At 39.1% G+C, this 144,179-nt stretch overlaps 1 protein-coding gene across 1 annotated transcript; it reads left to right on the top strand.

Moving 5' to 3' along the window:
• The first annotated feature begins 11,664 nt into the window (after window positions 1–11,664).
• Window positions 11,665–88,989, top strand: GMPS (guanine monophosphate synthase). The gene is made up of 16 exons (XM_081235027.1): window positions 11,665–12,016; window positions 25,472–25,653; window positions 29,571–29,685; window positions 36,073–36,170; window positions 38,844–38,947; window positions 49,996–50,189; window positions 50,591–50,756; window positions 72,556–72,707; window positions 73,803–73,976; window positions 75,403–75,508; window positions 76,877–76,992; window positions 80,072–80,197; window positions 83,372–83,487; window positions 86,569–86,699; window positions 87,609–87,781; window positions 88,834–88,989. Exons 1-16 carry the CDS (start codon window positions 11,990–11,992, stop codon window positions 88,933–88,935), a joined length of 2,082 nt encoding a protein of 693 aa, XP_081091153.1. The 5' UTR covers window positions 11,665–11,989; the 3' UTR covers window positions 88,936–88,989.
• The last annotated feature ends 55,190 nt before the right edge of the window (window positions 88,990–144,179 follow it).

Raw genomic sequence — 144,179 nt, forward strand, 5'->3', positions numbered from 1 at the left:
TTACAACTTTCCCTTTTCTGTTTTGCTTTATGTTATTATAAACTTCCAAACTAGGTCTGTCCAAAACAAATTGGAATTGTATAGTTAAACTTTGTGCATTTTGCCAGGGGTTAGGGAGAGGGAGGAATGAATAAGAGGAGCACAGATAATGTTTGGCAAAGTGAAAATACTCTGTATGACACCGTAGTGATAGTTATATGTCATTATGTATTTGTCCAAACCCACAGAATGTATGACACCAATGTAAACTATGAACTTTGGGTAATAATGATGTGTCAGTGTAAGTTCATCACCTATCACAAATGTACCACTCTGTGATGTTGATGATGGGGGAGGCTGTGCATGTGTGGGGACAAGGCATATGGGAAATCGCTGTACGTTCTGCTCAATTTTGCTGAGATAGAATAAGCCTATTTTTTAAAAACCTGTGCATTTCAAAATAATGTAAATTTATCTCATTAGAAAAATGACTGTAAAAAACTATTTGCATGAGGGTTGGAAGTGATGAAGGTTTGATGAATTAAGAATGGCAGATTATTAATAACTTGACGTTTGGTGATATTGGAGTTCATTATACCATTCTGTTTATTTCATACATGTTCAAAATTCTGTGTAATGAAAAGTAAGAAGAAAAACAAAACAAACAAAAAAACAGTTGGTTAACAGCCTTAGTAGTTCTGCTATTTGGTCTGTTTCAGAAAACAAAAACAAAAGCAGAGAGAGAGAATTTAACTGGAAGGATATTGATGGCTTCCCAGAATCAGTGGAAGCCTGGGAGACCTAGCTTAGCAAAAACACAGAAACCAATGCAGCTTAAGGCTTGACAGCAGGAGTTATAGCTATGGATTTATAGGAAAATTTTGAAAAAAACTGCTCCAGGCCTGTGATCTCTGAGCTTCCAGCATTTCCTGGGCTCTATTACAAAAATTAATACCACCATCTAGTGGCCTCTTCCTAAAGCTGTGTGTAGTTGCAGATTTCTTGACTGCTTTTCCGGTTCACTATCATTCATATGCTAGTGGACTGGAATCTTCTATATATTCCTCAGAATTTTTTAATTGCTTTTTTCTTGGGGGGGTAAGGGGGATCAGGTTTACTGAGGTATAATTTATGTACAGTAAAACTTTAGTGTACAGTTCTATGAGTTTGGACAAATATAAACCATTTTCACAAATAGTTGTGTAACCACCACCACAGTCAAGATATGGAATAGTTTCATCACTCCAAAAAATTCTCCTGTGCTCATTTGAAGCCAGCTTCTCCACCCAGCCCACAGCCTCTGGAAACCCCTGATACATTTTATCTCCCTATAGTTTTGTCTTTTCCAAAATGTCAAATAAATGGAATCGTACAATATGTAGCCTTTGAGTCTGGCTTCCTTCAGTCCACATAATGCATCGGGATTCATCCATGTTGCTGCCTGTATTGATAGTTCCTCCCTGAGTACTCCCCTACGCCCCATTTTTTTGGCTGAGTAGCCTTTCATTGTATGGATGTACCAACGTGTGTTTATCCATTCACCAGTTCAAGAACATTTGGACTATTTTCAGTTTTTGGAGATTATGAATAAAGTCACTATAAACACTGGCATATAGGTTTTTGTGTAAATAAAAGTTTCATTTCTCTTGGGCACTTACTTAGGATAGGATTGCTGAGTTGTATGGTATGTGTATATTTAACTTTATAAGAAACTGCCAAAGTATTTTCTAAAGTAGTTGTGCCATTTTGCACTCCTGCCAGAAACATTTTTCTCTGCTTATGACCTTCTACCTGTTTTTCCAATATTGCCACATTTTACTTAAAATTTTTTTCTTCTCTCATTTTATGGAATTTCAGAAAGCTGGGAAAATGATGCCAAAATATTTAAAATAGCATATCATGTTTATTAACTATTTGTACTGCCTAATTTGTGAATTTTGTCTCTACCTTTCTCAATTGGGGTCTTGGTAATTTTTGTTTTTATTTATTATAATGTGCTACATATACTTTAGAGATTAACATACCTGTTCTTCTACTGTTAAAGTTTCCCTATCTCTTGTCATGTTCCAATGTACATTGTTTTAAAAATGAGGACAGAGTATATAATGCTTACTACATCATTGGGTACCCACAATGTGCTAGGCAGTGGAATATATTCTGAAAATAACATTTTGTACAGTGTTTTATCATTTACAGAGTGCTTTCATATATATTATCTAATGCTATATAAGAAAATTAAAAGAGAAGAAACACAATTGAAACAGGAGGGAAGGGGGCAGGGTACAACATTTAAAAGAATGACATAACCATTGAGGATACAACATAAATTGATTAGAACCAACTAGGTCCAAGATGGTAGAAGATTCGCCTTACAGTGGACATTGAGCCTCATTATATGCTCATTGTAATTCATTAGCATATGCTAAATGACACACCCACCAGCGCCATGACAGTTCTGAGGCTGACCATAAAAGGCTAAAAAGCAGGCGGTGGCCCAAATCCGGGAAACCCCTGCCCCTACTCCAAAATAGTTGTAATAATCCTGCCACTCATTAGCCTATGAAATTACCCAGCCCATAAAAACTAACCACCCCATATTTCGGGGCCTCTCGCCTTCTGAGGTGGCCCACACTCTGTCTCTGGAGTGTTTTACTTCCAGGGCTGCTCTTGCCTTTTGAGATGAGAGCATTCTGTCTATGGAATGTGTATCTCTCTAAATAAATCCCTTCTTACTCATTACTTTGTCTCTCGCCGAATTCCTTCTGTGCTGAGACATAAAGAACCTGAGCTTCATAAGTCCTGAGAGACCAAGTGTGCGATCTCAATTAAAAGACAGTGGGTTCAAGTCCCAATCTGGGTTTTGGCTGGGTTCAAGTCCCGTTTGAGTTGTACGATTTCACAATCACCCACAACCAAACATTCTTTTCATGTATATATTGTGGACAATTAAAGGGCACAGAGAAATGTCAAAATGAACAATAGAAGGACAGTCAAAAGATGTGTTGGGGCTTCCCTGGTGGCGCAGTGGTTGAGAGTCCGCCTGCCGATGCAGGAGACACGGGTTCATGCCCCGGTCTGGGAAGATCCCACATGCCGCGGAGCGGCTGGGCCCGTGAGCCATGGCCGCTGAGCCTGCGTGTCCGGAGCCTGTGCTCCGCAATGGGTGAGGCCACAACAGTGAGAGGCCCACATACCGCAAAAAAAAAAAAAAAAAAAAAAGATGTGTTGAATTGGCTAAGGAATGAAGAAAGTTGGAGAATGAGGTAACAAATGTGTGAGTGGGAGGCTGGCAAGTGGAGAAAGAAAGGCCATTCAAAGAGTTTTGGGTAAACATTCCCTTGGGTATCTTTACAATATACTTTCACATTCTTTTTAATTTTATTTATTTATTTATTTATTTTTGGCTGTGTTGGGTCTTAATTTCTGTGCGAGGGCTTTCTCTAGTTGCGGCAAGCGGGGGCCACTCTTCATCATGGTGCGCGGGCCTCTCACTATTTCGGCCTCTCTTGTTGCAGAGCACAGGCTCCAGACGCGCAGGCTCAGTAGTTGTGGCTCATGGGCCTAGTTGCTCTGTGGCATGTGGGGTCTTCCTAGACCAGGGCTCGAACCCGTGTCTCTTGTATTGGCAGGCAGATTCTCAACCACTGCGCCACCAGGGAAGCCCTACTTTCACATTTTTAGATAGTCTTTTGAAATGCTGCTTACCTATCTTTTCCAATAAGTTGTTCCCAGAGAAGGAATTTTACTTTGGGCAACTAACACCGCCACTAGGGAAAGAAATCTTAGGTAAAATGGGAGTAGGTTTGAAAAGGCAGACTTTGTGAAGTTTCTCCTTTCAGGAAAAGCATCTACTCTTGTAACAGTCCCTAAGTAAATTTGGGCCACGCCGCTTTTTTTTAGCCTCAGATTTGTGGTTTCTTGGTTGAATTGAGGCTCTGAATGTAGAGCTTATTACCAGAAAGATGCAGAAGTTTAAAGGCATCAAGCTATTGGTTACAAATTGAGCTCAAAATATATGCGAAACTGAGTCCCCTTAAAACTGAGCTCCCCTGCCAAATATATGATTAACCTCTCTACCCAAAACTTGATTCCCTTTCTTGTCCCACTCCTGTCCCCCTAAGGATTGAGAAGTACCAAAGAAAAGGGGGGATTGAAACTGAGCAGGACCGTGCAGAGCCCTCACAAGTACGAAGGCCCCTCCTGTCCCCAGTTCTTTTTTGTTGAAAAAAAGAAAAAGGCTTTGGCCTCCTAGGCCTTCCCTGAGTTCCAAAGAGCAGACTCAAGCAATTAATTAAGGAAGTGAAAGAAACAAAGGAAAAGCAGTTAAGAAACAATAGTTTAGTGATAAAACAGAGTCCCAGTTCCTTCTCAAGGGCTATACATAACAATCTGACACATATTTTGAGTTGTTCTGCAGGAACTAAGCCCACCACCCAGGCGAAGGATGGTGGTTACCTTCTGAGCACAAGCACTGGGCCCCAGACTGGTTGGAACCAGAAGGTTGGTGACTGAGATTCCTGAAACACCACCCTGTTACTTCACCACCAACCAATCATAGGAAAGGCAGGTACCCTGCAGTCCTCATCCCAAATGTTGCCTTTAATAACCCTTCCCTGAAAGCCATAGGGAAGTTCAGGGTTTCTGAGCATGAGTTGCCTGTTTTCCTCACATGGCACCTGCAATAAACACTGTACTTTTCTTCACCACAACCTGGTGTCAGTAAATTGCCCTTACTGTGTGGCAGGTGAGTGGACCCAAGTTCAGTTCAGTAACATATGTACTTGTATAAGTATTATGATTCCTATTGCCAGAATACTATATTCATGGACATTATGTAAAAAGTGATTTTGACATATGAAAACAGCTTAAAGTCCTAAATTTAAAAATTCCATGTAGGGACTTCCCTGGTTGTCTAGTGGGTAGGACTCTGTGCTCCCAATGCAGGGGGTCCAGATTCAATCCCTGGTCAGGGAACTAGATCCCACATGCATGCCACAACTAAAAGTCCTCATGCCACAACTAAGGAGTCTGCACGCCGCAACTAAGGAGTCTGCATGCTGCAACAAAGATCCCGCGTGCTGCAACTAAGACCCAGCACAGCCAAAATAAATAAATACTTTTTAAAAAAATACCATGTAAAGTGTTATCATTACTTATACAAGAACAGAAAGCATACTACATTTCAAAACCTGAAGAGCTTCATTTTCTTCACCCTCACTGTGAGCTATTTTATGAGTTACCATGTTTCATTCTTATATTTTCAGTTTTTAATATATGAACATGCCAATAGCAGCATTATTCACAATAGCCAAGATGTGGAAGCAACCCAAATGCCCATAGACAGTTAAATGGATAAACATATGTATATATATTTCATATAAAATAGAATTTTATTCAGTCTTAAAAAGGAAGGAAGTCCTTTCACATGCTACAACCTGGTTGAAACTTGAGGACATTATGCTAAGTGAAATAAACCAGTCACAAAAAGACAAATACTGTATGATTTGAGGTATTTAAAGTAGTCACATTCATAGAAACAGAAAATGGAATGGTGGTTATCAGAGGCTGAGAGGAGGAGGAAATGGGATGTGTTTTTTGCAGAATGAAAAAGTTACGGAGGTTTGTTGCACAACAGTGTTAATATACTTAGCATTATTGAACTGTACATTTACAAATGGTTAAGATGGTAAATTTTATGTTGTGTATTTTTTTACCACAATTAAATATATAAACACCCAGTGAATTTGTGCCATGAATTTTGTTAAGGATAACCAATTCAAAAAAATTCATCAAAATCATGGCACTGCAAACATGAAAGAAACAGTGGTTAACAGGGCCATTACTCTGCTTTAAAATGTGCCCAGTAATACATGTGGCTTTAAAGATTGTTTGGCAATGTATATTTTGAATATTTAATAAACAATAAAAGGCTAGAGCCAGTTGGCCTGGTTTGAATCTCAGTCTTGTGGTTTACTGTCTATATAACCTTAAGTTAGTCTCTCTCTCTGTCTTCTCAATCATAAAAGGGCAATGAGAAGATAATGTACCCATCTCATAGGACTGTTATGAGGATTAAATGAGTTGACATATATAAGGAATTTAGAATAGGGCCTTGGCATATAAAGTGCTATGTAAGATTTACTACTACTACTACTACTACTACTACTACTGCTACTGTTAAGGGTTTTCTTCATCACCAGTTTTAGAAATTTGTCAAAGGCAAGACACCAAAAATTGCATTCCTCCCTTTCCTAGAGATGATGAAGGGACAGGATTTGGCTGAATCAGTTCTCACCAGGAGGATGTCAGTTTGCCTCTAAGAGAAGGTGACCAAAATTTGAGAGAACAGTTGAGACAGAGGGCATAGCAGAGGTAATCAATAAAAATATAATTTGATAATAACATTCAATGATCTGCTTTAATAAAATGTGACATTCAAAAATATTGTATCATATATGGGTGGTTATTTCATTACACAATCATCTGTTGCTTTATGAAAGGATTAATCGTAAGATTTTTAAACAACAAGCTTTTATGGTGTGTCTTATTATTTTTATTTATTATTTCAAACTTATAGCAAAGTTGCAATAAAGAGCTCCCATAAACCCCTCTCTTAGAGCATTCAAGGTTTGCCAACTGACCCAATAGTACCCTTTATAGCAAAAGTTTCAATCTAGGTGCATGTATTTCTCTCAGCTTCAATCTAAAACAGTTCCAAATACTGACCTTCATTTTTTTAAGATTACTGTAGCTGATTGTATTTTCCAAGCATTGCACCACATTTGCAGTTCCACATGCTCTTCCAGAACCCTCTCCTTGAATCTGGACAGGGCTTGTGACTTATTCCATGAATAGAATGCAGAGAAGTAAATGGTGACTTCAAGGCTAGGTAGAAAAGGCCAGACAGCTTCTACCTGGTTCTCACTAGTTCTTTCTCTGTCTTGCTCTTGTGTGTGTGTCTCTCTCACACACTCACACTCCCTGGGAGTCCTGAGCTGACCCATAGGAAATCCAGTTACTGTGAAGCTGTGGTAATGGAGAGACCACATAGAGACAGAGATGCCAGATGGGCTGCAGCTGTTCCAGCTCTCAGTTGTTTGAGTCTCCCTGTTTAGGTGTTAAGAGATGTGAGTGGGAAAGCCTTCACGTGATTCTAGCTCCAAGCCTTTGAGCCACTCTAGCTGAGGTCTAGTGGAGCTGTGCTCGGCACTGTATTAGCTGACACATTAGGGCAAAGAAGAGCTGCTCCTGCTGAACCTGTCCAAATTGTAGTAAAATGAATAATGTTGTTTTAAACCACTAGATTCAAGGGTGTTTGTTGCAAAGCAAGAGATAACTGGAAAAATTACAAACCTGTTATTTTTTTAAACGTGCCTCCATTTGGGTTTGCTTGATGTTTACTCACCCTTAGGATATACATTTTAGGCAAGCACTACTGAAGTAATACTATGGTTGCCTCATTACATTCATCAGGTGACACACGTTAATGATTTTTTCCTAACTTCGACCACTTGAGTAACGAGGTATCCTCAAGTTTTTCCACTGTAAAGTTACTATTTTCCTTGTATAATTATTATTTTGTTGGGAGATACTTTAAGACAATGTAAATAAAACCTGTTCTTGATCCTACTTTCATCCACGAATTTTACCATCCATTGATGTTTCTTGTCTGAATTTATTATTTGTGTGATGGTTGCCAAATGATGACTTTCCTTTTTTTAAAATTAATTTTTATTTTATATTGGGGTATAGTTGATTTACAATGTTGTGTTAGTTTCAGGTGTACAGCAAAGTGATTCAGTTGGACATATACATATATCCATTCTTAGATTCTTTTCCCATATGGGTTATTACAGAACGTTGAGTAGAGTTACCTGTGCTATAGTAGGTCCTTGTTGATTATCTATTTTACATAGTGTGTACAAATGATGATTTTCTAACTCAATTATTCCTTTGAACTTTATTAGTTGACTATTATATGGAACGGTTTTCTCTCCATTTAATCATTTATTTATATCATCAGAGACTGATGGATTCCTAATTTAATCAGAGCGTACAATCTGTTTAGCATCGCTATTTTGATATATTGTTCCAGATTTGGCCAGTAAAATCTTTTCAAAGTGACTCTGTGTCCCTCTGAAATGTGCCCATCACTCTCTGAGCACTTCCTAACTTCCTGGCACAAAAAGATGTTCCTGGTCACCTTGTCTCTGCCTCAGTCCTGAGATCAGCCATTTCTCCAAGAAGTCCTAGTTGTTCTTGTTGGAGACTGGTATTTAAAAACCAGTATCTGGGTGCTAGGTTTGCTTGTTGCTACTGGATGTTACTGTTTCCAGGGCTTTTCTGTGGACAGAGACAAGTGAACAGGTAACACTGTAGAGGGTAGTGAGTAATGATGAAGGAGAAAGGATTATGGGGGCACAAAAGAGGAAGAGACATCTAACCCAAGACTTCGGGGTTGTGCGGAGGGGAACAGAAATATTCTAGATAAAAGACATTTCTGTGCAAAAGGCCCAAGTCAAGAGAGATCATGTCATATTTAAGGAATGAAAGAAGTTTAATATGGCTAGAGAGTAGAGTGAGGAGGGCAGTGGTAATAGCAGGCTACAAGGTAAAGGGGCTGATCAAATTTCCAAGTACCAAGTAAGCAATGTTACAAGTTTTGGAGTTTATCCTGAGAGCAATGGGGGCCCATTAAGAAGATTCTGGGCAAAGGATGTATGATCAAATTTAGAACAGTTGTCTTCAAGTTTTTTTTTTTTCCTAACTCACATACCATCCTAAAATGATTTTGAAAAACTATGTACTTCCTTCCACATTTTAAGTTGACCTCTAATATTCTTTGTAATTTTAAAAGTTAATTTTTTTGTTAATGGAAGATTTAAAATATTAAACATTTGAAAGATGAAATAAGATGACCATGGATTATACATGAAATAAATACTTTATGATATGATACTCATCAAATCTGAAAAGTCACGTAAATTTTCTCTGTGGATTTTCTGAAATGTTTCTTTTAATATTTATTGGTCCCAGAAACCACACAATTACATTTATAAGAATCAGTATCACTATTCTATGTTGCCTAAGTTGTTCTGAATTCAGGGCAATCTTCACCCTTAACCTTAATAATCATATAAAAATATGATAGAACAGGTAACAGAAGGAAGACCTTACAGGTTTAAGATGCCTCAACTAATCATTAAAACACTTCCACTTCTGCCAGAATGGAGTAACGAACTGGATGCACCCTCCTGGAAACAAAAATAACAGAAAACTCGGACAAAATATATGCAACAATGGTTGCAAGATACTGGCTATCAAGCAACAAAGGACAAATCCCTGAGAGACAGGAAGCAAAAAAGATGAGCCCTTCAATTGCCTCAGCTTACTGCCTTGATAATCTCCAGATTAAAGAAATAAACTTAACCATATCAATAATCACATTAAATGTAAATAGTAAAAACACTCCAATTAAAGCAAGATGTAATTATGTGCTGTCTACAAGAAACACTTTAAACATAAAGACACAAACAGGATAAAGGGTTGCAAAAGATATATCACGCCAAGAACCAGTCAGGAAAGCAGGCATGCTATTTTGGACACAGTAGATGTAAGAGTGAAGAATATTACTGGGGATCTAAAAAATATCATTTCATAACTATAAAGGGATCAATAATGATTCTAAACATTTATGATCCTAAAAACAGAGCTTCAAAATACACAAAGCAAAAACTGATAGAACTATAAGGAGAAACTGATAAAATCACAATTACCGTTGGAAATTTTAGTGCCCCTCTTTCAATAATTGATATATAAAATGAACAGGAAATTAACAAGAATAGTCTTGAACAACGTTTTGTTTCAGACTTGAGTTTGGGACCCACTATGACATTTAACATCTAACTGAGGATGTATACAGTGATAGGGACCTGGAGCTCAGAAGAGAGAGCTGTCATACAGCCTATTAAGGTGTTTTTAAGCAAGTCTATATTTTTAAATAAGTGCCCCAGGGAAACACAGGTGAAGAATAAGATGAGAAGAGGGCTAGGAATGGAAATACTGAAGAAAACCAATACTTAAGTTTCCTCCTACAGGAAAGATATACAAAGAGGGACAAGAAAAGATGATGGAGAACAATCATGGAGGTAAAAAGACACCTCTATGGTGCCCTGTAAGGACATACAGTTTCAAGGAGGAAGGGGTGAATAGAGTCAAAAGCTTCAGAAGACTTAAGCTATAAGGATTCTGGTACATGCTGACATTCTTAGCCATAAACACAAGTGACCACTAGAATATATTTAAATTAGACATTATCTAATACAGATGGGGTTTAGCCAATCCTTAATGCCGGCACATCACATTCCATTCCATTCCAGGTGGATGTTAATGCAATTCTCCTATTGGTTACCACACTGTTCTCTGGATTGTTCACTCAGACCTATCAAGAGAACACAGTCTCCATGGCTTTAGAAAGTTCAAGTATCCATTTTTCACCTCGAAAAAAGGTAAGTAAAATACTTTCCTTGAGTGTGAGGTCCAGGAGGGCTTTGGGCCTTTTGATCCTGTAAATGTTTTACTAACAAACTGTCTATCCCTTCCCAGGTCAGGTACCCCTTACCTCCTATATAGAGAGGCAAAAGCACATAATCTCACTGGGCCTCAAATTTCTTATTAGTAAAAGTGGATAAGAACATCAATCTTACTGCACTACTTCCACGGGATTATTTAGAATAAAATGAGTTTTTGGAAGTCAGGGCAGTCTCACTCTAGCTCCTTAATACCTGGACTAGAGTTTGACACACAGCATGAGCTCAGCAAATATTGGCCGTATTATAATATTAACTGAGTATCTGTTAAAAGGCTTTGTAAACGGAAAGCCGCCCCAAGTGTTATTATTTATTCCCCAACCCTGGTTTAGACCCACAGGTGACCAAATTCAAGGTATTGTAATACTTGCATTGACGGGTATCAGTGAGTAGCTGGAGAGACTACAGTTCCTCCCTTTCCCACAAACAATCCAAATAAAAATATTGCTGCGCAAACAGAGCTCTACTCCGCCGGTCCAGTTTCCCACCAGGTTGCTGCTCCCAAACCCCTTCCTTTTGGAAATTCTGCACCCGCTGTAGAACTTTTGAGGGACCTAAGTGATCAAATGTCACTTTTAAGTCCACGTTGAAGTCACCACGAAACTCTTCAAAGCAGCCTTGGCCTCCCCCATGACCCGCAACCTGGGATGAGGCCGCACCACCGGGTAAGCGTTCCCCAGCGACCCAGCTCTCCGGAGGCCTCCTCTTCAGTGCCACCAGCCTCTCTCGCATCGAAGGCTGCGGGCCAGCGGGCCAACAGTAAGCGCACGGCGGCTTGGGTTTTTCTCCAAGGCCGGCTTTAGCGGCAGGGGTGGGGCAGGGCGCCACCGGCCTTCCTCTCAGCGCCTGCTGCCGGGAACGGGGACGGGACCGGGGCAGCTAAGCTGGGCGCCGCGGGCTCCTCCTTCACAGGGCGGGCCAGACAGGGGCGGGGGCGCGGCCGGACGCCGCAGGCCCCTCCTCTTGTGGGTGGGCAGGCCTGAGACTTGCAGGTTTCTTCTCCCGGGGGCGGGCCTCGGCGGCCCGGACGGACCTGGAGGCGGGGCCAGACGCCGAAGTCCCCTCCTCCAGAGGTGGGCTTATTGGGCTGCAGCAGCAGTGGCGGCGGCGGCGGCAGCTGCGGGTGTCCGCTGCTCGGCAGCCTAGCCACAAGGGCTCTGGCTCCTCCCAGTGGCCGGCCAGTGCGGAAGCAGGAGGCGGGGGCAGCGTGCGCGCTGCTGGTCTGCTCTCCCGCGGCGCTGGGGCCCGCGCTCCGCGGCTGCTGCTCCACTCGGCGCTTCGCAGGCGGCCAGCTCCTCTCCGCGCCTCCCGCCGGCTCCTCGACCAGGCCTCCTCCTCAGCCCCGGCCCGTGGCGTCGACCCCACCGGCCCTCTCCCGCCCCGTCTCATCTCTGGCCGCCGCCGCCGCCGCCCCAGACCCGATGGCTCTGTGCAACGGAGACTCCAAGGTCAGTCTCTGGCGTGGGGGTCCCTGCCTCACCGCTTCCGGACGGAGGCAAGGCTCCGGGGCCGGGGAGCCACCGCGCGGCGCCCTTCCCCGCCTCCTCCCCCCAGCCCGCCAGCGGAGCCCTGCGGCCCTGGCAGCGGCGCGTCGGAGAGCCTCCAGTCGGGGCCTGTGGCATGTTTTCTCCTCGGGAGCGGCAGGTGCTTTGTTGATTTTTGTCTGCGTGTCGGGGTTCCTGCGCCCGCTGAGCTCCTGGCGTCGGGGAGGGCGTCAGCTTCCCGTGGTCGCACCGCTGGCCCCAGCCTCCCCCGCGTCGCTGTGGGGCTCAGAGCCCGCGGAGCGCGGTCGGAGGGTGGGGGTAGGGAGGCGAGCGGGCGTGTGTGTGTGTCTGTGAGTGTCTGTCTGTCTGTGAGGGGGGCTTCCTCAGCCCTCACCCAGCCCCTTCGGGAGTCGGGCAGCCTTTTGTGGAGCTCCCGGGGTCCGCCGAAGGCAGAGCGGGGTCGGGGCCTCGCGTGCGGCGTTGGAGCTGGGCGGGCCTCCAGTCTTCCCGCCACCCCGTTTCCCGCCTGCCCTCGGTGGGGCTCGCCGGGTTCCCCCATTGGGGTCCGCGGCGGCGAGGCCGGCCCTGGATGAGGCCGCGTGACCGCGCGCCCTACCCCCCCAAGCCCCCGTCAGCGCCCTCCCGGGGTCGGGGCCGGTGGCCGGAGGGTCGCTCACTCCGTTCCCCTCCCCCCATCCTTCTCCGAGGGAAGGAGCGTGTGTCCAGCCCCGCCCCCATCCCGCTCACTCCTTGTTTTCAAGTTGGTTTGAGACGGGACCCGCTCCCGCCCTTGCGAGCCCCTTCCGGGACGCAGGCCGCCGCCACCGCGCCCGGGAACCGGGGGGTCGCGAGTCCCGGGTGCGGGAGAAGTTAACTCAATGTGCCGAGTGGAGGGAGTAGTTTGGGCCGCCCCTGCGTTTCTCGCCACCTCCGACGCACTTCTTCAGACCTTCTTTCGTCTCGCTTCTGAATCGAGCACCTTCGCTTTCACTTCTGTGTTAAAATTTTCGTTGGCCTGGAGTTCTCTCAGACCCGCACAATCAGTGTTGTCAGCGGGAACCCGCGCGATTTTGAATTGCGATTTAAGCGAAATTTACCTCCCACACGCTGTTTAGGGCCTGGCTAAAAGAACTTACTTCATTACGTTTCATTCAGGATGTGTGGAACTTTAAACATCAGGTGGGAATTGGTGTTCTAAGTCAGGTAGAATTGTCTTTTCGGCAGTATTCTCTTATAAACGTGGTGCCTAGTCACATCTTAGTGGGTCCTCTCCATGAATAATTGCTTACTCTCTAGCAAACATTCTAAGAAATATTTGTTGAACAAATTAGTAAAGATTAAGGTAGCTGATAAACTCCTTTAAACCCAGGAAAACTAATGCTCAGACTAGTTGGAGCTCTTTCTCAGGATCATAAAGGTGAATGAAGACACGCTAACCTTTAGTTTTTGGCCTCAGAAGCTTATGTAAACCTCAACATACAGCTCTTTCCTGTACACTAGTTAACTTATAAAGCATTTTTCTTCTCTCTTTAATTTTGAGCCGTAAAATCATTGAAAAGATTCATCTTTGTGCTGGTAAAGGAAATGACTGTTATTAGAAGGATTCAAACCTAATTTACAGGCTTTGAAAAATATGTGCTGATTTGAAAACAGTATTTACACAAAATTGAGTGACAGCAGGAAGTTAAGAGATTCAGTTTCCAAGTTACCTGACTCCGGTGTACAGAGCATACAGTATTTTTGCTAGCTGGTATGTTTTTTTTGTTGTTGTTCAACTTGAATTTTAAAGAAAATCTTATCAGTTTGATATATCTGAGACCCAGGTGAATTGCTGGTTACCTTATTTTTATTTCAAGGTTCTTTATGTTTTGTAGCATAAACAAGCATGTGTCTTTTTCTTTCTTTCTTTCTTTCTTTTTTTTTTTTTTTTGGCTGTGCTGCTTGGCTGCTTGTGGGATCTTACTTCCCAGACTAAGGATCCAACCTGGGCCCAGGCAGTGAAAGGCCGGGTCCTAACCACCGGACTGCCAGGGAATTCCCATTGTTGTTTTTTTTACTTTACTAACAATTAGATGTAAAACAAATTGAAAGCATTTTCAAGAGGAGCAACCCAGGAAAATAACATTTCATCACATCTATGATTATTTCATGTACTCCTAAGAAGGGGAAAAAAAAACCCTATAAGTAAGCCATGATATGTAAAAACTTTCTATTGATATGATCAATGATACATCATTGATCATAAAAAACATTTAAAGTAAAGAGATGTTTAAATATGGGGGGTTTTGCAGAGTAAAGTAAGTGAAATATGATATTCTGAGAGGTCCACCCAGAAATCTAAGTAGGCATCTATTTTCCATAGCTTACCACCGAAACCACCTTTCCCTCTGGTGTGAAATACAGGTACTGGACCCAAGCTTACGTTGTACATCTATTGTGCCTCTGACAGTTGTGTGTAAATCTTAGTTGATAAATTAAAGTGGGGAAAGAGCTCATTTTGATTCCTGTTCTGGTACATCTCAGTATTTTTCAGGGTTTTTGAAAAAGACATTTCTGCATGATAGAAATTAGGGAGAGGGCTTCCCTGGTGGCGCAGTGGTTGAGAGTCCGCCTGCCGATGCAGGGGACACTGGTTCGTGCCCCGGTCTGGGAAGATCCCACATGCCGCGGAGCGGCTCGGCCCGTGAGCCATGGCTGCTGAGCCTGCGCGTCCGGAGCCTGTGCTTCGCAACGGGAGAGGCCACAACAATGAGAGGCCCACATACCGCAAAAAAAAAAAAAAAAAAGAAATTAGGGAGAGACCTACCTAAATTCTGTAAAAGGATTTGGGCTGTTTTCATTAGTTTTACCCACACAGTATCATTTAGAGCTGGAAAGGACCTTTATGAGTTCTAGCTTCCTAAGCTGAAAAAACATACCTGGTTTTTCTTTTTCTTCAGGGCTACTTTGGTTAAACATCCAAGGCAGAGATTATTCTTTTCCTTAAACAGCTGATATAATGTTATTTAGTTAAGATCTTATCTCATATAAACAAGAGCATAAGCAGTCAGCTTTTCTTTAAAAAGTTTTTACAACTATTCAGTGTTTTATATGAATATAGGTATGTAGCAAACATCAGACATAGTAACTTTTATCAGTTTTATTAAGGCAAGATTATAAGAGTAATGTTCTTTGGACTACTTGTCAAGTTTCCCACTTTTGGTCCCATCTAAGCCTTAGACTTTTTTTTTTTTTTTTTAAACATCTTTATTGGAGTATAATTGCTTTACGGTGGTGTATTAGTTTCTGCTTTATAACAAAGTGAATCAGCTATACATATACATATATCCCCATATCTCCTCCCTCTTGTGTCTCCCTCCCACCCTCCCTATCCCATCCCTCTAGGTGGTCACAAAGCACCTAGCTGATCTTCCTGTGCTATGCGGCTGCTTCCCACTAGCTATCTATTTTAAATTTGATAGTGTATATATGTCTATACCACTCTCTCACTTTGTCCCAGCTTACCCTTCCCCTGCCCTGTGTCCTCAAGTCCATTCTCTACATCTGCATCTTTATTCCTGTCCTGCCCCTAGGTTCTTCAGAACCTTTTTTTTTTTAGACGCCATATATATGTGTTAGCATACGGTGTTTATTTTTCTCTTTCTGACTTACTTCACTCTGTATGACAGTCTCTAGGTCCATCCACCTCACTACAAATAACTCAGTTTTGTTTCTTTTTATGGCTGAGTAATATTCCATTGTACATATGTGCCACATCTTCTTTATCCATTCATCTGTTGATGGACACTTAGGTTGCCTCCATGTCCTGGCAATTGTAAATAGAGCTGCAATGAACATTGTGGTACATGACTCTTTTTGAATTATGGTTTTCTGAGGGTATATGCCCAGTAGTGGGATTGCTGGGTCATATGGTAGTTCTATTTTTTAGTTTTTTAAGGAACCTCCATACTGTTCTCCATAGTGGCTGTATCAATTTACATTCCCACCAACAGGGCAAGAGGGTTCCCTTTTCTCCACACCCTCTCCAGCATCTGTTGTTTCTAGATTTTTTGATGATGGCCATTCTGACTGGTGTGAGATGATATCTCATTGTAGTTTTGATTTTCATTTCTCTAATGATTAATGATGTTGAGCATTCTTTCATGTGTTTGTTGGCAATCTGTATATCTTCTTTGGAGAAACGTCTATTTAGGTCTTCTGCCCATTTTTGGATTGGGTTGTTTGTTTTTTTGTTATTGAGCTGCTTGTATATTTTGGAGATTAATCCTTCGTCAGTTGCTTCATTTGCAAATATTTTCTCCCATTCTGAGGGTTGTCTTTTCGTATTGTTTATGGTTTCTTTTGCTGTGCTAAAGCTTTTAAGTTACATTAGGTCCCATTTGTTTATTTTTGTTTTTATTTCCATTACTCTATGAGGTGGATCAAAAAAGATCTTGCTGTGATTTACGTCAAAGAGTGTTCTTTCTATGTTTTTCTCTAAGAGTTTTATAGTGTCCAGTCTTACATTTAGGTCTCTAATCCATTTTGACTTTATTTTTGTGTACAGTGTTAGGGAGTGTTCTCACTTCGTTCTTTTACATGTAGCTGTCCTGTTTTCCCAGCACCATTTATTGAAGGGACTGTCTTTTCTACACTGTATATCCTTGCCTCCTTTGTCATAGATTAGTTGACCATAGGTGTGTGGGTTTACCTCTGGGCTTTGTATCTTGTTGCATTGATCTATGTTTCCGTTTTTGTGCCAGTACCATATTGTGTTGATTACTGTAGCTTTGTAGTATAGTCTGAAGTCAGGGAGTCTGATTCCTCCAGCTCTGTTTTTTTCCCTCAAGACTGCTTTGGCTATTCGGGGTCTTTTATGTCTCCATACAAATTTTAAGATTTTTTTGTTCTGGTTCTGTAAAAAATGCCATTGGTAATTTGATAAGGATTGCATTCAATCTGTAGATTGCTTTGGGTAGTATAGTCATTTTCACAATATTGATTCTTCCAATCCAAGAACATGGTATATCTCTCCATCTGTTAATATCATCTTTAATTTCTTTCATCAGTGTCTTATAGTTTTCTGCATACAGGTCTTTTGTCTCGCTAGGTAGGTTTATTCCTAGGTATTTTATTCTTTTTGTTGCAGTGGTAAATTGGGAGTGTTTCCTTCATTTCTCTTTCAGATTTTTCATCTTTAATGTATAGGCATGCAAGAGATTTCTGTGCATTAGTTTTGTATCCTGCAACTTTACCAAATTCATTGATTAGCTCTAGTCATTTTCTGGTGGCATCTTTAGGATTCTCTATGTATAGTATCTAGTCATCTGCAAACAGTGACAGTTTTACTTCTTCTTTTCCAATTTGTATTCCTTTTATTTCTTTTTCTTCTCTGATTGCCGTGGCTAGGACTTGCAAAACTATGTTGAATAATAGCGGTGAGAGTGGACATCCTTGTCTTGTTCCTGATCTTAGAGGAAATGCTTTCAGTTTTTCACCAGTGAGAATGATGTTTGCTGTGGGTTTGTCATATATGGCCTTTATTATGTTGACGTAGGTTCCCTCTATGCCCACTTTCTGGATAGTTTTTATCATAAATGGGTGTTGAATTCTGTCAGAAACTTTTTCTGCATCTATTGAGATGATCATGTGGTTTTTCTTCTTCAATTTGTTAATATGGTGTATCACATTGATTGATTTGCATATATTGAAGAATCCCTGCATCCCTGGGATAAATCCTAGTTGATCATGGTATGATCCTTTTAATGTGTTGTTGGATTCTTTCTGCTAGTATTTTGTTGAGGATTTTTGCGTGTTTATTCATCAGTGATATTTGTCTGTAATTTTCTTTTTTTGTAGTATCTTTGTCTCATTTTGGTATCAGGGTGATGGTGGTCTCATAGAATAAGTTTGGGAGTGTTCCTTCCTCCACAGTTTTTTGGAAGAGTTTGAAGAGGATGGGTGTTAGCTCTTCTCTAAATGTTTGATAGAATTCACCTGTGAAGCCATCTGGTCCTGGACTTTTGTTTGTTGGAAGATTTTTAATCACAGTTTCAATTTCATTACTTGTGATTGGTCTGTTCATATTTTCTATTTCTTCCTGGTTCAGTCTTGGAAGGTTATACTTTTCTAAGAATTTGTCCATTTCTTCCAGGTTGTCCATTTTATTGGCATAGAGTTGTTTGTAGTAGTCTCTTAGGATGCTTTGTATTTCTGCGGTGGCTGTTGTAACTTATTTTTCATTTCTAATTTTATTGATTTGAGTCCTCTCCCTCTTTTTCTTGATGAGTCTGGCTAATGGTTTATCAATTTTGTTTAACTTCTCAAAGAACCAGGTTTTAGTTTTATTGATCTTTGCTATTGTTTTCTTTGTTTTTATTTCATTTATTTCTCCCCTGAGCTTTATGATTTCTTTCCTTCTGCTAACTTTGGGTTTTGTTTGTTCTTCTTTCTCTAGTTCCTTTAGGTGTAAGGTTAGATTGTTTATTTGAGATTTTTCTTGTTTCTTGAGGTAGGCTTGTATAGCTATAAACTTCCCTCTTAGAACTGCTTTTTCTGTATCCCATGGGTTTTGGATTGTCATGTTTTCATTGTCATTTGTCTCTAGGTATTTTTTGATTTTCTCTTTAATTTCTTCAATGATCTCTTGGTTATTTAGTAACGTAGTGTTTAGCCTCCATGTGTTTGTGTTATTTATGTTTTTTCCCCTGTAATTCATTTCTAATCTCATAGTGTTGTGGTTAGAAAAGATTCTGGATATGATTTCAGTTTTATTAAATTTACTGAGGCTTGATTTGTGACCAAAGCTGTGATCTATCCTGGAGAATGTTCCGTGCGCACTTGAGAAGAAAATGTAATCTGCTGTTTTTGGATGGAATGTCTTATAAATATCAATTAAATCTATCTGGTTTAGTGTGTCATTTAAAGCTTATGTTTCCTTATTAGTTTTCTGTTTGGATGATCTGTCCATTGGTGTAGGTGAGGTGTTAAAGTCCCCCACTATTATTGTGTTACTGTTGATTTCCTCTTTTACAGCTGTTAGTAGTTGCCTTATGTATTGTGCTCCTATGTTAGGTGCATACATATTTATACTGTTATACCTTCTTGGATTGATCCCTTGATCATTATGTAGTGTCCTTCCTTGTTTCTTGTAACATTCTTTATTTTAAAGTCTATTTTATCTGATATGAGTGTTGCTACTCCAGCTTTCTTTTGATTTCCATTTGCATGGAATATCTCTTTCCATCCCCTCACTTTCAGTCTGTATGTGTCCCTAGATCTGAAGAGGGTCTCTTGTAGACAGCATATATATGGGTCTTGTTTTTGTATCCATTCAGCAAGCCTGTGTCTTTTGGTTGGAGCATTTAATCCATTCACGTTTAAGGTCATTATTGATACATATGTTCCTATGACCATTTTCTTAATTGTTTTGTGTTTGTTTTTGTAGGTCCTTTTTTTCTTTTGTGTTTCCCACTTAGAGAAGTTCCTTTAGCATTTGTTGTAGAGCTGGTTTGGTGGTGCTGAATTCTCTTAGCTTTTGCTTGTCTGTAAAGCTTTTGATTTCTCCATCAAATCTGAATGAAATCCTTGCTGGGTAGAGTAATCTTGGTTCTAGTTTCCTCCCTTTCATCACTTTAAGTATATCATGCCACTCCCTTCTGGCTTGTAGAGTTTCTGCTGAGAAATCAGCTGTTAACATTATGTGAGTTCCCTTGTATGTTATTTTTCGTTTTTCCCTTGCTGCTTTCAATAATTTTCCTTTGTCTTTAATTTTGCCAATTTGACTACTATGTGTCTCGGCATGTTTCTCCTTGGGTTTATCCTGCCTGGGACTTGCTGTGCTTCCTTGACTTGTGTGGCTATTTCCTTTCCTATGTTAGGGGAGTTTTTGACTACAATCTCTTCAGATGTTTTCACGGGTCCTTTCTCTCTCCCTTCTCCTTCTGGGGCCCCTATTATGCGAACGTTGTTGCAGTTAATGTCCCAGAGGTCTCTTAGGCTGTCTTCATTTCTTTTCATACTTTTTTCTTTATTCTGTTCCGCAGCAGTAAATTCCACCATTCTGTCTTCCGGGTTATCTGTTCTTCTGCCTCAGTTATTCTGCTATTGATTCCTTTTAGTGTAGTTTTCATTTCAGTTATTGTATTGTTCATCTCTGTTTGTTTGTTCTTTAATTCTTCTAGGTCTTTGTTAAACATTTCTTGCATCCTCTCGATCTTTGCCTCCATTCATTTTCCAAGGTTCTGGATCATCTTCACTATCATTATTCTGAATTCCTTTTCTGGAAGGTTGCCTATCTCCACTTCATTTAGTTGTTTTTCTGGGGGTTTATTTTGTTCCTTCACCTGGTATGTAGTCCTCTGCCTTTTCATCTTGTCTATTTTTCTATGAATGTGGTTTTCCTTCCACAGGCTGCAGGATTGTTGTTTTTCTTGCTTCTGCTGTCTGCCCTCTGGTGGATGAGGCTATCTAAGAGGCTTGTGCAGGTTTCCTGATGGGAGGGACTGGTGGTGGGTAGAGCTGACTGTTGCTCTGGTGGGCAGAGCTCAGTAAAACTATAATCCGTTTGACTGCTGATGGGTAGGGCTGGGTTCTCTCCCTGTTGGTTGTTTGGCCTGAGGCAACCCAACCCTGGAGCCTACCTGGGCTCTTTGGTGGGGCTAGTGGCAGCCTCTGGGAGGGCTCATGCCAAGGAGTACTTTCCAGAACTTCTGCTGCCAGTGTCCTTATCCCTATGGTGAGCCACAGCCACCACCACCCCCCCCCCCCGCCTCTGCAGGAGACCGTCCAACACTAGCAGGTAGGTCTGGTTCAGTCTCCTATGGGGTCACTGCTCCTTCCCCTGGGTCCCGATGCCCACACTACTTTGTGTGTGCCCTCCAGGAGTGGAGTCTCTGTTTGCCCCAGTCCTGTCGAAATCCTGTAATCAAATCCCACTAGCCTTCAAAGTCTGATTCTCTAGGAATTCCTTCTCCCGTTGCTGGACCACCAGGTTGGGAAGACTGACATGGGGCTCAGAACCTTCACTCCAGTGGGTGGAGTTCTGTGGTATAAGTGTTCTCCAGTCCGTGAGTCACCCACCCAGCAGTTATAGGATTTGATTTTGCTGTGATTGTGCCCCTCCTACCATCTCATTGTGGCTTCTCCTTTGTCTTTGGATGTGGGGTATCTTTTTTGGTGAGTTCCAGTGTCTTCCTGTCAATGATTGTCCAGTAGCCTGTTGTGATTCTGGTGTTCTCACAAGAGGGAGTGAGAGCATGTCATTCTACTCCACCATCTTGGTTCAGGCTTATACTATTAATTTTGATTCTCATCCCAGCAGTTGCTCCTTATGGTGAGCCCTGACCCAGAAGGGAGTCCTGGCCTGTCAGTTTCAAAGGTTCAGGGGAATTAAACCCATTCCACCCTTTAGGCTTTCCTTAGGTTCTCTTGCTGCCTCTGCTCTATTGGAGTGGCCACACCTCCTCCCAATGCAGCTGCTGTTCTTAAATTGGCCCCTGTGCCTTTTAGCTACTACCTGTTGGCCATTGTGGAATTCTCTGGTTTTCTTTAATGATTCCTGGTTGCTTCCCACACAGATGCTGTAACACCAGGGATTGTGGCTCTGTTAGTTCATTCCCACCAGCTTGTATTTTGGGGTTCTTGGAGGAGTAACTTGTCATTTAGTTATGTATGTCTTGGGTTCTGGTTTTGATATCCGGTGGTCAGTGATATGAGGAGATTCAGGAGGATCCAAAATGATGCCATTTCCATATTTATAGTATCTGCAAGATTCTTTTGCCTTATTCTTAAATAGGGTGCTGAATATGGTTTAGTTTTTACTTAACATTCTTGCTATCATAAAAGATATGAACATTACTTACTTTACTTACTTCAGGTCACCTGAGAGGGTTAACCTTCGTGTTTAGTTTTAAATCAATTTTATAAATAGGTAAAATAGGTTTTTCTGTGTTGTGATGTTAAATTTCATTTGTCTCGACTATTGATGTGACTCATGAGCTATTTTTCTCTTTAGGGTGTTCTTTCTAATCCCTTGAAGGTTTGGAAGCCTAATGATCAAACTTTACAACTCTGTGTGAAGTAAGAGTAAGTAGATTCAAAGTTTTCAGGGAAAGGAACTTTTGCTTTTATTACTGGTGACGTTTTTGCTTTTCCCTGAGTTGTTGAAGCTTTTTGCTGGATAGGCAAGTTGATAGCTGAGGTAGAAAGAAGTGAGGCAAGGATTCATTGTTTCCTCAGTGATCTCTGATGTCATTTGATTGAACAGTTTTAAAACGTGCTAAGAAAACTATAAAATTTTCTTTTAAAACTAATTTATTTAAGAAAAGAATGGTTGATTTAAAGAAATAGACAGTCCTCACTGTATGATAGTAAAATGATGGTAAAAATGGACTTGCAAGCTGAAACCATGCAAAGCAATCATATAATCAATGGGAAAATTATGATGGTTTTGTGACGTTTTAAAAATTTTTGTTGAAATATTCTTATTGTTAATTATAAAGAATAGGGTAGTAGTGAAACTACTATTTAGTATAACTTAAAACTTTAGAAACATTGAGAATTGTGCTTTATTTCTTTTCTTTAATTTTTTAATTTTTATTTATTTATTTTTTTTGTGGTACGCGGGCCTCTCATTGTTGTAGCCTCTGCCATTGCGGAGCACAGGCTCCGGACGCGGAGGCTCAGCGGCCATGGCTCACGGGCCTAGCTGCTCCGCGGCATGTGGGATCTTCCCGGACCGGGGCACAAACCCGTGTCCCCTGCATCGGCAGGCGGACTCTCAACCACTGCGCCACCAGGGAAGCCCTATTTCTTTTTAAACTACTCTTGATAAGATTTTTACACCATGCTTCCCTTCACATCTTTTCTATGCTTTGATGGCTTTCAACATTTTATCCTTTGCACTTTGAATGTCATGAAATATCTCCTAGAGTTTCTTTAATTTGAAGTATTTTCTCAGAGTGACTTCCTCTGGGACCTTGTTATCCGTTTTATCACAACCACTCATTGATGTTGATAAGTTGCCTTCCCTAAGTTCCTCTGACTGCACATCTAGAGGGGCTTATACTGCAGCAGTGTCAACCTTGCCACAGCCAGCTATTTCCTCTATAATTGCATTTACATTGGATTCGAAATTCACTTCCAGCATATCACTTTTAATTTCTTTGCTGCACTTTCATCTTTGTTGATTATCCATATGTGTAAAATGGCATGTGGATTTATCACTGGGCAACAAGAAGGCAGCACAATTGCACTCTCCGCTGTTTGTTGTGCAGTGACTAATCACCAGTAGACTTTGAGAGAAGGGACATGATTGGCTACTGATCATGATCGTATTATTTATGTGATGATTTGTGAACTGAGGAGCAACGTTTGTACTCTATGTAATTATTATATGTTAATGTATGTTAACTGAAATTGGAGCCATGATATTGGGGACTGTTTGTAGTTAACTAAACCCTGGTATAAAGCATGGCATGAAATTCTTGTGTATCAGAATCATGCAAAGTGAGAACTCTGCCTGTAATATGAGAAAACAGGTTGTACTTGGATTTGGTGAAAATTGTGAAGGTGATAATGGACCTAAATCTGAGACATTTACACAATAACATAGTGGTCTTTAAAAAGTACTTTATTCTTTACAAAAAATAAATTTAAAAAATTTTAGATAAATTCCTTAAAGGGGAATGTGTGTGTATATACGTATACTAAGACTAAGGGTAAAGGTCTGAAAGGAGAAAGTTTCAGCATTTCTTGCATTAATATATTCTATAAACTTCTGTTTTCTGTGATCTGATTTTTCTACATTGCTTGATATTCTTATGATTAAAACCTTCATTTTGTGATCTGAAGAATTCTTTCTGGCCTATGGTTGGGTTCCTCTCACAAATCTTCCTCTGTAGATGCCTGTAATTGTTGCTTTTTCATTACTGCAGTGAAGAAGTGTTAGTGGTGTTATGAAGTCTGCATTTGTTTTTATTTACTTTTAAAAAAAAATATGTATTTATTTATTTATTTATTTATTTGGCTACGCCGGGTTTTAGTTGTGGCACGTGGGATTTTTGTTGTGGTGTGAGGAATCTTTAGTTGCAGCACGTGGGATCTTTTGGTTGCGGCGCGCAGGCTCTTAGTTGTGGCAGGGCGGTATCTAGTTCCCTGACCAGTGATGGAACCTGGGCCCCCTGCATTGGGAGCGTGGAGTCTTAACCTCTGGACCACCAGGGAAGTCACAGTCTGCATGTATTTATTCACTTAAATGGAGAGGGAAGAGGGATGAAAGTGTTACACAGATGCCTAAGGGGCTGGTTTAAGGTTTTTTTTAGTGTGCAGATTTTACAACTGGAGAGGGAAAAACTACAAAAATATGCTTATTGTAAATATTTGAACATACTGAAGAGCATAAAGAAAAATTTTAAGTCACCTACTATAATTCCATTAGTACTCAGATACTGCCTCTGTTAATATTTTGGTGTATATCTGTCTATACATTCTTTTTCATACATGTACATACACTTGCACTTTTACACAAAATGTTTTAAAATGGGATCATATTGTATATGCTTCCTCCAAGTGGATTTACAGGGTACATACACATTTTAAAGCTTTTTCTTATGTAAAATATACAAAAACAGAATAGAGACTAAAGTGAACACAATATATGTATCACCCAACTTCAGTGGTTTCAGTGGTTGACCTATAGTCAATCTTGTTTCATCCATACCCACCTACCCTTGCATTATTTTGAAGCCAGTTCCAGGTAAATATTTTAGCATACTGTAGATAAATATTTCAGCACATATGGTTAAAATTTTATGTTTTGCCAAATTGCTCTCCAGAAAAGTGTTTTCAATGTAGACTTGTCAGAGATAAGATTAAAAAACATTTAAAAACTTAGTGTTATGGGTCAGATGCATATATATTTTTTCCTCAGGTAATACAAAAAATCCTAATAAAGTGAATTTGCGTATGCTTATATACTCTGGGAGGAAACTTTCAGTTCCTCATCAGTATGTCCCTCATAGGAATGCTGTGACAATTAGATTGGGTGATCATATAATTTATTGCCCAAACTGGGATGCTTCTGAGATTTGAAGGAGGCACTATTAATAATAATGCCAGTATAACAGGCATGGCATAAACCAGTACTTTATTTTGGCACAGCTGGACTGTATGCTTACCCTAGTATTGGATAATGTGCATAAGATGCATTAAACATAAAGTGACTATATCATGTAGTCAGTAGATGGTAACTTATATTTATGCCTGTGTATGGATATGTATAAAAATCTTTTCTTAAAGAAGTGTTTGAACTGGCAACTCAAAATCCTAAGTTAACAGTTTCTGTGTGTTTTTGGAGCTGACAGTGACCACAGTTTTTAAAAGTAGCTCTAATTTTCATAATTTTCATAATTAAGAAGACATTTGTGTTAATATTTGCAGCTGGAGAATGCCGGAGGAGACCTTAAGGATGGCCACCACCACTATGAAGGAGCTGTTGTCATTCTGGATGCGGGTGCTCAGTATGGGAAAATCATAGACCGGAGAGTGAGGGAACTGTTTGTGCAGTCTGAAATCTTCCCCTTGGAAACACCAGCATTTGCCGTAAAAGAGCAAGGATTCCGGTAGACTTTTAACTTAAGTTTTTCTGAGGAGGCTGAGCTTAGATTGTAGGATATTTTATTATTAATTTGTTTGGGCACTGAATTACTTAATGAAAATAAGACATGGAATGGTTTTACAAGAAATTTCCCATGGCTCTGGGAATTAAAAGGAATTTAAATTAAAGGAAAAGATTACATTAATTTTATTTGCATAGTTTTAAGAATTTATCTTTTTTTTTTTTTTTTTTTTTTTTGCGGTACGCGGTCCTCTCACTGCTGTGGCCTCTCCCGTTGCGCAGCACAGTCTCCGGACGCGCAGGCTCAGTGGCCATGGCTCACAGGTCCAGCCGCTCTGCGGCACGTGGGATCCTCCCGGCCCGTGGCACGAACCTGTGTCCCCTGCATCGGCAGGCAGACTCTCAACCACCGCGCCACCAGGGAAGCCCAAGAATTTATCATTTGAACATCTTATGTTTCATAGGATTTCTGGATCATACTTAGATTTGGCTATTATGGTGATTCATTCATTCATTCATCCCAGAGCATTTGATCAAAGGAACATATATGTATAATGGCTAGAATACCTAAATTAGAGAGTTCTGTGTACAATGAGTCTCTTTTGCTTCCTATTCCAGGAAACTAGTTTCTAAATTATGAAGACTTCTAATTTAAGAGCTAATTTGTACACTTAAAACTAGTCAAAATGACATCCAACTTGTAACTTCTTCCTTTAACAACTATTTCTGGTTAATGCTGTGTCTTTTCTCTTGGAATTAATGTTTGTTTTTTTATTGAATGTTATTCAGAAGCAAGCAACTGCAGTTTATATCCTTAGTTAGTTCTTAAGCCTTAATGCTGTATTTCTTCCAAAATATAATGTGTTTCATTTTTCTTAAAAACATAATGTTTTTCCATTAGACAAATGGTTAACTTTTAAAAACTTCACAGATGAATATACATTATCCTTTGTTTCTTCTTTTTTTTTTTTTTTTTTCTTTTTGTGGTATGCGGGCCTCTCACTGTTGTGGCCTCTCCCGTTGCGGAGCACAGGCTCCGGATGCGCAGGCCCAGCGGCCATGGCTCACGGGCCCAGCCGCTCCGCGGCATATGGGATCCTCCCAGACCGGGGCACGAACCCGTATCCCCTGCATCGGCAGGCGGACTCTCAACCACTGCGCCACCAGGGAGGCCCTGTTTCTTCTTTTTGAAATAGAGTGAATTGCAAATCAGAAAAAGCAGGTTTACTTTTAACTCTGTTCTCATTTTAGGATGTAGATGAAAAACAGGTATCTCTTTAAGCTGTAGAATTTTGGAATAAGAAGTTTATCTAATTGAACTGTCTTGATTTGCCAGTGAGAACCAGTTTTAAGGGAATCAAAAACTGCAAGAAATCTGAATGGCTCTCTGTCAGATCCAAGTTCCATCATTCTCCCAACCCAAAACAAACACAAAAATCCCCAGCAAACTAATCGACCAAATGTTTTGGAATAGGGTAACCAGTATTGGCAATAGAAGTCTGATTGTTTTTCTTGTCACCTGTTTACCTGATCATCAACCAGTTCCTAGGTCCTGCTTATGCCTATAGCTTCTTTTCTCTGTAGAAGAATAGGAACTATAGCACTGTGGCTTTCATTACTATAATCCTTTCTGCTGAGATAGTTATTTGACCACCCTTTTTCTAGAATAAACTTTAGGTTTATGATTTGAGAGACATCTTAACCTAACTGTTTTTAGAACCTTGATTTGCTTGATACATAAAATTGGTATCTGGAATGCCTTAAGACTTCGTGGGCCTTGTAATTGCAAGTTTTTTCAAAATAATAGGGTAGAAATAGAAAACTCAGAATGAGTGATTAGCTCTTCTCAAGAATTACTGAGATAAGAATTTTCATAATTGGCTTAAGTGCAGCTTGAGTTTTATCCTTGACTAAGTCCGTTGCCTTTTCTTTTTAATAGTATTAAGAATCTTTATAGCCTTGAGTTGTTTAGGAGATTAATGAGGGATGCTGGGCAGTTGCATGGTGGTTATCCCTTATAAAACTAAATAGAAACTAAATACTGAAATTCTAGAGATTTTGATTATTAAGTATGTTTTAGAGAGTTTTAGCTTCTGCATTTTTAAGAGGCTAGGTTACATATCTACCCTTAGGGCTAGCCCCATTCCCCTTTAAAATTGTTATCTTAAAGGTGTCACATTTATCATCTGATTAGATTATCTTCAGTCTCTTTTGCAAGAGATAAGCTTACAGACATAATGTATACCAAAATTCATGTTACCAATACAAGGTTTAAAGGGTAGGGCTTTTGTGCTCACTTAAATTATTGTTATATGTTTTTTAAAAATACATTATGGGCTTCCCTGGTGGTGCAGTGGTTGAGAGTCCGCCTGCCGATGCAGGGGACACTGGTTCGTGCCCCGGTCCAGGAAGATCCCACATGCCGCGGAGCGGCTGGGCCCGTGAGCCATGGCCACTGAGCCTGCACGTCCGGAGCCTGTGGTCCGCAACAGGAGAGGCCACAACAGTGAGAGGCCCGTGTACTGCAAAAAAAAGACCAAAAAAACAAAAAAAATTACCTTGTTGAGTAATTTTTATGAATTTGACTTATATTATTTTTCTGGATGTATTAAAGTCTAGCATTTTAGTTTATATATATTTTTGCATGGCAGGCAGCCACTAATTATAAGGTGAATTGTAATCCAATTTTGTTTGTAAGTAGATTTTGGTTATATCTTGGAATGCATTTTCCTTTAGAAATATAGATAAATCAGGATTCCTGCAAACTCAAACTTAAAATTAGTTTGAGGGTACTTTAAATTGATTAAAGGGCATAAGTATGCCTGTATTGTGTAAACTGGAGAGCATTAGTAGTCTGAAGGTGCAAGTCTCTCTGTGATTCCAGTTATTTGTGGCCATGTAAGGGTGAAAGTCCAGTATTAGCAGATTTTTTCCCTTGTTTTCCCTAAAGAAAATCTAGAAATCTGAATTTTTATGTAAAAATCATAACATTAAAGTGTTCTATAAAGTTTTTGGTAGAATGCTGAGGATCAAAGTTAGCTGTATTAGAGGCCAGGTGAGGAATATAGGTCTCTATTTTCAGCTTTCTTTACATGAATAGTTCTATTCCCAAGTTAACCCATGGAATGCTCTATAAATTGTAATGTAGTTAAGTGATAATACTGACCATGGTTCTGAGAGCAGGGCATATGAGGCAAGTCGTGTTAGCTCTTATTCCTAGGTCTCAGGTAAAGTTGTTGGGAATATTGGACAGGTTTTAAACAGGCAAAGTTAGGTAATTCTTCACATTTTCTGCCATTCTTTATTGTAGAGTATTTTGCTCTGCATAATCCAGGGCCTTCATAATACCTTCAGTTGCCCTGCTGTGACCTGCTTCACTCCTGACCTCTCAGAAGACCTGTATTTTCACCATCTCGCTTTAGAATTCTCATTTACTTCCTCTGTTGATGAGGAAACAAAACAAATACAGGCTAACCTTCATAGATTGAAACATTGGATTTATATATTTGGTAGTTTGTACTTATTAACAAGTGTTTGTTGAATTGATAAACTTTCATGTATTGCAATAAAGTAGAGTAAAAATAAGTAAGCTGTGTAGAGGACTTCCCTGGTGGTCCAGTGGTTAAGACTCTGTGCTTCCACTGCAGGGGGCACGTGTTCGATCCCTGGTCAGGGAAGGAAGATCCTGCATGCTGTGGCCAAAAAAAAAAAAAAAAAAAAAAAATTAAGCTGTGTAAGAGGCTGTTAATAGGCTGATAGAATCTGGATCTGCTATAGCATAGTGAAAACATCACAAAATCTCTGAATCTGTATCAAGTCTCCCTCAGTGGTACAAGCAAGAGAGGGCATAGACCTTGTATAAAAATTTGTATAAAAATCAGCAGTTAAAGATCTTCATTACTCTCTTCCTTAAATCCACAGTGCTATTATCATCTCTGGAGGACCTAATTCCGTGTATGCAGAAGATGCTCCCTGGTTTGATCCAGCAATATTCACTATTGGCAAGCCTGTTCTTGGAATTTGCTATGGCATGCAGGTATATGCATCTGTGAATTTGCCTTAAGAGTTAATTTATTCTGCTTTTGACTCCTACTGTATCAGTATTTTCTATCTTTAGAGTAAGTAAGATATTTAGTTATATGAGATAATTTGTTCATATTACAACTGTTTATGAATTGCTACACTAGTATGGCAGAACTGACTTCAGTGGGGATTTTCAGAAAAGCAACTATATATTACTGCTTACAACAAAACACTGTCCATTAAAAAAAAACTTAGACATTTAAATACACGTAAAAGTTGCAGAAGTAGTTCACAGAGCTCCTGTATACTTTTACTCATTTCCCCAGTTATGACATTTTTAACCATTTTGAGAGTAATTTGCAAACAAGGTGTTCTGTTACTTGTTGTATCCTAAGTACTAGAATTCTGTCCTACGGAACCACAGTATAGTTATCAAAATCAGGAAGTTAACATTGACTCAGTGTTAGCATCTGATCTACAGACTCCATTCACATTTCACTGTTGGTCTCATTAATGTCTCTTATAATTCATGAATCCAGTCTAGGACCATGTGTTGTATTAGGTTGTCATGTCGCTTTACATTACTTTAGTTTAGAATCATTTCTCAGTCTTTCCTTCTCTTTCATGACCTTGGCAATTAAAAAAAATGTACATTCCAGTTACCTTGTAGAGTAGTCCTCAGTCTTGGTTTGTTTGCTGTTTACTCATTGTTAGATTCAGGTTATGTATTTTTGTCAGGAATACCACAGAAGTAATGCTTTGCTCTTCTCAGAGCATCTCATTAGGAGGCACGTGATGTCAATTAATATCATGATAGGTGACGTTCATTTTGATTATTTTGTTAAGATGGTGTCTGCCAGGTGTCTTCACTGCAATGTTAATTAAGTGTATATGTAGGGGAGTGGCCAAGATGGTGGAATAGGAAAACCCTGAGCTCACCTCCTCTCATGGGCACACCAAAATTAACGACTATTTACAGAGCAACTATTGATGAGAATCTAGCAGAAGAGGTCTTCTATAGCTAAAGATATAAAGAAGGAACCACAATGAGATGGGTAGGAGGGTCAGAGTTACAGTCAAAACACATAGCCCTGTGTGGGTGACCCACAAATGGGAGAATAATTACAATTGCAGAGGTTTCCCCCAAGGTCAGAGCCCCATATTGGGCTCCCCAGCCCAGGGGTCCTGCACCAGGAAAATGAACCCCCAGAACATTTGGCTTTGAAGGCCATTGGGGCTTACTTTTGGGAGAGACAGAGGGTTGTGGGAAATACAGATTCCACTCTTAAAGGGTGCACACAAAATCTCACACGCTCCAAGACTTAGGGCAGAAGCAGTAATTTAAAAGGAGCCTGGGTCAGACCCACCTGCTGATCTTGGAGAGTCTCCTGGAGAGGCAGGAGGCAATTGGAGCTCACCCTGGAGACATAGACACTGGAGGCAGCTATTTTTGGAAGCTTATTCTACCATGAGGACCCCAGTGTTGGTGCCATTTTGGGATCCTCCTCATTTTAGTAGTGAGCAGAACAGTGAATTGTCTTTTTTTTTAAACAACCTGGTTGAAACTTGTGTATTGATATGAATAATGCACAAAGGGAAGCTATTCAAAAGTTAGAAAGTGAACAGACCAATACATTTTCTAATAACTGTCTCTGGAGCTTTCAGTAAAGGAAGGAAACATAAATCAATGTTCACGTAAGAATGTGAATATTTTTATTATTCCTACTCTTGATACAAGGGCAGAATATTAGAAATCACTGGTCTGCAAAACAGCTTTACCAGATTTTGCTTCTTGTTAATTGATTGTTACGGTTTTCCATTGATTTAGAGGAAATGCTGACTAAAAATATATAAAATACAAAATCTATAATAATGGATATTTTCTTATCTAGGCAACAAGAATTTTATAGTAAAAGGTTCTTTCTCCCCTGTAATGTGCTCCGAAAAGTCAACTGGTGATTATAAATTTGACTTGGATAATAGCTTATTTTTAGATTTTCCCACCTAGTATTCTAATATGTTTTCTCATAAGAGCCTGTTTCCTGATCAGATTGAACATTGGAAATTGGCTGACTTTTTTTTTTAAATATGTCTTTGCCCCATGATGTAATGTATTTACATAATTTATTGATCTTCCTTGCCTGAGTAGTCAATATTAATCATAAAGTACAACTAATAATTACAATTTAAAAAAAAGAAAGTTTTGGCCATGCCACACAGCATGTAGGATCTTAGTTCCCCGACCAGGGATCAGACCTCTCCCCCGGGCTTCCCTGGTGGTGCACTGGTTGAGAGTCTGCCTGCCGATGCAGGGGACACGGGTTCGTGCCCCGGTCCGGGAAGATCCCACATGCCGCGGAGAGGCTAGGCCCGTGAGCCATGGCCGCTGACCTGTGCGTCCGGAGCCTGTGGTCCGCAACAGGAGAGGCCACAACAGTGAGAGGCCCGCGTACAGCAAAAAAACAAACAAAAAAACAAAACCTGTCCCCCTTGCATTGGAAGTGTAGAGTCTTAACCACTGGACAGCCAGGGAAGTCCAGCACAACCTGTAATTAAATGGTTTTTAGTATATTGAGAGGTATTATAACATTTTGTAAGGAAGAGTCTCACAAGATATTTTTTGGCACCCACTTAGAGTGAAATAGGTCTGGAAAATGCTCCCTTAATTTAAATGATAGTGGCTGACTGTTTCTCCATTATGTCAGTACCCCCTTATAATTGTAAGACCACATTTTTCTGTCATTCAGTAGGGGTCTGTGATAGCCGGAGCCTGGCCTGCTTATGTTAAATGCATAAAAAATTTTGCCTTTGTCATCTGAACTTTCATAGTAGTATAAGGGAATAGGCTGATCTTGCTCCTTTGGGCAGAAATTGTCTTTCTATAAAATATTGATAAATAAATAAATAAACAAATAAACAAACAAATAAATAAATAAATAATACCATGTAGCTAATATGCTGTTTGTAAAGGACTACCGCTTCTTAGTGACTCTTAGTTGAGTAATTTTAGCACCAAAGTTCTCACTCTGGTATATACCTTTGCCCCTTCCATGGCATCCTGAAATTTTAGTTATTTCAGTGTCTTCTGTACCATCTTTTGCCATTAACTCTTTTCAAGAGTCTTTCTGATTGCTTCCTGGTAGTTCTTTGCTTTGGAAGAAAAAAAGTCTGTCCTGCTCCTTGCTCCCTTTACCTCTATTACCGTTTATGTCCCACTCAGCATAAGAAATAGAATATTAGTAGAACTTCTAACTCTCTTCATGCTTTTTTCCATTCTACATTCTTCTCTCTTCCTGCAAGAGGTAACACTTTCCTGAAATGTTATTCATTCCCTTTCTTTTATTTGTAGCTTTATACATATTGTATTTCTAAATAATATTTTACTTAGTTTTGCCTATTGACCTTAATATAAGTGAAATCATACTTCATGTATTTTCATTTTTGGTTTTGAGATTCATTAATTTTATTTTCACTACTGAGTTTATTGTTTGAATGTAGCACAAATTAATTATACATTCCACTGTTAGTATCACTGGTCTTTTCCCAGGTTTTTGCTATTACAGATACTGCCATGAATATTTTTGGACTCTTCATCTGGTATTGTACATAGACAGACTTTTCTCTAGGCTAATCATTAATTGAAATGCCGAGTCTCAGCTTCACGAGGAAATGATATTTGCCCCCAAAGTACATTCCCAGAGCAGTATATAAGTATATAAAAATTCCTTCTGCTCTATATCCCTGCCAGGCCTTGACAAGGTCAGCTTTTTTTTTTTTTTCCCCTGAATTTGCCTAGCTGAAGAGGTATTAAATGACATCATGTTGTAGTTTTAATGGTCATTTTCCTTATTTTGAGATTCATGTGTTTATTTGCCATTAGTCATTAGTCTCTGCTTTGCTGTAAAAGCTTATTTGTGATTTTTTGCACATTTTTCTGTTGAATTTTTTAGATTGTTTTTATGTATGCTGGATACTAAACTTTTGCCAATCATATATATTGCCTATACCTTCTAGACTGTGACTTCTCTCTTCACTATAATTTCATTTTTTTTTTAAAGAAACATCTTTATTACAAGCATTTGGCTTCTTTATAGACTCCCACAGGTTTTTATTGGTGGAATTTCCTCCCAAATCTAAGATTTATTTTAAAACTTTGGCATATAAGACAGATAAGAGGGAAGCTGACCCAATTAGAGTGGTAGACCTAGTAGACTTACAGGGGTGTTTTTTGAGGCATTTAGGACCTCGAGGTTATCAGAAATCCATACTGAAAACCGTTTCCTTAAGTCAAAATAGAATATTAAAACAAAATTTTAACAAAGTAAAGTGTTTTACTCTACATAAAGTTATTCCCTCCTCCCACACACACACTTAGCTGGTCTTTCAACTCCTTGTATTTTCACCCTTAAGTAGCATACATAGTCAGGAATCAAGAATAAGCATGAAAGCCTTCTGAACAGGTGACATAGCTTTAAATTTTACTTCAAGCCTTTGGCTTTGTAAAAGCCTTTAATTTAGACTGTGAACTTTTAAATTGTGTAGCATTCCAACAGCTTTGGTTATCTTGATCATTCAGCTGTCTTCTAATTAAGAACTGCAAATTAGAGGAGGCAGAGGTTCACAAGGTTCATTGAGTGGTGTAGAGGAAAACATTCATTTTTCATTCAGCAAATTTGAATGACTGACTGCTCTGGGCCACATACTTTCTTAGGCCCCTGGGACTGTGAATAGACCTGAAGACATGGTGGGGGGAGAGAACACGGTCAGCTTCAGTAATCACACCAGTCTGAATGGCTGGAGTAGAGAATGACAGGGAAGATGAGAAGTGAAATTAGACGGGGGCAATGTATTGAAAAGTCTGTTCCATATTGGACTTTATCCTGTAGACAAGGAGTCAGCAGACTATAGCCTGCTGCCAAAGCTGGCCCACTGCCTGTTTTTGTATGACCTGCAAGCTAAGAATGGTTTTTATGATTTTAAAATGGTTTTTATGGTTGGAGTTGAAAAACATTTTTAAAAAATTATATTTTGTGACATGTGAAAATTAAGTGAAATTCAAATTTCAGTGCCCATAAATAAAGTTTATTGGAACACCGCCACATCCAGTCCTTTAAGTATTGTCTGTGGGTGCTTTTGTGTTAACGACGACAAGAGTTGAACAGTTGCTCCAGAGACAGTAGGGCCTGCAAAGGCTAAAATACTTACTCTTTGGCCCTTGACAGGGAAAATTTACCAACCCAGATGTAGATGATAGAGAGCCATTAAGAATTTAATAATGGACTAACAGAATCATATTTATATCTTAGTAGCTGACATTCATAGATCTCTGGAATATAGGCTGGAAGATAGGCAAGACTGGAGGCAAGGGGACTGATTAGACTGCAGCAGTGTTTCCTAAACTGTGTTGGTTAAGGTGCTGCAGAAAGTGTTTTACTTATGAGTCTTTAGTTTGGGAAATACCGGGTTAAACAAGGATTAGCAGGGTTTTTTTTAACTGCTGGACTTAACCCAAACCTTTATTGCAGGAAGGTTAATTGTGAATGTCTAAGAGGAGAATGTAGAGGGCAGCATTTGCTGATGGTTTTGAAGAATATGCCATTGTGCATCACAAGAATGAACGTTTATTTAGCCCTCTGCCGACTTTTCTGTTGGGGGCTGGGTCAACCTGCATCACATATTGTTGTGGCAGGTATCTTACGACATCCGTTGTGGAACAGACATACCAAGATGGGTTGTAGTGATTTTATTGATGCACATTTAATGTTCCTAAAAATCTTGTGTGTGTCTGGTGTTGGGGGTGTTTTGGACATACGTAAGTGATAAATAAGAAGATTGACGCAAGAAGGGTCAGAATGTAGAGACCACTTAAAAGTCTGTAGGTGTATGGGATTTGAACAAAAATTTAATTGAAAGACCATATTTTATTGCTTATCTCATCTCCACAGGACAGCCTTTTGCAGACTTTCAGACTATTCCTTTGGAGCCAAAGATTAAACAGTTTGGGGGAATTTATATCTGCCTGGTTTTAATACCAACTAGGTACTTTCTAAGCTCAAAGTGCCTTTTAAAATGCTTTAAAATTAAACAGATGTAAGTGTTAAAGAAATCCCTATTTTTAACAGATGAATTAAAGTACCCTAAATGGAAAATTTGCCAGTGTTTAGGAATTTGACCTGAGGTTAATTTTTATTAATTTAGTTTTGTTTTATAACTATGCCTTTTAAGAACTTTATAATTATATACAATAACACCAAGTTATCTACAGTTATCAGACTTCCTTTATTTTGGGGGCACAAATATAACAGCTATCCTAAAAATAAGAAACATAAATTATTAATGTAAGAAATTGAGTAATTTTCTTTTGATTTATATTAACATCAATTTATTTTCTCTTGAACAGATGATGAATAAGGTATTTGGAGGTACTGTGCACAAAAAAAGTGTTAGAGAAGATGGAGTCTTCAGTATTAGTGTGGATAACACATGCTCGTTATTCAGGTATTAAAGATAATTTTAGATCAATAAGAATGTTAGTAGATTAACTAACTTACAGCTGGGAATGTTATTCTTCAAAATTGGAGATTCTGTAATTCTTAGACAAAATTAAGGCCACAGTAGTGGCCAAAGGTGTTAATTGTCATATTTGTCTTCCAGTTGAGTGTCAAGACAGCAGCAGATCGCAGTGATGCTAATTAGGGATAAGAAAAGCACTTAATGACATAATTTAAAAGTACCTGTGCAGTCTTGAACTCCTCTTTGGGACAGCATATTGTGATGCCAACATTTGTAGTTTTCCCTTTTCACTCTTTTAGTAGAGTGTGATTCTAAACATTAGTATGACAGACGTGGCAAATGGATAATGTTTTAAACTGTCCTGCATTTGTATACGTCTTCCTCTACCATGTTCTTGCTCTGGGTACTTAGCAAGCTACCCATTGCTGGACCCATTACTAAACATGTGTTTTATTTCCCTCTTCCTCACTTTCTCTACTGTATCTGAGCATAACTATACTTTGTGTACTGTCTTTAATACAGTGAATGTATTAATTTATTTTATTGCTAGGTGATAATAGATTAAGTACAGCAGCTCTAATGTATTTGAAGATTAGTGAATGAGCTGTTCATTGGCTTTCTAGAATCATTTATCTTCTGCCTTACTAAAAAAAAGAGCTGAGTTTTCATTCAGCTTCCTGAAAGACCAGAAAACTTAAGTTTTAGTCACTTGCTTTCTTTTTTAGGGTTTTCTGATGTTTTGGATATAGCCCATTTAGGTGGACTATTGATAGAGTTACTCACTTTTTTTTTAAACTAAATTTCATTTTTATTTAAAAATCACATTTCTCCCTAACTGTATTCAATCTGTAAAACACTGGCTGATGTCAGCTAATGTTGTTTTTATTATCATTTCTTATAACTGTGCTAATTATTTTTTATAGATTCATTTATTAACATATTCTTACAGCCTCCATTGAGTTGTGCCTAAATTAATTCTTAATGAATAGTGTTCTCCAAATCGGACAGATCAGAAATTTTAAAATTCAAGTTAAGAACTTTTATCTGAAATGGAGATTTCCCAGTTTTTACACAGAACTGGCTGTGGCTGGCTTTTCTTTAATACTGGAAAGAACAAAAATAAGCATATCTGTATTCAAGTATTCTTGTTTTCAAAGGGGTAGTAATAAAAAAAAGCCCGAGTTGCTCAAAATAATTTTAAGAACTGAAGCTGCTCATTGCCAAAATACGTTTTTGAAATCCAGTGCTTTGTTCTACTTCATAATGGAGAGGTGTTGCTTACATTGATCTGTATCTCAAGTGACTACTCTTGAGAACTACTTCAGGAATCTTGCTGGTAGAAGGTGATACTACGGGAGGCTTTAAATGTAAAGATCTGGTTAAGATTTAAAGTTTTTCTGTCTTTGTAGATCTAAAATCCTGGTACTCACTTACAACCTACACAAATCCTAAGTAATAGTGATGACAATAATAACAACCACAAAACATCCTTTTGCTTTTAAAGTACTTTATCTTCTTGCTTTATTTAAAATTTTTTATTTCTTAATATTATTTAATACCAAGTCCTTGTTCAGATTTTTTCATAATGTAAAAAATATCTTTATGGTTGATTTGTTTGCATCAGGGTCCAAAGAAAGTCCACACAATTGCATTTGATAAATATTACTTACATAGTTTTAATCCATGCCATTAATTACTTCTGTCCTTAAGATAAATTCCAATGAGATATAATTTTGAAATTATTATCTTATAGCCTCTTGAAATTGTGTGTGTGTGGTGGTGGGGGACGTTATATTACCAACTTTATTTATTTATTTTTTACTCACAGACTTAGAGAACGAACTTACAGTTACTGGGGAGGGGGACAGGCTGGGGGTGGGGAGAGTCAGGGCGTGTGGGACTGACATGTACACCTGCTGTATTTAAAATGGATAACCAACAAGGACCTACTGCATAGCACAGGGAGCTCTGCTCAATATTATGTAACAACCTAATTGGGAAAAGAATTTGAAAAAGAATAGATCCACGTATATGTATAACTGAATCACTTTGTTGTACACCTGAAACTAACACAACATTGTTAATCAACTATACTCCAACATAAAATAAAAAGTTAAAAAAAAATAACAACTTTATATATTGTTTCAGTTTTCAATTTTTATGGATTGTCTTTTTCTGAAATTTATTATTGTTATTTGCTTTATAATGGACAGAATAAGTTTAAATTCTAGCAGTGTTGCACTGTTACATACTTTCTCTCTTTTCTTGATTTACACACAGAAGAAGCTGGTACTTCTAAAGCAAAAAACTACCAATTATAAGATGAATAAGTTCTAGGAATCTTATGTACAGCATGTAGACTACAGTTAACAACACCGTATTGTATATTTGAAAGTCGCTTAGAGAGTGGATCTTAAATGCTCTCACCACACACAAAAAATGGTAACTGTGTGAGGTGGTGGATATGTTAACTAACTTTTACTGTAGTAATCATTTCACAATATATATGTATATGAAATCATCGATTGTACACCTTAAACTTACATAATGTTATATATGTTATTATGTCTCAATAAAGCTAGAAAAAAATAAAGCAAAAGAATCCATTAATCATGTCTAATAATTAAGCTATTTGTGTATTGTTTTATTTTTTATTAGGGGCCTTCAGAAGGAGGAAATTGTTTTGCTTACCCATGGAGATAGTGTAGACAAAGTAGCCGATGGATTCAAGGTTGTGGCACGTTCTGGGAGTATAGTGGCAGGTAAAAATTCTAAATCTTTTGCAAATTTCATTGTAAAAAATTTATCTGAGAAGCCTATAAGCATATGTTTCTGTATGAGGTACTGTTTTTGATGTTTCTTATTTTTTTAAAGATATTGTAAATGTCATAGGGTCAACCATTAATTTATAAAGGGTATTTAATATTAGAAGGATTATCTAGAAGTCACTTACTCGTTTGCTCTGAAATAGTTTGAAAAATATTTATTCTAATATGTTTTCCAGACATAAAATACAGCTACAACTCAGGAAGAATTTGAGAACTATTTACCTCTCCAGCATGCTGTATTCATAATTGTCTTTTTTTTAATGCTTTTCTTAGGTATATATAGGCATGTATCTTGGATGCTATAAAACACCAGACTAAGCATTCAGGGCATTTCTCTGAACCAGGGTTGGCAGACTATTACCTCTGGGTCAAATCCAGCCTGTAGCCTGTTTTTGTATGTTTAGGAACTAAGAATGATTTTTACATTATTAAAGGGTTATAATAAACAACAGGGGCTATATGTATGTGTCCCACCAAGCTTAAAGCTTATACTGTCTAACCCTTTGTAGGAAGTTTGCCAACGCATGCTCTAAACCATTTTTTGTTCTCTGTTTTTTTGAGGAAGAGGAGTTAATTTTCTGACAGTTTGTGATTTTTTTTTTTTTACTTGCTTACTTGAATAATTGTAACGTAAATAATCACCGGCAATCCTGGATATCTGCAAAAGAAAAAAGTGGGGTTATCAATAAAGTTCTTGTTTGATATGCTACACCTAAAAAGTTGAAAAAAAAATCGTAATGGATAAATTGAATTGAGTATTCTACCTGCAGTTACTTAACAGATTAATGTATTAGCATAGGAATTATCAGGAATGGTTTTTATATTGACGGGTTTTTATTTCGTATATGAGATCAATAGTGGTAGATGAGCTTATGTATTTTAATTCATTTAACAAATATCTGAGTACCCACATGTGCCGGGCACAGTTCTAGGTGCCAGTGAACAAAATGGACAAAACCTCTGTTTAATGTTATAGTTGGTGAGGGTGGAGATGGGGGAGGGGTGGGACAGACAGAACACAGATAAATACAAAATAAGTCAGGTGTTGGACATGTTTAAATGCACTGAAAAAATAAATAGAAGAGAAGAGTGTTGTGGAATGTGTGATTAGGACTGTTACTGTTGTAGATAGGGTATTCAGAGATGGAGATGGTGTTCCTATTAGATGATATGAGACATGGAGGAAGTAAGTGCTGACCCTTTTGGATATTTAGGGAAAGAGTAAATAGCAGTACAGAGTTCCTGGGATGGGACCTTGTTTAAGGAACAGCAAGGAAGCCACATGGTTACAGCAGAGTAAGCATGGAGTGTGTGGTAGAAGATGAGGTCAGAGAGGTTGTTGGGAACCAGAACACCAGGACTTTTGAGGCCACTGTGAAAATGTTGGCTTTACTCATAGTGAGGTGGAGTTTTTAACAAAGGAGAGAGAGACACAATCTGATTTCAGGATTACCCTGGCCACAGTGAGGAGAAAAGAGACCGTTAAATGTAGAAGCAGAGACCAGCTAGAAATCTATGGTAGTAATCAGGAAAGGAGACTGTGTAAGAAACCGGGTGGTAGAGGTAGAAGTGCTTAGGAGTGATTGGGTTCTCATATAGATCTTGTACATATTTTGTTAGATTTATACCAAAGTATTTGATTTGGGGGTGTGTGCTAATGTTAATTGTATTTTTAATTTAAATTCCACTTGTTCATTGCTGGTGTATGGGAAAGCAATGAACTCGTGTGTTAACCTTGTATCCGACAACTTTGTTGTAATCATTTATTAGTTCTATTTCCTTTTCTTGTCCTATGGCATTAGCTAGGACTTTCATTATGATGTTGAAAAGCAATGGTGAGAGGGAACATCCTTACTTTGTTCCTGATCTTAGTGGGAAAGTTTTGAGTTTCTCATGGTTAGGTATGATGTTAGCTGTAGGCTGTAGAAGATAGTCTTTATCAAATTGATTTCCCCCTCTATTTCTAGTCTCCTGAGAGTTTTAATTATGAATGGGCATTTGGATCTATTTCATATGCTTTATCTGCATCTATTGATATGATCATGTAATTTTTCTTCTTTAGCCTGTTGATGTGATGGATTACAGTAATTGGCTCTATTTCTAACAGAAGGATGTTGAAGTATCTTAACTGCAGTAGTTGATTCATGTATTTCTCCCTATAATTATATCAGTTTTTGCCTCATCTATTTTGTTGCTTTCCTGTTAGGTGCATACGCATTAAGGATTATTATGTCTTCTTTAGGAATGAACCCCTTTATCATTATATATATGCTCCTCTTTATCCCTGATAACTTTTCTTGCCTGAAGTCTGCTCTGTTTGACATTAATGTATCTACTCATGCTATCTTATAATTAGTGTTATCATGATATATCATTCTCTATCCATTTACTTTTGATCTGTGTCTTTATATTTAAAGTGGATTTCTTGTAGACAACATATATAGTTAGGTTTTCTTCTTGATCCACTCTGACAACCTCTGTCTTTTAATTGAGGCATTTAGACTATTGGAGTTTAAAGTGATTATTGATAGTGTTGGATTAATATCTACCATATCTGTTACTGTTTTCTATTTGTTGTCCTTGTTCTTTGTTCTTATTTTTGTCTTCTATTCTTTTTCTGCCTTTTGTGGTTTTAATTGGGCATTTTATGTGATCCCATTTTCTCTTTTCTGCATATCAGTTCTATTTCTTTTTTTACTTTTTTTAGAAAAAGTTGCCCTAGATTTTACAATATACATTTACAACTAACCCAAATTCTCTTTGAAATTACACTGTACCACTTCACAAGTAGTGTACCTTATAATAACAAAATAAACCTAATTCTTTCCTCTCATCCCTTGTACCTTGCTGTCAGTTCATTGCACTTATAAGTAAGCATGAATAAGCATATCTATCTATAAGCATACATAAACGTATCACTGTTGATACTATTCTGAATACAGTTATCTATTACATCAATTAGGAAGAAGAAAATTTAAATTTTACCTTTATTTATTCCTGCTCTGATACTCTTTTTTATGTATATCCAAGTTTCCGATCTTTATCATTTTCCTTCTCTCTAAAGAACTTTTTTTTTGAATTTTATTTTATTTATTTTTTTTATACAGCAGGTTCTTATTAGTTATCTATTTTATACATATCAGTGTATACATGTCAATCCCAATCTCCCAATTCATCCCCCCCCGCCACCACTTTCCCCCTTTGGTGTCAATACGTTGGTTCTCTACATCTATGTCTTTATTTCTGCCCTGCAAACCGATTCCTCGGTACCATTTTTATAGGTTCCACATAAATGCATTATTATACGATACTTGTTTTTCTCTTTCTCACTTACTTCACTCTGTATGACAGTCTCTACATCCATCCACATCTCTACAAATGACCCAATTTCATTCCTTTTTATGGCTGAGTAATACTCCATTGTATATATGTACCACATCTTCTTTATCCATTTGTCTGTCGATAGGTATTTAGCTTGCTTCCATGACCTGACTATTGTAAATAGTGCTGCAGTGAACATTGGGGTGCATGTGTTTTTTTGAATTATGTTTTTCTCTGGGTATATGCCCAGCAGTGGGATTGCTGGGTCATACAGTAATTCTATTTTTAGTTTTTTAAGGAACCTCCATACTGTTCTCCATAGTGGCTGTATCAGTTTACATTCCCACCAACAGTGCAAGAGGGATCCCTTTTCTCCACACCCTCTCCACCATTTGTTGTTTGTAAATTTTCTGATGATGCCCATTCTAACTGGTGTGAGGTGATAACTCATTTTAGTTTTGATTTGCATTTTTCTAATAATTAGTGGTGTTGAGCAGCTTTTTATGAGCCTCTTGGCCATCTGCATGTCTTCTTTGTAGAAATGTCTATTTAGGTCTTCTGCCCATTTTTGGATTGGGTTGTTTGTTTTTTTTACTGTTGAGCTGCATGAGCTGTTTATATATTTTGGAGATTAATCCTTTGTCCATTGATTTGTTTGCAAATATTTTCTCCCATTCTGAAGATTGTCTTTTTGTCTTGTTTATAGTTTCCTTTGTTGTGCAAAAGCTTTTACATTTCATTAGGTCCCATTTGTTTATTTTTGTTTTTATTTCCATTACTCTAGGATGTGGATCAAAAAAGATCTTGCTGTGATTTATGTCAAACAGTGTTCTTCTTATGTTTTCCTCTAACAGTTTTATAGTGTCTGGCCTTACATTTAGGCCTCTAATCACTTTGAGTTTATTTTTGTGTATGGAGTTAGGGAGTGTTCTAATTTCATTCTTTTACATGTAGCTGTCCTGTTTTCCCAGCACCACTTATTGAAGAGGCTGTCTTTTCTCCATTGTATATTCTTGCCTCCTTTGTCAAAGATAAGGTGACCATATATGCGTGGGTTTATCCCTGGGTTTTCTATCCTGTTCCATTGATGTATATTTCTGTTTTTGTGCCAGTACCATATTATCTTGATTACTGTAGCTTTGTAGTATAGTCTGAAGTCAGGGAGTGTGATTCCTCCAGCTCCGATTTTTTCCCTCAAGACTGCTTTGGCTATTCAGAGTCTTTTGTGTCTCCGAATTTTAAGTTTGTTTGTTCTAGTTCTGTAAAAAGTGCCACTGGTAATTTGATAGGGGTTGCATTGAACCTGTAGATTGCCTTGGGTAGTACAGTCCTTTTCACAATATTGATTCTTCCAATCCAAGAACATGGTATATCTCTGCATCTGTTGATATCTTTAATTTCTTTCATCAGTGTCTTATAGTTTTCAGAGTACAGGTCTTTTAATTCCTTAGGCAGGGTTATTCCTAGGTATTTTATTCTATTTGTTGCAGTGGTGAATGGGATTGTTTCCTTAATTTCTCTTTCTGATCTTCTGTTGTTAGTTCATAGGAATGCAAGAGATTTCTGTGCATTAATTTTGCACCCTGCAACTTTAGCAGATTCATTCTTTAGCTCTACTAGTTTTCTGCTGGCATCTTAGGATTCTCTATGTATAGTATGTCATCTGCAAACAGTGACAGTTTTACTTCTTCTTTTCCAATTTGTATTCCTTTTATTTCGTTTTCTTCTCTGATTGCCATGGCTAGGACTTCCAAAACTATGTTGAATAATAGTGGTGAGAGTGGATATCCTTCTCTTGTTCTTGATCTTAGAGGAAATGCTTTCATTTTTTCACCATTGAGAATGATGTTTGCTGTGGGTTTGTCATATATCGCTGTTATTACGTTGAGGTAGGTTCCCTCTATGCCCACTTTCTGGATAGTTTTTATCATAAATCGGTGTTGAATTTTGTCAAAAGCTTTTTCTGCATCTATTGAAATGATCATATGGTTTTTATTCTTCAATTTGTTAATATGGTGTATCACATTGATTGATATGCATATAGTGAAGAATCCTTGCATCCCTGGGATAAATCCCACTTGATCATCATGTATGATCCTTTTAATGTGTTGTTGGATTCTGTTTTCTAGTATTTTATTGAGGATTTTTGCATCAGTATTCATCATTGATATTGGTCTGTAATTTTCTTTTTTTGTAGTATCTTTGTCTGGTTTTGGTATCAGGGTGATGGTGGCCTCATAGAATGAGTTTGGGAGTGTTCCTTCCTCTGAACTTTTTTGGAAGAGTTTGAGAAGGATGGGTGTTAGCTCTTCTCTAAATGTTTGATAGAATTCACCTGTGAAGCCATCTGGTCCTGGACTTTTCTTTGCTGGAAGATTTTTAATCACAGTTTCAATTTCATTACTTGTGATTGCTCTGTTCATATTTTCTGTTTCTTCCTGGTTCAGTCTTGGAAGGTTATATCTTACTAAGAAGTTGTCCATTTCTTCCAGGTTGTCCATTTTATTGGCGTGGAATTGCTTGTAGTCGTCTCTTAGGATGCTTTGTATTTCTGCGGTGGCTGTTGTAACTTCTCCTTTTTCATTTCTGATTTTATTGATTTGAGTCCTCTCCGTTTTTCTTGATGAGTCTGGCCAATGGTTTATCAATTTTGTTTATCTTCTTAAAGAACCAGCTTCTAGTTTTATTGATTTTGCTATTTTCTTTGTTTCTATTTCATTTATTTATACTCTGATCTTTATGATTTCTTTCCTTCTGCTAACTTTGGGTTTTGTTTGTTCTTCTTTCTCTAGTTCCTTTAGGTGTAAGGTTAAATTGTTTATTTGAAATTTTTCTTGTTTCTTGAGGTAGGGTTGTATTGCTATAAACTTCCCTCTTAGCACTGCTTTTGCTGCATCCCATAGGTTTTGGATCATCGTGTTTTCATTGTCACTTGTCGCTAGGTATTTTTTGATTTCCTCTTTGATTTCTTAAGTGATCTCTTGGTTATTTATGTTTAGTCTCCACATGTTTGTGTTTTTTATGTTTTTTTTTCCCTGTAATTCATTTCTACTCTCATAGCGTTGTGGTTGGAAAAGATGTTGATATGATTTCAATTTTCTTAAATTTACCAAGGCTCGATTTGTGACCCAAGATGTGATCTGTCCTGGAGAATGTTCCATGTGCACATGAGAAGAAAGTGTAATCTGCTGGTTTTGGATAGAATGTCCTATAAATATCAATTAACTCTGTCTTATCTGTTATATCATTTAAAGCTTGTGTTTCCTTATTAATTTTCTGTCTGGATGTTATCTCCATTCGTGTAAGTGAGTTGTTAAAGTCCCCCACTATTATTGTGTTACTGTGGATTTCTTTTATAGCTGTTAGCAGTTACCTTATGTATTGGGGTGCTCCTATGTTGGGTGCATATAGATTTGTAATGGTTATATTTTCTTCTTGGATTGATCCCCCCTTGATCATCCTTCCTTGTCTCTTGTAACATTCTTTATTTTAAAGTCTATTTTATGTGATACAAGTATTGCTACTCCTGCTTTCTTTTGATTTCCATTTGCATGGAATATCTTTTTCCATCCCCTCACTTTCAGTCTGTATGTAGGTCTGATGTGAGTCTCTTGTAGACATTATATATATGGGTCTTGCTCTTGTATCCATTCAGCGAGCCTGTGTCTTTTGGTTGGAGCATTTAATCCATTCACATTTAAGGTAATTTTTGATATGTATGTTCCTATGACCATTTTCTTAATTGTTTTGTGTTTGTTTTTGTAGGTCCTTTTCTTCTCTTATGTTTCCCACTTAGAGAAGTTCCTTTAGCATTTGTTGTAGAGCTGGTTTGGTGGTGCTGAATTCTCTTAGCTTTAGCTTGTCTGTAAAGCTTTTGATTTCTCTGTCGAATCTGAATGAGATCCTTGCTGGCTAGAGTAATCTTGATTGTAGGTTCTTCCCTTTCATCACTTTAAATATGTCCTGCCACTCCCTTCTGGCTTGTAGAGTTACTGCTGAGAAATCAGCTGTTAACCTTATGGGAGTTCCCTTGTATGTTCTTTGTCGTTTTTCCCTTGTTGCTCTCAATAATTTTTCTTTGTCTTTAATTTTTGTCAAATTGATTGTGTGTCTTGTCATGCTTCTCCTTGGGTTTATCCTGCCTGGGACTCTCTGCTCTTCCTGGATTTGGATGGCTATTTCCTTTCCCATGTTAGGGAAGTTTTCAACTATAATCTCTTCATATATTTTCTCGGGTCCTTTCTCTCTCTGTTCTCCTTCTGGGACCCCTGTAATGCAAATGTTGTTGTGTTTAATGTTGTCCCAGAGGTCTCTTAGGCTGGTTTCATTTCTTTTCATTCTTTTTTCTTTATTCTGTTCTGCGGCAGTGAATTCCACCATTCTCTCTTCCAGGTCACTTATCCGTTCTTCAACCTCAGTTATTCTGATGTTGTTTGCTTCTAGTGTATTTTTCATTTAGTTATTGTATTGTTCATCTCTGTTTCTTTGTTCTTCAATTCTTCTAGGTGTTTGTTCTTTAATTCTTCTAGGTCTTAGTTAAACATATCTTGGATCGTCAAGATCTTTGCCTCCATTCATTTTCCAAGGTCCTGGATCATCTTCACTGTCATTATTCTGAATTCCTCTTCTGGAAGGTTGCCTGTCTCCATATACTTGTTTTTCTGGGGTTTTATGTTGTTCCTTCATCTGGTACAAAGTCCTTTGCCTTTTCATCTTGTCTGTCTTTCTGTGAATGTGGTTTTCCTTCCACAGGCTGCAGAATTGTAGTTCTTCTTGCTTCTGCTGTCTGCCCTCTGGTGAATGAGGCTATCTAAGTGTCTTTTGCAAGCTTCCTGATGGGACGGACTGGTGGTGGCTAGAGCTCTGTGTTGCTCTGGTGGGCAGAGCTCTGTAAAACTTTAATCTGCTTGTCTGCTGTTGAGTGGGGCTGGGTTCCCTCCCTGTTGGTTTTTGGGCCTGAGGTGACCCAGCACTGGAGCCTACCTGGTTCTTTGGTGGGGCTAATGGCAGACTCTGGGAGGGCTGAAGCCAAGGAATACTTCCCAGAACTTCTGTTGTCAGTGTCCTTCTGCTTATGGTGAGCCACAGCCACCCCCCCCACCTCTTCAGAAGACCCTCCAACACTAGTAGGTAGGTGTGGTTCAGTCTCCTATGGGTCATTGCTCCTTCCCCTGGGTCCTGACGCACACACTACTTAGTGTGTGTCCTCCAAGAGTGGAGTCTCTTGTTTCCCCAAGTCCTGTCGAAGTCCTGCAGTCAAATCACGCTAGCCTTCAATGTCTGATTCTCTAGGAATTCCTCCTCCTATTGCCATACCCCCAGGTTTGGAAGCCTGACGTGGGGCTCACAACCTTCACTCTAGTGGGTGGACTTCTGTGGTATAATTGTTCTCCAGTTTGTGAGTCACCCACCCTGCAGTTATGGGATTTGATTCTATTGTGATTGCACCCCTCCTACCATCTCATTGTGGCTTCTCCTTTTTCTTTGGATGTGGGGTATCTTATTTGATGAGTTCCAGTGTCTTCCTGTCAATTATTGTTCAGCAGTTAGTTGTGATTCCAGTGCTCTTGCAAGAGGGAGTGAGTGCACGTCCTTCTACTCCGCCATCTTGAACCAATCTTCGTAAAGAACTTCTTTAATATTTCTTGCAAGGTAGTCTCCTGGCAACAAATGGCCTCAATTTTTGTTCGTTTGAGAAAGTTTTTTATTTTTACTGAATTTTTGAAGGGTAGTTTCTCAGGGCACAGAATTTTAGGTTGGTGGGGTTTTTTCTCCCAACTTTTTTTAAAATTTAACTTTTTCAGCTTTATTGAGGTATAATTGACAAAATTATAAAATACTTACAGGGTACAATGTGATGATTTGATATACATTGTGAAAGGATTTTTCCCCACTGAGTTAATTAACCCATCCATCAGCTCACATACAGTTGATCCTTGAAAAACACGGTTTTGAACTATGTGGGTCAATTTATACATGGATCTTTTTCGCTAAATATGTCCTTCAGTAGTATGTGATGTGTTGTTGGTTGAAACTGTGGATGTGGAATTGCAGATCCAGAGGGCTGACTGTAAAGTTATATGCAGATTTTTGAATGCACAAAGGGTAGGTAACCCTAAGCCTTGCATTGTTCAAGGGTCAACTGTATTTACTTTTTTTTGGTGAGAACATTTAATTTCTACTCTCTTAACACTGTATTGGATCCCTGAAATTTGCTCTCAGCTATAGTCACCATATTATAGATTATATCCTCAGACCTTATTCATCTTAAACCCAATAATTTGTACCCTTTAACCAACCTCTTCCTATTCCCCTCGTTCCCTAGTCCCTAGGTCACCACTTTTCTACTTTGCCACTTTTGATAGAGATTGAATTGAATCTGTAGATTACTTTGGTGAGAATCGACATTTTAATAGTAGTAATTCTTCTAATCCATGAGCATGGAATATCTTTTTATTTGTTCCTTCCTCAGTTTCTTTCATCAAGGTCTTACAATGTTCAGTATACAGATCTTTCACCTTTTTGGTTAAATTTATTCCTAAGTGTTTTATTCTTTTTGATTTTGTTGATGGCAATGTTTTCTTAATTTTTCCTGCTGACAGTTTGTTGTTGGTACACACACAATTGATTTCTGTAGTTTGATTTTCTTCTCTGCAAGCTTGCTGAAATAATTTAGTAGTTCTAACAGCATTTTGGTAGAATCTCTAGGGTTTCCTAGAGACAGTGTTGTGACATCTGCAAATAGAGACAGTTTTACTTCTTCATTTTCAATTTGGATGATTTTATTTCTTTTTTCTGGCCTGACTGTTCTGGCTAGGATGTCCAATACTTTGTTGAATTCTTGTTTTGTTGCTGATCTTAGAGGAAAAGCTTTTCACCACTGAGTATGTTAATTGTGGACTTGTTGTATATGGCCTTTATTATGTTGAGGTACGTTCCTTCTCTACCCAGTTTGTTGAGAGTTTTTATCATGTATGATGTTGAATTTTATCTATTGCTTTTTCTGTATCTATTGAGATGACCATATTATTTTTATCCTTCATTTTGTTAATGTGGTATATCACACTGATTGTCAGATGTTGAAAGCCTGGAATAATATCTCAGAGCCATACATACGGGGTAGTACATGTCTATGTAAAACATCTAGCCTAACATCTGCTGCTTTATAGATGATAAAGTGTCAGAAACACATTAATCAAGTCAATGAAGTTATATTTGGTTAATAGTACCCAAGAAAGAAACACTTAGAATATTCTGATAGGTTTAATGTATGAGGATTTTCTAATATAGAAAATTGGTACCTGCACATTGCATATGAAGGCATATGGGACCGAGACCTAAAATCAAGTTATCACTTCATTAAATAGACAAGACAATTGCAGTAACATAGGTAGAGAACTGAGGGTACTGTGAATTATCTCTGTAGGACTTACTTCAAGGTCATGTAGTTCATTAATTGCTGTATAAGGAAAGACCTTTATAAAGCTGCACCATGGCAATGTAGTTTTTATTTGTATTTTTTTTCCCCATAGCTAAAAATCCACTAATTTGTATCAGTTTCCACATTTATGGAGGAAGAAATTGTGAGGAATTGCTGTGGGTTCTGGTTGAGTCTGTTCAATAGGAAAAATTTTTAATTTATGATTATTTTCTCTATAAAGGTATAGCAAATGAATCTAAAAAATTATATGGAGCCCAGTTCCACCCTGAAGTTGGCCTTACAGAAAATGGGAAAGTAATACTGAAAAATTTCCTCTTCGACATAGCTGGGTGCAGTGGGACCTTCACTGTGCAGAACAGAGAACTTGAGTGCATTCGAGAGATCAAAGAGAGAGTTGGCACATCAAAAGTTTTGGTAAGCAATTTACATCTGAAAGTGTATAAATTTATGTCAGTGATATTAGAACTCAGAGTTGGCTTACTCAGCATAGCCCTTAAATTTTGACTGGGTGATCATGTGCTTTTGAGTTGCACTGCTTCAGAGTGCTCTTTCAGTTACCATACATACCTTTCGTACAGACAGTGTTTTTTTGTTTTTGTTTTTTTGTTTTGTTTTTTTAGCTCTGCTGCACAGCTTGTGGGATTTTAGTTTCCCGACCAGGGATTGAACCTGGGTCCTTGGCAGTGAGCATGGAGTCCTTAGCACTGGACCGCCAGGGAATTCCCCAAACAGTGTTTTTAGGTAGTGATTTAAGCTGATAACTTATCTTCTTTTTCCTTATTCTACTCAGTTTGAATTTTCATTTCACCCTGTAGGTTTTGCTCAGTGGTGGAGTAGACTCAACAGTTTGTACAGCTTTGTTGAATCGTGCTTTGAACCAAGAGCAAGTCATTGCTGTGCACATTGATAATGGCTTTATGAGAAAACGAGAAAGTCAGTCTGTTGAAGAGGCCCTCAAAAAGCTTGGAATTCAAGTCAAAGGTATTGAACTCCAGAAAAGTTAATTTACATGTCAGAACTTGTTTAGCCAAATCTAGCGTATGATTAAGTGAGCACACTGCCTTAACTAAGTACAGTTTTTCCACTAAGCTTATGATTGAAAATGTTTTTTATTTTTACCTTGTAATTACTTTTGGTTCAAGAGGGGGCACAGTATAAATTTGGAAACTTGATTACTCCTAATGTTATATATAGATCAGTAAGCTACCTTTTTCCAGCTACTATTCTGTTCTTTCTGTTCATCTTCTTAGGCCTTAACTGCTTTTACATTTGTGGATATCTTTTATACTTTAAAAAAACAAGATGTAAGCAATAGCTATAATGAAATTAAGTCAGTAGTTCAATGATATAAACTACATATTATTGATTTAATTGGAATTGATACCAAAAGGTTGAGTATAAAATGAAGAGTTAAACATGTAGTTAAACATGAAGTAAAGATGAGTCTATTTCTATCTCCTTTGGAAACGTCACTAAAATAACAGTGCAGGCATAAAACAAGTATAATGCCAGAAGGAAGAGGAATAGGGAGGAGGTAATAGGAGTCTGATGGTTCAAACAAAATGTTGGCAAGTGAAAAGCAGATGGATTATGCAGATTTTGTCTCTTAAGCTAATGAAGCTTAAATTTCTGGACTGCTCACTAGCCAAGCCTTTTCCAAAATCTGGGGAAGGACCCTAGTAGTATCTTCTCATAGTTACAATTTTTGTGCAGTTTGCAAGTAAGATATTTTAATAATTTGCAGTTAATTTAGATTACTTTTTCTTTCCACTCTAACTTGCTCTCTTTTGGGTGGTTTTGTAGTGGCTGCAGACATTTTGGGATTATACTAAGAAAACATTGAGTTGGGGATACATTTAGTCTGGGTCTGGTGCTATATTTGTGATTTGCAGTGTTTCTGTGTATAGTTGATAGTTTGTGTTAGCCGTGCTAGTATTAACTTGAGATTTAAAAAATGCCTGATTTGTTGTTATTTTTTTACATCTTTATTGGAGTATAATTGCTTTACAATGGTGTGTTAGTTTCTGCTTTATAACAGAGTGAATCAATGATACATATACATATGTTCCCATATCTCTTCCCTCTTGCGACTCCCTCCCTCCCACCCTCCCTATCCCACCCCTCTAGGTGGTCACAAAGAACCAAGCTGATCTCCTTGTGCTATGCGGCTGCTTCCTACTAGCTATCTATTTTACGTTTGGTAGTGTATGTATGTCCATGCCACTCTCTCACTTTGTCAGAACTTACCCTTCCCCCTCCCCATATCCTCAAGTCCATCCTCTAGTAGGTCTGTGTCTTTATTCCTGTCTTATCCCTAGGTCCTTCGTGACATTTTTTTTTCTTAAATTCCATATATATGTGTTAGCATACGGTATTTGTCTTTCTCTTTCTGACTGACTTCACTCTGTATGACAGACTCTAGGTTCATCCACCTCATTACAAATAGCTCAATTTCGTTTCTTTTTAAGGCTGAGTAATATTCCATTGTATATATGTGCCACATCTTCTTTATCCATTCATCTTATGATGGACACTTAGGTTGTTTCCATCTCCTGTCTATTGTAAATAGAGCTGCAGTGAACATTTTGGTACATGACTCTTTTTGAATTATGGTTCTCTCAAGGTATATGCCCAGTAGTGGGATTGCTGGGTCATATGGTAGTTCTGTTTGTAGTTTTTTAAGGAACCTCCATACTGTTCTCCATAGTGGCTGTACCAATTCACATTCCCACCAGCAGTGCAAGAGTGTTCCCGTTTCTCCACACCCTCTCCAGCATTTATTGTTTCTAGATTTTTTGATGATGGCCATTCTGACTGGTGTGAGATATCTCATTGTCGTTTTGATTTGCATTTCTCTAATGATTAATGATGTTGAGCATTCTTTCATGTGTTTGTTGAAACTCTTCTTTGGAGAAATGTCTACTTAGGTCTTCTGCCCATTTTTGGATTGGGTGGTTTGTTTTTTTGTTATTGAGCTGCATGAGCTGCTTTTAAATTTTGGAGATTAATCCTTTGCAGTTGCTTCATTTGCAAATATTTTCTCCCATTCTGAGGGCTGTCTTTTGGTCTCGTTTATGGTTTGCTTTGCTGTGCAAAAGCTTTGAAGTTTCATTAGGTCCCATTTGTTTATTTTTGTTATTTCCATTTCTCTAGGAGGCGCGTCAAAAAGGATCTTGCTGTGGTTTATGTCATAGAGTGTTCTGCCTATGTTTTCCTCTAAGAGTTTGATAGTTTCTGGCCTTACATTTAGGTCTTTAATCCATTTTGAGCTTATTCTTGTGTATGGTGTTAGGGAGTGATCTAATCTCATACTTTTACATCTACCTGTCCAGTTTCCCCAGCACCACTTATTGAAGAGGCTGTCCTTTCTCCACTGTACATTCCTGCCTCCTTTATCAAAGATAAGGTGACCATATGTGTGTGGGTTTATCTCTGGGCTTTCTATAGTATTCCACTGATCTATATTTCTGTTTTTGTGCTGTCTTGATTACTGTAGCTTTGTAGTGTAGTCTGAAGTCATGGAGGCTGATTCCTCCAGCTCCGTTTTTTGTTCTCAAGATTTCTTTGGCTATTTGGGGTCTTTTGTGTTTCCATACAAATTGTGAAATTTTTTCTTCTACTTCTGTGAAAAATGCCATTGGTAGTTTGATAGGGATTGCATTGAATCTGTAGATTGCTTTGGGTAGTAGAGTCATTTTCACAATGTTGATTCTTCCAATCCAAGAACACGGTATATCTTTGCATCTATTTGTATCATCTTTCATTTCTTTCATCAGTGTCTTATAATTTTCTGAATACAGGTCTTTTGTTTCCTTAGGTAGGTTTATTCCTAGATATTTTATTCTTTTTCTGGCAGTGGTAAATGGGAGTGTTTTCTTTATTTCACTTTCAGATTTTTCATCATTAGTGTATAGGAATGCCGGAGATTTCCGTGCATTACTTTTGTGTCCTGCTACTTTACCAAATTCATTGATTAGCTCTAGTAGTTTACTGGTAGCATCTTTAGGATTCTCTATGTATAATATCATGTCATCTGCAAACAGTGACAGCTTTACTTCTTCTTTTCCGATTTGGATTCCTTTTATTTTCTTTTCTTCTCTGATTGCTGTGGCTAAAACTTCCAAAACTATGTTGAATAAGAGTGGTGAGAGTGGGCAACCTTGTCTTTTTCCTGATCTTAGTGGAAATGGTTTCAGTTTTTCACCATTGAGGACGATGTTGGCTGTGGGTTTGTCATATATTGCCTTTATTATGTTGAGGAAAGTTCCCTCTATGCCTACTTTCTGGAGGGTTTTTATCATAAATGGGTGTTCAGTTTTGTCGAAAGCTTTTTCTGTAGCTATTGAGATGACCATATGGTTTTTCTCCTTCAATTTGTTAGTATGGTGTATCACATTGATTGATTTGCATATAATGAAGAATCCTTGCATTCCTGGAATAAACCCCACTTGATCATGGTGTATGATCCTTTTAATGTGCTGTTGGATTCTGTTTTCTAGTATTTTGTTGAGGATTTTTGCATCTATGTTCATCAGTGATATTGGCCTGTAGTTTTCTTTCTTTGTGATATCCTTGTCTGGTTTTGGTATCAGGGTGACGATGGCCTCATAGAATGAGTTTGGTAGTGTTCCTCCCTCTGCTATATTTTGGAAGAATTTGAGAAGGATAGGTGTTAGCTCTTCTCAAAATGTTTGAAAGAATTCACCTGTGAAGCCATCTGGTCCTGGGCTTTTGTTTGTTGGAAGATTTTTAATCACAGTTTCAATTTCAGTGCTTGTGATTGGTCTGTTCATATTTTCTATTTCTTCCTGATTCAGTCTTGGCAGGTTGTGCATTTCTAAGAATTTGTCCATTTCTTCCAGGTTGTCCATTTAATTGGCACAGAGTTGCTTGTGGTAATCTCTCATGATCTTTTGTATTTCTGCAGTGTCAGTTGTTCCTTCTCCTTTTTCATTTCTAATTCTATTGATTTGAGTCTTCTTTTTTTTCTTGATGAGTCTGGCTAATGGTTTATCAATTTTGTTTATCTTCTCAAAGAACCAGCTTTTAGTTTTATTGATCTTTGCTATCGTTTCCTTCATTTCTTTTTCATTTATTTCTGATCTGATATTTATGATTTCTTTCCTTTTGCTAAGTTTGGGGTTTTTTTATTCTTCTTTCTCTAATTGCTTTAGGTGCCAGGTTAGGTTGTTTATTTGAGATGTTTCCTGTTTCTTAAGGTAGGACTGTATTGCTATAAATTTCCCTCTTAGAACTGCTTTTGCTGCATCCCATAGTTTTTGGGTCGTCGTGTCTCCATTGTCATTTGTTTCTAGGTATGTTTTTATTTCCTCTTTGATTTCTTCAGTGATCACGTCATATTAAGTAGTGTATTGTTTAGCCTCCATGTGTTTGTATTTTTTACAGATCTTTTCCTGTAATTGATATTTAGTCTCATAGTGTTGTGGTCGGAAAAGATACTTCATACAATTTCAATTTCCTTAAATTTACTGAGGCTTGATTTGTGACCCAATATATGATCTATCCTGGAGAATATTCCATGAGCACTTGAGAAAAATGTGTATTCAGTTGTTTTTGGATGGAATGTCCTACAAATATCAATTAAGTCCATCTTGTTTAATGTATCATTTAAAGCTTGTGTTTGCTTATGTTTTTTCATTTTGGATGATCTGTCCATTGGTGAAAGTGGGGTGTTAAAGTCCCCTACTATGAGTGTGTTACTGTCAATTTCCCCTTTTATGGCTGTTAGTATTTGCCTTATGTATTGAGGTGCTCCTATGTTGGGAGCATAAATAATTACAATTGTTATATCTTCTTCTTAGATCGATCCTTTGATCATTATGTAATGTCCTTTTTTGTGTCTTCTAGTAGTCTTTATTTTTTATTATTTATTTATTTGTTTTAATTAATTTATTTATTTATTTATTTATTTATGGCTGCGTTGGGTCTTTGTTGCTGCCCGTGGGCTTTCTCTAGTTGTGGCGAGCGGGGGCTGCTCTTCATTGTGGTGTGCGGGCTTCTCATTGCGGTGGCTTCTCTTGTTGCGGAGCACAGGCTCTAGGTGTGTGGGCTTCAGTAGTTGTGGCTCGTGGTCTCAGCAGTTGTGGCTCATGTGCTCTAGAGCTCAGGCTTCAGTAGTTGCGACGCATGGGATTAGTTGCTCCGCGGCATGTGGGATCTTCCCGGACCAGGGCTCGAACCCGTGTCCCCTGCACTGGCAGGCGGATTCTTAACCACTGCGCCACCAGGGAAGTCCTAGTAGTCTTTATTTTAAAGTCTATTTTGTCTGATACGAGAATTGCTACTCCAGCTTTCTTTTGGTTTCCATTTGCATGGAATATCTTTTTCCAACCCCTTACTTTCAGTCTGTATGTGTTTCTAGGTCTGAAGTGGGTCTCTTGTAGACAGCATATATATGGGTCTTGTTTTTGTATCCATTCAGCCAGTCTGTGACTTTTGGTGGGAGCATTTAATCCATCTACATTTAAGGTAATTATTGATATGTAAGTTCCTTTTCCCATTTTCTTAATTGTTTTGGGTTTGTTTTTGTAGGTCTTTTCCTTCTCTTGTGTTTCTTGCCTAGAGAAGGTCCTTTAGCTTTTGTTGTAAAGCTGTTTTGGTGGTGCTGAACCCTCTCAGCTTTTGCTTGTCTGTAAAGGTTTTAATTTCTCCATCAAATCTGAATGAGATCCTTGCTGGGTAGAGTAATCTTGGTTGTAGGTTTTTCTCCTTCATCACTTTAAATATGTCCTGCCACTCCCTTCTGGCTTGCTGAGTTTCTGCTGAAAGATCTGCTGTTAACCTTATGGGGGTTCCCTTGTGTGTTATTGGTTGTTTTTCCCTTGCTGTTTTTAATATGTTTTCTTTGTATTTAATGTTTGACAGTTGGATTAATATGTGTCTTGGTGTATTTCTCCTTGGATTTATCCTGTATGGGACTCTCTGTCCTTCCTGTACTTGATTATCTATTTCCTTTCCCATATTAGGGAACTTTTCAACTATAATCTCTTTAAATATTTTCTCAGTCCCTTTCTTTTTCTCTTCTTCTTCTGAAACCCCTATAATTCGAATGTTGGTGCGTTTAATGTTGTCCCAGAGGTCTCTGAGACTGTCCTCTGTTCGTTTCATTCTTTTTTCTTTATTTTGCTCTGCAGCAGTTATTTCCACTATTTTATTTTCCAGGTCACTTATCTGTTCTTCTGCCTCAGTTATTCTGCTATTGATCCCTCCTAGAGAATTTTAAATTTCATTTATTGTGTTGTTCATTGTTGCTTGTTTCATCTTTAGTTCTAGGTCCTTGTTAAATGTTTCTTGCATTTTTTCTATTCTATTCCCAAGATTTTGGATCCTCTTTACTATCATTATTCTGAATTCTTTTTCAGGTAGACTGCCTATTTCCTCCTCATTTGTTAGGTCTGGTGGGTTTTTATCTTGCTCCTTCATTTGCTATATGTTTTTCTTTCTTCTCATTTTGCTTATCTTACTGTGTTTGGGTTTCCTTTTTGCAGGCTGCAGGTTCATAGTTCCCGTTGTTTTTGGTGTCTGTCCCCAGTGGCTCAAGTTGGTTTAGTGTGTTGTGTAGGCTCCCTGGTGCAGGGGACTAGTGCCTTTGTTCTGGTGGATGAGGCTGGATCTTGTCTTTCTGGTGGGCATGTTCACGTCTGGTTGTGTGTTTTGGGGTGTTTGTGGCCTTATTACGATTTTAGGCAGCCTCTCTGCTAATAGATGAGATTGTGTTCCTGTTTTGCTAGTTGTTTGGCATAGGGTGTCCAGCACTGTAGCTTGTTGGTCGTTGAGTGAAGTTGGGTGTTGGTGTTGAGATGGAGATCTCTGGGAGATTTTCACCTTTTGATATTACGTGGAGCTGGGAGTTCTCTTGTGGACCAGTATCCTGAAGTTGGCTCTCCCACCTCAGAGGCACAGCACTTACTCCTTGCTGCAGGACCAAGAGCCTTGCATCCACACGGCTCAGAATAAAAGGGAGAAAAAGTAGGAAGGGAGGAAAGGGATAAAAGAAAAGAAAAGAAAGTAAGGTAAAATAAAGTAAAGTTATAAAAATAATTATTAAGAAAAAAAAATTTTTTTAAGTAAAAAAAAAAAAACGGACAGATAGAACCATAGGACAAATGGTGAAAGCAAAGCTATACAGACAAAATCTCACACAGAAGCATACACATACACACTCACAAAAAGAGGAAAAGGGGGAAAAAAAATAAATTTTGCTCTCAAAGTCCACCTCCTCAATTTGGGATGATTCGTTGTCTATTCAGGTATTCCACAGATTCAGGGTACATCAGGTTGATTGTGGAGATTTAATCCGCTGCTCCTGAGGCTGCTGGGAGAGATTTCCCTTTCTCTACTTTGTTCGCACAGCTCCCGGGGTTCAGCTTTGGATTTGGCCCCGCCTCGGTGTGTAGGTCGCCGGAGGGTGTCTTTTCTTCGCTCAGACAGGATGGGGTTAAAGGAGCTGCTGATTCGGGGGCTCTGGCTCACTGAGGCGAGGGGGAGGGAGGGGTGCGGAGTGCGGGGCTAGCCTGCGGTGGCAGAGGCCAGCGTGACATTGCACCAGCCTGAGGCGCGCCGTGCGTCCTCCTAGGGAAGTTGTCCTTGGTTCTTGGGACCCTCGCAGTGGCAGGCTGCACCAGTTCCCCGGAACGGGGGTGTGGAGAGTGACCTGTGCTTGAACACAGGCTTCTCGGTGGCTGCAGTGGCAGCCTTAGTGTCTCATGCCCATCGCTGGGGTCCGTGTTGTTAGCTGTGGCTCGCACCCGTCTCTGGAGCTCCTTTAAGCAGCGCTTTTAATCCCCTCTCCTTGCGCACCAGGAAACAAAGAGGGAAGAAAAAGTCTCTTACCTCTTCAGCAGGTCCAGACTTTTTCCCAGACTCCGTCCCGGCTAGCCATAGTGCACTAACCCCTTCAGTCTGTGTTCACACCGCCAGTCCTCCCCATTCGATCAGACCAAAGCCCGAGCCTCAGCTCCCAGCCCCGCCCACCCCGGCAGGTGAGCAGACAAGCCTCTCGGGCTGGTGAGTGCTGGTCAGCACCGATCCTCTGTGGGAATCTTTCCGCTTTGTCCTCCGCACCCCTGTTGCTGCGCTCTCCTCCGTGGCTCTGAAGCTCCCCCCCCTCCACCCCCCATAGTGTCTGCCCATGAAAGGGCTTCTAGTGTGTGGAAACCTTTTCTCCTTCATGGCTCCCTCCCACTGGTGCAGGTCCCATCCCTATTCTTTTGTCTCTGTTTGTTCTTTTTTCTTTTGCCCTACCCTGGTACGTGGTGAGTTTCTTGCCTTTTGGGAGGTCTGAGGTCTTCTGCCAGCGTTCAGTAGGTGTTCTGTAGGAGTTGTTCCACGTGTAGATGAATTTCTGATGTATCTGTGGGGAGGAAGGTGATCTCCGCGTCTTACTCTTCCACCATCTTCCCCCTCTCCTGATTTGTTATTCTTTTTCTTGAAGAGGACCTCCAAATTGTTTAAGTTTCAGCTCTACAAAAACCTGCATCTGTTCTTCTTAACTGACATAGTAGAATGGAAGACTCCAAAACCTTGGGATGTGGGGTCAGGGAAGGAAGCCAACAAAACAGAAGACTTACGTGTAGGCTCAGGAGTTGGAAACATTGACTCCCCTATGGGGTGTGGTTCACTGGGTTAGCCTAAAATGGATTGGTTAAAAATCTGAGAAGCAGATCCTTTTTCCTTAAAACAGGAACACATTGCTGCTATCCCTCCTTATCAGAAGACTGTGGATTTATTCTCTAGAGACTCTAGGCTAAACAAGAGAGAATTTGGTCTTGGGCATATCAATACCAGGCATAGCTGAGGGTGGAAGTAAGATGAAGTAAAAATGTTATGTACTGTATGGTATCTCCCTCCCCCTTTCCACTTCCTCTATTCAAACTATCACAATGCTGATAAGCAGGAAATAGGAGGTGTCTTCTCCGGGTAATTAACCAGCTTAAGAGAAAGACCTACAAATTCACTGGTGTCCTCCAGTGAAGTAGCCAGGTGCCTTGGCATCTTATAGTGAAGTCCATCAATTGTTCAGCCTTGCTGCCAAATAAAGGTCCTAGTTTTTTAAATTCTTTGCTCTTTAGAAGGACAGCCAGGGGTGACGTTTGAGTGGGAGGCAGGGCCTAAGCTCAGGACACATGCAGCCAGAAAAGACCTTCGGGGCAGGGCCTAGGCAGGGCGATGTTCAGGCATGGGGTGGGGCCTCTGCTTAGGACCTCTGTGGAAGGGGAGAGGCAGCACGGCCAACAGGGGGCCTCTGGAGTGTGGGGTTTGGAGAGACAGCAGAAGGAAGAAGAACTACAATCCTGCAGCCTGTGGAACAAAAACCACCTTCACAGAAAGACAGACAAAATGAAAAGGCAGAGGACTGTGTACCAGATGAAGGAACAAGATAAAACCCCAGAAAAACAATTAAATGAAGTGAAGATAGGGAACCTTCCAAAAAAAAGAATTCAGAATAATGATAGTGAAGATGATCCAGGACCTTGGAAAAAGAATGGAGGCAAAGAGCGAGACAATCCAGGAAATGTTTAACTAAGACCTAGAAGAATTAAAGAACAAACACCTAGAAGAATTAAAGAACAAATGAACAGAGATGAACAATACAATAACTGAAATGAAAAATATACTAGAAGGAAACAACAGCAGAATAACTGAGGCTGAAGAACAGATAAGTGACCTGGAAGACAGAATGGTGGAATTCACTGCCATGGAACAGAATAAAGAAAAAAGAATGGAAAGAAATGAAGACAGCCTAAGAGACCTCTGTGACAACATTAAATGCACCAACATTCACATTATAGGGGTCCAAGAAGGAGAACAGAGAGATAAAGGACCCGACAAAATATTTGAAGAGATTATAATAAAAAATTTCCCTAACATGGGATAGAAAAATGCCACCCAAGTCCAGGAAGCGCAGAGAGTCCCAGGCAGGATAAACCAAGGAGAAACACGCTGAGACACATAGTAAGCAAATTGACAAAAATTAAAGACAAAGAAATATTATTGAAAGCAACAAGGGAAAAATGACAAAGAACATACAAGGGAACTCCCATAAGGTTAACAGCTGATTTCTCAGCAGAAACTCTACAAGCCAGAAAAGAGTGGCAGGATATATTTAAAGTGATGAAAGGGAAGAACCTACAATCAAGATTACTCTAGCCAGCAAGGATCTCATTCAGATGCGGCAGAGAAATCAAAAGTTTTACAGAGAAGCAAAAGCTAAGAGAATTCAGCACCACCAAACCAGCTCTACAACAAATGCTAAAGGAACTTCTCTAGGTGGGAAACACAAGAGAAGATAAGGACCTACAGAAACAAACCCAAAACAATTAAGAAAATGGTCATAGGAACATACATATCGATAATTACCTTAAACATGAATGGATTAAATGCTCCAACCAAAAGACACAGGCTTGCTGAAACGATAAAAAAGCAAGACCATATATATGCTGTCTACAAGAGACCCACTTCAGACCTACAGACACAAACAGATTGAAAGTGAGGGGATGGAAAACGATACTCCATGCAAATGGAAACCAAAGGAAAGCTGGATAGCAATACTCGTATCAGATAAAATAGACTATAAAATAATGTTGCAAGAGACAAGGAATGTCACCATATAATGATCGAGGGATCAATCCAAGAATATATAACAATTATAAATGTATATGCACCCAACATAGGAGCACCTCAGTACATAAGGCAAATGCTAACAGCTATAAAAGAGGAAATTGACAGTAACACAGTAATAGTGAGGGACTTTAACACCTCATTACACCAATGGACAGATCATCCTGACAGAAAATTAATAAGAAAACACAAGCTTTAAAGGACACAGTAGACAAGATAGAGTTAATTGATAATTATAGGACATTCCATTCAAAAACAGCAGATTACACTTTCTTCTCAACTGCACACAGAACATTCTCCAGGTTAGATCACATCTTGGGTCACAAATCAAGCCTTGACAAATTTAAGAAAATTGAAATCATATCAAGTATCTTTTCCGACCACAGTGCTATGAATTAGAAGTCAATTTCATGGAAAAAATGTTAAAAAACACAAACACATGGAAGCTAAACAATAAGTTAAATAACCAAGAGGTCACTGAAGAAATCAAAGAGGAAATCAGAAAATACCTAGAGACAAATGACAACAAAAACACGATAATCCAAAACCTATGGGATGTGGCGAAAGCAGTTCTAAGAGGGAAGTTTATAGCTATACAAGCCTACCTCAAGAAACAAGAAAAATCTCAAATAAACAATCTAACCTTACACCTAAAGGAACTAGAGAAAGAAGAACAAACAAAACCCAAAGTTAGCAGAAGGAAAGAAATCATAAGGCTCAGGGGAGAAATAAATGAAATAAAAACAAAGAAAACAATAGCAAAGATCAATAAAACTAAAACCTGGTTCTTTGAGAAGTTAAACAAAATTGATAAACCATTAGCCAGACTCATCAAGAAAAAGAGGGAGAGGACTCAAATCAATAAAATTAGAAATGAAAAATAAGTTACAACAGCCACCGCAGAAATACAAAGCATCCTAAGAGACGACTACAAGCAATTCCACGCCAATAAAATGGACAACCTGGAAGAAATGGACAACTTCTTAGTAAGATATAACCTTCCAAGACTGAACCAGGAAGAAACAGAAAATATGAACAGAGCAATCACAAGTAATGAAATTGAAACTGTGATTAAAAATCTTCCAGCAGGGCTTCCCTGGTGGCGCAGTGGTTGAGAGTCCGCCTGCCGATGCAGGGGACACGGGTTCGTGCCCCGGTCTGGGAAGATCCCACATGCCGCAGAGCGGCTAGGCCCGTGAGCCATGGCTGCTGAGCCTGCGCATCCGGAGCCTGTGCTCTGCAAGGGGAGAGGCCACAACAGTGAGAGGCCCGCCTACCGCAAAAAAAAAAAAAAAAAAAAAAAATCTTCCAGCAAAGAAAAGTCCAGGACCAGATGGCTTCACAGGTGAATTCTCCCAAGCATTTAGAGAAGAGCTAACACCCATCCTTCTCAAACTCTTCCAAAAAATTGCAGAGGAAGGAACACTCCCAAACTCATTGTATGAGGCCGCCATCACCCTGATACCAAAACCAGCCAAAGATACTACAAAAAAAGAAAATTAGAGACCAATATCACTGATGAATGTAGATGCAAAAATCCTCAACAACATACTAGCAAATAGAATCCAACAACATATTAAAAGTATCATACAGCATGATCAATTGAGATTTATCCCAGCGTTGCAAGGATTCTTCAATATACACAAATCAATAAATGTGATACACTATATTAACAAATTGAAAAATACAAACCATATGATCATCTCAATAGATGCAGAAAAAGCTTTTGACAAAAGTCAACATCATTTATGCTAAAAATAAAAAACTGTTCAGAAAGTGGGCATAGAGGTAACCTATCTGAACATAATAAAGGCCATATACGACAAACCCACAGCAAACATCATTCTCAATGGTGAAAAACTGAAAGCATTTCCTCTAAGACTAGGAACAAGACAAGGATGTCCACTCTCACTGCTGTTATTCAAAACAGTTTTAGAAGTCCTAGCCATGGCAACCAGAGAAGAAAAAGAAATAAAAGGAATACAAACTGGAAAAGAAGAAGTAAAACTCACTGCAGATGACATGATACTTATACTTAGAAAATCCTAAAGATGCCACCAGAAGACTACCAGAGCTAGTCAATCTGGTAAAGTTGCAGGATACAAAATTAATGCACTGAATCCTCTTGCATTCCTATACACTAACAACAAAAGATCAGAAAGTGAAATTAAGGACAGAATTCCATTCACCATTACAACAAATAGAATAAAATACCTAGGAAAAAACCTAGCAAAGGAGTTTAAAGACCTGTACTCAGGCGGCTAACACCACGGACCCCAGAGATGGGCATGAGACGCTAAGGCTGCTTCTGCAGCCACCAAGAAGCCTGTGTGCAAGCACAGGTCACTATCCACACCGTCCCTCCCGGTAGCCTGTGTAGCCTGCCACTGCCATGGTTCCGTGATCCAGGGACAACTTCCCTGGGAGAACACATGGCATGCCTCACACTGGTGCATCGTCACTCTGGCCTCTGCTGCGGTAGGCTCGCCCCACATTCCATACCCCTGCATCCCCCTGGCCTGAGTGAGCCAGAGCCCCCGAATCAGCTGCTCCTTTAACCCCGTCCTGTCTGAGTGAAGAACAGATGCCCTCAGGTGGCCTACACGCAGAGGCGGGTTCAAATCCAAAGCTGAACCCCAGGAGCTGTGTGAACAAAGAAGAGAAAGGGGAATTTCTCCCAGCAGCCTCGGGAGCAACGGATTAAATCTCCACAATGAACTTGATGTAGCCTGCATCTGTGGAATACCTGAATAGACAAGGAATCATCCCAAATTGAGGAGGTGGACTTTGGGAGCAATGACATATATTTTTTTTTCCACTTTTCTCTTTTTGTGAGTGTGTATGTGTATGCTTTTGTGTGTGATTTCGTCTGTATAGCTTTGCTTTTACCATTTGTCCTAGGCATCTGTCTGTCCGTTTTTCTTTTTTTTCAATTACTTAAAATAATTTTTAAAATAATTTTTTATTTTAATAACTTTATTTTATTCTATCTTCTTTCTTTCTTTTTCTTACTTTTCTTTCTTCTCTCCCTTCCTTCCTTTCTTTCTTTCTTTCTTTCTTCTCTCCCTTTCTTTCTCTTTCTTTCTTTCTCTCTCTCTCTCTCTCTCTCTCTCTGTCTTTCTTTCTTCCTTCCTTCCTTTCTTTCTTCTCTCCCTTTTATTCTGAGCCTTGTGGATGACAGGCTCTTGGTGCCTCAGCCAGGCGTCAGGGCTGTGTCACTGAGGTGGGAGAGCCAAGTTCAGGACACTGGTCCACAAGAGACCTCCCAGCTCCAAGTAATATCAAATGGCAAAAATCTCCCAGAGATCTCCATCTCAATGCGAAGACCCAGCTCCACTCAATGACCAGCAAGCTACAGTGCTGGACACCCTATGCCAAACAACTAGCAAGACAGGAGCACAACCCCGCCCATTAGCAGAGAGGCTGCCTAAAATCATCATAAGGCCAGAGACACCCCAAAACACACCACCAGACGTGGACCTGCCCTCCAGAAAGACAAGATCCAGCCTCATCCACCAGAATACAGGCACTAGTCTCCTCCACCAGGAAGCCTACACACCCCACTGAACCAACTTTAGCCACTGGGGATAGACACCAAAAACAGCGGGAACTACAAACCTGCAGCCTGCGAAAAGGAGACCCCAAACACAGTAAGTTAAGCAAAATGAGAAGATAGAGAAACACAGAGCAGAGGAAGGAGCAGGGTAAAAACCAACCAGACCTAACAAATGAAGAGGAAATAGGCAGTCTACCTGAAAAAGAATTCAGAATAATGATGGTAAAGATGATCAAGAATCTTGGAAATAGAATGGAGAACATACAAGAAACGTTTAAAAAGGACCTAGAAAAACTAAAGATGAAACAAGCAACAATGAACAACACGATAAATGAGATTTAAAATTCTCTAGAAGGGCTCAATAACAGAATAACTGAGGCAAAAGCTCGGATAAGTGACCTAGAAGATAAAATAGTGGAAATAACTACAGAATAAAGCAGAATAAAGAAAAAAGAATGAAAAGAATTGAGGACAGTCAGAGACCTGTGGGACAACATTAAACGCACCAACATTCGAATTCTAGGGATCCCAGAAGAAGGATAGAAAAAGAAAGGGACTGAGAAAATATTTGAAGAGATTATAGTTGAAAAGTTCCCTAATATGGGGAAGGAAATAGTTAATGAAGTCCAGGAAGCACAGAGAGTTCCATACAGGATAAATCCAAGGAGAAACACACCAAGACACATATTAATCCAACTGTCAAAAATTAAATACAAAGAAAAAATATTAAAAGCAGCAAGGGAAAAACAACAAATAACACACCAGAGAATCCCCATAAGGTTAACAGCTGATCTTTCAGCAGAAACTCTGCAAGCCAGAAGCGACTGACAGGACATATTTAAAGTGAAGAAGGAGAAAAACCTGCAACCAAGATTACCCAGCAAGGATCTCACTCAGATTTGGCAGAGGAATTAAAACCTTTACAGACAAGCAAATGCTAAGAGAGTTCAGCACCACCATACCAGCTTTACAACAAATGCTAAAGGAACTTCTCTAGGCAGGAAACACAATAGAAGGAAAACACCTACAATAACAAACCCCAAAATTAAGAAGATGGTAATAGGAACATACATATCAATAATTACCTAAAATGTAAATGGACTAAATGCTCCAACCAAAAGACATAGACTGGCTGATTGGATACAAAAACAAGACCCTTATATATACTGTCCACAAGAGACCCACTTCAGACCTAGCGACACATACCCACTGTAAGTGAGGGGATGGAAAAAGATATTCCATGCAAATGGAAATCAAAAGAAAGCTGGAGTAACAATTCTCATATCAGACAAAATAGACTTAAAAAAAAGACTATGACAAGAGACAAGCATACTACATAATGATCAAAGGATCAATCTAAGAAGAAGATATAACAATTGTAAATATTTATGCACCAAACATAGGAGCACCTCAATACAAAAGGCAAATCCTAACAGCCGTAAAAGAGGAAATCGACAGTAACACAATCATAGTAGGGGACTTTAACACCCCACTTTCACCAATGGACACATCATCCAAAATGAAAATAAAGAAACACAAGCTTTAAATGATACATTAAACAAGATGCACTTAATTGATATTTATAGAACATTCCATCCAGAACCAACAGAATACACAGTCTTCTGAAGTGCTCATGGAACATTCTCCAGGAAAGATTATATCTTGGGTCACAAGTCAATCCTTGGTAAATTTAAGAAAATTGAAATCGTATCCAAGTATCTTTTCTGACCAGAATGCTATGAAACTAGATATAAGTTACAGGAAGAAATCTGTAAAAAATACAAACACGTGGAGGCTAAACAATACACTCCTTAATAACCAAGAGATCAGTGAAGAAATCAATGAGGAAATCAAAAAATGCCTAGAGACAAATGACAATGAAAGCACGATGACCCAAAACCTATGGGATGCAGCAAAAGCAATTCTAATAGGGAAGTTTATAGCAATACAATCCTACCTTAAGAAACAAGAAACATCTCAAATAAACAACCTAACCTGGCACCTAAAGCAATTAGAGAAAGAAGAACAAAAAACCCCCAAACTTACCAAAAGGAAAGAAATCATAAAGATTAGATCAGAAATAAATGCAAAAGAAACAAAGGAAATGATAGCAAAGATCAATAAAAGTAAAAGCTGGTTCTTTGAGAAGATAAACAAAATTGATAAACCATTAGCCAGACTCATCAAGAAAAAAAAGGACAAGATTCAAATCAATAGAATTAGAAATGAAAAAGGAGAAGTAACAACTGACACAGCAGAAATACAGAGGATCATGGGAGAGTACTACAAGCAAGTATATGCCAGTAAAATGGACAACTTGAAAGAAATGGACCAATTCTTAGAAAGATATAACCTTCCAAGACTGAACCAGGAAGAAATAGAAAATATGAACAGACCAATCACAAGCACTGAAATTGAAACTGTGATTAAAAATCTTCCAACAAACAAAAGCCCAGGACCAGATGGCTTCACAGGTGAATTCTATCAAACATTTAGAGAAGAGCTAACACCTATCCTTCTCAAACTCTATATAGCAGAGTGAGGAACACTCCCAAACTCATTCTACAAGGCCTCCATCACCCTGATACCAAAACCAGACAAAGATGTCACAAAGAAAGAAAACTACAGGCCAATATCACTGCTGAACATAGATGCAAAAATCCTCAACAGAATACTAGGAAACAGCATCCAACAGCACATTAAAGGGATCATACACCATGATCACGTGGGGTTTATCTCAGGAATCCAAGGATTCTTCAATATACGCAAATCAATCAATGTGATACACCGTATTAACAAATTGAAGGAGAAACACCATATGATTATCTCAATAGATGCAGGCAAACTTTTGACAAAATTCAACACCCATTTATGATAAAAACCCTCTGGAAAGTAGGCATAGAGGGAACTTTCCTCAACATAACAAAGGCCATATATGACAAACCCACAGCCAACATCATCCTCAGTGTTGAAAAACTGAAACCATTTCCACTAAGATCGGGAACAAGACAAGGTTGCCCACTCTCACCACTATTACTCAACATAGTTTTGGAAGTTTTAGCCACAGCGATCAGAGAAGAAAAAGAAATAAAAGGAATCTAAATGAGAAAAGAAGTAAAGTCGTCACTGTTTGCAGATGACATGATACTATACACAGAGTACCCGAAATATGCTACCAGAAAACTACTAGAGCTAATCTATGAATTTGGTAAAGTAACAGGATATGAAATTAATGGACAGAAATCGCTTGCATTCCTATACACTAATGTTGAAAAATCTGAAAGTGAAATAAAGAAAACAACCCCGTTTACCACTGCCAGAAAAAGAATAAAATATCTAGGAATAAACCTACCTAGGTAGACTAAAGACCTGTATTCAGACAATTATAAGACACTGATGAAAGAAATTAAAGATGATACAAACAGATGGAGAGTTATACCATGTTCTTGGATTGGAAGAATCAACACTGTGAAAATGACTCTACTACCCAAAGCAATCTACAGATTCAGTGCAATTCCTATCAAACTACCAATGGCAATTTTCACAGAAGTAGAACAAAAAATTTCACAATTTGTATGGAAACACAAAAGACCCCAAATAGCCAAAGTAATCTTGAGAAAGAAAAACAGAGTTGGAGGAGTTAGGCTCCCTGACTTCAGAGTCTACTACAAAGCTATGGTAATCAAGACAGTATGGTACCGGCACAAAAACAGAAATATAGATCAATGGAATAGGATAGAAAGCCCAGAGATAAACCCACACACATATGGTCACCTTATCTTTGATAAAGGAGGCAGGAATGTACAGTGGAGAAAGGACAGCCTCTTCAATAAGTGGTGCTGGGAAAGCAGGACAGCTACATGTAAAAGAATGAAATTAGTACACTCCCTAACACCATATACAAAAATAAAATCAAAATGGATTAAAGACCTAAATGTAAGGCCAGACAGTATCAAACTCTTAGAGGAAAACATAGGTAGAATACTCTGTGACATAAATCACAGCAAGATCCTTTTGGACCCACCTCCTAGAGAAATGGAAGTAAAAACAAAAATAAACAAATGGGACCTAATGAAACTTCAAAGCTTTTGCACAGCAAAGGAAACCATAAACAAGATGAAAAGACAGCCTTCAGAATGGGAGAAAATATTTGCAAATGAAGCAACTGACAAAGGATTAATCTCCAAAATTTGCAAGCAATTCATGCAGCTCAATAACTAAAAAACAAACAACCCAATTCAAAACTAGGCAGAAGCCCTAAATAGACATTTTTCCAAAGAAGATATACAGATTGCCAACGGACACATGAAAGAATGCTCAACACCATTAATCATTAGAGAAATGCAAATCAAACCTACAATGAGATATCTCACACTAGTCAGAATGGCCATCATCAAAATATCTAGAAACAATAAATGCTGGAGAGGGTGTGTAAAAAAGGGAACCCTCTTGCCCTGTTGTTGGGAATGCAAATTGATACAGCCACTATGGAGAACAGTATGGATGTTCCTTTAAAAACTAAAAATAGAACTACCATATGACCCAGCAATCCCAGTACTGGGCATATACCCTGAGAAAACCATAATTCAAAAAGAGTCATGTACCAATATGTTTATTGAAGCTGAATTTACAATAGCCAGGTTATGGAGGCAACCTAAGTGTCCATTAACAGATGAATGGATAAAGAAGATGTGGCACATATAAACAGTGGAATATTACTCAGGCATGAAAAGAAATGAAATTGAGTTATCTGTAGTGAGGTGGATGGACCTAGAGTCTGTCATACAGAGTGAAGTAAGCCAGAAAGAGAAAAACAAATACCGTACACTAACACATATATATGGAATCTAAAAAAAAAAAAAAAAAAAAAAGGTCATGAAGAGCCTAGAGGCATATCGGGAATAAGGACACAGACCTACTAGAGAATGGACATGAGGGTTCGGGGAGGGGGAAAGTTAAGCTCTGACAAAGAGAGAGAGTGGCATGGGCATATATACAGTACCAAACATAAAATACATAGCTAGTGGGAAGCAGCGGATTAGCACAGGGAGATCAGCTCGGTGCTTTGTGACCACCTAGAGGGGTGAGGTAGGGAGGGTGGGAGGGAGGGAGATGCAGGAGGGAAGAGATATGGGGACATATGTATATGTATAACTGATTCACTTTGTTATAAAGCAGAAAGTAATACACCATTGTTAAGCAATTACACTCCAATAAAGATGTTAAAAAAAAGTGCATTAGAAAAAAAATACCTGTACTCAGAAAATTATAAGACACTGATGAAAGAAATCAAAGATGACATAAACAGATGGAGAGATATACCATGTTGTTGGATTGGAGGAATTAATATTGCGAAAATGACTATACTCCCCAAAGCAGTCTACAGATTCAGTGCAATTCCTATCAGATTACTAGTGGCATTTTTTACAAAACTAGAACAAATCTTAAAATCTGTATCTCTATATGGAGATACAAAAGCCCCAGAATAGCGAAAGCAATCTTGTGGGAAAAAAACGGAGCTGGAGGAATCAGACTCCCTGACTTCAGAGTATATTAAAGCTACAGTTATCAAAACAGTATGGTACTGACATAAAAACAGACATACAGATTAATGGAACAGGATAGAAAGCCCAGAGATAAACCCACGCACCTGTGGTCAACTAATATATTAGAAAGGATCGAGGATATACAATGGAGAAAAGACAGTTTGTTCAATAAATGATGGGAAAACTGGAAAGCTACATGTAAAAGAATGAAATTAGAACATTCCTTAACACCATACACAAAAATAAACTCAAAATGGATTAAAGACCTAAATGTAAGACCAGACACTATAAAACTCAGAGGAAACCACTGGAAGAACACTCTTTGACATAAATCAAAGCAACATCTTTTTTGACCCACCTCCTAGAGTAATGGAAATGTAAACAAATGGGGCCTAATGAAACTTCAAAGCTTTTGCACAAGAAAGGAAACTATAAACAGGGCAAAAAGACGAAAAGACAACCTTCAGAATGGGAGAAACTATTTGGAAATGAATCAATGGACAAAGGATTAATCTCCAAAATACATAAACAGCTCATGCAGCTCAATATTTAAAAAACAACCCAATCAAAAAATGGGCAGAAGACCTAAGTAGACATTCTCCAAAGAAGACATATAGATGGCCAAGAGGCACATGAAAAGCTGCTCAGCATCACTAATTATTAGAGAAATGCACATCAAAACTACAATGAGGTATCACCTCACACCAGTTAGAATGGGCGGCATCATCAGAAAATCTACAAACAACAAATGCTGGAGTGGGTGTGGAGAAAAGGCAATCCTCTTGCACTGTTTGTGGAAATGTAACTTGATATAGCCACTATGGAGAACAGTATGGAGGCTTCTTAAAAAACTAAAAATATAATTACTATATGATTCAGCATTCCCACTACTGGGCATATACCCAGAGAAAACCATAGTTCAAAAAGACACATGTACCCCAGTGTTCATTGCAGTACTATTTACAATAGCCAGGTCATGGAAGCAGCCTAAATGCCCATTAGCAGACGAATGGATAGAAGATGTGGTACATACATACAGTGGAATATTACCCAGCCATAAAATGGAACAAAATTGGGTCATTTGTAGAGACGTTGATGAACCTAGAGACTGTCATACAGAGTGAAGTAAGTCAGAAAGGGAAAAACAAATACTGTATATTAACTCATGTATGTGGAGTCTAGAAAAATGGTACACGTGAACTGGTTTTCAAGGCAGAAATGGAGACATAGATGTACAGAACAAACGTATGGACACCAAGGAGGGAATGTGGAGGTGGGGGGTGGTGGGATGAATGGGAGGTTGGGATTCACCTATGTACACCAATATGTATAAAATAGGTAACTAATAAGAATCTGCTGTATAAAAAATAAACTAAAATTCAGAAAAAAATAAAGAGACAACCAAGGATCACTAAATATATGTTTATACATCTCTGTTTTTCAAGAGACTGGTCAGTGTGCACTTCTAAGGACTTTGATCCCTGTGTATGTACCACTGCTTTGATTCCCTTGGGGTTATGCTTTTTTGGGGGGCTTTTGCTTGTTGCTGTGGTGAAGCACTGAATAAGAGGGGAGGTAATTAGCATAATTTGTGATATTATGGCCCTAGATAATTAATATTTATTTATTTGGTTGCACTAGGTCTTAGTTGTAGCAGGCGGGCTCCTTAGTTGCGGCTCGCTGGCTCCTTAGTTGTGTCATGTGAACTCTTAGTTGTGGCATGCATGTGGAATCTAGTTCTCTGACCAGGGATCAAACCCAGGCCCCCTGTATTGGGAGCATGGTGTCTTAACCACTGCGCCACCAGGGAAGTCCACGGCCCTAGAATTAATGCCACACGATTCTCAACGGAACAAGATTCAGTGAGTGCCTGTGTATGGACTCTGTCAGTCATAGTTTACTGGTAGTTCTGGAATGTGTAGGCAAATTACGGGGAGATCAGAGGATCCATCTGGGTTTTCTTTTTGTAGTTTGACCTATCATTTATGATTTTCAAAAATCATGTTAGTTTAAAACATGCTTCTCTCCTCTTACCCAGTGATAAATGCTGCTCATTCTTTCTACAATGGAACAACAACTCTGCCAATATCAGATGAAGACAGAACTCCACGAAAGAGAATTAGCAAAACCTTAAATATGACTACGAGTCCTGAGGAGAAAAGAAAAATCATTGGGGATACTTTTGTTAAGGTACCTTTTTAATATCATCAATGTGTACTATTTTCGATGTGAATTTTAGTATTTTTTTCTTATCATTATACCAAATAACCAAATTTCGTGACTAATTTTGATTCTTTTGTTGGCTAAGAGTTTTACCGTATATTGCTATTATACTAACTTAGTAAAAACTTTTATGTTTTTAAAAAACATGTACTTATGTTTTCAGTTTGTTGTTTTCACTGCTTAAGAATAGATATTTTCAGTTGATATTAGATTTTAGTTCTTTGGGTATTTCAATGGCTAGATCTTTTTAGGCTTTTGATGGGAATGTTCATATACCTTTTTGAATCACATTAAGCATGTGTTTTGAGGGTTTTTTTTGACTTTTTAAAAAATTTTATTAGTGTATAGTTGGTTGACATTGACAATGTGTTGGGTTTTTTAAAAATTTTTATTGCTAATATTTTGTCTCTTTTTTACATCCTTATTGGAATATAATTGCTTTACAAAGTTGTGTTAGTTTCTGCTGTATAAGAACGTGAATCATCTATATGTATACATATGTTCCCCATACCCTCTCCCTCTTAAGTCTCATTCCCACCCTCCCTATCCCACCCCTCTAGGTCGTCACAAAACACGGAGCTGATCTCCCTGTGCTATGCGGCTGCTTCCCACTAGCTATCTGTTTTACATTTGGTAGTGTATATATGTCCATGCCACTCTCTCACTTCGTCCCAGCTTCCCCTCCCCGCCCCCATCCCGTCCTCAAGTCCATTCTCTACGTCTGTGTCTTTATTCCTGTCCTGCCACTAGGTTCCATCAGAATCATTTTTTTTTTAGATTCCATATATATGTGTTAGCATACAGTATTTGGTTTTCTCTTTCTGACTTACTTCACTGTATATGACAGACTCTAGGTTCATCCACCTCACTACAAATAACTCAATTTCATTTCTTTTTATAAGCATGTGTTCTTAAAGGAGTTTATTTTGGAGGATGGTAGATTTCATCTCCTGGTCAGTATTACAAAAGGACTCTTAAGAAATTTAGCTGAAAGTATAAAATTTTGCTGTCTTTTAGAAGAATTCATCTCTTAAAAGGCTGTTTTACTCTTGTTGTTTATAGATTGCCAATGAAGTAATTGGAGAAATGAACCTGAAACCAGAGGAGGTTTTCCTTGCCCAAGGTACTTTACGGCCTGATCTAATTGAAAGTGCATCCCTTGTTGCAAGTGGCAAAGCTGAACTCATCAAAACCCATCATAACGACACAGAGCTTATCAGAAAGTTGAGAGAGGAGGTAAAAGCTTATGAGAACTTTCGCATAAAACCTCCCTCCCTTAACCATTTTTAAGTGTACAGTTCAATAGTGTCAAGTGTATTTGTATTGTCATGAAACAGATCTCTGTAACTTTTTCATTTTTCCAAACTGAAACTCTATACCTGTTGAGCAACAGCTACCCTTTTCTCCCTCTCCCTAACCCCTGGTAACCTACCATTCTAATTTCTGTTTCAATGAATTTGACTACTTTAAATACCTCATAAGTGAAATCATACAGCATTTGTTTTTTTGTGACTGGCTTATTTCACTTAGTATAAGTCCTCAAGTTTCATCCATATTGTAGCATGTGATAGGATTTCCTTTTTAAGCTGAATAATATCCTGTTGTGTGTGTGTGTGTGTGTGTGTGTGTGTGTGTGTGTGTGTGTGTGTGTGTGTGTGTGTGTGTGTGTGTGTGTGTGTGTGTGTGTGTGTGTGTGTGTGTGTTTAATTTATTTATCCACCGATGGACATTTGGATTGCTTCCACTTTCTTGTTGTTGTGAACTGTGCTGCTGTGAACATGGGTTTACAGATACCTCTTGGAGCCCGTGCTTTCAATTCTTTTGGATATGTACCAGGAAGTGGGATTTCTGAATCTTATGGTAGTTTTATTTTTAATTTCTTGAGGGACTTCCTTAATGTTTCCTTAGAAGTTATACTATATTACAGTCCCACCAACAGTGCACAGATCTTCCAGTTTCTCCATACCTTGCCCAACGCTTGTTCTTTTCTGTTTTTTTTTTTTTTAATTAGTCATCCTAATGAGTGTGAATTGCCTGTACCTTTTTATTATTTTAGGCATCCTAGTGGGTGAGAAGTGGTAGGTTATCTCACTGTGGTTCTAATTTTCATTTTCCAAATAGCTAATGTCAATCATGTTTTTTGTGCTTATTGGCTACTTATATGTCACCTTTGGAGAAATATCTATTCGGATCTTTTGCCCATTTTTAACTTGGCTTATTTATCTTTTTATTATTGAATTGTATTTGTTCTTTATATTGTCTTGTTACAGCCCTTTATTAGATATATGATTTGCCTTCTGTAGGTTGTCTTCACTTTTTTGATGGTATCATTTGAAGAGTTTTAATAGTTAAACACTAGTATATTTTCTGATTTCCTTGTATTACAGTGAGAACTAGATCAGAGATTGGTGGGTAGGTTTGTTCTGATTTATTTCTATTTAAGAGGTTTACGTTTAAAATGTGTTTCAAAGAGAAATATGAAGGTCACTAAAATATCTAATTCCTTATAAGCACATAGGAAGAAATACTTTAAAAGATGAAGTTTTAAAAACTGATTTTTAAAGGTAAAAGACAACAGGAAAAGCCAATAATTTGTTACTTTTTGTTTTCCATGTCATTTTAGTTACTAATTTGTATTAATTGGCCTTTTTATTCCCTGTAGGGAAAAGTCATAGAACCTTTGAAAGATTTTCATAAAGATGAAGTAAGAATCTTAGGCAGAGAACTTGGACTTCCAGAAGAGTTAGTTTCCAGGCATCCATTCCCAGGTAAAAAATAGAATTCTGTTTGATTTGTTACTGTGCCTTCATGTTGAACAAAAATCAATTCAGACAGCTTTTGAAGTAATTTATCATCTTAGGGAATATGTAATTTTAAAGGAAGGGATGGATAGGGAATAAATATTCTTTTTAGTGCCTACTGTATATATTTCATTTTATTAAATACTCATCTTTTATTGTATATATATTTAAATATTACATTATACTTGTGTAAATAGATTGTCATGGAATGTTGCCATCAGATGAGAAAGCCAAGAGATATTTTAATAACATCGCCACACAATTCTTAGTGTTAGAACTTGGGTTTATATGTTCTTTCTACTATACCATGATGTATTCCACAGGGATAAAACTCAGTTCTCTGAAATCCTTATCCCCTGACTTGTCTGAATGGCTGAACCATTTCTTTGCACAGTGCTGTATGTATTTAATTCATGACCAAATGAAAATATTCAGTTTTTAAATAGTCATTTGCTGTCATAAAATAAAATTAATTAGAGGTGGTATTTGTTAAAGTTAGGACTGTGAGTCTTAACCTGTTTTTGTTATGAGTTCTTGAGCTTGGCAAATCTTATACCTCAGTTTCTAGGTCTCCACAATAGTCATTGGGTGATGAGTTGAGGGAATGGTCTAATTAAATGAAAAAGCATAGTAATAGTTAACATTTCTTGAGTACTAGTATGTGCTAGGCATTCTGCTAAATACAGTATTTTACACATGTTGTCTTATTTGATCCTCACAATAGAAACTATTATGATCCTGTTGTCCAGCTGAGATAATTTTGGGACAGAGGCTAGATTGCCAAAAGTTATGCAGGTTGGGTTTGGAACCAGGATTCTAGCCCCAATAAGCTCTTCTCAGAGTTTGTTACTCTTAACTACCATATTGCCTCCATAAACAGTGTTACAAAGGTATAGCCCATATGGAGATTAGCACTTGTTTATATTTTCAACTGTAGTAATTTGAGACGTTCAGTCCCTAACGTGTGTTGGCAAAGGATTGTGTATGAAAGTAATTTTAAATAGATTGGCATGTATATTGTGAATTAAAAATATTTATTGGAGAATTTTGAGATTCTTAATACAGGGACTATTAAAATAAGAGGTGTGTATCATTGATGTGAACAGAACTGAAGCATTCTAAAAATGATGAGTTGGATGGGAAACTAATAGCTGCATTTCATATTAAACACTTTAAAAAACCTAAAGTGTGTATGTCAATTATATTTCAATAAAACTGGTTAAAAAAACAATGGCAAGGGTGTTTTATATTTTGGGAATAGTGACCTTTTTTTATTTAAAATTTTATATTAAACATAACATTTATATTAAATACCATTGTTACTCTTCTCTTTAGGTCCAGGCCTGGCAATCAGAGTAATATGTGCTGAGGAACCTTATATCTGTAAGGATTTTCCTGAAACCAACAATATTTTGAAAATAGTAGCTGATTTTTCTGCAAGCGTTAAAAAGGTAATAATTTGTGTTGAATTTGTTTTTTTAGGAGCTTTAAACAGGCACAGCTAATTGGTGCAAGGAATTGAATGGATTCTTGCTGTACTCCAGTCTTTACAATAAAATTGATTAGGGTTTCATTATTTGAAAATTCAGGGTAATTTAACCATTGGAGATGACTATGAAGAAAGTATTCTACAGACACTCTTAAATGCAGACTTCTCTTTTCAGCCATTCCATATATTTTAACAGATTGGATACCTTGAATCCCTGAAAATACTAGATACAAAGTATTTTAAAATACCCTTTCAGGGCTTCCCTGGTGGCGCAGTGGTTGAGAGTCTGCCTGCTGATGCAGGGGACATGGGTTCGTGCCCCAGTCCGAGAAGATCCCACATGCCACAGAACGGCTAGACCCGTGAGCCATGGCCGCTGAGCCTGCGCGTCCGGGGCCTATTCTCCGCAACGGGAGAGGCCACAACAGTGAGAGGCCCGCGTACCGCCAAAAAAAAAAAAAAAAAAAAAATACCCTTTCGTATTTATTGCAAGAAGGCAAGGGAGATCATTGTAGTTCTAAATTGAGGATGATGGAAATGTCTCCAATTCTTCTGTATATTTGGTGCCTAAATTTATAATCTGTGTTAAAGTGGGCTTTGGTTGGTAGTGCTTCCAGGTTCAGACAAGAAGCAATGTAAATTCTCTTTGGAGTCTCTTCAACCAGACCTCAAAGAATTCCCATAAATAGAGTTTCAACAAATATGAGTTTACAATAAAAAACTATAAAATAGATATAAAAGTAAGGCACCATGAATGAGAGCTAGTGGAAACAACTAGTAGAAGACCCTCAAGTACTTCAGATACTGGAATTAGCATATAGGCAACATTTAAAAGTACTGAGAATTAAGAGAAGCAATTTTTAATAAGAATAAGGTATATAAGAGACTAAAAAGTGACTGGGGAGCTTTGAAAAAAAAATTCCATTCTAGAAATGAAAGTAACTAAAATTAAAAAGAGCTAAAGAGAGAATTAGTGAAGATCGATGTTAAATTATCCAGAAATTGGAACAAAGTATCAAAGACAAAATATGATTCAAAGAGGTTAATGTAGAATGAGAATGTCAACTTTAATGTATATCCAGAAGGAGATAATAGACAAAAGTATTGAAATTCCTCCACACTGGTGAAAGATACCATGCCTCAGATTCAGGAAGCATAATACATCCCAATCAGGATAAAGGAGAAGAATTTGACACCTAATAGGCATAACTATGGAAGCTACAGACTGCCAAAGACAAAGCAGCTGCAAAGAAAAGAGTGATTGCTGCATAAAGGAAAGGCTATTACTGGAAGCAGTAGTTAAAAGCAGGAAGAATTCAAAGTACCAAGAGAAAATAATTGTGAACAATAGTGAACAGATAAACTGTCTCAGAGAACTAGGGCAAAATAAAGACATTTTCACATAAACAGAATTTACTACCAACAGTCTGTTACTTAAGGAACTATAAAGGCAGTGGTTCTCAACCCTGGCTGTGTATTAGATTCAACAGGGGGAGCTTTTGAAGTATTCTATGCTTGGGTCCCTTCTCCCTAGAATTTATTTAATTGATATGAGATGGGACCTGAGCATACTAAGAAATTTGAGTGTATAGCTAAGGTTGAGAACCACTGTTTTAAAGAAATGACTTGAGGAGAAGCAAAAGGATACCAGTTGAAAGGTCTGAGATACAGGGACTGGTAAGCAAATAAAATGGTAAATGGATAAAATTAAATAGACATGGACTGTATAAACTGATCTAAATTTTGGTGTTTATTAAAAAAATAGTATAACATTATATAGCTAAAATAGCATATAAGCCACAGGGGGATCAATTGGAGTTAAAGCATTCAAAGATCTTTGTATTTTGGGGGGCTTCCCTGGTGGCACACTGGTTGGGAGTCCACCTGCCGATGCAGTGGACGCGGGTTCGTGCCCCGGTCCGGGAGGATCCCACGTGCCACGGAGCGGCTTTGGCCCGTGAGCCATGGCCGCTGGGCCTGCGCGTCCGGAGCCTGTGCTCCGCAGCGGGAGAGGCCACAGTGGTGAGAGGCCCGCGTACCGCAAAAAAAAAAAAAAAGATCTTTGTATTTTTTGCCATATGGGCAGAGATGATTCTCTTTTGTTAAATATCCCCACTTAAGGGGAAATGATAAAGAATAAAAATGGAGGGTTTAACTTCACAACTAGTAAAGGGGAAATAAATGAGCTGGGAGAAATCATCAGTTCAGAGGAATATAAAAAAGGAGAAAAATATAAAAAGTGGGGCAAATAGAAACTACTGAATTAAATGGTAGGATGGAATTCAACCATATTATTAACCCACAATTAAAAGGATTAACATCTTTATTTATTTATTTTTTTTCTTTTTGCGGTATGCGGGCCTCTCACTGTTGTGGCCTCTCCCGTTGCGGAGCACAGGCTCCGGACGCGCAGGCCCAGAGGCCATGGCTCACGGGCCCAGCCGCTCCGCGGCATATGGGATCCTCCCAGACCGGGGCACGAACCCGTATCCCCTGCATCGGCAGGCAGACTCTCAACCACTGCGCCACCAGGGAGGCCCGGATTAACATCTTTAGTTAGGACGTAATTGTCAAACTAGATTGAGGAATAAAATCTAACTATAGTCTGTTTACTTTGGGATAGGAAGAGGGAAGGTAAAAGAACAGAAAAACATATACCAGGCAAATAAACCAAAAAAGAGGAAGTAGGTAGAGATATATTAATTTCAGACAAAGTTGACTTTATGGCAAAAAGTTTCCTTAGAGATAAGGAGAAGGTTTGACTCACGTGAGGTGTCCCTTGCTGTTGACAGTGGATTAAAGCCTCCATGTATGTAAATCTAATCTGTGTTTCTTGTCCTGATATTTAACTTCTCATAGCCCTGGCCCTCAGAAATGAAATTCTGACACACTGCATAGCACACACAAGTCAGAGAGAAATACCAAATAGAATCTATTGCTATAAACCAGAAAGTGGTAGATACATAAGATAGTAAAATGTACCAAAAGAGTGAATACTGTATTTCTTGAAACCCTGAGAAGTGTGTCTTTGGTTTTCCTAGCCACATACACTATTACAGAGAGTCAAAGCCTGCACAACAGAAGAGGATCAGGAGAAGCTGATGCAAATTACAAGTCTGCATTCACTGAATGCCTTCCTGCTACCAATTAAAACTGTGGGTGTGCAGGTGAGTTGTGTGACTTCATTGACCTGTGACATAACTTTCTGCTGCTCTTTTTGCTCATATTAAAATAGGAATGTCTTAGGAAAATGAAATATGAAAGTATATACACCAAGTTTAAAAATGTAAAAAGGCAATATTTTATAGAATGTTTATGAAGTGAATAAGGTAATAGGAACTAAATATTCAGGCTGAGACTTTATAGATTTGAAATACCTGTCACTAAAATAAAATACCTGTAACTAAAGTGAAAAAAATTCAAAGAATGATTTGCTATAGAATTGGCTTGCTTGCTTCTGCCTTGAAGAACAGGTACCGAGAGGTCATGTCCTCATTTATCCTTCTTGATATGAAATATTCTGTGGCTTTAGAAGTCTCTAACTGCGAGAAGGCCCCCAGATGTACATGTTACACTATTTACGCATTGTTCTCAGCTTGTGTATTCCTTAAACCAGTGTCCTCTGCCTCTTCAACATGTCCCGTCTCTCCCTCTCTCTCTCTTAGCTATGATAACATACAACTAACATTTTCAGTATGTTCTGTCTTTCCAATTGTAAAAGCGTATGACTGTAATATAGTTCTCATTTTTGAAATGCTATTCATAGATTATATTAAGTTCTTTATTTATATGATCATCAGGTGAGTTTCTGGGGGGAATAGCTTGGGAATCTAGGGAAGAGGAAGGTTTCTGTGATTTAGAATTTGAAGTTAAATGAAAACTAGAAAAGGTGTCAATAATTCAACTCAGAATGGTGCAAGTGCCAGTTAAGTGGGTTAATGTGTTTATAATGTTCTCTTATAGTAGAATTATGCGTGGGAAGAAATTAAATACATTTTAGAGATTGTTCATCTAAAACTTAATATATACTCTTTTCCATAAATATGTGAATCTGAGCCATCCTTTTAAATTCCTCTTTCCCCTGAATTCATGTAGCTCTGTTTGTAAATAAGACAATAAAAATTCATCGTTACTTTAAAATTAAGCTAAAATATTTTAGTTCATGGAAATGATAGGGCCAGCTATTTCCCCTCTTCTCCCTCTTTTTAAAGGTCCTATGTGAAAGCTACTTATATTGTTTTTAAATCATGTTGAAATAACCATTCCTGGAATTGTAGGAATAATTTTCTTTCAGTGGTGTATGGATTATCTCATTTATCATATGCAGATTCATTTTGAAACTCATCATATGATATTTCAGGCAGATACTACCCTACTATATAAAAATAGAAGAGCAGACAAGTGGTATTTTTTGTTTTTATTTTTGTTTTTTCCAGTCCTAAGTAGATCTGTTATAGAAAACTTCCAGCTCTGTATGATAACTCCTGCTAGGCAGGGAGTTGAACTAGTTCCCCATTTCCCTTTTTTGATAAGTTCGTAGATAATGCTATGGATAAATAAATAAATAAAATTTGTTGGATGAGTGATTTCTTTTTTAAAAAATATGATTAACATATATATACACTACTATATATGAAATAGGTAAGCAACTGTATAGTACAGGGAACTATATAACCTGTAATGGAAAAGAATCTGAAAAAGAGTATATATATATGTGTGTGTGTGTATATATATATATGTATAACTGAATTACTTTGCTGTACACTTGAAACTAACACAACATTGTAATAACTACACTTCAATTAAAAAAAATGAAGCTTATTCAGGCTCCACTATTTTTCCCATCAAAATAGAAGTTTCTTTTGTTGTTGGTTATCTTAACTTTATCTAGTCTCTTAGGCCTTTGAAGCTGAGACTCTTAGAAGTCCAGATAAAAATCATAATTCATGGTTAGTATAGCAATGAAGTTTATTTTCTAAATACCAAAATAAACTGCATTTGTAAAAAAAAATGTACAGTACTTTTAAAAAGTAATTCCCTATTTCTGCTCTCCAGTTAAATGTTCCCTCCAGAACCATTTAGAAAGAAAATGAAAGGGAATTATTGACACATTGTTCATCACCTTTTTCTCTTAACTGAACATCATGAACTTCTTTTCATTCCATTGCAAGTAGATTCTTATTCTTAACTGCTGCCTTATATTCCATGTATGATTATACCATAATTTATTTAATCATTCCCCTACCAATGGACATTTAAACCATTTTTACTTTGTCACTATTATAGGCATTTCGGCAAGTAATAACTTATTTTTTCAAGCAGTTATTCATGTATTTCAGTAATATTTTCTGGATTAAAGAGCATGTACATTTTAAACTTTGATAGATACTATTATATTAACATTCAAATAGTCTGAATTCTTAAGTTTACTGTGTATTAGGTAGTTATCTAATGAATCTTTTAAGTTGCTTTTCAGTTTAATTTTTTTTTTAAGCAAATGACTTGGATTAAACAGGACAGAGGAAACGGGAATCAGTATGATCAGTTTTATTCACTTATTTTAAAATTAACTTTCTTATTTTAAAGGAATAAATTATTTTTATATCTGACTTGAGAATCCTTTATCCATCTAAAGGATTTGGCAGATCTTGTCTGCCAAATTAAGTGTGCTGGCTATCTGTAGTTCGGCAGGTATTTGGAATGAAATCCCAGTGAATCTCTGGTGTATGTTGAATAAATTATTGAAATTACCGTGACACTTCTTTTTAATGTCTGAGCTGATTTAGGTAGAATTTAACAGGGGATGTTAGGGACATCCAGTGGTCCAGTGGTAAGGAGTCCGCCTTCCAGTGTAGGGGACACGGGTTCGATCCCTGGTCAGGGAACTAAGATCCCACATGATGCGGGGCAACTAAGCCCACACTGCTGAGCTTGTGTGCCTCAACTAGAGAGCCCGCGTGCCACAAACTACAGAGCCCACGTGCTCTGGAACCCACACAACACAGCTATGGAGCTCACGGGCCCTGGAGCCTGCGTGCCACAACTAGAGAAGACAAAACCCACACAGCACAATGAAGAGCCCACGCACCGCAGTGAAAGATCCCGCATGCCTCAACTAAGACCCAACACAGCCAAAAATAATGAATAAATAAATAATACAAAAAAATGTTAAATAGGGGATTTTAATTTAGGATTTGTTTATATCATTAGCAAGCTATCCATATATACTTATAGTCAAGCATATTTTTGTTTAATGGTGTCGTCATGCATGAAATATTTTCCAGTCCATCTTTTGAATTCTGTAAAATCATTAAAATTATCAATTGTATTTTTATTTTCAGGGTGACTGTCGTTCTTATAGTTATGTGTGTGGAATCTCCAGTAAGGATGAGCCTGACTGGGAATCTCTTATTTTCCTGGCTAGACTTATACCTCGCATGTGTCACAACATTAACAGGTATGTTCTGCAGGTGGTGGAGGGGTGAGATGTAATGGAAGGTGTGTTTTTTTTAAGGTCTTCCCATGTTGAAAGACCAGTGGCTCAAGTGTAGATACAGGTATGTGCTTAGGTCATAATCCAGCAGATATTTAATAATACCTTGTACTTTGTTCCTTCATCACAGTGCAATCATCTGCTTATTAAAAATTTTTTTGTTTGAGGAATAGGAAGGTTTTTAATTGTAGTATGAAATACTAAAGACAGCTTTAAAAACATGTCTTCCCAATTAGCAATTTACACTACTTGTTTTATGATTAGATGTTTTATTCCAGAAGGATTGAAAGAATTGTACAGGTTATAGAATTACCGTTAGGGACTTAGTCAATTTAATAATAATTCCAGGGTAAATCAAAAGAAAGAGACATATGCCAGATATCGTCAAAGTAACAGCGTTAAATGTTTTAAAAATTTTGAATTTAGTTTTTCAGATCCAGTTTTCCTTTAATTTACACATTAATTTCTTATGTTGGATATATCAGTAACTGATTTATTGATATAATCTTTATGTAATACTGAGCATTGTCTGTTATAAGTTCAAAAGTCTTACTCATTTAGTACCAGATTGCTAATTAAATGTTCTTATTTTACAGTGTTTCACTCTTTTCTATTTTCTTCGTGGGTTTTAGGCAGTTAACAACCAAAAAGAATTTCTTGAGATTTTAGTTTACTCAAATTAGCTACAGAAATTATAAACCTACTTGTTGATGTTTACTTAGCAGGGTATGTATATTTCTATACTGGTGTGGCTAGTATTTGTAGGCTGGTATGGCCTTCAAGACAGGAAGTCAAAGAGAAATCACATTTTTACTGATGGGAACATGTCCTTTAAAAGGCTTGCATAGATGAACCGAAGGCCCCCAAATACGGAAGCACCTTTAACACACTGAAAGGGTGAATTATTAATAAATAATGGTAAATTTGTAATTGCCTGTTTTGAATGAAGATAATTCTCTTGGTTAAAATAATGGTTCATAATTCATCTTCTGAAACATGCTAATACCTAAATAAACTTCATAGGTCATGCAGAAAATTCCCTTTCACTAAGTTTGGCTCCACGGCTTTTACTATATAATTAATACATTTTTCATTTCACAACATTCTTGTTTCATCTGTCTCTCTGTCCTTTTCTTTTGCTGAAGAGCACTTACCCTTGTTTAAACTTTATCTTGGTCCTTTTATAGTCTGGTTTCTCTGCCTGTCTTTTCTTTTTTCCCCATTTGTCTCCCCCTCCATTCTTAACCCTTCCTCCCTCCCCAAAAAAAGGAAAAAAATAAAGTCTAACAACCAATAAACAAAAAACTAGATTTTAAATATGAACCTAGCAAGCCCTTAAAGGGTGTTGGTGAATTTTTGATTTCTTTGCCAGGGTCTTTTTTTGGGAATTGGAATTTAAAAAAAAAAAAAAAAGCTTTCCATTTTTACCAGTCTTTCCCCCCTAATTTTCATGCTGGAATCTTTATACAGAGAGGGACTGTTCCAGTTTTACTGGAAGGCTGCCTTTCCCTGTACATTCTATGATCACTCTTGTTTGAACGAAATAAAAGAAAAAGGAGCAAGTTCATGGCATTCTTTTGCATAGTTGCTTTTTTCCTCTAAGGATTGTTTATGAGCTCTAGGAACTATTTTGTTTAGAAGTGTGGCTTACTTTCTATGCATGGAGCAAAACCCTTCTTGTGACAGTATGTTTGGAAGGAGGCAATGAAGTATTTGGTGGTAGTGGTGGTTTTAATCTGATGCTTTTTTCTTCCATATGTTTTATTTTAAGTACCTATTAAGAAAAAAGAAAAAAACATTATTAAACTTCACCATGGTAGTTGCAGGGGAGATTTATTTTCTCTGCTAAAGACAGATAGGGCTAAGGAAAAGGGACAGTTGCCTGCTGGCTGGAGTTGGATTGGAAAGAGCCAGGTGGCACTCATCTCTACCCCTTCTCTCTCTTGTTTTCTGGGTGAAGGTTGTAGAACAGATTCCCCAAACCAGTGGCAAGATTCCCCTTGAACTGTTGTAATTATTTGATCCTAATTTCCTCAAGCTACCTTCCAAATCCTACTTTTATTAACATCTGCAGCATATCTTCATAAGTTTCAAACAGACATTTACTTGAAGCAGTAGTAAGTCATTCCTTTTCAACCAAGTCTTAACTTTGGTGATATTCTTAACCTTTCTTTGGGATCAGTGTTTTCAAAATGTAAAAAAAAAAAAAAAGGGTTGAGTTGGCAGTCAAATAAGTTTGGGAAATTCACTGTAGTAGTCTCATCTTGGAAGTTTCCAGCACATATTAGCATATTATAGTTTCTGAAGTTTTGTTATAAAACCTATTTATTTAATTTAGTGTTTCCCCAGGAATTTCCTAGGGCTACCATAACAAATTTCCACAAACTGGAAGGCTTAAAACAACAGAAATCTATTATCTCACAGTTCTGGAGGCTGTTGAAGGCTATAAGTCTGAAATCAAGGGTGGTGTCAGCAGGGCCATGGCTCTCTCAGAAGGCTCTAGGGGGAGAATCCTTCCTCGTCTCTTCATAGTTTCTGTTGTTTGCTGGCAGTCGTTGGCTTGTGGCAGTATAACTCCAATCTTTGTCTCCATCTTTACATGGCTGTCTTTTCTCCATGTGTCTGTGTTTCCAGATTTCCTTTTTCTCAGAAGAACACCCACCAATCACTGGATTAATCCCCCCAAACACCATTATGACCTTTATTTGGTTACATTTACAAGGAGCCTATTTTCACCCACAGATTCCAGATGGACATGAAGTTTTGGGGATACACTTCAATCCAGTACATTAAATGGAAAGAGGATTGTGATAATCACTTATATCTTTTTGCACCTTCTGAGATACTAGTATTCCAGAAAATATACTTTGAGGAAGGTTCATAGAATAGAGACCCTTCTATAATCTTATATCCTATCCTACCTATTTGGGGATTTGAAGTAGGTAAGAGAGGGGCCTGAGAACAAATGGAAAGAATGTTATTTTATGTAATTTGCTTCTCTTACTAAAACGTATTTTCTCTATAATTTTCACTACCCCCTTCTAGAGTTGTCTATATATTTGGCCAACCAGTTAAAGAACCTCCTACAGACGTTACTCCCACTTTCTTGACAACAGGGGTGCTCAGTACTTTACGCCAAGCTGATTTTGAGGCCCATAACATTCTCAGGGAGTCTGGTAAGCTGCCCATTTTGTTCATCACTGAATGCTCTAACTAGATTTTGGAAGCATGGCATTATTATTTCTAGTAGGAGGACTCAGCTTTTAGTTTTATTATTTAATTCTTTGGGTAGTTCTGTGACATTGCCTTATCTGTATAAAATTTATTCACCTTTGTGGTCATTTGTGGACATGTACAAAGTGGCAAAAAATTTGAGTTGCTCAACTCATGTTTCCAGCTGAGGTTGAACAAGGCAATCCTCTGCCTTCTTGTTTCAGCTCTTTCTATAAACAAGTGTCCTTTTTGTGGTCTATTTAATGACATGTTTTTTGCATTTTTGTGCTTTTTGTTGGTGATTTCACTGTTTAAAATAGTGCTGAGGTGCTGTCTAGGTTCCTAAGCATAGGAAGGCTGTGATGTACCTTACTGAGAAAATAGGTTTGTTAGATAAGATTCATTCAGGCATGAGTTATAGTGCCATTGGCTGTGAGCTCAACGTTAATGAACCTACAATAAATATTGCATAAGGTGTCTTTAAACAGAAACACACATAAGCAAGGATATGTATTAATCAGTTGATGAAAGTGCTCAGGAACCTAACTCTGTATTTCCCCTAGGGTTAGTGGTTCAGTATTTTCTTATTCAGTGTCTGTAGTATAGAAGATAACTACTATGAATAATGAATTGACTTTATATCACATCACTGTAACATATCACTGCAGTCATCAAATTCTGTAATTTGTATTTGTGATTATGTTTACTTACAGTGCTATGAGAGTAGCTAAAAACAGTATACATGATGACAGTCCTAAGAAGTGGTGTGTGTATGTGTGCAATTTTAGATCTGTCTGGGGGGATTTAATTGAGCAGAGAATGCTTTTCTATGGTGTGGTGATTGGTTCTACATGTTACCTTCCTTTCTTTAGGGTATGCTGGGAAAATCAGCCAGATGCCGGTGATTTTGACACCTTTACATTTTGATCGGGACCCACTTCAGAAGCAGCCTTCGTGCCAGAGATCCGTGGTTATTCGAACCTTTATTACTAGTGATTTCATGACTGGTATACCTGCAACCCCTGGCAATGAGATCCCTGTAGAGGTAACTTATACTTTTTTTCCTAATGTACATTTTTAATACCTTATATATACATTTTATAATAATGGTGAATGGAATAGGCTATGGCAATGTTGGTATTTCTGAGGTTGGTTTTCTGTTCATAAAATAGGCTCTTTTTAATCTCCACGTAATTGGTTGTTTAATACACTATAGTAGAAAAAGGCCTTAAGTTTATTAAACTCCAGATTTCTGATTACTGTGTGGAGAATCACCAACTCTGATCTATCATTTTATCTAATCTTGCCAACCTCTACTTTATAAATAGTATCCTCCAAGTAGAGAAGAAAACACTAAGAGTGAAGAAGAGTTTATTAGACATAAGGGTGAGATTTGATGGCGTTATGGCCAGGCACCCATGAATTTCTTATTGCTCTGCCTATTACCAGTTTTGATCACCATCTTCCTTTCTTATTATCCCTCCACTAGAGTGTTCCAGAGGAGCTATTTGCATAGTGGCAAATGAAAGTCAAAGTGAGACTTTATTAGTTGGACCACTGTTCCAGGACTGTAATACAGGGCTCTGATTATATATAGCTAGATAGCTGGGTTGGAGAATGTGGCTTAGAGTTTGTTTTCCCTTAGGCTCACATTTGCCAAGTCTCTGGCCAGTCAAGTGACAAGGCCTTCCTCGTCTATACATGTAGCAGTGATTATTATTACCTTGCATTACGTGCCACCTTGGTGGCCTCGATGTTGTAAGCCACAGATAATTTGTGAAGCATCGGCATAAACCCGTAAAATCAGATACTTGGATGCCACAGCAATGTCAAATTGCTATAAATGCTTCTAAACACTTGTTATGGACCAGTAACAAACATGACTTGCAGACTGCACTTTGAGTAGTACTGAATTTAAGTCACTTAAATCTGTAGAGGGTCACTACATAAATTAATCATAAATATATCCCATATACAGAGAGGACAATAGTAAAAATAGATTGTGTTTTAATTTCAAATTACAATTGCAGGACTTCTAAGTCTGTTAGACACACAGTGGACCCTGGCTCTTTATTTATAATCTTTGTTTTATAACAGGTGGTGTTAAAGATGGTCACTGAGATTAAGAAGATTCCTGGTATTTCTCGAATTATGTATGACTTAACATCAAAGCCCCCAGGAACTACTGAGTGGGAGTAATAAACTTCTTGTTCTACTAAAGTGCCGTGTGCAGATTAAATTGATTAGAAACCATTTCTAGTATTGACATGCAGTACTGTCAAAACAGTTACTGGAGCAACTACATCACATCTGAGTTCTCTGCAGCAAAAATCTACGGCTTAAGAGCTGAGGTGGGGATAACTAAAAGGGACTGAAGAGTTTGTATGGGTATAATCAAAGCACCATTGCCTACACTCAGACAGACTGACACTGCTTTTGCCTTTACCTCTGCCTCACTTGTTCTTTATGTATAAACTCACTGTTGCTATTGATGTCTCTGTCATCGAAGATGTATGGGAGTGGGGTCTGGTAATGGACTTCTTTCCCCTTGCCAGTTTCTAAGAGATGTTAGAAACACCATTATTTACCAGTGTGACTTAGTATGTATTCCTTATGGAGAATCTGCGTTTCCCCAAAAGTAACCTCATTCCTCCAAAGGTTCTGGGAAGGGGTCAACATATCAGATAAAGGTTTAGGTGGGCTATTCCATCCACTTTTGCAGGACACTGGGGCCATAAAATGGTAAGCTACCTTAAGAGGGAAAAGCACCAGGAATTTGTTCAAATACTTTGAATTTTATGTCATCACAGCCATGGGAGGAAGGAACTATGAGTAGTCTCAGTTTAAAATGTTTTCAAATCATGCTCCACGTTGCATGCTGTCAACCTGTTCATTGGTAAGGAGCTTTATCCTCCCAGCCTTATTGCCAGCTCCCATAGCCTTGTAGAGGAAGTTTCTCTTCTCTCCCCAGAAGACACTGTCTTTGGTCTAGCATAGATAAAGTTCAAGCATTTTAATCTTGTTTGGTCCGAGGAGCAGCTCTGAGATCACAGAAACTATCATGCCTGCCCACAACTTACAAATGCATGCCTGCAGTAATCTCGCAAAGAGTTGTAAAATGAACTCTTAGGTGTAATCTATAGATACATTTTTTTATGCACTGCTCAGAAGATTGTGACCAGTCTTGGCTCGTGCGAAGTATTGCCAAACTTTGTACTCCTTTCTGCCAGCTGTAAGAGAAGATTTAAGAACTGGTGTAGGACTCTTTGCCATTGCCACCAGTTTCTAACAGATGCTTTTATAACATTCATAAAAATAGACAGTACTAGGTTTGAATTCTGCAGCCATTTCTCTCTCAGTATTTTAGCTGATGTTACTATTTTTAAATGTTACCATGTTTTTCTCATACCAGTTCCATCTCAGGTTGCTGCCTCTTACCTAATCTTCAAGATCTTTTGTATTAATCAGGTATACAATTTTGTTTGGGATTCAGTGTTAGGTAAATAATAAAATTATGCATGGCAGAAGTCTTCCTTTCATTCTGTTTGGCACAGGGTATAAGAAAACTGTGTTGCTGAACCAGCAAGGGAAGAGCTTCTGACTGCTGTAACAGGTATCTGTATCTGAGAAACAGGAGTATTTGATTTCTAGAAAAATTGAAGAGTTCATTCTCTGTCCTAATGATGAGGAACTCATAATGGCTTTTTGCAAAAAGGGTATATTAGTGGTCTGGCCTTAACAGATTTGGAGGTATGTTATTTTAGAGCTGGAATAGACAACCTAAAAAAGGCTTATAAACATTTGTGTTTAGTGAAAAGAATTCCTCTTCTAGCAAAAGTGTCTTATGACACTTTTGGAATCTAGGAAGACTTTTTTCCTAAGGTATATTCTGTGGAACACTGTTGAGATAAAGGGTTAGGTGATCATATAAGTTTGGAAAGTGCTGCTCACTTGTCCTTCCATCTTGGAGATTTATGGTATACGTTATTTTCAAAGCTCTGAGAAATTTTGAAGTTAGAAACAATTGTGTTTTTAACTTAATGTTTTCCTGATATTTGTTCACTAAACTACTTTTATATAATCCTTAAAACTGTAAAAATGGTTTCTCCAAAACACTTCTCGACATGATATAGTAAAAAAACCTAGAATTCAGAGATTTCTTAATATTTAGTACCCTCTCTTCCTTTGCAAAGAACTTTTTGCTTTGTGCCCTATAGTATTACTCTATACCTTCACAGTATTTCATCTGAGGACCTGAGGAAAGTTAAGATTGAAGTTCCATTTTACAGTTAAGGAAACAAGCTCAGCTTAGTAATGGCTACCTAAAGAGTTTCAGAATTAAATGTAGGGTTTCCCAGTTATTCTTTTTTTAAGTGAATTTTGGCACCTAAAATTATATAAACTTACTGGATGGTTATTTTTAACCAAGGCTTAGAACAGTGGCTCCCTGTCTAATAACATTCATTGGTTATCCTTGACAGCTCATGACTGCTTTCCTAACACTCACCACTTACCTGGGAATATATTCTATCTAATAAATATATTTTGTTTCTTTGTACCTATAGAAGGAGGAAGGCAGGTTAGTGAAAGCATCATTTATTCTTAAGATTGGTGGACACAAAAGAAACTTGAGAACCAAATAACCTTGCCCCACCTTTGTGGCCCCATCTAGCATCATCAGCTCTGTTAGAAGTAGCAACCTGGCATAATTGCCAAGAGTAGGTCTTTAGATGTATCTGGGAGATAGGGTTACCCGAGTTTCCCATCTTTTGCCACTCCTTTATCCTAAGATAGGTGCATGCATGTAGCCAAACAAGCATCTTAAAAGTTTGTTTCCTTGCTATGTTTGGGCTTATCCCCTGATAGCCCATTTTATTGAGTAACTTGAATCAAACCTCTAGAGCAGTTGTCCTCAACCCCTGGACCGCGGACTGCTACCAGTCTGTGGCCTGTTAGGAACTGGGCCGCACAGCAGGAGGTGAGCGGAGGACAAGGGAGCGAAGCTTCATCTCCCGCTCCCCATCGCTCGCATTACCGGCTGAACCATCCCCAGCCTGTCTGCGGAAAAATTGTCTGCCACGAAACCGGTCCCTTGTGCCAAAAAGGTTGGGGACCGCTGCTCTTGAGAATGAGGACATTCAGAGTAGGTAGGTAGGGCCATTCATCTTTAGTGCTTTGTCTTGCCATTAAACAGCTGTGTGAACTTGGTCATTTCTGTGTTTTTTTAACATGTAAGATGAGGCAGTTGAATTATATTTACATCAAATCCAACTCTAAACTCTCATTTTATAAATAACAAGAAAAAACATAGCAGGAGATAGAATGGAGAAATGGGATAGTTTTAAGTGCTTTTAACATCAGATATGACCCGGCCAAAAGTAGACATTAAAATATTGTAAAATCAGTTATTAATTACCAGTTTTTGAACCTGAGGCATAGATCAAGGTTTGACTACTTAAGAATCTTTCTTCTGTTGTGGCCCTGACACTTGGAAGATACTCATCAACAACATGTTCCTAAGAGCAATCTCTTTATGTGTTTTTGGAAAAGTTAACAAGAGTATGCTTTGGCTTTGAGACCAATGAAAAGTCTCCCATACTCAACTTATATATAGCTAATTGTTGGCAAAGCTAGAATCCAGGTTTTCTGCTCTGTGCATTGAGGTAATGCTCCAAGGCCCTTCAAGGCAAGGCTTAATAGGAAGTTCTCAGTGTGTAACTGACCATCAGGGATTAGTGTATTTCCAAGGTGTTAGTCATCTTACAGCTAAGTGAGTATTAGTTTCTGGAAATAGTACTGTCTCTCAGAAATCTTCTGAAACTCTCATGCCCAATGTTATATCTCTGTTTCTTCCTACCTTTCCAAACAGCTCCCTTTCCTACTCCTAACACCCTCCTTCTCTCTTCCCCTCTCCTGAATTCTCATTGGAATGTGGTGAGAACATACCTTAGCTATTACCTCAGTAGATGCTTCTTTCATTGGCCCCCAATTAGAATTTTTTTGGACTGTTCGTAGTTTCATTTATTTATTTATTTATTTATTTTTGTTTTTTACCTTTACTCATTCTTTTTTTTTTTTAATTTTTATTGGGGTATAGTTGATTTACCATGTTGTTGTAGTTTCAGGTGTACAGCAAAGTGAATTTGTTATATATCTACTTTTTTTAAGATTCTATTCCCATATAGGCCATTACAGAGTATTGAGTAGAGTTCCCTGTGCTATGCAATAGGTCCTTGTTAGTTATCTATTTTATATATGGTAGTGTGTATGTGTTAGTCCCAATCTCCCAATTTACCCCTCCCCCTCCCCCTCCCTTTACCCCTGGTAACCATAAGTTTAATTTCTACATCTGTAACTCTATTTCTGTTTTGTAAATAAGTTCATTTGTAGCCTTTTATTAGATTCCACATATAAGCGATATCATATGATATTTGTCTTTCTCTGTCTTACTTCACTCAGTATGACAATCTCTAGGTCCATCCATGTTGCTGCAAATGGCATTATTTCATTCTTTTTTATGGCTAATATTCCATTGTATATATGTACCACATCTTCTTTATCCATTTCTCTGTTGATGGGCATTTAGGTTGCTTCCATGTTCTGGCTATTGTTAATAGTGCTGCAATGAACATTGGGGTGCATGTGTCTTTGAATTATGGTTTTCTCTGGGTATATGCCCAGTAGTGGGATTGCTGGATCATATGGTAGTTCTATTTTTAGTTTTTTAAGGAACCTCCATACTGTTCTCCATAATGGCTGTACCAGTTTACATTCCCACCAACAGTAATGAAAATAAAAACAAAAATAAACAAATGGAACCTAATTAAACTTAAAAGCTTTTGCACAGCAAAGGAAACCATAAACAAAACAAAAAGACAAACCTCAGGAGAAAATATTTGCAAATGAAGCAAGTGACGGATTAATCTCCAAAATATACAAACAGCTTATGCAGCTCAATATCAAAAAAACAAACAACCCAATCAAAAAATGGACAAAATCTACATAGACATTTCTCCAAAGAAGACATAGAGATGGTTAAAAAGCAAATGAAAAGATGCTCAGCATCACTAATTATTAGAGAAATGCAAATCAGAACTACAGTGAGGTGTCGCCTCACACCGGTCAGAATGGCCATCATCAAAAAATCTACAAATAAATGCTCTAGAGGGTGTGGAGAAAAGGGAACCCTCTTGCACTGTTGGTGGGAATGTAAACTGGTACACCCAATTAGAGTTTAATAGGGAAAACTGAATACAAGTTGAATGTCTCCACCCTTGGAAAGTACCCCTTTGTCCTTACTGAGGTAGTTTAGCCACACAGAAAATGTAGGAAACCATGGAATCTTTTTCATCAGTGTAGGGCCTGACAACAATAATGGTGGCATCCTTGGCTTTTATATTTCCAAACATTTCATTTAATGACAAAAGATTTGAAATCCCCCAAAGATTGTCAAAATGCCAGCACCCACCGTAGTCACATATTGAAGATGCCCAGGTATACCACCCAAATCTAACCTTTTTCAGTGGTTCTCAACCCTGGATGCCTGCTGTTACTACTTGAGAAGTTAACTCTGTATAGCACCCAGACCCCACAATCACTTAAATTAAAATCTTGGTGAGGCCCAAGCACTGACAGTTTAAAATCTCCCAGTTATTGAGGGACATACCTGGCCTTTCTAATTGTAGCTTAAAATCTTTGTCAAACCTATAGGTGAGAAGAGAAGGCCCTAGGTACTGTCTTGGTGAAGATCCGTATAACTAAAGTAGTTCAAAGCTAGGGACCAGACTCTGGAACTGATTCTACCTATACAGGTTATCCCCACTATCCAAAAGTAGAGCTTTCCTATGAAAGCTTTTAGGCAAAATGTCGTAAAGCAAAGAAGCAATCACTTTAGGACACATCTGGCTAATGATGTATGAAATAAATCCAGATAAAGCACAGATGCTCACAGACAGAGTTCAAAGCCATGGCAGCCAGATGCTGAGTATAGTTCGAAGGGAAGGAGCTTGGGACCGCCACTCTTGCTGCTTGAGGTGTGCGCTGCCTCTGTATCAGCTCACTGCAGAACAAACGCAGAATGCTATTTTCACTTTTCATGCTTTTTCCTAAAAGCAAAAATCCCTTTCCAACTTCTTTCGGTTTGTGAAAACAGAAACTACTGTCGGTCTTTCGCAAAAGTGTAGTGGTGTAAAATGAACTTTCAAAAAGCAAGGAATACCTGTACTGTCTTGTAGGTCAGACACTCCACGGGCCCGTTTGGTAATACTCAGGGTAGCTGACATAGATGTTACCCCCTTTGAGGTCTGTGCAGCAGCTACACAGGCTTCTCTCTTTCAACCTCTTTTTTCCTACTCCTTTTGCTTTTCGTCAAAGAGGAGAAATCCACCCCTATGCTGCAGCCAAGTCTCCAAATTGGACTTTAGCCAGATTATGAAACTGAGACTGAGCTATTACTCAGAAAGCCTTCTGGAGCCATGTCATTTCAATATAATTCTCTACAAAGCTAGAAATTACCTACCTGTAACCTCAGTTTCCTGAATGAAATCTTTTGAGCAGTTCCGTCTTAATTTACCCATTTAGGGCCTTTGTTCACTGGTGAATCCTGTGGCATCCCTTGACCTTGTTAATGACCCCTGAATTAGCAAAATCAGGAGACTGTGGGGGGAGTTTGGCTATTTCTTGGGTATACTAAGTTCAGTAGCTCCAAACTCCTCTGAGTGTTCCAGGAAGCCTGAACCTTGACTGATCCAAGTAGAGTATATACCTTTGGAGAATACAGATGTTTAAGGTAAGTAATTTTCTGTTTTTGAATCCACTATGACCATTGTTACAACCTTATGATATTAAATGAAGACGTGAATGTAACCTCCTTTCGAAGAGATTTTTTTATAAAGAAATATTTTGTTAACCGGAGTAACTAGTGTAGTTGTAAAATCACTATGTAATTGTTCATGGTATACTGAAATGTCTATTGTGTGTTGTGGTAATAAAGTTGGCATAAAATAGCTTTGCTAAATTAATGTGAAATGATTAATGCTTTTCTGTCTTCAATATACTTCCTAAAGGAGGAAATGATGACTTTCATATTTGTCATTGAGCTTCAGGGTTCGTGAGAAAAAGAAGGAGAAAAGAGGACAGACACTATCAGCATATGGGAAATAGGAAATTGCGTATTCTGTCAGAGGTTTCTGGATGATAAAGTTAATCTATTTCTCTTAGTTATATAGGAGGGTGTTAGTGTTTTACCTACAGTGTTAACAGTGGACACAGTAGACATAAAATATTGGGTATCTTTTTATTTAAATGATTAGCTAAAGGTGTTTGTATTTCCAAAATTAAAGTCATGTATGTACACATACATACTTATTTGATTTCTTACATATTCATTTATATATGATCAAAACTGTTCTCAATTTCTTAAAACATAAATTGCCTTTAACACAGAAGTCAGATTCATTTCATTGTTTGGAACTATGTTATCAGAGTTGATCAAACCCATCAAAGTAAATGTTTGTATTAGTGAGTTACCAATATGAAGATTAGAGGAAATGACATTGTTCAGAACTGAATTCAGTAATTACTTTCAGGTGGCTGCATTGCTCCGGTAGCTGGATCCTTTCAGATCAGTGACCTAGTCTGGCCTTCTGCTGTCTGGGAAGAATGTATTTGGTTCATCTGTATTTTGTAAAGTTTTTACTGTTTTAACATGGCTCAAAACAAAAATATTACTGAGTTTTTATCTTTCACTCTCACAGATCTGTCATTTTACCTTTCAAAAAATTCTACTTTTATCAAAAGCTATATTTTACACCACAGCTAAGATTTTTCTTGGAGTGTCAGTGAATTATTTGAATGAGTTATATACATTAGATACTAGGAAAAGCAGCTAGGAATCCTACATAAACCTCACTATTATCCAGATACTGTGTTGAATTCTAATGAAGAAAAATTTTTTTATGTTTCAGGATGCTGTTTCATATGCAACTGTATATTACTGTTCTTTTAGACAATATATAACCTGCCAACACATACACTTTTTAAAAAAGTTAACACCATAGAGAAAACTATATTTTAAGTTCCCACATTAAAATAGTGGAAAACATGAGCGCCTTTTGCCAAGATGCCTTTACCTAATTGCATTAGGACATTGATACTTGGTCTAAATAAGAAAAAATGTTTCAGGGGACTAAATTTTAGTATTTAGCAAAGTGCAAGAAAATTCTTTGGAAAGCAACTACTATTGCAGTGTGAAGTGTGAGTGGTGAGGATATAATGAATTGAACTCTTATTTTTAGTCCCTATTCTGTGGAGTGCCTGAATGAACAGTTTGAGAACCATGTAGTCTCAGTATTTTCATTTCTTTTTCTTCTCAGTTTAGTTGTCTTAACTTCAAAGGGTATGTCTAAAATACACTTGTGTCCTTAATATTGAAAGAGTTGTCTTTCTTGGTTTTGACATTTAAGAATTGGAATATTTTGCAAAAGTATAGATATTTAAAAATCTTAAGTGCATCTTCCTAGGAGTGTAGAAACAGATATGCCATATATTATATAAAGTATATATGTATAGAATGTGCCTAGATCCAAGTTTGATATACACTTTCATTCACTTTGGAGCTTGTTTTGTCAGGTACCTGTTGTTACAACAGAGGCTTAAAACTATCCTATGCTTTTCAGACCTATATGTAGTAGTGAATATTTTAATTTACTGGATTTAGACTACGCTAAATGTGCTATCTACAATTTGTTACTACTATATTAATTTCTCTTTGTAAAACAAGGGAGAACAGTCACATACCACACACACACTTTAAAAAAATCTTTGTTAAGTAGACAGTGATGGCATGGCCACCTCTTGAATGTGTTTTGAGAGTTTAGAGATGTCGCTCTGTCTGGCAGAGAGAGGGAATCAGCACAGCTCACATTAGTTTGGGAATAAATTGAACTTCAGCTTACGAAGGGAGCATAGCTGTCTTGTGTATAGTTTCACCATTGTGTGATTTCTTCACCCTAAGTCTCAGAAGAGAACCATTGTAGAAAATAAAAAGCTTCTCTCTGAGACACGGGAATAGAATCTATCATGAAATCTTAAGAGTATTAGTGACATCAAGTAAGATTCCTATTAAACTGGTAAGTGTAAGTTTGGGAATGTATTTTAGAAATAATATTTGTTCCTAATTCTGCTGATTCAACATTAGCCTGAAATCCAATAAACTTGATTAATTTCTGACTCTGACTCCATGTAGCTATGTTACCTTGGGCCAGACACCAATCTCCTGGGCAACAGTTAACTCAAATGTAATTTAGGAATAGTATTGCCTGTGTGGGTCAAGTATGAAAAATGAATATGTATGAAAATATTATCTGTAAAATGCTAGTGTAAGCATAACCTGTTACTTAAAACAGATGGCAGTGCACATAAAACACATGATACGGATTAATAATTTCCTTGTGCTCAGTTAGCTGGGACAATTCAGATAAATTTACACTATGCCAGATCTCCAGATTTCGAGCTAATTCCTTTTAGCTGTACAAGGACTGTGTATTCATTTTTATGAAATTTATACCATGTGATAATAACCCTGACCAAGGGAACAGATCTCACTGACTTCTGTCTTTTAATTTCCTACCTTGCACTTGAGAAGTACAAAAATTGTATGTCTACTTTCCTTTCTCTTCTGATTCTAGTGGTTTGTGCAATAATGAAACATTTGTCCTCTCTGTCTTTTGGTTGGGGAAAGAAATTTGGGACAATAACAGATGTGATAAGTTAGCATGTGAGTAATTGCAGAATAAAATATTCCGGCAATAATTTCCATAAAAAGTTGAGAGGTGAGGGCTTCCCTGGTGGCGCAGTGGTTGAGAGTCCGCCTGCTGATGCAGGGGACACGGGTTCGTGGTCCGGGAAGATACCACATGCCGCGGAGCGGCTGGGCCCGTGAGCCATGGCCACTGGGCCTGCGCGTCTGGAACCTGTGCTCCGTAATGGAAGAGGCCACAGCAGTGAGAGGCCCGCATACCGCAAAAAAAGTTGAGAGGTGAGGGAGAACACCTCAAGCTCATTTGATATTCAAATGCTTTATGTCACCCTTTGGATTGGAGCTGAGTCCTCGAATAGTCCACGGAGAGGTAGAAATTATGGAATATTCCTGGTGGGTGGAGGCCAGAAGGAGCCAGAAGTGAGTAAACTTTGACCAGCCTGAGTTGTTTGGGAGGATAAAATTGGAGAGTTAGTGCAAAATTATGGAGGGCTGTCAAGGGTTTGAATTGTGCCCTGTTGGGAGTGTGTACTGGCTAAGTCAAAAGGACTGGAAAAGCTGGTAGCCCACTTCCTCTGTAAGAAAGTGGCATCAACCCTTTTCCCTTGCTGTGAATAAGGTCTGTGATAAGCTGTGGTCAGGCTAGTCAGTCACGAAGAGTTTCTCCATACTACTTAATGTGCTTCAAGTGACTTACTATATGTTTGAGAAAAGTGTTTAGTCTAGCTTCTAAGGCCCTCCACAGCCTAACTCTTGCCTACCCATCAGGCTTAAACTTGCCTTCTGCATCCAGGTGGATCCACTTGTGGGTCCTTCATGCCCTTGGTGTTTCACTTCCCCCCTTTGCCCCTACTGCTCCATCTATCTGGAGTGCCAGCCCCAGGGCCCTTGATGTCTGCAAACATTTAGTCACAACTTTCAATAGAAGGTCTCCTCTATGAAAACGTCATACCTTTTCCAAGCTCCCACTGCCTGTTGAGGAATCCCATGACTATTTGTTTATATTTTATTTCTTATTTCTCTTTTACTTGTTTGTATTCATTTTCTTCAGCCAGACTGTAAACTTTTTTTTTTTTTTTTTTTTTTTTGCGGTATGTGGGCCTCTCACTTCTGTGGCCTCTCCCGCTGCAGAGCACAGGCTCCGGACGCGCAGGCCCCGCGGCCATGGCTCACGGGCCCAGCCGCTCCGCGGCATGTGGGATCCTCCTGGACCGGGGCACGAACCCTCGTCCCCTCCATTGGCAGGTGCACTCTCAACCACTGCGCCACCAGGGAAGCCCCAGACTGTAAACTTTTGAAGGCAAGGTCAACAGTTAACTTATCTTTGAACTCTTAGAGCCTGGGTCATAAAATGTAAAATTGGAAAGCTTTTTAGAAACCTGCAAAAAGAGGACAAAGCTTTTTTCAAAGGAATAAATGTCTAATAGTAGAATTCCAAATAACAGACACCTAGGTGAAAAAGCTAATCTCAGGCAGATAACCTAGCCTGCACCCTTGCTTCCACACTGATATCACCAAATAGGAAACCACTTATATTTTTAGTTATCTGTAGCTTCAGCCTTTTGTGTTACAGCCCTAAGTACAGTGCTGTGTTTTTTTTTTTTAATATTCTTTTTTTAACTCTAGGCAGTCTGTTTTTTTGTTTTTTTGTAAATTCTGTTTGAATTATAAATTAAAATATGAATGCTTAGAGAATAGCATTCAATTATTGGAGATTTGTTCAATAAGATTGGGTGGTTGGGGGCTTCCCAGTGTGGGAAGCAATAAACCACAGAATTCAAAGAAGTGGAATGGTGGTCCTGACTTAAGGTGGTCTGAACAATTTCCACGGTGCTTATAGTTAGGCTAGTTGGCAGTTCAGGTTTCCTTTAGAAACTTCTTTAGTTCTGCTCTGGACATCTTGTAAGTACTCTTTTTCACAAGATTAAAGCAGAATTTTGGAAAAGGTTAGGCAATTAATCCTGAGTGAGGGTTTCAGTGTTGTTTTTCAGCTTTTGTTGCAGAAGGGAGACACTAGTTCATTACTCACAAAAGTAAAGAATAATGGTATTTATCTTATGAGGTTTTTTTTTTTAAATTATTTCTTTTGTCTGCTTTGGGTCTTTGTTGCTGCGCACAGGCTTTCTCTAGTTGTGGTGAGCGGGGGCTACTTTTTGTTGTGGTGCGTGGGCCCCTCATTGTGGTTGCTTCTTTTGTTGCGAAGCAAGGGCTCTAGGCGCACGGGCTCAGTAGCTCTGGCTCATGGGCTCTAGAGCGCAGGCTCAGTAGTTGTGGCACACGGGCTTAGTTGCTCCGCCGCATGTGGGATCTTCCCGTACCAGGGCTTGAACCCATGTCCCCTGCATTGGCAGGTGGATTCTTAACCACTGTGCATGAGGTTTATTTTTGAGTACCAGTATGCTGCTGAGTGGCCTGGCAAACGTGAGGCAGCCATAGGCTGTTTTATATTGTGGCTTAATGGTAGAAGAGCAAGGGAGATTTATTATCTATTGTAATAATTAAACATTTTGCATCTATTCAATAAGGGGAAGGTGTATGCAACTTGACATTTATTATCCTCCAAGAAGCAAACACGCATTCATTCATGACAGTAACTGCTGGCTGAGCACTTGTTCTGTGCCTGCCTGGCACTGTGCTAGACCCCAGAGAACGAGGCTCCAAGCCTGGAGGAGATCGTTTTATGGTTGATTCCTCTGGCTCCTTCACCATACCGAACCCTCCACACATATATCCACTTTGTTTTCAGATGACCTCGCCTCCTTCCAAGATGTCTCGTCAGTCTGCTCCTTTCCATTCCCAGCTTCAACCATAGTCTAGGCCCTTGGTTGTCCCTGATCTGTTTCATTGCAGTAGCAACCTAGGGGTTTTCTCTGCCTCTGGTTTCTTCCCTATCCAAGCTAGTATCTCTGTTTCAAAACACAGATCATGGGCTCATAAAGATGTTCTGGTCACCTTATTCATCTGCTCAAAACACAGCAATAACTTACTGTCTATGGAATAATGCCCAGACTGCTTTACCTGGCGTGTAATTATTTTTCCATCTTCATCTTCTAAGACTATCCTCCAGCCATTGGATTTCCTCAAACTTTAGGCATCTTTCTTCCCCTGTTGTGTGTCCAAGCTGTGCTCTGCCTAGGCTGGTGTGATATGAAGCCAGCTTGTGCTTTAAGGCCCAGCCCAAGTCACCTTTCTTAGAAGCTTCCCTCAGTTCCTTTAGGTCAGAGCATTTGCTCTCTCCTCTAAGTTTTATAGTATATTATGTGCATCTGTCTTATGGCTTTTATTCCATTCTGCTTTACTTTGCAGTTGTTTGCTTGCCTATTTCCCATACACAGTTGTCAACTTTGTGAGGGCAGAGAATGGGTCTTGCCTTTTGTGTCCCATCAACACCTGTAACTGTGTTTGGTCTGTAGCGGGTGCTCAGCAAATGTTTGATTGATGTTACGTTCTGTGTTTTGGGTGTATTTGTAATCGCTTGCCTTTTGGCCAGCAAACTGTCTTAGTTTTCATAAATTACCAGCATCAATGCTTAAAAAGGAAGCAACTCTCATCACCCAGACTTAACAGGGATTGGGTAATGAAGGTCAAAGGTGGTTTGTGCATGACAGGCAGGTCAGCAGAGTAGAAGTAACATGGGATAGGGAGTCCTTGAGGTTGTTTCTCCAGCTTCATCGGTTATATCAGTTGTATAATCTTGGACAAGTTACTTAACCTTTCTGAACTTTTTCCCTCACTTGTAATCAGATGCAAATATTACCTACTTACTAGGATTGTTGTAAGGACTAAATAAGATTAGATGTAGCACCTAGTGCAATGCTGGCACATAACAGTTTTCCAGCAAATGGTAGCGATATGCACACCTTGCCTGCTCTGCCCACAGCCTCTGCTGCTTTTGTGGACTGGTTCTGTTCTGTATGACCCTTCACACCCTAACTACCCTAACTACAACTGACAGGAACAGACAAAAGCAGTCTGTTCATAGACTGGCCAGTGACCTGAGATGTGGCCTGATATGAAGGCCTTCTCTCGGGTAGGGGTAATTATTATTTCCTGCCTTGGGAATTTAAACTAGGGGATCCTGACAGACTGAGTTATTAGGGATGTGGGAACTTAAGATAAATTAGATTTGGATCCTGAGAGGCTGTGTTGGCCCTGTGCAAGGTGAGGTTATAAGTAAGCAGGGGATGGTGGTTAAGTAAGAACAGAAGAGATGTCCAGAAAGGAGCCAGGGATATTGGGGGGGCGGGGGAGTGGGCTGAGAGTGGAGAGGGAGAGTGAGAGAGTGAGCAGACTCGGGCTGTAACAGTCCAGCTAGTTAGGCACATTCATGCAGAGCTGATGCCTGGTGTGCTTCTCTAGACAGAGTTACTGAAGAATTGTCTGCAGTATGATCTCTGGGTCCTTTTAGCATTGAAGAGTCATGACAGGAGCAGTCTTTGTTTCCCTGGAAGGCTCAAATGTGGTCACTTGGGGCACCAAGGTATAGGGTGCTGGGCTGGTAGATCCCAGTCATGACTCATATGATGGATAGGAGCTTGGCATTAAGACCCAAAGGAACCAAACCAAAGAGCAGAGTTGGGGGTGGGAGTCCACAGAGTATGCAATTTACAGCTGAGATTAAGTGATCAAAATGATGCCACAACTGTTGAAAATTTGAGTAACAAAGGGAAAAAAGCCTTAGTTCATTTTTGCAGTTTAGGCAATGAAACTGGGCTAATAAAATCCACGCATCCTTGTCTAATAGTTCAGAAATAATGTTAAGGTTTACCTAAGGGTCCTCTTTGCATAACAGCGTTTAAGCACTCCCCAAATCTCCAGCTCCCCATCTCCTTCCTCCCACACCCAGATTGAGGCACAGAGCTCTTTACCAGCTTAGTTTCTGATTCAGCGTCAAAAAGAGTTCCTATTTTAATTGGTTTCTTTTCCTTCTCATCCTTTAGCACCAGAAGTCAGCCTGTCTCAATTTAAAATACTTTTGCAACCAGATGTCTGAAAAAAAAGAAAAAGATGTGAAGCCAGTTTTTCTTTGTTTTAAACAATTGGATCATTTTATCACTCTGCTACAGCCTTTTGCCTTCTAGGAAAAACAAAAATAGGGTGTATAAATTGGTGGGTGCAGGCTGTTGAAGGTCATATAGTGTGGCTTGGTCCTATTATAATTTGTTTAAAAAGCTTTTTGATACCTACCTATCCATCCCTCAGTTATGTGAGCCTAATTATTTATGCCCTCTGTTCCCTGTCTTCTTACTGCCTGACTTTAGCTATAGAACTGTTTGTTATCTTGGTCACTGGGAAGGAAAGAAGAGGGAAAGTCATAGAAACACTAATTTTATTTCTTGATAACTTCAGCCTATAAAGAAGTTTAGTGGGGTGGGAAATACTGTTAGCCTCAAGGCTATTCTCCTTGTCTCTAGTTCATTCAGATTTCTAGAAGATGAGAATTGGTAAGGACCTGGGGAAAGAGTTGTATTTTATCCCAAAGGGCAACTAAAGCTCCAGTGATGGGAAGATTGCACAACTGGTTAAAAGTGGAGCTATGTAGAGGATTCCAGCCTGGGGGGCACGTCTCTCTACATCAGACTCTCGGCCCTGTAGAGCTTCATAGGACCCATCTCCCACCAGCCACAACCCCACTTGAGAGCAAATGTCTCTTCCCGTTGGTCTGGTCTATGTCTTGGGTCACTGACATGTCATTTGGGGCCTCCTGTCAAGTTTAGTTTAAGAAGCCTGGGACTTTCCTGGTAGCGCAGTGGCTAAGAATCTACCTGCCACGCAGGGGATACAGGTTCGAGCCCTGGTTGGGGAAAATCCCACATGCCATGGAGCAACTAAGCCTGTGCGCCACAGCTACTGAGCCTGTGCTCTAGAGCCCGTGAACCACAACTACTGAGCCCATGTGCTGCAACTACTGAAGACCATGCGCCTAGAGCCCGTGCTCCGCAACAAGAGAAGCCACAGCAATGAGAAGACCGCATACCGCAACGAAGAGTAGCCCGCGCTCGCCACAACTAGAGAAAGCCCGTGTGCAGCAACGAAGACCCAACGCAGCCAAAAGTAAATTAATTAATTAATTTTTTAAGAAAGAAAGAAACCCATCCTGCTTCCTTCTTGGAAGCAAGACCAGAGTCCTGTTAGCAGAGAGAACCACCACCTGCAAGATCTTTTCCTCTTTCAAGCTAATTTGTATCAGATCATAGAGACTGATTTTTCAATCCTTAGTGGTCTTTCTAGAAAGCAGAATTTAACTTTTTAAAAAAATATTTATTTTATTTTTGGCTGCGTCAGGTCTCGGTTGCGGCACACAGGATCTTCGTTGGGATCTTTGTTGCGGCATGCGGATCCTCCACTGCGGCGTACAGGCTTTTCTCTAGTTGTGGTGCGTGGGCTCTCTAGTTGTGGCCCACATGCTCAGTAGCTGTGGCATGTGGGCTTAGTTGCCCCACGGCATGTGGGATCTTAGTTCCCCGACCAGGGATCGAACCCACATCCCCTGCAATGGAAAGTGGATTCTTAACCATTGGACTACGAGGGAAGTCCCTAACTTTTTAAGCGCTTGAAAAAAGGATATTTAATGTCTTCAAAAGCTAATGTATTTAATAATTTAACCAACATTTGAATGCCCACTCCATGCTTGAATCATCTCATGACACTTAGGAGAGAATCATGATATGGTTTTCAGATACTTTGCTTCTGCTTTATACTTTAACCTATCTTGAGACAGAGCTAAGGAAGTGTTGTTTCTTTTTTGAAACTCATGGCTTTTTTCATGAGGACTCCTGGAATGGCAGTGGTAGGCCTGGATGAGACAGTCTTCCAACATGAGGGCTGGGGTGAGGACACCTAAACATGGTTTAGGCCTGTCCCCAATCCCCACATGTCCATGAATCCCAACCTCAGTATGGGGAGACGATCCCAGACTGAAGCAGCACCCAAGCAGGAACCAAGGCTTAGCTTCCATAAGTAGGGCTACAAGAGAGGCAGGGCTTTCAGTGGTTAAAAATACTGTGGAGTCAGGCTTGAGTGCATTTCTATGTACTACATGGATCACAGCTAAGGAACTAACATTGGTGCATTACTATTAATTAAACATGTTTTATTCATCTTTCACTAGTTTATCCCTAATGTCCTTTTTCTGTTCTCGGATTCTATCTAGAATACTACCTTATAGTTAGTTGTTATGTCTCTTCAGCCTCTTCTTGTCTGTAACAGTGTCTAAGACTTTGTTTTTGATTACCCTGATGGTTCTGAGGTTTACTGGTCAGGTATTTTGTTGAGTGTGCCTCAGTTTGTTTTTTCTTTGTAATAATGGCTTTATTGTGATAGAAGTCATATACCATAAAATACACCCATTTAAAGTGTACAATTCAGTGGTTTTAAGTATATTTACAAAGCTGTGCAACCATTTCCACAGTCAGTTTTAGAACATTTTCATTACTTCAGAAAGACACTCCATACCTAATGACAGTCATTCCCAGTACTCCCTCCCTCACCCCAACACCCCTACCCTAGGCAAACACTAATCTACTTTCTGTCTCTATGGATTTGCTTATTCTGGACATTTCGTATAAATGGAATCATACAATAAGTAGCCTTTTATGGCTGACTTCTTTGACTCAGCATAATGTTTTCAAGATTCATCAGTGTTGTAGCTTGTATCAGTCCTTCATTCCTTTTTATGGCTGAATTTTTTTTTAAATTTTATTTATTTTTGGCTGCGTTGGGTCTTTGTTGCTGTGCACGTGGCTTTCTCTAGTTGCAGTGAGCGGGGGCTACTCTTCGTTGCGGTGCGCAGGCTTCTCATCACGGTGGCTTCTCATTGCGGAGCGTGGGCTCTAGGCGCGCAGGCTTCAGTAGTTGTGGTGCATGGGCTCAGTAGTTGTGGCTTGCAGGCTCTAGAGCGCAGGCTCAGTAGTTGTGGCGCACGGGCTTAGTTGCTCCGCGGCATGTGGGATCTTCCCGGACCAGGGATTGAACCTGTGTCCCGTTCATGGCAGGTGGATTCTTAGCCACTGCGCCATCAGGGAAGTCCCAGCATTTCCTTAATTTGGATTTTTCTGCTGTTTTTCTTCTAAGAATGGAGTTATGTTTTTTTCTGAGGAAGATCACATAGATGAAGTACCCTCATGACATATCAAGGAGTACATGCTGTCTGTATGACTTATCACTGGTGATATTAATCTTGATCACCTGGCCAAAGTAGTGTTTGCCAGGTTTCTCCTCTGTAAAGTTGCTTTTCCCCTCCTTTCTCTACCCTACTCTTAGCCAGCACCTGGGGTGGGGAGTGGAAGGTGGGAATATTTACATAAATTATTTGGAGTTCTGTCTAGGAGATTTGGTTCTTTTCTCCCATTCAGTTATTTATATTAATATATTTCTTTATATTTTAGATATTTCATGGATGTTTGTTTTATACTTTGGGCCCATGTCATTTATTTTGTTACTCAAAGTGTTCTAGTTCTGGCCGTTGGGAGATCTTTTAGGTTGGCTCCTGTGTTGTGTCTCTTTGACATCCCGCCGCCGCCCCCCACCCCCAACCGCCTTTTTGTTAAAGCCTTTTTTTCCTGTCACTGTAAGATGTTTCTGGCTCATCTTGTGTATTCCCTGCCCCAGCTCTAGAATCAGCAGTTTCTCCAAGGATTCTGATTTCTTTTATTGGATAATGGTATTGAGTATTAGAAGCCAAGATCTGGGTGCTGGGTGTGCTTTTTGCTACCGAGGTGTGTTTCACTGTTTCTAGGCTCTCTCACTGGACAAAGCTAGGAAATCTATGTATGTATATTAGCCCATGCATATACACATATCTATAATTATTTTGGTGTCTGTACTTAACACTAAACATGACTTTGAAGTAAGATCACTTTTAAAGAATTACACTGTGAGACGGGCAGAAAGGTTTAGTGTTTAAATACTGTGGCTTCTTTGTGCAGGGGAGAACCATTTGTTCCATAAGTAGAAGCAGTGCCAAAAAAATCCTCTACCTGACAAGATTACCCATCTACATCTCATCACAAATGCATCCTCACCCTCCCCATCAGAAGACAACTCCCATTATGCTGTGGGGCTGCTCTTCTCAGGGTTTCTGGTTGGTGTCCACTCTCTTCTAGGTGCAAGTCCTCAGGGTCTGGTAACCTGAGGACAATAGCATATTGGTTAAATGAATTAAAGCACATTCATGTGATCATTAAAATTGATATTACAGAAAATCATCATAAGAAAGTGGTTTTTGTATGTAAAATATTATGAACTAAATGAACCCATTACTGCAAGAATATGCATATGAAAAAATTGTAAGGATATTCACTAAAATGTTATTGCTGTGTTAACTCAGGATAGTGAGATTAGAGGGGATTCTAAAATTTCCCCTCGTTTTGTTTGAATTTTCTAAATTACCCACAATTAAATGCATGCTTTCACAGTAAGAAGAAAATTCTCATGAAACAAAAGTAGATACTCCTCTGAGAAGAAGGTCTAACCATACTCTAATTAGACCATAATTTTAGCTGGAGAAACCATAACCATTAGCTGAAGAAACCAGGAATAGGACTTTTAGATGAAGTTAATGGATTAAAAGAGCTTTTTAAGAGCCTGGAGGAATATGGGAAAGGACAAGTCTTGATAAAAGTAAACTTTTTGACACTTGGCAGAGGAGCATGAGTTCCCTGAAAGCCCAAGAAAAAGTGCAAAAACAAACAAACAAAAAAGCAGTTGCCTAACAGAAAACCTCCAGCCTTATGTTTTGGCCTGATGCCCTTGTTGGAAATTTTGAAATTAAGTGTGTCTAGGGAACCTGGGCACCTTGTAAGGAATGAGCTCCATGTTATTTAATGTGTTTAAATGTAAATCCATAGCTAGAAGCCACACAACTAAGGGCCTAGATTAGAGAGGGGACTCCACTCAGGCCCTTCCATTGAAGGTAAATAGTGGCTCTTGAAAGGTGCACATATGAGAAATGAGTGTGTGTGTATGTGTCGGGGTGGGAGCTTATAAGTAATGACATTCTTTGACATACATTGCTTTATTTTTGGTTATTTTGAATTTTAATATTGAATCACTGTCACTAATTAACTGTGGTTAATTGTTGTCCTAACCAGGAAAGTTTATTTAGAAAAACACAAACTGGTTTACAGTTGGTCCAAATCAGCCTAAGCCTGGACAAACTCCTTTTCTATTCCAAGTGTCAAATCTTGTCAGATAAGAGTTAAAGGAAAGGGAAGAAGCTTTCATAATTACTCAAAATTATTTAAAAATTCCTTAGTTTCTTTTTCATTTAGGTTTTGTATTGTCATGAGATTTTTAGATCAAGATTTAAATGAATATTTAAAAATATTTTTCTATATCATCAATTGCAACTGAGCACTCATTAAGAACAAGTGCTAAAAAACTTGCAGATGAGCAAAAAGGGTATTGAGTAGAACTTTTAGGTCACATCTCACCTCTATCATTCTTTGCAGTAAATTGGGAGAATTAATGATCCAGTAGTGAAGGGAAGCAGAAATTGAACAAATTGTAAAGGAGATGAAACACATCATTGGATATCTGGCCTCGGACAAGTTACTCAGCCTCATATAACTTCATGACAATTCTACGAAGTAGGTATTGTTCTTATTATCCCTGGTTTACAGACAAGGAATAGGCAGAGTACAAAGCCCTTAGATCAGAGCCTGGGCTATATAAAGTTCTATATTAGAGTTGGTTAAATAAATAACATTAAAAAGGGGACTGAAAGACCATATTGTGTCTGTGACCTTGTCTGGTTTTGAATCTTTCAGCCTCTGAGGAATCAAAGTTGATTAGTTCAACTTATTTTCCAGACTAATAATTAAATTCAGATCCTCTGTTGCTTCTGGATCACTCAATATGGTACATTCTTTGTAAATACAATCTTAATTCCAAGTTTGGTGACTAGGCCTGCAGGAGAGGAGAGGAAAAACTATCCCTCATCTGATCTCTACCTTGGTTTAATAGGAGCTGGCCCAGGTATGTAGACAAAAAAGTGCTTTCCAAAGTATTTTGTAACAATGTCCTAGAATTCAGGGGATTGCAGGACAAGGGTGGTATTCTGTGAAATTCAACTTCTGATTCCTAAAATCTGTAAAGCCATTTTCTCTAGTCTACAGAGCTATATTTTTTCATTGAAAATCCAGAAAATGGAGGATCTGAGAAAAGTTTCTCCTTCTGTATTTTAAGTAAGAATTCTTAAACTTGGCAGATTTATCTGTATTTTTGGACTTTAAAAAGCTGAGAAGCTTTGTTTTAGAAAATGTGTGGACCAAGTGTATTATTAATACCAGGCCCATTGAGCTTCAGAAAGAGCAAAGATTTCGTCTGTCTCTTCCTTTCTCCCTCACTACTCTTCCCTTTTTTCCCCTTACTCAACTGTGTTCTTCCCTATGCATACTAGAGAAATGATGTCTGTTTTTAAAATTATTTATATATATTTAATGCAATGTGTGTTTCTTGGTCTTAATTCTATTGCAGCACTTCACAATTCTCTTTATAAAGGAAAACTATTAAGTTGGCTTTAATTATACATTCACCTTGAGTTCATGTAATGATTCATGACACACAGATTTTTGACTTACATAAGGATTATCATGGTAGAAATGTATTTAATAATATAAGATAGGGAAAAACACCTTGTCCATCCAGAGAACAGTAGAACAAAATAGGGTTCATGCCTAATCTAGTATTCATGTAGCTGCTAAAAAGAACAAAAAGCTCTATGTGCTGATATGAAAAACTCGTATATAGCTTAATCATACTTAAATGTAATTCTATAAATGCATGAAAAAGAACTATGAACTGTCTAAGTTAGTTGCCTTTGGGATAGGTCAGTGGAGGGGGGAAATTGGGACTTCAACATTTTGCTCTATTCTGTATGCTAGAACCTTTCAAGAGAATAAATTAATGTATTATTTCCATTTCTGTATTACAATTTCTTCAAGTCCACACTAGGGATACAGTGTTCCTTATCATTTGTGTACGTGGATAGAATATTGCAAAACTCTGAAGAGAAGTTTTTCTTCCTCTTGAAATCCTGTTTCCTATTCCTCCTTCTGAGCAGTGATCTGGTACATATGCCACTCTTCTCCAGTGGCCAGTAGCTTCTGAAAGAACCTCCCTGTGATGTTAATACTTCAAGTTTATTGCTCCATTTGCTCCCATTAAAATTTATATATACCCATCTCTTTCTCCTGGAGCTTTCTTCCTTATTACATGAAAATGGGAAGCCAGTACCAACAAAAGCTACCTCAAAAGCCTTTGGGAAGCAGAGAACCAATCAATAATATATTAAAGAATAACTTATATACTAGTTGGTAATGCTAAAACTATAACTTTTATCACTCTATTTAAAAATTCCATGTAACACAAATGTCTGCTCTAGGTCACTCCAGATTGGGGTTTGGCGATACTCTAGTTGGCCCAGTCCCAACCCTCAACTCAAGTGTGTATATGGCATCTTCTTTGCCCCTACACCTTGCAGTGTTGAGTGATCCTCTTGAACCTTGTCTGTGTCTAAAGGCATTTGGACAGCAGCAATTTTTTCAATACCACTAATTTTCTCCTAGTATGCATTTTTTTTCTTCTCTCTCCCTGTATCTACATTTCTTTCTTTCTTATTCTCAGTGTCAACTTCAGCTATTTGTTTGAAGCTCCTCTTTCTGTGTGTCTTACTCTATTATCTTAAAACATTTTTTTTTAACTATAAGAGACTGCCTCATTTGACCACCCACAGGAGCAGGGCTCACTGCTCCAATAGATTTGAGAAATTAGTTCTTTTCCACCTTTGTCCTTTTTTTTTTTTTTTTTTTTTTTTGCAGTACACGGGTCTCTCACTGTTGTGGCCTCTCCCGTTGCAGAGCACAGGCTCCGGACGCGCAGGCTCAGCGGCCATGGCTCACGGGCCTAGCCGCTCCGCGGCATGTGGGATCTTCCCGGACCGGGGCACGAACCCGCGTTCCCTGCATCGGCAGGCAGACTCTCAACCACTGCGCCACCAGGGAAGCCCTCCACCTTTGTCCTTTTGAATCCAACTTAGCCATCTAGTTTTATCCTAATTCAGTTTCTCTCTAAGCTCCTGTACAATCACCTTAAAATTCTTCCAATTACCACCAACAAAGGAACTAACATTTTGGGGAGCCCAGATCCTCACCTAGTGTGGACACTTACTAGCTGGTCCCTATGTATAAATGGCCATCCAAGTTTTGCCCTATTACTTGACTCTAATGTCTTTAGTTGCCCTAAAGCTGTTGCAATTACCACCAAAAAAGGAACTACCACTTTCTAGTACTCTGGTCCTCATTCAGTATGAACACAATCATAATTGTCCCTATGGATAAAAATGGGCTAAGTTTTGTCTTACCAAATATTTCACTATAGCCTCCTCTGTAGTCACTGTCAAGCACTTCCAATTACCATCAACAAAGGAGCTAACATTTTCCAGCACCAGTTCCTCACCAATGTGACCACTACCTGGCTTGTCCCTATTAACTAAGGTTGGTCACCCAAGTTTTGTCCTATCACAGTTTCACTCCACCTACCTCTGTAGTCTATCTTACATTCCTGCAATTAGCATTAACAGGAGAGCCAACATTTTGTAGGGTCCAGTCCTCACTAATGTGGGCCCCACCTGGCTCTCTAGATTCAAGCATACTGTTATAAAGAGGCAACTCCAGGAGCCAATTCTTTGCCCAGTTAAGATGCTAGTTCTCTGCATGCAGGAGAAGACTCCCTATACAACAACCACAGCTTCTGTCCTTATATCTCTACCCATTCCATGCTCAGAAACCAATGCACTAGTGTTGGCACTTGTCAGTCCAGTGCCCCCAGATCTACCTAGGATTCCAAACTTCTGGACATCCTCCCAATAGCTGCAGAAGTGATACTCAAGGGGTAAAACTAGGACCCTTGTGATACATCCATTGTCTGGTAATTTCTCCCTTTCCTTGCACCCTCTTATCTCATTGCTTTCTGACACCCTCATATCTTTCCCTCCCTTTGTCTATGTGGATTTAGAAGTGACATCAGAGAATTTCTCCCATTAGAGTGAAGCAAATGCCGCTCTCAACAAAACACAACAGGCAATTCCTTTGTTTTGACCCCAGCCTTAGAAAGAAGTGGCTAGCTCTCCAAAAGTTAGTCTTGGATCACTTCATGCTTCAACTGTTTCTTATGGTTTTAATGGCCATGTGCCTTTTTTCATCCCCTCTTCCCCCTCTACCTTTACCTTCTCATTATCATGAGCAAAGAAAAAACAGACATTCCATCTCCCCTCCCGACCTAGCCCGCTACCACTGAATGTGCAATTATCCTATGTCCCTTACATTCCACAAAGCTCCCTCAGACACTTGAGAGGCTCTGCCTTCTTAAGGAGAAACCTTAAGATTCTGGAATATCAATCTGTGCCCTGTCCTGAGGCTGGCAATACTTTCCCTCCTAGGAGAGAGGAGCTCCTTAACTACACCATGTGCCGTTATTTTTCTTTATGTCTCAATAAACAGCTCAGCCCTCAGAAATTTTCTTTCCTGCATAGAGAAGTGGCACCCAGAAATCTCAGATGTCCAAGGTAAACATCTTTTTTTTTTTTTTTTTTTGCCGTACGTGGGCCTCTCACTGCTGTGGCCTCTCCCACCGTGGAGCACAGGCTCCAGACGCGCAGGCCCAGCGGCCATGGCTCACGGGCCCAGCCGCTCCGCGGCACGTGGGATCCTCCCAGGCCGGGGCACGAACCCGCGTCCCGTGCATCAGCAGGCGGACTCTCAACCACTGCGCCACCAGGGAAGCCCAAGGTAAACATCTTTTACAGCAGCTGGAGCTAAAGCCGCCAGTTAAGGAACTGACCATTACATACATATACACCTAGTTTATGAAGTGAACTTAGAATATTTTGCAGTGAATTAAATATTTTCCGTGAATCTCCTTCCTCCTGAAACAGGCTTTATTGCACTCTGAGGATCTGGGTCAGCCACGCTGCATCTAGTTCCCACTACATTTATCAGCCCAAACCCCCATAATGTTTCTTAGTTGGCTCTGCTGCCTTCCTCCTCCCCACCATTATCTGTCGATTGAAAAGAAATCAATAATCTCTACCCCTTTGTTTTCCCAATGGGAAATACGACTAGGAAGTTCAGCAATCAAGAGCTGCTCTGCTTCAGTCCCAAAGCTGGTAGTGCTCCTCTTGTCCATGATCCCCTAGCTTCTGAGCAGTCTAAGAGCTGTCTGTCAGTGGCTCCAAGACTTCCTGGCAGGGTTTCCCTGGCTTCCAGGCAGGGGTTCTAAGACTTCTGTCAGAGTTTCCAGGCAGTGAATCCTGTCAGTTCCCAAGGATTTCAGCAGGTGGTGCTGGGGAGCAACAGCTCATTCATCAGCAAAGCTTTTTTGGTGCTGCCCTTAGTAGCTGCTTTCCTCAGCCAGTTTCATTTATTTAGCAATCATTTAAGGGGACTCTACTAAGCACAGTTGTGGAAGATGATTATGAGACATGATATCAGCCCCCAAACACCTCATTGCCCCTTGTGGGAGGACCTTCTCCTCGAGAAGCTGGTTTCTAAAACAGGTCTGTCTTCAGTTTCCAGGGTGCATCGTTTCTCTGCCTACTGGCTTCCAGTAGACCCGACAACTCTGTGTTCCACTTCTACCTTCACATGGCCGGGGAAATTCCTAATGAGTTCCCTAGCAGTGGACCTAGTCCAAGCTCCTCCAGCGAGTGTATCCAGCCTCTTCTGGATTGGTGTTAAGGGAGCAATCATCTTTTAAATTTACCTTTAAGCTTTCCTTTTGCTATTCTCTGAACCAGGAGGAAAGATCCCCAGATTATCCTTGCCTCTAGGGAACCCTCATATCTCCAAAGAGGAGCTCCAGGGTTCATAGGATAGAGCTCAAGAACACAATTATGGAATCCTGGGATCTCCAGAGAGTGGGCATTCAGAGATCATTCAGTCATTCAACAGCTCTGCTTAGCCCCACCCCCTAGACCTACTTATGTACTTTCCACCTCATTTTCTTCATCCTGGGTGTGGAATTCCACTGACAGCCAGACAAAATGAGTGGAAGCGCTGAAAGCACATACTTTGTTATTCAAAGCTGTTCTTAATTATGCTATAAAATTTTGTAATTGGGAAAACAAGGTTCTCATATAGCACTGAATGAAAAAAGCAAAACACAAAATTATGTTTACCCTGTGCTCATGCCTGTATAAAAATGTGGATGCTTGTAGACCAGATCTGGAAGGGAATACAAAACTGAACCATGTGGTGTGTTAGGGATGTGGGTTCATAAGTGATTGTATTGTACAAATTTGTTTTCCTTTGTGATTATAATTTTTCATTAATTTATGCAAAACATATACAATATAGTCAGAAAATGAAAATAAGCAGAAGAAGGAACTGGGACAGAAGAGAAGGGAGATAAGGAGAACTGCCAAGTAAAGTCTGGTAACTGCTGCATCTCGACAGACCCAAGAGGCCTGGTAAGTGAGCATGAAGCAGGAGGACTGCAGGGCCGGCCACCACAAGATAGGGATCTGGGCCCTGCTGCGCGAGAAAGAAAAAGCAGCCCCTGACAGCCGTGAGCTGGAGCTGGCCTGGCGCTCACGGATAGGCTGTGGTGTTCTGTTGAATGTTAACTGTTTCACAAAACCAGTATCTACCAAGGTCATTCTGTGTCTGAGATGGAGGGAGACAAAACCAGACTACTCTGTAATCATGTCTGAGCACAGACAAAAAAGAACATGGTGCAAAATGCAAGAATACCTAACATCCTCACGTGGCTCACACCAGTGACCGTTGCTTATCTACCAATTACAGCATTCTCCCCACCGTTCCTTCTGCCTGCTAGGTACAAATTATCAAGATGTCCCAGTATACAGTTGCCCCTGCTCCCTGGGAACACTCAATCCAGAACAAAACCATGCTTATCGAATCTTCCCCCAAACATCTAACACAAGTCCAAATCATATAATAAGCTTTTCCTAAGAAACTTAACCAAGAGGGCCCATGGCTTTCCGTGCTTGCAGATATTCCATCAAACCTAGCTTTTTTTGGATTATAGATGTGTTCCTGCATTTAACTTCCTCTGGGTTTTTGGGCAAGGAATTCAAACTTACCATAACTAACTTGCATTTATTTATTCAATGGAGAAGGTAATCTCTGGAAGAAAAAATGAGAAATTGCATGTGAAAGTACATTATAAACTATACAATGTTATATATACCCTTTACTTCCTTTGAAAACATGACATTCTCTCACTTCCATGGCTTTACATATGCTTCTCTCTCTGCCTCAAAAAACCTTCCCCCAGCTGCCTTCAAACTCTTATTCATGGTTTGGCTCCACGTGCTGAGGATATTGGTGTATTCATTTTCCATTGTTGCTATAACAATTTACTACAAATTTAGTGACTTTAAACAGCATAGATTAATTTTTTTTTTATAGTTCTGGAGGTCAGAAGCCCAAAATGGGTTTCACTGAGCAAAAACGAAGTTATTGCAGGGCTGTGTTCTTGCTGAGGCCCTGGGGGGAGAACCCATTCTCTTGCCTATTCTAGCTTCTAGAGGCCTGCATTCCTTGGCTTGTAGCCCCTTCCTCTACTTTTGACACCAGCAATAGCCAGTTGAATCTTTCTTACATCACAGGACTCTGACCTCTGCTTCTGTCATCACAACTCCTCTCCAATTCTCCTGCCTCCCTCTCTCACAAGGAAATTAGTGATTACACTGGATTACATTAATCCAGAATAATCTGCCCATTGCATGGTGTTTAACTTAATCACATGTGCAAAGTCTCTTTTGCCATGTAAGGTAACGTGTTTACAGTGTCCAGGGATTAGCATGTGCACACTTGCTGAGGGGAGCCTTATCCTGCCTACCTTAATCAGCAGTGAAGAAAACAAAGGTCCTACATTTCACTAGTGAGAGACTGGCAATAAACAAATGAGAAACTTAATAGTGACAGATAATCTTTCTATGAAGAAAAATAAAGCAGGGCGAGGGGCTAGAAAGTTGCTGAGGGTATGCTAGTCTTTTATATGGTGGACAGACAACGCCTGTCTGAATGGGTGATGGGTGAGCCAGGACCTGAGTGAAGTGAGGGCAGGGAGCCACACATATCTTGGGCGGAACGGTTCCAGAGGAGGAGGATGGGAATAGCTCCAGGAGCCAGGTCAGAGAAGTAGCCGAGGTCTGTTTAATGTAGGACCTTGTAGGCCGTGGGCAAGTAAAATGCTCATTCCTGAGTGCTTTCCAGCAAGCTGACCAGAGGTCAGTCTTTCAGGATCAGTTTCCTTGATGCATTCTAATAGCAAAGCAGAACCTACCTGAAATCTGTCCCTCTGATTCCTAACCAGACTAAGCCCGCAGAAGCAGGGACTGCCGTGTTCACTGTTACATCCCTAAACAGCAGCATGGTGCCTAGGCACTCAGTAAACATCCATTATACAATGGGGGGCTACACTGGTTCAGTTTAGGGTAATCAAGCTTGAGGCAGAAGTGGAACTACTCTGCCCAGGTTTGGATTTGAGATAGACATGTACCTCCTGGTGTTTGGGGGACCAACTTTGTTCTGTCTGGGAAGGAGAAGGAACATTTGAAACGGTCGGTAGGACTGGGAGATGCTGTGGCCAGAAGCAGTGCTCGGTACCTACCAGTGCCACTAGCACCCAGCATGGTAGCACAATAGCAGCAATATTGATTGAGAGAAGCAGCAAGGCGAAGGCTGCAGCTGGGGAAAATGGTGCCCGCCTGGCCCTGGGGAGGCCATCCTGTCAGCCAGGTGGCAGAGTTGACAGCCAGAAGCATCATCCCTGACTCCAGTGCTCAGTCAGAGGGGGTCACGGTTACAGAGGGCTGAAGTAAGGAATGGTGAGATTCCCCCATTAGGGAAAGGAAGAGTCTGGGGTGGGATCCAGCATTCAGGCCTAGCAGGGGTCAGCCAAAAGCTATGGATTTTGTCATCATATTTTAGTTACATCCCAAGACTGCCATTTCTCAGGGTGGTGGTTAGAGAGTGTACTACGTGAATCAGGCATCAGAATCACTTCTCAGTGAGGTCCTCCCTGTGACAGCTGCAGATTCCTCAGGCATTGCTGCTAGGAGAGGTAGCACCTGACTCCCTGTCTTCATTCATTCACTCACTCCTTGGCTGAACTTACTGGTGTGTCTAAGCTGACTCTCACCCACTTTATATTCAGTGATATCATGTTGGCAGCTTGAAACTGGCCATAGTGGGACTATTTACATCATGGAACTGGGCAAATACTATAAATCAGCCCCCTATCCCCACCCCCAAGAACTGGTTGTTAAACATTTACCAGCACACCACTGGGGGTAGTAGAGATGTAAGGGTAGTAGAAATGCGATGCAGAATATAGACCCCAGAACCAGGCTGCCTCTGAATCCTGGTTTCGCTACTGTTAGCTTTGGTATGTCAGGTGAGTTACTTAATCCTTCCGTGCCTCGATTTCTCCATCAGTTTAATAGGGATAGTAATGATACCTGCCTCGGGGGGAGTTTTGATGAGAAAATAACATGGGTAAAGTGTTTGGAACAGGGTGTAGCATGTGAAAAGCATGAATACCATTTTAGGTACTGTGGGCATCGATCTGCTGCTAATTGTCATGTCATATTTTCACCTTAGAGTGAACACTCAGAATCTCAGCCGCTGGAAGCCTAGTCCCCAGAATAGCTAGAGAGTAAGTGTTCTGCTGGAGTATGCATCTTTCTTTGTCGGGTCCTTCCATGACCTATTTCTCTGCACAACCCTGAGGACAGAGGACAGTGCATGTCTGGCATTTTCGAGCCCTGTCACTGGTCTGTGCATCCTGTAATTGCCTTGGCACCCTGAGGCAGTAACTTGGCCTTCAGAACTCTTACAGCAGAAAGGGGCAGATAGCTGCCAACGTCCGCATGAACATTTGTCAAACATTTACTTCCTACTTTCCATACAACAGGCAAAGGTATACTTAGAGCTAGCTGTTCTTGTAAAAGGAGGGAGTCTAAACTCTGTTCGAAAGGGCAAGTTCGGTGTCCAGATTAACCCTTATCTAATTGTGGAACCCAATTATTTTATTATTATAAAGTTACAGGGAGTGAATGATACATAGGAAAAAGCACTGTACTAAAAGTCCAGAGTTTAATACTTAAGTCCTGGTTATATCATTTCTAGTTCTTGACTAGAATTTAAAGATTTGGTTGTTGAATTAACCCAGATTATCTTAAAGGGCTCTTTCTCCTAGGACATGTTTTTTAAAAAATTGTGAAAGTGAATATTCTAGTTCCCTCAACCAGACCTACTCATTTGAATTCAAGGTACAGGGCAATTTATAACAAAAATAAATAGGAAATATTTCTTGTAAGAAAACCTTAGGTGGCAGTCCATTATCTATGCAGCCAGTGAGTTGTGAAGATTTGAAATTATTGTGCAGGGGTAAAGGCTGGCTGGGCTTCTGAGTCTGTAGGGAAAGTACATGCTTGTTGGAAGCATTGGGCTCAATGTTTTGGGCAAAGCCTTGTGACAGTGTTTAGAAGGTGGTTTGATAAAGGAACTGAGCTGAGACCTTCCTCCCATAAAGAAATTCTGAGAGGAAAGAGAAGTAACAACTTAATCTTTAAATATCTGATTCACCCAGTAAATGGATGCCAATAGGGGGTGAGTTGTTGGTTTTTTTTTTTTTTTGCCGTACACGGGCCTCTCACCGCTGTGGCCTCTCCCGTTGTGGAGCACAGGCTCCGGATTCGCTGGCTCAGCGGCCATGGCTCACGGGCCCAGCCGCTCCACGGCATGTGGGATCCTCCCGGACTGGGGCACGAACCCTCGTCCTCTGCATTGGCAGGCGGACTCTCAACCACTGCGCCACCAGGGAAGCCCGGGGTGAGTTTTTATACAGACATTGATCGTGATCCATGGTGAGAAGCCCTGGGAAGCCTGAAAGAGGAAGTGGGCAGGATTCTGTGTGGTTTTTATTCTCTCTTGTTAATGCAAACCGCTCCCTTCTCAGCTTTTCCTCTTTCACCTTGAAAGTCCCAATCATTGTTTCTGTGTTCCTTCCCCTTTCCCTTCTCTCTCCAATCTGTCCCTCTCCTCTCTCTGCCTGAAGTGACTCATTTATGTTCATATTTTATAGTCTCTTTGAGTTATTTGGTGACCTGGAGTTAATAAAAATTGGCCTTTATACAGTTAGCATCTTTATTAGTTTGCTAGGGCTGCTGTAACAAAGTACCATAATTTGAGTGGCTTAAATAACAGAAAGTTATTGTCTCTCAGTTCTGGAGGCTGGAAGTCCAAGATCAAGGTGTTGGTAGGGGGGGTTCCTTCTGAGGACTGTTATAGACAATCTGTTTCATGCCTTTTCCCTAGCTTCTGGTGTTATGTTGGCAATCTTTGGCATTCCTTAGCTTGTGGATGCATCATCCTGATCACTGCCTTCATGTTCACATGGCACTCTCCCTGTGTTTGTGTCTGTATCTGTGTCCAGATTTCCTCTTTTTATAAAGATACCAACCATATTGGATTAGGGCTTACCCCTAAAATGACCTCATTTTAATTTGATTGCCTTTGTAAATGCCCTCTTTCCAAAATGGGGTCACATTCTGAGAGTTAGGACTTTAACATCTTTGGGGGGTGGGCAGGGATGAGTGGACAGAGTTCAACCCATAACAGCATCTAAGGGAACAGCAATCAGGTGTCTAAATGGTTCAGTAAAGTAATTAAAGATGTTATGGAGCATTTCCTATGGGCTGGGCACTTTATACATGTTACCTTACTTCTTAAAAGAGTGAGATACGTATTATGCTGATCCCCATTTTACAGATGAAGAAAGCGAGGCTTGGAATAAGTGACCTACCCACAGTCACATGGATAGTACGTAGCAACACCAGGTTTCAAGCTCAGGACTAACTCTAGCCTCTGAATTTGTAACCTCTATGCATTCTACCTCTGGGATAGACCACCTGGCCTAGAATAAAAGATTTTTCATAGAAAGAAGAAGCTCTATGCTCTTTATTTCATTTTTATTAAGTAAAACCTATTCACCTTTTACTCCGTTTCTGACAGGAAAGTTGAGCCCTATAGGCCAGTTCCCCCTCTTATTGTTTAAGATATTATTCTGTTGAATTTTGGTAATTGCACAGTCATATAACACCACCACAATCTAGATTAGAATAGATCCTTCACCCTAAGAAGGTTCATCCTGGCCCTTTACAATTGATCCCCGTCCCTGTCCCCCACCCTCAGGACTAAGCATCCATTGATCTGTTCTGTGTCATTATAGTTTTGTAGAGGCCCGGCTTTGGTTTATAAGCGCTAAGATCCTAAAAAAACCAAGTCTTCATTATTAACCAAAGAAAGCTGAACAAGGAAAGCAGAGAAGGTCCCTCTCTCCTGGGGTTACAGAGGGAGAGAGATAACTTTTTGTTAAACTTGTTAAAATAGTTTGATTTGTTAAGAGTTAATTTGACAGCATTCACAAGATTATTAGGTTTCCTACTCTGTTATTTTAAAATTCATCTATTTTGCAATTTGAATTGACCTTTGACCCATGTATAATTTTATAACATCATGCACTGGTCATTTGGAGAATATTGGCTTGCTGTTATACAGTTCTTCTGAAAGTGGCACATTGCCGTATACAATTAAAAAAATCATCTTTGTTAATGTCACCACTGATCCATCAGAAAAGCCTTTGAGGGTTGGGAAGCTGTCAAGTTCGTGGTGGCCATCATAAGTTTCCAAAGATTTTAATGTCATCTTTAAAACTTGAATTTTATTATTAGCGACAAACACTGTAAGGTGTTTTCTTTGAAGTGACAGGCTCGCTTCGTTCATTTTTGAGAAAATGCCTACCAAACCCAAATCTGAATAACCTAGTTTATCTGTCAGCTATTCTTTCAAGTAAAAATGGTGTTCCATGCAAAAAGCAGTTCAGCTTGCAAATGAAACAGCTGCACAAGTGCTTTCTCTGAGACAACTAGCAGACGTGGGTGTGCGGCAGAAGGACTCTATGTGTACTCTTCATTTCATGCCACAAAATATGTAAGAGACATCTGCTCAAGTAAGATAAAATGTAATTGTTTTTACTGCTTCATCAAGGACATTCACAAGTGACCTGGCTCCTTCCCCCAGGCCCCAGCCCCTGCAGGTGCGTGGAGGTGAAGAATGCAATAGCTACTAGCATAGTTGGTGCCACTGTGCTGATTCATGCTAAAAAGCCAACGTTTTACCCACTATTGCTTTTGCACCATCAGTGCAAATGTCAACACCCTTTAAAAATGCAAAAAATGTTAGTGTTATTGTGAAAGTAGTTTTGACCTCATGAAATTCTTGAAAGGATCTTGGTCCTCCCAGGGATCTGCAAAAACCACATTTTAAGAACTATTCTTCTAGTGGATAAAGCAAAAACCAGAGTGAGCCTCTATCAAACAATATGTTTTCAAATCAGTAGCACACAAATGAGGGGCTACAGTGCTATATAAAGTAGATATATTGAAATCTTCTGAACACACAAAACAGAAAATGTCTACAAAAGTCACCTTATAGCCATGAAAATATCTTCAACTGAAGTAGAATTTTTAAAGAAAAAATCAGAACTTCTTGCCTTATCAGTAGATTGTAACACATTCAGCAATCAAAATTACAGATGGCACATGACACATCTTATATAGGACATGTTTTAGAGTTAAGGCTCTCAAGACATGTTAAGAGTCTTAAAGAGTCATGTAGTAAAAGACTAAGGAGCTGCCCTGTTTCATAAGGATATTTCAGAACTCAACTTCAGCCTGAATTTTCCTGGGTCCAGGCTACTGCCAACCAAAAATCAGTTTAGTATTTAAAATTTTGTTTAACTAGTTAATATTTTATTTATATACAAATGTATACAACACAGATGTAAGTTATAAGGCATAATAATGAAATGAACACTGATGAATTCACAACCTAATTTAAGAGAGCTTTGCCAATGCCATTTAACCCGTCAGTTCTCCTCCTCTTTTCTATCCCTTGCCTACCAGAGGTAGATGTTATTCTACATTTCATTTTTTTAAGTAAATAGTTTTATCGCATATATCACTAAATCATATTCTATTTTTGTGCTTTATAAAATTGTTTTTAAACTGCATGTAGTCTTTTATTTTTATTATTTTTATTTTTTATTTTTTTATTTTTTGCGGTACGTGGGCCTCTCACTGTTGTGGCCTTTCCCGTTGCGGAGCACAGGCTCCAGATGCGCAGGCTCAGCGGCCATGGCTCACGGGCTTAGCTGCTCCGCGGCATGTGGGATCCTCCCGGACCAGGGGACCAGGGCACAAACCTGTGTCCCCTGCATCAGCAGGCAGACTCTCAACCACTGCGCCACTAGGGAAGCCCTGCATGTAGTCTTTTAAAACATGGCTTTTTTTCAGTCAGCTTTATTTTCTAAGATTCATTCATGTTGCATGTAACTGTGATCCATTAATTTTTATCTCTGTATAGTTTTCCATTGTATGAATACACCATAATTTACTCATCCATTCTCTTGTCAGTGGTCCTTTGGGTGTTCCAAGTACTTATCTATCTTGAACAATGCTTGTGTAAAAATAGTTGTACATGTCTCCTGGTTCGTATGTGTAAGAGTTTCTCATGGGTGTATAACAAGGGGTGGGATTGCTGAGTTGTAAGATTCACACATACTTACCTTTACATGATAATGTCAAATTATCTTCTAAAGTTTCTGTACCAACTTGTAGTTCCATATAGGGTTTAGGAGTGTGGGTATGTGTGAAAAAAATATATATATATCCATTGATCTACTCCTTTCCAATACTTGCTATTGTCAGACAATGTAGTGAGTATACAATGGTGTCTTATTTATTTTCTATTTCCTTGAGAAGACTGAACATCTTTCTATATTTATATTCACCATTCTTGCTTCCTCGTCCTTGAAATACCTGCTGATGTCTTTTGCACATTTTTCTATTGTATCCTTTTTTATTGATTTGTAGGAGTTCTTATATTCTTGGTATTGATTCTTTGTTAGATATATGTGTTGCTAATATCTTCTCTCAGGTTGTGGCTTGTCTTTTCAGTTTCAAAGTTATCAATGTTTTGTTTTACGGGTAGCACTTTTTCGTATTGCTTACATCCCTATCCTGAAGTCATAGAGTGTTCTCCTGTTAATCCATCTGGCTGAGGCCTGCAATTCAGAGTTGAACTGAAACGATTGAGGAGTGTCTTAGTCTGCTGGGGCTGCCATAACAAAATACCACAGACTGGGTGGCTTAAACAACAGAAATTTATTTTCTTACAGTTCTGGAGGCTGGAATTCTTAGGTAGAGATGCCAGCAGGTTTGTTTTCTGATGAGGCCTCCTTTCCTGGCTTTCAGATGACCATCTTCTTGCTGTGTCCTCACATGGTCTCTTCTCTGTGCATGATGATGTTTAGAAGAACAACATCAGTTCTGTCAGATTAGGGCCCTAACCTTATAGCATCACTTAACTTTTATTACATCCTTACAGGCCTTATCCCCAAATGCAGTCACATTGGGGGTTAGGGCTTCAACATATGAATTCTGGGGGGGACGCAATTCATAACAGAGGGTGTCTTAATCTTTTTCTTGACTTTAAAGGGAATACTTATATCATTGAGAATTATGTTTGCTCTTGTTCTTCAGTCTTTATGTGTATTTTATCAAGGTAAACAAGGTTCCTTTTTTTTTTAAGAGGTTTGTTTTTTTGGGGGTCCCCACTGTGTGGCTTGTGGGATGTTTCCTGACCAGGGATTGAACTCAGGCCACCACAGTGAAAGCCTGGAATCCTAACCACTGGGCCACCAGGGAACTCAGCAAGGTTCCTTTGATTCCTAGTTTGGTAAGAGGGTTTTGTTGTTGTTAAATCATGATTGCATATTGAATCTTATCAAATGTTTTTTATAAATCTATTGAAATGATTATATGTATGGTTTTTCTTTTTTAATCTATTAACATGATAAATGCATTTACAGATTTTATACAGTTTAACTATCCTTGCATTTCTGGTATTAACCCAACTTGGTCAAGATGTACAGTTGACCCTTGAACAACATGGGTTTGAACTGCACAGGTCCACTTATAAACAGATTTTTTTCAGTAAATACATTAGAATACTACACAATCCAAGGTTGGTTGAATTCACAGATGTATAATGGTAGATACATAGGGCTGACTATAAAGTTATACACAGAATTTTTATTTCTGAGGAGAGGGGTAACGTCCCAACCCCCAAATTGTTCAAAGGTCAACTATATTATCATTTTTATGGGTTTGTTGTGTTAATGCTTTGTTTAAGATTTTTGCATTTATGTTCATGAGTGGCTTTATGTTCATGAGTGGGTAATAATACTTTCCCATGTGCTACTTGTCTGATTTGATCTTGAGTTTATACTTACTTCATAGAATGGATTGGAGAAGTGCATCCTCTTTTTCTGTTCTCTGGAAGAGGCAATGTAGTATAGTGGTAAAGGACATGGATTCCTAAGGTGCCAGACTATGTGTGGATGAGTTACGTAGCTGTCATTGCCAGGTACTGTGAGAATAACTTGGTGATGAGGCCAGTGGGACTGTTAATACCCAAACTCAAATTCCTTTTCAGAAATCCCCAAATGATAAGGTCTATTAAGTTAAAAGCTAGAAAAAATAATATGCTTGTAAGCCTTAAAAGAAAAAGCAGGTGCTACTTACTGTTGAGTGATGTTACTGGCTATCATCCTAAAGTCCTAAATTTTCTCAGTGTTTCCACTTTAATCACAAGTGTAGAATATTATAAATGTTAGAAATGTCAGTGTCAAACTGTAGACATGATTCAGTATCCTTATAAAATGGCTATGGAATGTTAAAATACTTACTGTAGCAACTGGATGCCCACAGGGTACTCTTTCTTTCCAGGAAGCCAGGTGGGATGTAAAGAAGAATTTTCAGAGATACAAATAAAAGAAAGAAACCCATAGATATTCACCTGGATTTCCCTTGTGTGTGCTCTGTATTTCTCCAGCTGTCTAAGAGAAACCAAACCTTTGTTTGTTGGCAAGACTGTCTTCAGAGCTTTAGGACAAAACAGATGCTGGGGAGAGTATTGTAAGATAAGTTACTAGTGTTCTAGTGCTTTATTTTCACTATGCCGCTGGTCCTCTATTTCAGCTCAGAAGGTGACAAATGCAACAGCAAGGGGAAACCTCACTTCTCTGCTGGCAGGAACAGATGTTGGTTGGAGTGTTCAGAGCTGTAATTGGCAGTTGTTTTTTCAGATTCTTCCGTCTCATAATTTTGAATGCTGCTCAAAGGGAAGCTGCCCTATAAAGATGACATTTGGAAACTCAAGGATTCCAAATGGAGAGTTTTCTGTTTTTAAAATTTACATTATTTATATTTAAAACCCCCAATAATAGAACTCTTGCCATACTTCAAGCACAGAGATTCTTTCCTCAGCTGTGCTCAGTCTACTAATAAGCCCATCGGAGGCATTCTTTATTCTGTTACAGTGGTTTTGATCTCTAGCATTTCTTTTGGATTCTCTTAGAATTTCCATCTCTCTGCTTACTTTACCCATCTGTTCTTGCATGTTGTCTATTTTTCCCATTAGGGTCCTTAGCATATTCATCACAGACGTTTCAAATTCATGGTATGGTAATTCTAACATCCCTGCCGCATCTGAGTCTGGTTCTGATGTTCGCTCTGTCTCTTCAAACTGAGTTTTTTGCCTTTTGGTGCATCTTGTAATTTTGTTGAAAGCCAGACAGGATGTACTGAGTGAAAGGAACTCCAACAAATGACGCTTTGGCGGTGTGCTGGTGAAGAGTCTAGGGAAGTGCTCCCAGTCCTGTGATTGATTAGGTCTCCGTCTGTTAGTGAGCCTGTGGCCCAGGCCTGTGAAATTCACAAGTGCCGCTCAGCCTACCGCCAACTCCCCACCCCCTTAGGTGGGATGGGATGGCTACCTGTGAGCTGGAGTTGCTATTTCCCTTCCCCCAGGCCAGTTAGCCTCTGATAAAACCCCAGTAGAGAATGGACTTGAGGATATGGGGAGGGGGAAGGGTAAGCTGGGACGAAGTGAGAGAGTGGTATGGACATATATATGCACTACCAAATGTAAAATAGATAGCTAGTGGGAAGCAGCCACATAGCACAGGGAGATCAGCTCAGTGCTTTGTGACCACCTAGAGGGGTGGGATAGGGAGGGTCGAGGGAGACGGAAGAGGGAGGGGATATGGGTATATATGTATACATATAGCTGATTCACTTTGTGATAGAGCAGAAACTAACACACCATTGTAAAGCAATTATACTCCAATAAAGATGTTAAAATGAAAATAAAAGAAAAAAAAAGAAAACCTCAGTAGATAAGGCTGTGGTAAAATTATTTCTCTGGAGGGCTGGCCTTGTTGCAAAGAATAGAATGTTCGGCTGTATTTCCAAACGGTTGCATCTCTCTTCCCCCTGCTGGAATCATAAGAGGGTTTTCCTCTGATACGCTCTGTGAGAATCTGGTTCAGCGCCAGGAGGTGAAACTCACAAAAGCGTGGGGGAACGCCCTCACCGCCTGGGGTTTTAACTCTCAGAGTTGTCCACACGGAGCCTCCAGCTGTGCATCAGTTACAGTTCCCTTCCCACCTTGGCAATGGTTCCTGCGGAGGTGTCTGCTCTCCTGCTTTGGCTCCGGTAAGTTGTGATTCTCTGTATCTGCCTGTCTATCTCTACAATTTGGGGGGTAGCAATTTACCCTGTGACCTCTCTTTTCTGATGGCTCTAAGAAGAATTGTTGATTTTTCCATTTGTTCAGCGTTTTTTTTTTTTTTAAGTTTAACTGATTTTATTAAGATCAGTCTTTTAAAAAAATATTTAATCAACTAATTTATTTTTTATTTTATTTATTTTTGGCCGCATTGGGTTTTAGTTGTGGCACGCGGGATCTTTCATTGCAGCGTGCAGGCTTCTCTCTCACTAGTTGTGGTGCAGGGGCACCAGAGCACGTGGGCTCTGTAGTTTATGGCACAGCAGGCTCTCTAGTTGAGGCGCGAGGGCTTAGTTGCCCCACGGCATGTGGGATCTTAGTTCCCCGACCAGGGATCGAACCCTTGTCCCCTGCATTGGAAGGTGGATTCTTTACCACTGGACCACCAGGGAAGTTTAGTTCAGCTTTTTATTTGTTAGCACAAAGTGGTGACTTCTAAGCACCTTACATGCCACACTGGAAAGTAGAAGCTGGTACATGAGAGAACTCTTTAAAATTTATTTTAACTTACTCCTAAATTCTCAAAACGCTTTTCAGGGACATTAACTGGTATGCATAGTAGGCTGGGGAAAAGAGTACTTGGTGTTAGGAGACAGAGGTAACATAATAGTAATTGTATTTATTAAAAGATAATTTCAAAACAACAAAACAAAAAATCACTGCTTTTAAGACAGTTAGTGAGAGAATATAAAGCATTCTGTATTGTTTGGAAGAAAAATGTCTAAAATGCAAGTATCATGAATTTGTTGTAGTAAATTTTATCTGTCAGCTTAGGCTCAGTTATGCTGTGGCAGCAAGCAGCCCCAAGATCTCAGTGGCTTATGAAAACAAAGACCTGTTTTTCACTCATGCTGCCTTTCCATTGCTGAGGCTTTGCTCCATGTTATTTTTACTCTGTGACTGAGGTTGAAGGAGCAGGCTCTCCCTGTGACATGCCAGTCAAAGGAAAATAGAGGATTTTGTTCAAAAGAGGCACACAGCACCTCTCTTTGCACATCTTTGCCAAAGTAAGTCACGTGGCTACTCCTGCATTCAAAATGATGGGCTCCAGGAAAGGGCACTACAAGTCACATGGCCACGCATGACAGCAGCACAGTGGACGGTGTAATCCTCCTACAGAAAGGGTGTCAGGTCTTTTGAATAGTAATGCGGTTTACCCTAGTTCCTACCAAGTTCTTCTCTAGTTTATTGTGAGTTGGCCAACTAGAACTCTCTTATCCGAGTTGTTCCAGGACTGTGCTTTTTGCTACTGTGCAAACTTTCAATTGGCCCTCTCCATACCTACTTTGAAGTTGAGTTGTTGTTGTTTTTTTTTTTTTTTTTTTTTTTACATTCACTTGCTAGAGGAGGAGGGGACAAAGGAATCCTCAGTTAAACGCTTCTGTGAGGAGCTCCTGGGCATTGAGTGGGAGTGAAGACACAGCACTTGTTTTCAAGGTATTTACAAAACAGCTCCCTCCAGCCAGTCATTGGTGTAGGCACATATGTTCCTGGAATCTGCGTTGTGAGACAGACGGTAGAAAAATAACTCCTCTTTTATGCCACATCAGAGTTTGGTTCTTGAGAAACATGTGGCTACCCCTGTTGCCATCATGTTGCATTTGTGTACTGATAAGGAAATAAGTTGAGTGATGGTTGGTTATTTCTTCTATACAGAGATGGGGATAAAAACTACTAAATTGGGAGAACTAGGAACAGGTTAGGAATAGGTAAGCTCTGTTAAATAAATGGGTAGAGAAAATGCAAAGCAGTGAAAACAAAAATTGCTTGTTCTGACAATAACTAGAGTACCAAGCTATAAAATATTAAAGAGAAAATCTGTGACTCAAAGGTCACAAACTGGCAGCTCACAAGGATGAGTCTCGGCTCCTATATATGTTTGGGGGAGGCCACAGTATGTTTTAAATATCAGGCAATATTACATAGAAAGAATTATGGCTTCTCTTGAAAGTGAAAATATTTTCCATTTTTGTTGATATTCCTGGATTTGGTAAAGTTGGCTAGAGCTGCATTGCTAGCTTCCCCTTGGGAGCTAGCATGAATCTCCAGTTCTCCACATGGAATCTAGGTGGATTAAAGACCTTAATATGAAAAGTAAAACTTTAAAGTGTATGAAAGAAAATGCAAGAGAATATTTTTGTCATGTTGTTTGAGAACAGATTCCATAAATAAGACTCCAGATAGTCTACAGTATACATTAAAAATTATTTTTTATCAAAATTAAGGATTCCTATTCAACAATGGCCATCATAGACAAGCAACCTATAGGAAAAGAGATGGGAAAAGCTATTTTCAATGTATAATACCAACAAAGAATTAATATCTAGAATATTCAAGGAATTCTTGAACATAATTTTGACTCATAGCAAGAAAAGTCATAAATCAAAGACTGTTAATAAGTAATTAATAGAGAAGGAAACGTATAATCATTAAATATCTTAAGTGCATATAATCAGAAAAATGCAATTTAAAATAAAATGACTCCATTTGCCAACAATCCAGTTGGCAAGAATTATGAAATCAAGTATCATCAAATACTGACCAAAGATGTGGGGACATGAGAATCCTCCTATGTTACTGGTGGAAATATAAACAGCTGTTCCAGTGAGCTATCTTGGCAGTGCAGAGTGAAATTAAGGATATGTATATACTATGCTTAGAAATTCCATGCCCAGAGAAACTTCAGCATCCAGAGAACCACTTGCATGGTTTTACAAAAAAGATGTCCTCAGAAAAACATATGAGAATGTTCATGGCAGTATTACGTGTTCTAACAAAGGTCAGAAATCACATAGGTGTCTATCTACGTCTAAATGTCTAAATGAAATATGATACATGAATTTAATGGATACTATGCAACAGGCAAAGGCTTGATATAAACAAGATTTACATATCATAATATAGATATACATATATCTAAATAAATATATATGAAAGATAGCTCGAAAGATCAAACTTTAAATGTACCAGAGTGGTTGTTTATACTACCTGGGAAGAGATTGGGACTGGGAATGGGAAATAAGGAGATTTAAAATAAAACAAACTGAAATAGAATATAATAGCTTTGTGGGTGCCACTGATGATAGCATACTGTGAATTGAGGAATACGGTCCATTCCATTCTGTAAAACCTGAAGTTATAAAAGACATCAACAAAAAAGAGTTACTATTCCTTTATGTTTCGGTCAAAGATAATTCTTTTATTATTTTTTTTTGAATTTGCAAAGGTGGAATAAATTCTATGGTTTGTCCTGACTTGAGCAGCTCCACTGCCAAACATTAATCTAGTTGTTGTAATTTCTTACTATTCAGGCATACATTTGTGATCTTCCTATTTTGTTGTTTTCTGTGTGTTTGTTCATTTACCTGCACTCAGTAAAGCCCTCCATGGGACTTCCCTGGTGGCACAGTGGTTAAGAATCTGCCTGCCAATGCAGGGGACACAGGTTTGAGCCTTGGTCCGGGAAGATCCCACGTGCCACAGAGCAACTAAGCCTGTGCACCACAACTACTGAGCCTGTGCCCTAGAGCCCCCGAGACATAAGTACTGAGCCTGGGTGCCACAACTACTGAAGCCCTCAGGCCTAGAGCCCATGCTCTGCAACAAAGAGAAGCCACTGCAATGAAGAGTAGCCCCTGCTTGCCGCAACTAGAAAAAGCCCCCGCGCAGCAACGAAGACCCAACGCAGCCAAAAATAAATAAATAAATAATTTATATTTTAAAAAAAAACCAAAGTCCTCCTATGTATAACTGCCAGGTGACCTACTCCACCTTTGCCTAAGCAGTGTTTTTCTAGAAGCCAGAAGGAAAATGTCTGCAAATTAAACTACCTTAGTGCTGCTGGATTTGAAGTGGCAGATGGTGGTTGGATTTTACAAGTCCCCTTTGCCCTCCTCCTTCATTTTCTGCCTGCTTTTATATTAATCCTCCCTGTGTAGATCTGGCTAAGTGTGTGAAGCACACTCCAAGGAACTCTGTTAATGATTAAGCCCAAAGCTAGGTCTCCAAAAAGTCATACAGCCTTTCAATAGCAGGGTCTGGGAAGCCCCTTCCGGCCCTTACCATATTAAAGTTTTGCAGCAACTGTGATATTTAGAGAGAACACACATGCAGGATGGGGTTGGAGGGTATGCCCGTCTTCGCAGCACAGGGCCTCCCAGCAGGCTGGGTTTATTGGATTTTTCACTTTCTTTCACCATTTGTATTTCCAAATACTTTTTATTAGTTCAGTCTTTAAAGTTGAGAAATTAAGCCAAATTGTAATGAAACACTGTAGCCTTAGTCCCCTGGGGCCTAAGAACAACTGGTGAACTCTTCCAACTTGGCTGCACAGCAACTTCTGCTTCAGTCTCCTGTGCTTGCCTCCTCATCCAAAGGGACATCACACTTGCCGTGCCAGGATTTATGATTTATGAATCTTATACATCAGTTTTTTCAAAATCCTATGCTTCAAGTTAATGTTTCTACTTTAGGAGTAACTGAAGTGATTTCACAATGCTTACCAGAGCAAGATTTGTTCCTTAGTTTTGAGTCCTTCATTCATTCAGTAAGTATTTTCCAAGCATATGTGTAAAATATATGACTCTAACACTCACCAGGTAATGGTTAGGTTGTCCTTTTCCTTTGGTGATGAGCTGTTGTATTATTTTTTTTGGACTACTCCGATCATACTTCTGTGAGATGAATAAATGCTGGAAATTAAGTTTCCATTCTCTTGTTAATTTGCTACGTGGCTTTTCAAATTATTAAATAAGGAGTTGATGTTCTTGGAAGCAGAAGGAAGAAATGGGTGCCTTACATCTCTGACTTAAATTCTCACTCAGCAGTAATCTTTACTGTTAGGTTTTAGTAAACATCAGCTACTTTTCACACTGTGCTGCAGTGAGACATAGTATGGTATGGTGTAGTATTTTATAGTATAGTACATTACAGTACAGTATAGTGGGTAGACCTCAGATTCACATAATATCTCAAGCATCAACTTTGCTATTATCTAGCCTTGTGATCTTGGGTAAGTGTCTTAAATTTCTGTGCCTCACTTTACTTAAAATTATAGGAGTGTTTGTGCTTGGAGTTATTGAAAAAAATTAGGTGAGGAACTGTAGGCTCACAGCACATAGTAGATGCTCATTAAATGTCAGCCTCTCCTACGGCCATCTAAGAGGAACATAAAGGAGGTAGAAAGCCCAGGCCTAGTCCTCAGGGACTAAGAGTCTAGTCAGGAAGATGAGACGTAGACTCTATGTAAAACCACCGGGGAAAATGCCTCTCAGAAGAAACCTAAATAGCATAAGTTAATAACTCTGTCCCCTCATTACCACCAATTCTGGAAATGAAAGACTTTTCTCATCGAAGCATGTTTACACTTGATGTGTATAATTGATGTCCAGAAAGCTTTCTATAAACTAACAACCCTTCTTCTTGGGGGAAATGAAGCACTTGGGTTTTAAATTTGGCTCAAACACACACTCACACTCACACACTCACATGAACATTATAGTGACAGGGTTCCATCAGCCTTTCATCTGAAAGTTGTGCAAATGTTTCATCCATCTGGTGACTGCTCATAGAACATGTTATTTCTAGTGTTTGCAAATAATTATCTAAATAGATGCCTGCTTGAAAAGGTTCTATTCAATGTGTATATTCTGAAAAATAATTTCCTTTGCCATTTTATGTATTAAAAGAATTGAAAACCTTCCTTACATTTACATGTCCTCATGCTGTTTGAGGTGCGGGTCATGGCCGTAGAGTTTGAATGTGTCATTTGATAGTGCTAGGTCCATGTGGGTATGTCTCTATCAGGGGCCTCTTTCTGAAGTGGTTATTTAAAATCCTCAGTGGTCTTATGCCAGCAGGTTCCATGGAAAAAGCAAGGGCCTTGAAGCTAATGAGACTTAGGTTCTATTCCACATCCCTTGGAATGAGGTATTCAAAATTTGCAGGGATGGTGGTAGTCACATTTGTATAGTGGGTATATGGAACCTTCTGGAATCAAGGATTGATGCTTTTCCTTTTCGTGTTAACTGCTATTAAAAGATCTCTGATGATTAGAATCGTTCCAAGTGGTGAGCAGTGTAAGAAAGACCACGCCGGATCTCCCCAAGGGGCACTTCCTAGGAAGGTGAGCCCCAGCCCCATGCCAGTGCCTCAGTTATCTTGGGGAAGGAGATGGTTCTGGACATAGTTTGTGTCTGAAGTTGGAACTCGAATGCTTACTCTTTGGCAGTGAGCTTAGCAACACTTTGGAGGAACTCTTAGTAACCTGCTGCATGTCTGCTGACTTTACATCTCACAAAGTTGCTGGTGTCACATGCAGGGGCAGTGTAGCTGCAGGTTCTTCAGTGATCAGTTTCTGGAGGTGACTGTGCTATTCTGAAGCCTCGAGGTGGCGCCTGTGAGCTTCAGTTGCATTAGTGAACTTGTAGGATAGGGGGTGTCATGGAGGTACAAGGGTGGAGGGTTGGGAATAAAGTAACTCTGGGTGTGGTGACAGCCAGGGAAGGGGACTGACTGACTCCTGTAGGGTTAGGGACTGGGCGCACCTAATCACCCCTCCCCTTGGAGAAGTAACTAACGAATTAAGAGCAGAGCTGGGACTTGAATGCAGGTCTTGTTCGGCCTCCAGTCCTCATTGTCTCTCCAGTCTGGCCATCCTTAATGAAATGATGTAGGGATCTGGAGGAGACAGGAGTAGCTTATTTGGCTAAACCTTTTCCTTGATGCAGGAGTGCCCAGGGCTCAGGCGTCAGTGGCCACTATTCCTGAACCCATTCACAGCTCAATTGGGGGTGCTTCTACATCCCCCAGTGCTTTTTATTTTTGCGGTACGCGGGCCTCTCACTGCTGTGGCCTCTCCTGTTGTGGAGCACAGGCTCCGGACGCGCAGGCTCAGCGGCCATGGCTCACGGGCCCAGCCACTCCGCGGCATGTGGGATCTTCCCAGACCGGGGCACGAACCCACGTCCCCTGCATCGGCAGGTGGACTCTCAACCACTGCGGCACCAGGGAAGCCCCCCACCAGTGCATTTTTTTGACGGGGTAAATTTAAGCTTCTGGCTCTTTCCTTGACTACTTTTCCTGTGTTATTCTCAGGAGTGAAGAATTCAGAGCTCTACATAGCATTGTTCACAGCTCCTTGAATGAACTTGCACAAGTCTCAACCTCAGTGAGTGTTGGGGACAAAAACACTTATCTTACTTGCTTTACATGTTTGATGCTAGATTAAAGAGAAAAAATGTGTATGAAGTGCATTGCAACAAGACTCTATTAGAAACGGAAGAATACAAAGCATGCAGCAAGAAGCATTTTTAAGGGTTCCTAGAAGATCAGAATGAAATTTAATATTCCCTTAAAGTAAGTAAGTTTTTCCCTGTTAAAGCCCATCAACAAAAGATCATTAGGAACGCACTTATTAGAGTAAAAAGAAATTCAGTTTATTTTTCTCGCTGTAACAAGACTGAAGCATTCCAAAGGAACCATGAGGAGTTGGGAGATGCTTCTTACAGGATATGGGTTTGTGCTGGATGATTCAAAGTGAGTTTAAGGGAGTGGAGGCCAATTCTGGATGACATATTTCAGGCGGCAGGAGCAATTTTGTGATTGTGTATCTTAACAATATTTATTGCTCAGATAGGAGGACCACAGGGGGATGGGCCTCTCCTTGGTGAGGTAAAGGAGCAGCAGTCATTCCTGTTAGGCAGAAGAGAGGGATGCTTCACCGTTTTTGTGGTTGCAGAGTGGCCTTATTCTGTCTCATTCTAAATATTGTCATGGAGTGGCCTGGTTTAGACATTGTTTCTGTTCTGTGAGTATGGTTTATATTCAACTGGGAACATCATGGCCTAGCTGCCAGCAGGACTGCTTTCTCACCTGGTTTTAGGTGTATTTATTTGTTCCCTTTTCTGGAAAGCAAAGAAGGAAGTCATATTCTAGAGGGGTGCCAAGGCTTAACACTAGGGTAGAGGGTCTCCAACTGGCTGTATAAAGAACAATTACGTTACAGAACCAAAACAGGGCACAAAATCGCCACCAAAAACTAAGGAGTAGGGCATATCAAGCAGGGTGAATTGATGTGGGGTGGTCTTGAAGCAATTCCAGAGATGGAATGCAGCTTCTCCTTTAAGTATGTGTCTCCTCATGGCTACAAGTGAGGAGTTGGCCAGGATTCCTGTTTCCTGACTTTAAATCCAGGGACCAGAATCCCTTCCCAACATCAAGGCAATGTTATCCCTTGTACCTCCCTATTACCTTCTTGTGATCCCCTTTCTGTAAGGTCTGGGTCTATATACGTAATCTTCACTTCAGGTAAAAATGGAAGTGGTCAACTATTAACACTGGTTACTTCTGGGAAGTGATACCTAAGGGTTTAGGGAGAAGTCATCACTCTTTGCTTAATACACTCATATATTATTGAAATTTTATGAGTCAACTTATTTTTCAATTAAATTATTAAGAACAAAAATGAAACAATATAAGAAATGACAGTGGTGGTGGAACATGTGTTTTGCCACTGGGGATGCTCCCTGAGGGATGATTTTAGAATTAATATTTCCCTTGTTTTGAAAGGAAATTCAAAATTCACTTTTGTGAAGGGGATGGTATTGGTGTCTTGGACCTGTTCAAAAGATAATTTTGGTTAAAAGCTAAAAAATCATGATTCTCATACAAATATAAAATGAAAGATATCAATGCTTTTAATTGATTCATTAATTAATGGGAGAACCAGTAAGATGTATAACCAGTTCAGGAGAATTCAAAGAGCAGACACACACATAGACAACTAGGAATGCTGAACTGAATTTACTTAATAAATGTAAAACCGGTTTCTTGGAGAGAGGGAAATCAATTTGCACCTCTACCTGAGATAATTCATTTACAGTCTATGAATGAGAGACATTTGCCTGCTACCAGTAATCTACATTAACCGAAATAGTTCAAGGACAATGAAAGGCAGACACACCCATAATTATGCACTGGACAGGACACTACTCATCTTACTTGCCTGTTTTAAAGTTTTCACATTTTTTCTTGCCAGCTCAGAATAACATTTGTTAAAAGTCAGGTGTTTCTGCCCAAGACCTGTACTTATGATTACGTGTCTTAAAAGAGAAAAGGATATTTGTCATAAGTTTATTTTGATATTTATATTTTGGGTGATAAATGACCAACCCAAAAGGACTGTAAAAAGTAATTCACTGATTTCAGGAACATGTTAATGACATAATTATCAGTGAATAGTTTTAAATTTGCTTTTATTTTCCATTTTATCTTCTGGGGTGGAGCAGAGAGCAAGCATCTATTATGATAAACAGGATAATTTTAAAATTTCTTTCTACCCTGTATATAAGATTATCCACATCTGTTTGCTTGGGTTTTTTAAGTTGGTTTCGTGCATGTACACACACACACGTACATGGGCACACACATGCCCCATTCCCCTAATGGAAGAAAGCTTTAAAAATCGGATTTAATTGCAACCAGGAGTGGGTAAGCTGTGAGTCTGATACCAACCAGGGTTCTTGGCTTTCCCCAATCAGTCGAAATTGATAAGAGGCCAGTTAAGAAATTCAGTCAAGGCTTTACTGGGGGAGGGGGCAAGCTGGTTCCTTATATGGGGTGAGGGTAGGGGTGTGTCCATGGGGTCTGGCCTGAGGGGTGGTTTAGGTGTTTTGCCCACCCCTTTGGTGGTGTTGAGTGCAGGGGGCATGCTCAGTACCCTGCTTTTCCTCCTGATGCCCTGTTTTTGCTCCTGGCTCTTCAGAAATGGTAGTTGGGTTTTTTTGGTCTTTTTGTGTCTTGTTGTCCAGGATTTGCCCCAACTGCACATGCATGCAGTTATTTTTAGTCCATTATAGTTTCTTTGTTGCTCTAGGAGACATTTGTCCAGGTGCAAGCACTGCAGCCAAGGGGCCAGGTCCCAGCCTGTCTCAGGAAGGAGAGTGGGACTGTTGAGGAGAAGTTAGTAGGAAGGGAGTCATAAAAACATGCTTATGTTCAGCTGATCCGTTTGAACAAAATTAAGGGAGTTTATTTCTCTCACCTCCTTTTCCCATGCTTTCCTTGTCATTTCTTTGCTATTTTTCATGTCACTGCAAGGTTGTGCTTATTGGGTGCTCTAATGTTTGTGTCTATAATGAAAATTAATGGAGTTTTATTTGGAAATGAAAATTTTTAAGTTTGGGAAAAGGATGAGGAAGAGAAGAGAGTTGGAAGAGAGATTTTGTAATTTTTAAAGGGAATAGCACTAGTTACTCTTCTCTCATACCAAACCAAACAAATTTATTACCAAAACAGGGAAAGGAAATTCAGAATTCCTCCTGATTATGGAAATAAGATGAAAAGTTAAAATAAAGTAAGAGGGACATTTTGGAGGTAGTATCAGTCAGATTCTTCCCTGTATTTATTTGCTGCACTGGGACAGTATCCTCATGTTCCAGTGGTAGGGGGAGTTGCTATGACTCAAGGAGGGCAGTAAAGCTTTTTCAAGTCCTCTCCTTTGTTTTGAAAGAATTACCCCCAAAATTTCAAAACATTTTTCTTAAATAGCATATTGTTCACATTTCCTCAAATGTAGACTCTGCAAAACCAAAGAAGTAGACTGTGTTAATTATGAAGACATAACCCTCCAGGGGAGCAGTTCTGCCTCTGGTTCTAAATGCTATAGCGTCTCCTTGCTTTAGGCTCTACACATTCTTAATTCCATAGGGACTAGTCTGAGGTTTGCTCAGCAAGCCCTTTCTTCACAGATGGTGAAAATTAATACTATAAATAAGACTCTGATAGTGTCTAGGGTGGTAGTTAATTTATATTCATAAGAGCAGCTATATTCCAGGCAACCTAGAAATATCATTTGGATATTTAGTTAAGTTAAACACATATTTATTATTTAGACTGCTAGGTTTAGAGGAAAATGGAAAAAGTATGCTTTCTGATGTGGGTTATTGAAATTGCAAATCTGGCTTATTTTGAAGAGCTCTCTCAACCACAGTTTGGATGAATGAACCAATGAACAAAGGACTATCATAGCCCAATTTAAGTTTATATATATCTCACTAAATTAAAATATTTTTTGTTCCCCAGATCTCTCCATAATGGTAGTTTCTAAAGAATTGCATTTGGTTCAAGGCAGTTATGTGACAACATTTTGTGATTAAATAAAGTTTAATTAGAGAGCATGACTGTGAGACTAGGAAATGTATTGGCTTGTTTCACTGAACTGCATTTGGACAACGAGATAAATGATTTTAGCCAGGTTCCAAAATGCTTCTAGTGCATTCAGAAGTGACTTTGACAATTAAACCACAATAATCAGATATTACTGAACACTTAACAATTGTACACAGAAAACTATGTACCGATAATAGCATTTATTAAAGTATAAAAAAATGTTCAATGCTATAAAATATATAGTATTAAATAGATCATTTAAAATGTGCAAACATCTTTTCTGGTTGGTCTTAATGTGCATGTGTGTGACAGACCCTACATTTTCACCTAAGATTTTGTTGGGTTGACTTGAACTACGCCCTTTCTCAGAAAGCCAGAATCTACCACTTTCCAAGGTCTTAATGAATTCTACCCAATGCAACATTGCCATCTAAGGTTAGTCAGGCAGCTCAGCAATGACCTCCTGCAAGGAGATCTAAAACACAGAGGTAGAATTTTATGGATGTTGTAGGAAATGAAAATAATGGGTATCCTTTGTTTGTTTAGTGTCCCTTTTCTGCTGTTCACAATGTGAATAGTGTTTATGTTGAATTTCTTATATGAAATTTAATAACCTGAGTGAATAACTACCTTAATACCTAAGGGACAAAGAAACATTGTTAATTTCTGATGTTACCTAGGCACTTCATTGTGTGCCAGTGCCTGTGTTGAGTGCCACACCTGCTATTTCACAGTCATGCTTAATCCTCATAACAAGCTTAGTATTGTCTCTGTTTTTTACACATGAGAAGACAAATATAGAATAGTTAAGTGACTTGCCTAAGGTTATGCATTTAGAGCCAGGCTTCTAAATCCTGGAGAAAGAGCTTCACACTTAACCATTGCTATTGTAAAGAAATAGATTTTTTTGACTTAAACAACAGACATTTATTTCTCACAGTTCCTGAGGCTGGAAGTCCAAGATCAGGGTACTACTGTGATTCGGTTCTGGTGAGGACCCTTTTCTCTCTGTGTCCTTACACAGTGGAAGAGGAGAGAGAACAAGTTCTCTGGTATCTTTTCTTTAAAAGGCACTAATCCTATTATGAAGGCCCCAGGCTCATGACCTCATCTATCCCTAATTACCTCACAAAGGCCCCATCTCCATATATCATCACATTGGGCATCAGGCTTCAACATATGAATTGAGGGGGACACAATTCAGTGGATGGTAAGAGAAGGCTTCTCCAAGGAGGAGCCCTTGGAGCAGCTTCCTGGGTAAAATGAGGGAAAAGGGATAAGAAACGGCTATTTAAAAAATAATTCCTAATGTACTTGCCTCTTGGTAATTATTTTTCTGAGGTCCTTCCACCATCAGGGCAAGATCCTAAGGCTTTTTATGCCAAGAAAGGGAAAAGATATTCACCTGTAAAAAGAAGCTCATGGGATTGGTAAGAAGGAGGCTATGACATAAGGAAAGTTGTTTCCAGAAGGGAAAGTAAGTAGAAAGTCCTTCTGGTACTAGGAGAAGAGGGGGGCTGAAAAAAAAGAGGGGGGCCAGATAAGAGTTTCTTGGCTCTTCCAGTTCTCAGGGTTGAACATGAGTTGGGTGTGGTTAAACATCTAAACAGGTTTGGGTCTGTCAGAGAGTGTCTAGATTGGAGAGACTGTAAGCTGTGGAGGGAAACCTGGGTTTGTGATGGTACCTTGTTCAGTGTGGCACCACTGCATGGGCTCAGTTCAGAAGTGAATGTTATAGAGAGGTGTTTCCATGGATGGGCCTAAAATAGTGTCTCTGTTCCCTGTGGCCTGTACCATCACACACTGGAGAGTCACAAGTAGTTGCAGACTGTGTGAAGTGGAGAGGAATTTGGAAGCTGAGAGGACGAATAGATTAGAAGCAGCCTGGAGTCATGGAAAGGAGGTCACAGAGTACAGGGCCTTGTGAATGGAGGCATGACTAGAGGTCTACAACATTGTTGGTGGGTACCAATATGAAAGCCACAACAATGACAAGTGGGGTGAGGCCCGCAAAGACCCAGAAGATAGCACATGGACCAGAGGCTCTTCCCCACCTTGTCATGAACTTCACTTCAACTAAGAGGGAAGAAGAATTTGTCAGGGAGACTCCTTAAGAGGAAAGGAACCACCATAATGAAGATTCTAAATGTGAAATACACTGGTTCTTTACCTTAACAGAGCATTAAAAATGGAAAGAGATGCTATTACCTTTATTTGGCAGAATCAAGTGTTCCTCCCCAACATTATCCCAACTCTACCTCAATGGCCATCAGCAGAAATGGAGCCAGAGCAAGCTGGAGCACGATGGGAACAGTTGTGGAAAATAAAGTTATATTTAGTGCACATTTGAATTATTATAAATTCTGATTCTGCTATCTCATATTGATGTATGACATAAATATTAGAAGTCACTTCTGGCAAGTTGAGCAGTAACCTACTTCCCTTAAAAACAAACTGATTGGCATGACCCCTTAGGCACTAGAAATTCCTTGAGCCTTGAGCAGATGTCAGTCAGCAATTTCTGGCCACATTTTCATCCTCATTGGAAATCCCCAATGGAGTGGGGGAGCTACTGGTAATGCCTCCCACTTTTTTTTCTTAAAGACAGGCAATTGGGATATGTGTAATCCCCTGGGCAGGTCACTGACTAGAAAATTCATTGACACTGCTAAGGACTTTGGGACCTTGAGAATATTGGTTAACTTTTCTGAGCTCCAGGTTCTTATGTACAAAATGGAAATCATAGTAAAATAGTATTTGTTGCATATAGTTTTTGCAAGGGTTGGTGAGCAATGAGAAAAATATACTGTGGAATATAAAACTATTATTGCTATTGTTAACATTATTACCATTGCTATTACTGTTGTTATTACCTGGTATATTTTGAACTAATAGTTGAGGGATCCTGATGTGGATAAACACCTAAGCACATGCAAAGCTGGGTGTATGGTTTTGTCAAATACTACCTCATTATTCTCCTAAAATTCAACATTTTATTTTGTATTATTTCATTTTAAATTTATTTTATTTAGTTTTGTTGATTCTCATCATCTAAGTGACCATTTCTAGGCAGGCACTGTATCTTATGGCACATAAATACCCATTTATGTAACAGAGGTTCTAATATATGTCTAGTACATACAAAAGCTATATAAAATATGAACTGGAGGTTAGAAGTACTCATTTTCAACCAATTTATACAATAGAAAAGTTCTTGAAAACAATGCTGAACAAATAATATAGGAAAAGCTGGATGCATATAAATTAAAAATTAAGAAATCAAGTCCAGTCAAGCTCTTAAAATTTCCAAATCCTTCCCTTTATTTTCTTGTTTCATTCATTGCTTAAGATTATTTTATTGCCTTTCTCCCTTATTATTACAAAAATAATGCAGCCTTAGGCTCATTGCAGATAAAAAAATTAGCATAAAGAATACCCATTATCTGTTTGTGTCCACCCAGGAACTCCAAAAAACAAACAAAAACCCCACAAAAAAAACCCAAAACAAAAAAACAACAACAAAACAAACAAAACAAAGAGTATTCATTATTCTATGCACTTTAATAACTGGATGGATAGCCTTCTAGAGCACCTTTAATATATTAAAAAATTGATCAAATCACACTTAATCTTTTGAAAATTATCAGAAGTTATATAACCAGTTCCATCCTGTGGACACTTAGGTTGTTTCCAACTAACCCTTCTTATTGGATATCCAGGTTGTTTCCAACGTTCTTTTGTTGCATATTAGGTTATTTCCAACTCATTACTATTACCCATTGTTGCTGTAACAGATTACCACACATTTAGTGGCTTAAAACAGCACAAATTTATTCTCTTACAGTTCTGGAGATCAGAAATCTGAAACCAGCCTCACTGGGCTAAAGTCAAGATGTCAGCAGGGCTGGTCTTTTTGGAGGTTCTGAGTGAAGAATCTATTTCCTTACATTTGTCAGCTTCCAGAGACTGCCAGCATTCTAATCTCTGCTTCTGTCACTTTGCCTTCTCTTCAGCATATATCTCCCCCTATTTTCCCCTTATGAGGACACTTGTGATTACATTATTGGGCCTGCCTGGATATGCAGGATAATCTCATCTCAAGATCCTTAATCACATCTGCAGAGTTCCTTTTGCTCTATAATGTAACCTATTTGCAGGTCCTAGGAATTAAGACATGCACATCTTGAGGGGCAATCATCCAGCCAATAACAAAATATATAAATAGTATAAGCTGGTAGAATAGTCTGGGGAAAATACTAGGAAAAAGAAATCCTGAAAATTTTATGAAAAGTGATAAAAATGTTGAGACATACAAACAGTTGTAAGATTGCCAAAATTCCCAATACTGCCTGAAATAGGGACCAGTGTCCATTGGTATCCATGTCAACCAAGATATTTCAACCAGTTTGAAGTCTTGATCAACCTGTTTTCTATCAAGTAACCTAAAGTCCACCATGTAAGTACAAGGAAAGATAAGTGAGGTAGTCTGTGGGGCCTGTGTATCTCAGGATACAAGTCTCAGAGGAAGTGAAAAATGAGCTGAGATCTGAAGGAATAGTCATGAATTAGGTGATGGGACATATGGGGAAAAACTCCTAAAAACACAGGGAAGGAGGTGTGTGTGTGAGTGAAGAAAGACCTGGAGATAAAGGAACATTGTGTTTTTAGGGAACTGAAAGCAGGCTTATGTGGCTAGTGGTGTATTTTGAGTTGGCAGTGGGAGGGGATTGCTGCAAACGAGGAATCTGGTTAACTAGGGGCTGCATCAAGGTGGACCTCGTAAAGCCTGTTGTTTATGGATTTATATCTTAAGCCAGATGCAGGGCCCTTGAAGATGGGTTGAGTCCCCAGATAATAATATCATTAATATGGCAACATTCCCCAAGTTGATCTGCAGATTTAACACAATCCTTATCAAATTTCCACTTTTTTCCCCCAGAAATTGATGAGCTGACCCTAAAATTCATATGGAAATGGAAAGGACCCCAGAATTGTTAAAACAATCTTGAAAAAGAAAAGCAAAGTCGGGGGATTTACATTTCCTGATTTCTTACTACAATAATGAAGATACTAGAATAATGAAGATAGTACAAATTGACATAAGGATAGACACATAGACCAATGGAATAAAAACCCTCACATTTATATAGTCAGTTGATTTTTGACATGGGGTCATGATAATTCAATGGGGAAATAATAGTCTTTCCAACAAATGGTGCAGAAATAGTTATTTACAATTAAAAAAAATAACGAACTTAGAGCTTACCTTATACCATACACAAAAAACCAACTGAAAATGGATCATAAACATACATGTAAGAGTTAACATTTGAAAGTATCTAGAAGAACACATAGCTTTCTTTGAGTCATTAGCTATTAGGGACATGTAAATCAAAACCACATTGAAATACCACTTTATTTCCACTAGAACGGCTATAATAAAAAAGGACTGGTAATAACAAGTAGTGGCAAGGATGTAGAGATATCTGAGCCATCATACATTACTAGAGGGAATGTGAAATGATACAACCACTTTAGAAGAGAGCTTGGCACTTTCTCAAAATGTTAAATATATAGTTACCATATCAGCAATTCCACTTCTAGATATCTACCCAAAAGAATTAAAAATATATGTCCACACAAAGACTTGTACAAGAATGTTCATGGCCGTAGTGCTCATAACAGCCAAAGAATGGCAACAACCCAAATTTCCATCAGCTGTTGAATGGACAAATAAAATGTGGTATATCCATACAACAGAATTTTATTTGGCAATAAAAAGTAAACAA

Source organism: Mesoplodon bidens (assembly GCF_964165515.1).
Source record: "Mesoplodon bidens genome assembly, chromosome: 5".
Lineage (NCBI taxonomy): Eukaryota > Metazoa > Chordata > Mammalia > Artiodactyla > Ziphiidae > Mesoplodon > Mesoplodon bidens.

Coding starts and splice junctions, on each gene's coding strand:
- GMPS (XM_081235027.1), top strand. CDS start 11,990: ATGGCTCTGTGCAACGGAGACTCCAAG. Junction 29,686..36,072: donor GAATTTGCTATGGCATGCAG/GTATATGCATCT, acceptor TCTCTTGAACAG/ATGATGAATAAGGTATTTGG. Junction 50,190..50,590: donor TTGGCACATCAAAAGTTTTG/GTAAGCAATTTA, acceptor TTCACCCTGTAG/GTTTTGCTCAGTGGTGGAGT.